Raw genomic sequence first — 123,619 nt, 5'->3', positions numbered from 1 at the left:
GTCCTAAGGTAGTGCCAGCATGGAGTCGAAGACCTTACACGACATTTGCCCCGTACTCTCTACGACGCAGTTAACCAAAAGGCCAATCATGTGCTGTGACAATGTTGTTGCCAATAAACACGATCACTTTCCAAAGGGAAGCGCACAGATAAGAATGTATCCAAATCATCCGGTCACGCTGAGGCTAATGCCCAGAATTTGCGAACAAGCTGAAGGCATAGTAGGCTACTTCTAAATGGTGTTACAATGGCAACAGTGGTTACCTTTATAAAAGTGTGTAGCCTATGATTGTACCTGTCGACCATGCCATGGCAAAGCGGTTTGTATGCACCTGCGGGATCTAGATGAACTACACTTGATTACAATTGTCTGGTGCTGTGCAGATTGGCCCGTTGGTGTGATAGGCGAATCAGTAGGTCTGACTGAAACCTAATGTAATAGGCCTAACAATCCCAGTAGGCGACAGATGCTTTAGAGGTAGAATTTGCACAGGCAGCCCATTTCTGATCTTTTTTCACTAATTGGTATTTTGGTCCATCGGATCAGCTCTGAAAAGATCTGATGCAAAATGATCTGATGTGATTTGGCAATTAGTGGAAAAAATATCAGAATTGGGCTGCCTGTGTAAATCTCTTACTGTTTTATGGTCAAGTCAACATGCATCTCTGGTTGTTATCAAGCATCTCACAAGTCATTCTAAATAGGTCAAGGTTTACCCACGAAGCAGAGCAGAGCAAATAGGGGTGTATGTACTGGTACTGGCTCAAATGTTTTACCACAACAGAGAGATAATTCTCCTCACTAAAACTCCAGTCAAAGTACACATTTGAGGGATTAATTGTTGCACTTTCATATATAAATGGATAATACAGACTGATTAAATTGTACTGTTTATTTACAATGATCACAGGAAAAATGTTAAAACAGTGCCAAAATGGAGACATAACTCAATTGATATATTCCTAACCTAATGGATTTTTAGTTTACATTAATGGATATAAACAGGGTACTTTAGTGGTTGAGAAAATAGGTGTTTAAAAAACAACAATAGTACACTTATAAAATAACTCACAACATTATTACTTTTAACTCAACAAACCCATTCAAGTTCTTTGTGATTACAACACTCACTGTTTTCGGTATAAGAACTGTCAGACAAGTCCTTTGAGCACAGTGTCCTAATTTAAATTGAATTGAATTAAGTGGATCTTTAACATTACACTGACATGAACAACATCTCAGACATTATGGCACACATGCAGTTAACAAACATATATGGAAATGTCTGCTCAAAATTACAACCAACTAATTACAGCATTATCGCAAAAAATGGAAGAGCCAAGTGGAAGGGGGAGAAAGTGAGGAACATGTCTGTCGGCCCTGCATTAAAGACCAAAATTGGTTAAATAAAATTGTGATGAATAAAAAAGTAAACCAGTTTCATTTAAGCTGTGCCATATGGATTGGAAAGAGTAGGCACATGGTTTATGAACTGATACACAAAACTACGCTGGATTCAAAACTTCGACTTTTCTATTTAAATTATTATACAAAATTCTTGCAACCAATAGAATGCTATATATATTGGGGATACAACCATCCCAGCTGTGCAGATTTTGTTTTTCGAAGAGACAGAATCATTAGATCATTTGTTTTGGTACTGTCCATATGTCGTTTTTGGTCGCAGGTTCAGGAATGGCTGAAGAATTGCAACATTTACATGGATCAAACTCTGCAAATAGCACTGCTGGGTGGTTTAAAAAAAAGTCATAGTCGAGTAGAGCTGAAGGATGAGACTGGTTGGTATTCAGAGATAGATGGGAGGTGTCGAGTAGAGCTGAAGGATGGGACTGGATGGTATTCAGAGATAGATGGGAGGTGTCGAGTAGAGCTGAAGGATGGGACTGGTTGGTAATTCAGAGATAGATGGGAGGTGTCGAGTAGAGCTGAAGGATGGGACTGGATGGTATTCAGAGATAGATGGGAGGTGTCGAGTAGAGCTGAAGGATGGGACCAAAAACAAACAAAATATAACTATTGTAAAATATACTGTGTCTGTGAAATGTATATAGTATGTATAAACTGGAAGTAGGAGCTTAAGTGTTGTTGTCTATTAGTATACTACAATTAGGGGAGGGCTGGTAGGGTTAGGGGAAAATAATAAAGGAAAATATATACAATAAAATGTATATTTTATATACAGTCAATAGTTTGGACACACCTACTCATTCAAGGGTTTTTCTTTATTTTTACTATTTTCTACATTGTAGAATAATAGTGAAGACATCAAACCTATTTATTTATATTTTACCTTTATTAAACTAGGCAAGTCAGTTAAGAACATATTCTTATTTTCAATGACAGCCTAGGAACAGTGGGTTAACTGCATGGTCAGGGGCAAAACGACAGTTTTGTACCTTGTCAGCTCGGGGATTTGAACTTGCAACCTTTCGGTTACTAGTCCAACTCTCTAACCACGAGGCTACCCTGCCTCCCCATTAAATAACACATATGGAATCATGTAGTAAACAATTTTTTAAAAACAAATCAAAATTGTATATTTGAGATTCTTAAAAGTAGCCAGCCACCCTTTACCTTGATGACAGCTTTGCACACTCTTGGCATTATCTCAACCAGCTTCGTGAGGTAGTCCCCTGGAATGCATTTCAGTTAACAGGTGTGCATTGTTAAAAGTTAATTTGTGGAATTTCTTTCCTTAATGCGTTTGAGCCAATCAGTTGTGTTGTGACAAGGTATGGGATGGTATACAGAAGATAGCCCTGTTTGGTAAAAGACCAAGTCCATATTATGTCAAGAACAGCTCAAATAAGCAAAGAGAAACGACAGTCCATCATTACTTTAAGACAGGTCGGTCAATATGGAAAATTTCAAGAACATTGAAAGTTTCTTTAAGTGCAGTCACAAAAACCATCAAACGCTGTGATGAAACTAGCTCCCATGGGGACCGCCACAGGATAGGAAGACCCAGAGTTACCTCTGCTGCAGAGGATAAGTTCATTAGAATTACCAGCCTCAGAAATTCCAGCCCAAGTTTCACAGAAGAAACTTGCTTAGGCCAAGAAAGACGAGCAATGGCCATTAGACCAGTGGAAATCTGTCCTTTGGTCTGATGAGTCCAAATTTGAGATGTTTGGTTCCAAATGTTCCAACTGTCTTTGTGGGATGCAGAGTAGGTGAACGAATGATCTCGGCATGTGTGGTTCCCACCGTGAAGCATGGAGGAGGTGTGATGGTGTGGGGGTGCTTTACTGGTGACACTGTTGGTGATTTTTTTAGAATTCAAGGAACACTTAACCAGCATGTCTACCACAGCATTCTGCAGCGATACGCCATGGTTGGCGCTTAGTGGTACTATCATTTGTTTTTCAACAGGACAATGACCCAACACACCTCCAGGCTGTGTCTAGGTCTATTTGATCAAGAAGGAGATTGATGGAGTGCTGCATCAGATGACCTGGCCTCCACAATCACCCGACCACAACCCAATTGAGATGGTTTGGGATGAGTTGGACTGCAGAGTGAAGGAAAAGCAGCCAACAAGTGCTCAGCATATGTGGGAACTCTTTCAAGACTGTTGGAAAAGCATTCTGGGTGAAGCTGGTTGAGAGAATGCCAAGAGTGTGCAAAGCTGTCATCAAGGAAAAGGGTGGCTACATTGATTTGTTTAACACTTCTTTGGTTACTACATGCGTTATTTCATTGTTTTGATATTTAACTAGGCATGTCAGTTAAGAACAAATTCTTATTTACAATGAAGGCCTAGGAACAGTGGGTTAACGGCCTTGTTTCAGGGGCAGAGTGACAGATTTTTACCTTGTCAGCTCGGGGATTCAATCTAGCAACCTTTCGATACTGGCCCAACGCTCTAACCACTAGGCTACCTGCCGCCACAAATAGTGACCCAATAGTGATGTCTTCACTTTTATTCCACAATGTGGAAAATAGTCCAAATAAATAAAAATCCTTGAATGAGTAGTTGTGTCCAAACTTTTGACTGGTTCTGTATATATTTACATACATATATCTGGGGGATTAGAAATTACATAGATGGAAACCACAATCTCTCTGCAATATTAAAGCTGATCAGCCCCCTATTCTTTTTTATATATATAAAATGAAATATACACTACAATTCAAACATTTTGGGTCACTTGGAAATGTCCTTGTTTTTGAAAGAAAAGCAATTTTATTCTGATAAAAATGATCAGAAATACAGTAACATTGTTAATTTTGTAAATTACTATTGTAGCTGGAAACTGCTGATTTTTTATGGAATATCTACATATGCGTACGGAGGCCTATTATCAGCAACCATCACTCCTGGGTTCCAATGGCACATTGTGTTAGCTAATCCAAGTTTATCATTTTAAAAGAATAATTGATCATTAGAAAACCCTTTTGCAATCATGTTAACACAGCTGAAAACTGTTGTTTTGATTAAATAAGCAATAAAACTGGCCTTCTTTAGACTAGTTGAGTATCTTGAAGCATCAGCATTTGTGGGTTCGATTACAGGCTCAAAATGGCCAGAAACAAATAACTTTCTTCTGAAACTCATCAGTCTATTCTTGTTCTGAGAAATGAAGGCTATTCCATGCAAGAAATTGCCAAGAAAGTGAAGATCTCGTACAACGCTGTGTACTACCCTCTTCACAGAACAGTGCAATCTGGCTCTAATCAGAATAGATAGAGGAGTGGGAGGCCCCGGTGCACAACTGAGCAAGAGGACAAGTACATTAGAGTGTTTATTTTGAGAAACAGACGCCTCACAAGTCCTCAACTGGCAGCTTCATTAAATAGTACCCGCAACACACCCGTCTCAACGTCAACAGTGAATAAGCAACTCCGGGTTGCTGACCTTCTAGGCAGAGTTGCAAAGAAAAAGCAGTATCTCAGACTGGCCAATAAAAATAAAATATTAAGATGGGCAAAAGAACACAGACACTGGACAGAGGAACTCTGCCTAGAAGACCAGCATCCCAGAATCACCTCTTCACTGTTGACGTTGAGATCCCTCCTCTGCTGTGCAGTTGGTGCATTTCCCTCCAGCGATCGACAGGCAGATGCCGACGATACCGGTCAGGACGGAGATGATGATCATGGCTCTGGCGGCCTGGAGATCCTGGGGTAGTGCCAGAATGGATTCGTAGACCGTACACTGCATCTGGCCCATGCTCTGCACCACACAGGTCATCCACATTCCCTCCCAGATGGTTTGTGCTGTGACAATGTTGGCTCCGATGAAGGCTGTGACCTTCCACATAGGCAGGGCACACACGATGATGACCGTCAAACAGTCGATCAACGACATGACTATTCCCATGACCTGGATCCCCTGGGAAACCATCTTGACTAAATAGTTCCTCTCACACACACACTGTCAACTGATTGTTCCTGACCTCACACACTCCAACCTGAGTACGGACAGATCCCGAGGAGTCCAGTTATTCCCAAAGAGTTCAAAGATGGTTCACACAAAAGAAAACAGTATTTTTAGAGTTGTGTTGTAGAAGGTAGTTTGTAATGTGTTAAAAACAGAGATATGATGCAGGTATGTGTTACTAAAATTCCCTGCTCTGCTCCCATTTGCTGAGAGATGTTTATACACAAAGAGAACCCCAATAACCTCTAACAGTGCTGACCTAAGAGAAAAGAGCAGCTTCACGGTCATATAGCCACTTGACGCAAAAACAAAACAGCTATTCCTTCTGACTCACTACTATGTGACTGATATCAAATAATGACTTGGAAACTGACTATGGAGATTTAACAAGAAGGCTGTGAAGAAAGAGTTGGGTTATTAGGAAATGTGTTATTAGGAGGTGTTTAAAACTATCGTTTTTTTATGACTGCACACTGATGTACACTCCTATCAGGACACAAGGTTTTCACGGAGACTGCCAAAATACAAAATGAAGTGGGGTGTAGTTAGCAGTGATGGGGACCATGTAACTGAATGTTGTTTTTACTTCTTATGAGGATGTTCTATGTTTCTATTCCTATAGGGGGCATCATTGGACAATGAAGGTTTCTCAAGATGCTATGGGAACTTCAAAGGTGAGTCATCCTACTTGAAATTCTAGTGTAGACCAAAGTAACAGTCCCATTCCAAAGGCAAAGCATTTCTCAACCTCAGGTCTTACCTAGCCATCAATACGTTTTTTTCTTCCTCTTATGTTAAATGTACCAATTTTGGTGCTTGTTATCAAACTGGGCTACTGTAGGAAATGTTAGGCCTACATTTCAGCATGGCTAGAGGGTATATATGGTATATATTTAAAAGAGAATAGAGATGTTTACTCTTAAGGTGAAATTGTCTACTAAATAGTAGTCTAATCTATCTACTCTGTGATTTCTCAATTAAATAGTCTGTTTGACGGTTGGTGTGGGGTGTGGCTGAAGAGCTAAGAATAAGCATGACCATGCTGAGGGGTAAAGATTCGTTCATTTGATATATGATCAAAGGTTGTTGCTCATGTTCAGTCAAAGAAAACATGAGACAGTGCATTTGAAGTTGAACAAAAATATTTATTTACAGTTTTATCACCATTGAAATTCACATTTTCTGAATCACACACATTTAAAAAATATATTTAGTCAAAATGTTGAATGAAATGTATGCATTCAATGCAAACGTTATGGGAAACCCATTCAGATCATTCTGAAATATTTTATACATGTTTTCAAATAATAGCTTTGGCTAGTTCTTATTCATTCTGTGTATTGTGAATATACGTCAGAAGGAGTATTAGCTGACAATGTCCATCCACACCCTTTTCTGGGTGCGTTACATGCCATCATGTCATTTCTTACTTATACAAGTGCCACTGTCTGGAAGTCTGTCTTTAATGAAATACATTAGAATGTTGTCATTTAGCAGTGGAAACAAGCTGTGATATCATACAATCACAAAATCACAATGTGAGACAGTAAGGATCACACTGCACAGCACCTGTATAAATATACATAGTCTCGTTCTGTCTTTTATAATCTCTCTTGCTTTTCTTTCTCTTCTTTCTCTCTCGGGCGTTTCTCCCACTCAAACATAGTCCCTGGGTGCTGTGGACCTGGCAGCTGAGTACTTAGTGGGGTAATTGTCCTCTTTAGGGGGACAGTTGGCACAGAGGAACCCTCCTCCCATGATCATGAGGGCCGCGGCCCCCCATCCGATGTAGAGCGCAGCCCCCAGCTCCATCTTCTGAGAGCTCATCAGCATGGGGTTGTAAAAGTCCCTGATGATGGTGTTGGCCGACCAGCAGACGGGGATGAGACACAGGATGCCAGCGATGATGAAAACTACACCCGAGCCCACACCTATTCTGGATTTGGCCCTCTCATCCTCCACGCAGTTGGTGCACTTGCCCCCGGCCATGGCGAGCAGGATGCCCACCAGGCCCATCATGATAGAGATGATGATGAGAGCACGAGCGGCCTGGAGGTCCTGGGCTAGTGCCAGCATGGAGTCGTATACCTTACACTGCATCTGACCTGTACTCTGGACCACACAGTTCATCCAGATGCCTTGCCAAGTGGTTTGGGCTGTGATTATGTTCTCGCCGATGAAGGCTGTGACCTTCCATTGAGGAAGAGCACAGACCACGATGGCCCCGACCCAGCCAATGATGCCCAGGGCTGTGCCCAACATCTGAAACCCAGCAGATACCATCTTTTCTTCTTCTTTAAGTCCTGGAGGAGTCAATGAAGGAAATCTGCCAAAAATGAGTGTCTTCTTAGAAATCAGTTGCTTGGTGTGTCTTGCTTGAAAAATATCCAAGTGTCATTGTTTAAGCCATACTGGGAGCATGTGCTTTTATACACCTGACTTGGGAGGGGCTTGGCACACAAACATTCCAACACACTTTTGACATGACTTACTGCTTCTCCCTCAAGGCATATGTCGTAATTCCGTTTTTTGTCTTCTCTTGTCAGTTAAATGGTACAAGTGGAACAGTCTCATTGTGACTCACCATTGTTCAAACAGTTTTAGCCAAACTAAAGAGGAACCGTGTGTGCCAACACCCTTAAAATATAAACTCAGTATCATGGTATCAGTATTCTCTTCTCTCTTTGCCAGTTTCATGCTGACACTACACTCTGTGGAATGATACTAAAAGAAAAACATCTGTTCATGTCTGAGAAAATCTGTGAATAAGGATTTTCCACTTTTACATCAAACTCAAATATCAAAATTAGACAACAGGTATAATTATAATCTGACATTTACACAATTATATTGAAATGAGTTCCAACCTCTTTCCTCTTAATATGAAAAGAGCCCTTTAATTGCTCAAATGAAAGGGTTGGCTCTATATAGAGCTGAAGATTATAGAGGTTTAACAAAATGTTATTTTACTTTGGTTATCTATTACTTGACATTCACTCTTCACCTTTTACCGAATGGCTAACCTTTGCAGCTCTGGGACTCCCATCAGATCATATTGACTTGAAACAATGCCAGATTACACCAAGATATTCACTTATTTAGTTATGTGAAAAACCGATGTATCATCCTACAGATCCCCTTGAATACATAGGCCTACTGTAAATAGAATAGAATATGTTAGAAGACTGCAACAACAGTAAATATGTAAGGTGCTCTTTGGTTTCCCAGGCTTGTGACATTGTCAAAAGAATGAAGACATGTTCCCTTTCCAAGAGATAATCTCTTTTCCCTTACAGAAACGGTACAACTACTAAAACTAAAGTTTCATTTCAGCAGGGGTGTAGGGCTGCAGGAGCACAAGGAAGCAGCGCTCCCTCACTTTTTTCAATTTGAGAATACACGGAGCTAGTAAAAATATTTATTGAAAATTATTCAGTTGAATCAATTACTAGCCAGATCGCATAATGATGAATTAGTATTTTAAATAACATAACCGAATATAGTAGCATAGATTTGTAGGCCTTTAACACCTCCTCATTTGTAGTGAGATTTTAGGATGGTTAGCTGAAGCTGAATAATCGCATTTCTTTTCTCATGCAGCCAAAACTCAACAGTGGATGCCACTAGGCAGGATTTACAGTATGCTTTGATTGAAACAAAATGCAAGAAAGACTAATTGTTTGTTAACACCCTCTGTTCTAATTCACTCACAAAACAGTCATTCAAGAAAATGTAAATGCATATTCCCATGAAACTGATTGAGAGCTTGCAGATGCAGCTTGGACATTTCACCGGTAAAATGTGAAAAATGATCATTCATGATTGACAGTGATGATGGCCTATTTTGAAATTAGGTAAGCCTAACTTGGTGTTTGAGGGTATAAAAAAATAAACATTTTCTTGTGTGTGGGCATAGGCAGACGTTGCATTTGGAGGATGCATTTTAGCATATTCTATAATAATATTCAATAGGCTACATCTGTCGGTACAAACGTTGATTTAGAAATGATGACGTAATTAAACATTTTGGGGGCGATCCCGCACCAAAAAAATAGCGTATTGAGTCAGTGAACGATTGTCCTGTTACTCTACTCATTCTCAAGAGAGAAAAAGTGAAGTCCCCTCCAGCCATGTCTGTTAAAGTATCAATCAACCAACCAATCAAATCATTCTTTATGTCACCTGAGCAGTTGATAGATTCACAGCTGGCAAGTCATTCAGTTCATCCACCATTTTGTAAAGAGGCAAGACAAAAAAAGAATACTTGAAAGCTGACCTTGCTAGGTGACGTCAGTCCTTGGGGGTTGGAGGGCTATAGACTGTCGTTCTTCCGTTCGCCTGGAGGACGTGTCTGCTTTGACGGACGAGGAGTTTGACTGGTTAGTTCTGTGGACGGGTCTGTCTTCAACGTGCCACAAACAACACCAAGGTGATCACAGTTGTCGGACTGTAAAGTGAATGGGGGGGAGAAAGAGAGAGAGAGAGATACAGATTGTTTCCATATATGAAAGAGGCCACTGTTAGCGAGCTAAAATTACCTTTAGGAACAATGCCTCTATTTTACCCAGGCAGGTAGCACGTTAAAGATACCCTGGCATGGAGCAACCCAAGGAGATTGAGTACCACACTCAGGTACTACGCATTGAGGAGGAGAGATTGTTTTGGAGCATATCGCCTTCAAACTGAGATTATACTCCCAGCACTGGGAATCAGATAGGCCTCAGAGGGTCCACTATTTTAGGATCAGGAATCCTACACCAGATCATGTAGTCAAACACTCAAACATCAGCTGTACTGCTTCAAACAGCATACATCTGGTTCTATGGTGTAATGTTGATCTCATTGTTGTGAAACTCCTAATACAGAGGCAGCTGAAACAGAATAGTAGTATTTCCAGACATTGTTATTGTTGTTCTGGGTGTGACAAATAAAGGCTTGTTGAGACACATGCAGTTAAAATAATGGGCACACACTACTCCCAGGATCACATGACGTTGATCACAAAGACACAAAAACAACTAATACTCTTGTCTAAACCAGGGTTGTTCAATGTCGGTCCTGGATGGCCAAAACACTTCTGGTTTCATCCTCTCCTTCTAATAAGAGACTAGTTAAGACCTGGGACACCAGGTGAGAGCAATTAACTACCAAAACAGAACTATTTCGGCCCTCCAGAACCGGAATTTAACAGCCCTGGTCTAACCTGTACCTTTAGTACCTTTCACACCACAGAAAGTGCTGAAAATGTGCTTGAAATGAAACTCATTTTGGCATGTGAAAATAGTTTTTGAGCTAAATTCCAGCGGTTTTTACAGCGATGTCGCAGATTAAGTAGAAAATTGCCACTGTGAATGAAACAGTTTGGCACTAAAGCTAAGTTATTTCACATTACAGGTAGTTCAATCCACCTGTGCGTAAGTCTTGGGGGGGTAATACATGACAAGTGTCAACAGGAACAGAGGGCAGTCCGGGGTCTCATACCTGGGCCTCAGACACTCTAACGGATGCTGGCTTTGGAGTATAAAAGTACAACCAAGTGAACTGGCTGGGTCACTATGGCTGTGTTTACACAGGCAGCCCAATTCTGATATTTTTTCTCACAAATTGGTATTTTGACCAATCCCATCAGATCTTTTCACATCAGATATTTTTCAGAACTGATCTGATTGGTCAAAAGACCAATTATAAAAAGATCAGACTTCGGCTGCCTGTGTAAACACAACCTAAGTGTAGTGCTCATAGAACTATAACTTCTGGGGTTGGATAGTCAAACATCGTTACTGTACCTTTTTGAATGAGTGATTCAGAGATCAAGGCTTATTTTATATAATACTAGGTGGTATCACCCAACCACACATTTTATAATTCTTAAAAGTGTGAATTAGCTTATATAGAGGCTCACAAGTACTATGTTTAGATATTGTTATTGTTGTGGATGTGAACTAAAGGTTAGAAGGCATGTTGCACCCCCCTGATGCTACTATGGGAGAATTTGGTATCAGTATAATGGTTGATAAAACTGGGATGTGTGATTTTCTCCTACAAATACGGATATCTGTGTGTGTATCTGTGTGGGTGGTTGGGCAGGAGTTAGGGGTAGGTTGTTGTGTGTTATCTATGATGTATTATTCCGTGCCCAAGAGTCATGCTCAAGGGGACGGAGTCACAGTTTCAGTAGATTAACCAAGCATGCAACAAAGATCTCACGTTACCTAGAACCCATTAGAAGCACGGGACATTCAATGACTCACATGGTTCTGGATTGACATGCATCATAACATGCATCATGACATGTAAATTAAATCAAAGGGGATTCAGGTGTAATAAGAGTTGTTATAATACTTTATTTCTTATCATGAGAATCTTTACCATTCTCAGAAGATTTAGGTGACTATCCTCCAGACACAGTCAACTCACAAGTTCCTTTAAACTCACATGCTGAATGTATCCCCCTGTAATTTCATATTTTTTAATAAGGGATCAATTTAGAGGCAGTGATCACTTTTTTCATTTTTTGTTAATGCTGAGAGATGTGCGGTCGTGTGGCACCAGAGACACCAACAGTTACAGCCTGGGTTGTGCAAAGGTAGGGAGTGACAGGGAGAGAGAGGAATTCTGCCTCCAGGGATTTTCTGTTATTTCTTTTCTGGAACCTTACCTTAACTGTGAATGTACTAGAGTACAGGAACGTCAGAGAAATACATTTCTCCCAAAGTTCTCTCTCTGTTTACTTTTGGTTGTTTCATTATTTCAGATACTAGAAGAAAAAGAGTCACCAAATAAAGTTTAAAATTGAAGAATTTCCCTTCCCTTCCTACACTCCTGACACTCTTCAGCTGTCCCCATAGGAGAACCCTTTGAAGAACCCTTTCCACAGAGGGCTCTACTTGGAACCCAAAAGAGTTCTACCTGGAACCAACAAGAATTATCCTATAGGGACAGCCAGAGAACCCTTTTGGAACCCTGTTTTCTAACAGTGTACCTTCCACCCTCCCTTCCTCCCGCTCGTAGTTACCTGTTCCCAGAAGGCGAGTCTCTACTTAAGCAGAGGAGGTGTGGTACATGGCCAATATACCACGGCCAAGAGCTGTTCTAATGCACGACGCAACGCGGAGTGCCTGGACACAGCCCTTAGCTGTGGTATATTGGCCATATATCACAAACCCCCTAGGTGCCTTATTGGTCACCAATGTAATTAGAACAGTAAAAATACATGTTTTGTCATACACATGGTATACAGTCTGATATACCACGGCTGTCAGCCAATCAGCATTCAGGGATCGGACCATCCAGTTTATAATTGTTAGTTATTAATGTAAGGCAGGCACCTGCCTGGTGTGTATAGTGTAGTGTATCTATACATGGGCAGGAGGTAGTGACGAGCTAGCCAGGCACCTGTAACCCTGGAAACTGGTCTAACCTGCTCCCGTTCCCATGGCAGGTGAACAATTGGGAAGGTGTTTGTGCTTGTTCCCTTTCCAGGGAGAACTCTTACCAAATACCTGCTTCAAATCTGATGACTCCCTAAATTATACAAATAGTAAACATTTAATTTCAACAGAAATAAATGTGTTGGTTAAAATAAAATGGCAGCATATCTACTGTGCAGAGACGAAAGTGACAGAGTTACTCTGAGAATAATAAGAGATAGGTTGAATCCTATTGAGTTTTATGATAGTGATCAGTTTTCAAGGAGTTACCGCTTCTCCAAGGACTCTGTAATGCAACTGGAAAGAAAGGCTGGGCCAACCTGTCACGCCCTGGCCATAGAGAGGTTTTTATTCTCTATTTTGGTTAGACCAGGGTGTGACTAGGGTGGGCATTCTAGTTTCTTTATTTCTATGTTGGTGTAGTTCCCAAGCAGCTGTCTATCATTGTCTCTGATTGGGGATCATATATAAGTTGTCCTTTTTCGTTTGGGTTTTGTGGGTAGTTGTTTTCTGTTTAGTGTCTGCACTTGACAGGACTGTTTCGGGCTTCCTTCCTTCCTTCCTTCCTTCCTTCCTTCCTTCCTTCCTTCCTTCCTTCCTTCCTTCCTTCCTTGTTTGTTTGTTTGTTTGTTTGTTTGTTTGTGTGATTGATTGATTGAGTGTTTTGAGTATTACATTTACCATGAACACTTACCACGCTGCGTTTTGGTCCACTCCTTCATACGATGATCGTTACACAACCATTAAGCATGGGAGTGATGGGAACACGGCTGAACCCTAACTACTTCAGCTCCAGATGGTGGATGGGGATCTTATTTGACTCCACAAGTCATTTTATAAGGAACATCAACTTTGTGGCCTCATTTGTCAAGTAGGCCAGCTACTTCGTTTCAACTCACGAAATACCTCTCATATTGGTGTACCATGTCACTAATCATAGTTTAAAAACGTTAATCATAGTTTTACTGATCCAGATTTAAAATGAAGTGGTGCAATACATCTCCAATTAATTATAGAACTAGATTTACAAAATCTAGATCAGCTCGAATCCTAGATTAATTTAACCATGTTGGTGCAACCCACACTTAGGTTTAACTAGGATTAATTTAAAACTAGGTTAAACATTTGGTGCAACAAGATTCATAGATAAACCTTGATTTAACCCAGTTTAGGAGTTAATCCATGTTGTTGCAACCCACCCTAACAGACTGTAACTGAAGGAGACACCATGTGGTGGAGGAAGTTAGCTGTTGACTATGACTATGCAGTTGTTTGAGATCCAGTACTCTAGGATACAAGTTATTTTCTGACCATTTAGGTGCGACTAACCAACACATTTATTTCTGTTGAAATTAAATGTTTACTATTGGTATAATTTAGGCAGTCATCAGGTTTAAAGCAGGTATTTGGTAAGAGTTCTCCCGGGAAAGGGAACAAGCACAAACACTTCCCAGTTGTTCACCTGCCATGGGAACGGGAGCAGGTTAGACCAGTTTCCAGGAGGTGTTCTGTCTGTGGGGAGCCTTCTCTAGGTGTTCCTGGACACGTTTTTTTGTATTGTAATATGGGTCTAGAATTATAGCCAGTCTCCCTAACGCTACCACAGACTGGTACAGGGCTGCTGCCAATTGTTAGGAAAATAGGCATTTTGCAACAACGAAACTATGCATTTCTGATTCATTTTTAGTCACAAAGCTGCTCACACGTATTTTGTTTGCGAATATTATAGTAACTACAGTAACAGGAGCTAATATATACAACATAATTATGTTGAACTTAATCGTAGCTTCAGTTTTCATGACAAGGCTTGTGTTATTGAGGCTTAACCTCACACAGCACTGAAGTCTTCAGTAAACAGAGATCAATTGTCTCTTTTTACCCCTCAGTTCCCCTTCGTATTAGGAAGTAACCACTGAGATCTTTGAATGTTTAGTTGACACTTTTTAAGTTATTTTTGGAGTTTTGGAGTTTTTGGAGTCCGGTGTAAACCAGATCCTCTTTGGACCATTTCGACAGACAGACAGCTATTCAGTAAGACACTCACGGGATGATAATGTTCAGTACAGTTTAACTGTACCAGTACTTCACGTTGCTCCCTCTGGCTGTAAAAACATTATACACACCCATAAACAACTCTGGCTGCAACCTCCCCGTTCTGATCTGAATAGGACATTCTGCATCTCACAAAAAACAGAGCGTTCATAAGGTATTTGGTAATTCGGTGATGATTCAGTGATGATAATGTTCTAGCCTTCCAACAACCTGTAGTGGAGATCATCCAAGTGAGATGGTACGTGTTCTTGGGTGTTGATTTCACTATCAGGTGGGTGGTATGAGAAAGCAATGACCCCTGTTTTGACCTATGACCCCAATGATAACCCCTGTTAGTGAGACAAGGGCCTATAATGGGCTATAGATCACATAGAGCCTCCCAGCCAACCCTAACAACCCTACCAGGAAAGGACAGTTGTTTGTCTGATAAGTGAAGTGTACAGAGCCACCCTTTATCATTTTATTTACATCCAGAGGACATCCATTACAACTTGAGTGAGCACGCTAACAAACAAGGTCAAACGATGATAGGGCTACTAGAGTTTTTCCTGTTCAGGTCACATGTTTTTTTATGGTTTAAGACAAACTTTATTGAACAAAACATGCACATGTTCAGAGACACATGTTCAGTGCCAGGCCTGTTCTGAACAGAGCAGTTTTACCCAAGAGGTATAATGTGTCTGTCTAACTGACTGAACAAAGCCTGTAATTTTCTCTCGTTTGCAGAGACGGTGATTCAGCGTTTGGTGTTATTTGAATGTAAACTGACTCCACCTTACAGTCCTCTTAGCAGTATAAAGAAAGGAATAATTGGTTTATCCCACTCTTCTTCTCTTTCCCCCTCTCTCGATAACTGACTAAAGTATTATCCAGGGCATTCTGAGCCAAGGAGATCTGATATCGTCTTTAGAGGGCTGTGCTCTGAGACACAGAGCACCTTCTATCCAGACCAGACCTGAGAGACCTAGGGATAGGGAGTGACTGCTGCAGCCCAACACCAGCCCAGAGAACCAAGGTACCCAGAGAGACAACAGCCCAGCACCAGGGGACAAGGGGAGACTACGACAGCCCAGAATCAGGGACAAGACCACTGCCCCAGATCAAAGCACCAAGGACAAAGAGAGACGACAGCCACAGACCAGCACCAGAGCACCTAGGGACAGGGAGAGACTAGTTCCAGAGATGGCCTCGGCCGGCCTGGAGATCCTGGGTATGATCCTTTGTGTGTCAGGCTGGTTAGGGGTCATGGTGGCTTGTGGCCTGCCAATGTGGAGAGTAGCTGCCTACATTGGCCAGAACATCGTCATCTCTCAAGTGATCTGGGAGGGCCTGTGGATGAACTGTTCTGTCCAGAGCACGGGCCAGATGCACTGCAAAGTCCACGACTCCATGCTTGGACTCCCTGTGGACCTACAGGCGGCCCGTGCCCTGGTCATCGTCTCTATGGTGCTGTGCATCATGGGCATCGGCCTGTCTGTAGCCGGGGCCAAGTGCACCAACTGCAGCTCAGACACAGGCAGCAAGCCACGCATGGTGCTGGGAGCCGGAGTGACCTTCATCGTGGCGGGGCTGTTGCTGCTGACGGCCGTATCGTGGACGGCTAACACCATCGTCTTGGATTTCTATGACCCAATGATGGAGGAGACAGGGAAGAGGGAGTTTGGGAACTCACTGTATTTTGGATGGGCTGCCTCCTGTCTGCTTCTCCTAGGGGGAGCTCTGCTCTGCTGCTCCTGTCCCCTGAAAGCACCCCAGGGTGTTAGCGGGGTTGGGTCTGGACCCAACAGGGTGATGAACTACTCTGAGGTCAAATACCCCATGTCTGTCAATGGATATGTGAGGAGGGACTATGTGTGAGAGAGAGTGTGTTCAATGGCTTTAGTATAGAGACAGCCCCTTGAGACTGATGGGACTAGTGTTAGCGCCCCCCCTTTCCTGACTGGGTTAGCGAAGAATAAATGCAGTATGAACGATTGCCGATTAATGCTAGATTGTGTTTTACATATATGATTTCTGTAGAGTTGGAGACATGCATTTATAGACAATTCAAGTAAATGTAGATGGTAGGATTAGAGAAATATCTTATTCATGTTTTGCTGTTCGGAAATAGTTTTTGTACTAAATTTCACATGAACGTTACTCAGTGATGACGATGTAGATCATGAAAATTTAAATTTAGTTAAAAAAAAAAAAAAATTAAAATTCCATTTAACCTTAAGTCATTTTTGCACACTCAGAATTTTCTTGCACATGGTGATACAAAATTAAGATAAGTTCACCCTTGATTTCATAATGTGAGGAAATCATGCATTGCGTTAACTAATGTTTGTATACAAGCAACTTCTTTTTCTTTGCTTAATTGGCTTATAGCAGGACCATTCCCATCTGAAAGGAAGGTCTTATCACAGAGGATGTCACCACAGGAATGTTATGTGAGTGAGGAGAGGTAGTCTTGCCTACGTTTAAGGACAAATCTGGCTTAATAAGGTCAGGCTACCAACAGAACACTGAGACAGGACAGGACATCCCATCGAAAACACAGGGTCTAAAGAAATAGACCAAAATATGGGGCAGGAATGCCTGCAGGTCCATATCACCTGAAATCTAGAAAACTCAGCCCCTCTACCCCGCACAATGCGGTTTATGATTTCAATGCAAATGTGAGTAGCAACATTGACCCTTTTGTTTCTTTTGGGAGAGTGAAACTGAGCACGACAAAAAGCAGCCATTTTGATAAGGAGGAGTGTAGGTAACTCACACTGTAATCATAGGGTGAACCAATTTCTTTCACAATCCTCCCATTTATTAAAGATAAGACAATGGCTTTATTTACATTCTAGTCTAAGAACAAGATAAGGGAAACTACTTTTAAGACATACTTATAGCATAGACTTAAAGTACTTCCTAGGGAAGTTTGAGTGTCGTACAAACAAACATAGCCTCCAATTGTGATAGTCAATCTGTTCACTTGTGGAGTATAAGTACTCATCTATAACCAAGTAAAGTGCCTGTGTGTGGAACTTCTTGTGCTGATAGATACATTTCTAACTTTGATCCCTAAATCTGTCAGCCAATCAATGACAAAAGATAACGGATTCTCACTTTTTGTCATCAATCTTCAATGGCAGTCAGAAACAATATATAATTTACTATGAAATTCAGGCTTGTCTGTTTCCTGAATCATGGCAGTGGGAAACAATGAGCAAATGCAGATTTGCATTAATTCATTGTGCAACGTCATCTCCAAAAATGATGTTATCTGGTACCAGAGAGAGCATTCATTGGCTCCTGACCCAGGTCAGTTCATTTAGAAAGAAATGGATCCAAGAAAGAGCCCTGCTGCTGGGGTTGGAAACCAGATGAAACAATATTAAGCAACTTTTTCTATAGGTCAATGGAAGTTTGTTTAAAAATATATTGATTATTAAAACCAATGCAATTCATCTTATGCCTTCATCAGGGTATTTGGGTTGGAAACTAGCCAATAGTGCTTGTATACAGTAGGCTGCCACAGATGTTCCTAGGCAGCTCTCTCTCAGGGTTAGCAGTAAGACACAGAGGTTAACGCTCCATAGAGAGCTAAATATTTATTTTGACCTGAAAATAACTGTACACTGGTAGACACTTGTTGAATGAACACATTTGTAAATGTTATTCCCAATTCCTCCACGTGTAACTATTAACTTGTCTATTCTTAACCTGTTCGTTATCCTTGAACTATTTAGTATTGGTACTTTGGCCATTTATTGACCTTCCCCCTCAGCCCAAACAGTGGGGGAACAACCATGGCCCAACCATTCAATCATTCATCTGTGCAGCCAAGCCGTTCACATGGGGTTTGTTGAGAAGAAAGAAAAGAAAAAACATTTGAAAACCTCCTTAGCCAATGCCCATCAGACTCTGCCTTCTGTTTGTGGAGTGCTATAAAGATAGCTCTGAGTATACAGACGGTGAGAATTCCAAAGCAGAACCCAGACAGTGAAACCCTTTTGTGTGTGAAGTTGAGACAGTTAAGAGAGTGAAGACACATGTAGACTTACTTACAAAGGAAGGTAAAACAACAAAATGTCTGTGTTGGGACTAGAGATCTTGGGAGTGATCCTGGCTGTCCTGGGTTGGATATTAAGCATCGTGTCCTGCGCCATGCCCATGTGGAGGGTGTCTGCTTTCATCGGGGTCAACATCATCACAGCTCAGACCATGTGGGAGGGCATCTGGATGACCTGTATGGTGCAGAGCACGGGCCAAATGCAGTGTAAGGTCTACGACTCCATGCTAGCCCTCAGCTCCGACCTGCAGGCAGCCCGAGCCCTCACAATCATCTCTATAGTTGTGGGCATCATGGGGGTGCTGGTGGCCGTGGTGGGGGCTAAGTGTACCAACTGTGTTGAGGACGAGACGGCCAAGGCCCAAGTGATGATCGCAGCCGGGGTGGCCTTCATCGTAGCATCCCTGACCCAGCTGATCCCTGTGTCCTGGTCAGCCAACAGAATCATCATGGATTTCTATAGTCCCATCACTCCTGAGGCTCAGAAAAGGGAGATTGGAGGGGCTCTCTACCTGGGCTGGGCAGCAGCCGCATTACTCCTCATCGGGGCGGGGGATCCTGTGCTGTAGTTGCCCCCCACAGCCTGAGAAGAGGTATGCAGGGCCACCCTCACGGATGGTGTACTCCCCAATCAGGTCTGTGGCCCCCAGCGGCTATGACAAAAGAGACTATGTTTGAACTGACCTGCGTATCTGGCAGCCGCTTTCTGCTCACGTTTTTCCCACAGTCGATGAAGGACATCTGATACCAACTTTTGAATTCCAGAACATATCAAATGGGGGTGATTTCTACTGAAACTGTTTTGTTATATGTTTTGACATGAAGAAAATACTGCTTTTTAGTGGATCATTTTTGATGGTGCTCTGTTGAAGAGAAACAACATCAAACTGGACTTGATGTACTTGCATTTCATACTGTATGTCTATTTAAAACATACATAGGTGTTGTAAATATTGTTTTGGGATCTTACTATTTGAAAGGAGTTTAATTAAAACCATTTGCATTGTTAGATTTTATATTCTATATACTGAATGAATAACAGCTTATCTTGTGCATATGTTGGATAACAATGTGCCAAATTCTGACAATTTAGCATCTTTCGTTAAGTGTGAAAATATGAATGATTTTGATGTTTAAAGTGTGTCAATTTCACAATAAAAACTGTTTCATAATACTTGCATTTTTTCTTAAAATATTTTAATACAATGACAGAAAAATACATTGTTGCAATAAGTTACTTTATACAGTACATTTAATTAACATTAGTAAATGCTTTGCTACATGAGAAGTGCCACTAAGTCCTGTGGTACTAGCTATGCAGTTTATAAGAAAAAATATGTTTGAATCTGCTGCCAAAGAAAGACGTAGGCTAAGGCTAACTGCCTCCGTGTCATTCATTCTGCCCAGATCAGGATATAACAGGCATTTTCCTTCACTGATCCTTGGGTATCTATGGTAATGATGTGTTGAGTTGGATTGTCTTTCATAGCTGCTATCTACCTTGGCTGACTCTCATATCTGTTGGCCCTTAGATAACAAGAAGCCTTGCTTTGTCAGCCCCCCACTATTCAGCCATTCCAAAATGGCCCCCAGAACAATGGGTCCGTTTCATAGCACGATGGAGGTCAGAGTGAGTTATCAACACTGGGTCATGAAATGTTGGGGGGAAAGACTATTATCCCAGTTTCTGGGGCATAATTAGGCATAAACCACCACCCATAATTAGACACTCCAGTTGTAAGGAATTCAAGGGCACTGGAGTCAGTGACAGACAGACATGGCCGTTAGACCACATCAAATAGAGTGAACAAGATAGCTTATTGCAAAGGAACTGAGGTCAGGCATTCTTCTTTTACAAGCTGCTTCAAATAATGTTGTGAGAGAGTGATTGCTCTGAGGAGACTAGATTAGGGCTAATCTATTAATGAGTAAAGGGCAATTCCACCACTCTTCAACCTCATTTTCATTATGTCCAGCACATTATGTAAAAACTGCGCATTTATTTAAAAGATTAATCGGTTCTACGCAATGACGACATCATCAAAAGTTAAAACATTTTAAAAACAGTGATTTTCAAACACTATGAGATTTGCAGTGATGTGGGGAGCAAGATAGCAAGATAATACCCTCCCTCTGGCTAGAAAACTCCTTGCAGGTTTTGAAAATCACTATTGTTTTTTTACTTTTAATCCCACACTGTGATGTCACAGATAAGCATTTTTGGGGGGATCTTCCAGGGCTCCTCCCTTCAGCTGATCTGGGATATAAAGAATACCAGAACATCACACATCACACACTCACAGGTACTCAGGCTAAATCAATTGGTGTTATTGTCTCTGGCTCTGTCTGGTCTCCTTCTTTCTCACAGATCCTCTGTCAGATCCTCTCAGGTCTCTCAGGTGTGACGGAACACAGAGCACTGAACGGAACACAGAAGGAGCTCCAGCAACAACAGAATTACCACCATGTCTGCAGGGTTGGAGTTAGTGGGTATCGCTCTATGCGTATTAGGATGGATCATTGCCATCGTGTCCTGCACCCTGCCCATGTGGCGAGTAACAGCCTTCATCGGCAGCAACATCGTCACGGCTCAGATCATCTGGGAGGGTCTGTGGATGACCTGTGTGGTCCAGAGCACAGGCCAGATGCAGTGTAAGGTCTATGACTCCATGCTGGCTCTCTCCCAGGACCTCCAGGCCGCCAGGGCTCTCTCGGTCATCTCCATCCTCCTGGCCATCCTGGCCGTGCTCATCGCCATCGCCGGCGCCAAGTGCACCAACTGCATCGAGGACGAGGCATCCAAAGCTAAAGTCATGATAATCTCTGGGGTGTTCTTCATCGTGTCAGGAGTCATGCAGCTGATCCCAGTGTCCTGGTCGGCCAACACTATCATCCGGGACTTTTACAACCCGCTGCTGACTGATGCACAGCGCAGAGAGCTAGGGGCAGCGCTCTACATTGGCTGGGGGGCCTCAGCCCTCATGATCCTCGGGGGAAGCCTCCTCTGCTACTCCTGTCCCCCTAGGAAGTACAAGCCCTCACAGATGGCATACTCTGCCCCAGGCTCTGCCCCAGGTGGGCCTGGGTTCCAGAGAAAAGACTATGTGTGATGGGACAATGGATGGGCAAGGACTATTTATGTAACAACCAAAAATGTTATTATACACCTGTTTCTAATGGTGTGTCTAAGAAAGGGCTTCATGAATGAAGGAGACTCCGTGATGAAGGGATGTGTTTTATCATTGTTTTGTTGGATTTGTCTATGTGTGTACAGTATTTGTCTCTGTATTATCTCTTCTGAAAGGAAAGCATAGAAGTTCTGTCTGTGTCAGAAAACATTTGAGAAGGATCATGTACTTTCCATTTGGGTTTAGTGAGAACAAAGGAAATTAAGAATAAGATCAGTAGTTATTAAATGTTTTAAGTATTAAAAAGTTTTAAGTGTTGAATTATTGGTGAGCTATGCATATTCATTGAAACTATATCAAGCTCATTTAAAAACATTCACAAGCCTCATATAATTATTTACATAATGTTTGTACTTTAATGAATATTTGTCTCTGAGATGTTAGTCATTGAGTCCATTTATATATTAAATCACTAACACTGAATTATTTTCCTAGCTTCAGGCAACTACGCTACATCAAATAATACCTTGTAGAATATTCATTCATTATCTTCTCATTGACATTTCTCTATGTAAATGAGGCACTGCTTAGGCTTCAGAAACTAAGGAACACTGTTAAAAAGACAACATTTGACTGATGCTTTCACAAAAGATAGGTTTTTCTTGTACTGCAAGAATACAGTAGAGTACAAAATCAGTATGTACACATCGTTTTTTAAGGAGCTATGTTTCTTTTTATGTAGGATTTTTTTTATGTTGGGAAATGTTGTACATTTTTTCTCAAATAATTTGTGAGAGATGCATTCGTTTGATGGTGATGTTCTGTCATCAGTGTTAAGGTGATTGTGTGATGTACTCAACTGTTTGGACCCCAGCAAGAGTCGCGGCTGCCTAGGCAGCAGCTAATGGGGATCCAAATCAAATACTAAATACTACTAACATACAGAGTACTGTATCTGTACTGAATTCTGTCACCTGAACTCCCGACAGATGACAGATGTATTAAACAGAGTGTGGCTAGCAGTGCACAGAGGGAATGGGGAACAGTTTGGGAGCAGACAAACTGAAGGCCTCAGTGTTTTGGGGCAATGAGGAGTAATGGGGGCATTGTGCACCTGTGTCCATACAGAACAGTGCTAATGTGTGTGTTAGTCCTGCAGTGTTAACTGCACATCACCTGCTTTTTAATAAAGGTAGTTGTTGTTTTATTAAGGTTTGCATCTCTACTGATTTCATTCAGAAAGAAATAATCAATTTCGTATATTTTCCTCTTGTTTTTTTGGATTACCATCTGCACACAGAGGTTCACACTATCAACAATATATTTGTTTGTCATGTATTATTTTACCTAATGAGAAGGTGGCGGATGCTGGGATAAGGATCAGTACATGTGCCAGTGTAAAGGTAGCCTGATATGCAATCCAAGAGGCCATGTTACCGGCCACCAATCTGCAACTTCACCACAACAGCTCTAAACAAGTACCAACAAGAGATCACCTCATAGGTGCAGGTGACAAATGTTATGTCAGCAGAGAAGGACAAAGAAGACTGAAAGAAATAATGAAAAGGTAGAATTATAATCAGTAGCAGCAAGCCTAGAGTATATGTCATCTTCAATTAAGGAAATAGACATTTGCAATTGTTTCTATAAGTAATTTCAAGTCTGTTTCCTGCATGCTGGCTGTGACTTTAAGACTTCCAGTCTCATGTTTAAAACACATCTTGTAGCACCTTACAAAAGCCTCTATGTGAAATATTGATTAGGATCTCATAGTAAATATGGGAGAGAAAAGTTCCTGGAGACTGGAGTCTCACCTTACCAGCACTTTATCAGCCAACTGTTGAGTCTCTTCCTTTACATATCAATATGACTCTAACAAAAGATATATCAAATCATTTGACATGTAGCCACCATGACTGGATCCATTGATATTAACTACTGTACAGTTTCAGCTAGCATACAGTCCATTGTTCAGATTATTTCCTCCAAATAGGGGGATAAAATGTACATTAAAAGCTAAGATATCCATATGAATAGAATAAGCATCTCTATGGTTATTGATGCATGGTGTTCATACATTTTTCAGTTGACTATTCAATTTACTTTTTCAACTGAGTCAAATGCGGCCTTTTGAAATTGCAACAAGCGTTCAACATTTCATTACAGTTGAAAAACAAAACCACTGTATTTGTAATTTGCGTTGTTTTGGTTGGCTGACTGATGGTCCTACTAAATGAAAGTTAGGATAATGGGATATAATTTATATTTCTAAGAGGGTTGGATATCTTGGAAGTGTGATGCCTAAAAGCTTCAGTTTCAACATATGTAGAGCTGGCGAGAGACTATTATTAAACTGACCATGTTCAGTGATACCTGCTACATATGAAGTTCAAATGGCTTTCCCTTTATAAGACAGGCAGTATACTCTATTTGAAGGGTGTTAATCGTTGATCCCACCTCAGGGTTATTTCAGCAGTATTACCATGGAGGAATGGAGATCTCTATGCCTCATAAAGTACACTTGGTTTGGGGGTTATACAGCAGTCAGTGCAACATATTACATTGAAAGGACTAAGGAAAGTAATGTTGACATGGTAAACAAAGCACAAGTCATAAAATTGGAGTTCAGAGGTGGCGAGAGACTATTATTAGACTGATCACGTTTAGTCGTACCTGCTGTGTTACATATGAAGTTTAGATGTCTCTCTCTCTCTCTCTCTCTCTCTCTGCTGGCTCTGGACAGCGAAACCCTGGCTGATCACATGACCGATACTGAGCTATGTGAAGGATGGAACAGAGAGAGAAGTTGCTAGTCTGCAGGAGTTGTCAGGGAAAAGGCCTTCCTTTATTCATCCACCATGAAAGGAACAACACAGCCCCTTTGTGGGTCCTGTCCTGTCTACTCTGTCGGAACAAAAACGTAGACACTGCGGTTGGCTCACCTGCTCCCACGATAAAACATATGCTAAGATCTACAGTATGGTTCCAATGGCTTGTTGCTTTGCAGATGAGGCACTATAGTTTTGGTGCAATAAACCAAGTGTGGCTAACAAAGTGACTGATCTGCGGAAGCTACTTCCAGCCATTTCTCAATATGTCTTCTTCCTCTATCTTCATCGGTAAATGGAGGATAAACAAACAACTAACAGCTAACAGCCAACAGATAATGACATCATGAAGCAGGTGAGCATAACGTCTTTATCTAGGTCCGTCCACACACAGCCAATCATTCTAGATCTATTTTGTGGTGGTTTCACAAATGTCTTAAAGGTCCAATCAGCAGTTGAAACAATACTAAAGAGTACTCCCTGCCATTGTTTCGGTAAAAAGCTGAGGGATGGTCCACTCTCAAATTCATAGACAGAGCTATGGATGCAAGGACTGACCATCCATGATATAAAAATGATAGTTTTAACCATGTTTTGAGGCCATAAAGTGTTTGTTAATATTTACTTTGTTTACAAACATTGGAGTGAAAAAAGCTTATATTTTGGGTTCTGATGGGGTACGACAGTTAAACTAAGATCACAAGGCATTTACAAGTTATATTCTTCAAGAATCAATGGGTACATATAATTCAATAATATTGCTGATTGCCCCTTTATTAAGTCCACTCCTGGGGGGTTGCTATCCAAGCAGACCCTCTGCCAATAGCCTCACCTAAGGACGGTCAGAGACAGAGAGCACGGCCTGTACCTGACACCCATCTTTAATAAACAACAGTTGCCACATATCAGTGTTTTTCTTGTTGCTATTAACCTCCCTACATTCCTGTGTTCTGTCTTCCAACTGACTTAATCTATGAAAATAGCAAACAAGGCCTGAGATTGAAGCCCAACCACACAGGCCATGTATGCTTTCCTTCTTTCATCCCACTCCAAAACACAGCCAGAAGTTTACTGCCTATCATGTTCCTGTCTAAACACCTCGTTATTCCGAGAGAGATGTAGGGAGGGGGAAGTCTGTGAATCCAAAAAAATTTACTTATACAGATGATTAACAAAACATGCACAACAGTATTCATACCTTGTTTTCTGTGGTAAATGTGAATGAAAAACACTCTTTTGATAATGGTTTTCTTCCACATACCTTGTCCATAATGTAGAGGCCTATGGGATATTCATTGACGAGGTAAGGGAGGAGGATGGTAAATGTGATCTGCATAACATCTGCATAAATGGGAACTGCATTTGTATGCCTCCTCATCTGTACACCTGCAGACACAGACACAAAAGTGAGCCATTCAGTCATCTGCACCCAATACAGCTGGTCTTCAACATATTCTTATAGCCTACATATTCTTATCTCTTTGTTGATTGATATCCATTGAATTGTGTCCATTTTCTGTATTAGAAAGATTTGCACAAATATGAAAATATAGATGGTATCATAATGAAACAATATCAATTTAGATCATACAAGGGACAACCCTTACCTTAAATTGAGACCTTTACATTTATCAGTTATGTGCCTGCACCTGCTGTCCTTTCAAATTCAAATCTAAATGTTTCAGTTGGTTAGCTAGGTTCCTGCAAGAACCCCCACCAACTAAGGAGGTTCCTCAAATAACATTTTGAGGGCAATTTTCAGTGCCTTGAACCTTAAGGTTCTTCAAAGAACCCTTGGTGAACCCCACATTTTTTGAATGTATAGTCTGCGATTCGAAAAACAACCCAACAACATCCCCGAGACATGTTTTGGTATTCAGCTGAGGGATGGTGCTGGAGAAATGTTTAACGCCTTTCAAATTCTTTAGGTTGTGATGAAGACATGTGTGCTAACCTCATAAGGCATTCCTAAGTCATTTTCTTCAAGAATCAACAGGTAAATATCAAGAATTGAAATGGCCATTGAACAGATTCCCAGATCCCAGACTATTTCAGGTGAAACTGTGAACAATATGAAATCTGTTGTAAGGATCAGTGGTGGAACAGAATAGAACAAGACGTATAGATCCAGGTTGTTTGGCACTGGCAAACCAAGCGTAATACACACCCTTATTATGAGCCTAGCCAGGCCAGAGGGGTATAATTCAAAGCAGAATCAAGAATTAGCCAGCCAACTTTTATACGCAACCAGAAATAACTATTGATTTTCTGGGTCATTAAGAAAGTTAAACTTAGATATATGTTTTTGGTTGTTGAGTCAATTAGACCATGCTCACTTCAAGTTTATCTTCCCAAAAAAGTTATTTCAGAATATTTAGCAGATGGGCCTTTACCGGTATGAAATAAATACTTCCAAATCTGAATACTTCTACAGTACATTTCTTACATATAGCAGATATAGTTTTGAGAAAATCGAATGTGTTACAATATTATGTTTTAAAATGTATTCTTGGTCTTTCAAGTTTGACCTGAAATGATTTAATGTTTTTTCAAGGTGAAGATGTTTCTATTTGGAGTTAATGTGGATAACCAGCTTTATCTTGTAGGCCTATGTGATGTATGCAACAAAGTATTTTATGCAGTCCATGCAAACTATCAATCAAAGGCATTAGCATATTAAGTACTGTATGAAACATGACTTTATTTTCAGTGTAAAGGACATTCTGTGTTCACTAATACATTTTTTTTAAGTATAGATGTTTTGTTTATTTAACTAGGCAAGTCACTTACTATTTACATAAACACCATCTACATACAGAATACATAAACTACATACATCATGATACACAACAACATGCATGGACTTTGATAACATTCATATATTACAACAATAAGTCATATGAATCTAGATTTTTGCTATATTTCTTCAGTAATAACAGGTGCAAGTACTAGACGTTTCAGTCATTCAATCAACATTGTCCTGTGTTTTTTACTAAAGCAAATAATCTGAGGACATTCTGATTCTGTCAATAAAAACATAAATGAAAATAAACTATTAGCAAATGTTGATGAACAACAGGACCAATTTACATCATGTATTGACAGCATATTGCAATCGGTCCATTAGATTATTCTGGTACTTTGATTAAAATACCTTATATGACCTTATATGACCTGACCATCCTAGTTAGAGTTGATCTATATCGTTGATCTATATTGATCTATATTGCACCCTTCCCCCAAAATGTCCCCTTCAGTAGTGTGGCAAAAACTAAGGCACATAAGGTAAGAATGCAATGCAAGAAATGTATTTTGGACATATTTCATAATGTATCTAGTTCCCACAACATTTCATGACATTCTGTAGATGATTGGTTTATTTATGAGCACCAATTTTGTATTTGGTTATGTTCTACTAAGGCCTGTTTTCTATGAATACATAATGGCAAACATTTTGCATCGACAGCAGGCAACATTTAATCTTATTACATCTTTTGAAGAGACTGTAGTGAAATATCACTTAGATCTGGATCCTCTGTGTCTAAAAACATAAATATTTACAACATTCATTATGTGTTATGATTGGAGTCCAGTCACTCTATCAACTTGCTTGGATTAAATAATTAGTCTGAGCAAATACTGTCAGTATTCTTTCAAACATTGACATTCACACATACATTTACAATCTCGGGCATCAATGACTTCATTATAAGGCAGAAGACGGGCACAACTTCTAAACATCTTTCGTTGTCGTAACTCACCATCCTAGTGTGTGACTCCCTGGCCATGCTAGCAGTTACTGCTAGCAGTTATCGTTACTATCCTAGTGTGCTAGACTCCTAGTGTGTGACTGGCCATGCTAGCAGTTACTATCCTAGTGTGTGACTGACTCCTATCCTGTGCCATGCTAGCAGTTACTATCCTAGTGTGTGACTCCCTGGCCATGCTAGCAGTTACTATCCTAGTGTGTGACTCCCTGGCCATGCTAGCAGTTACTATCCTAGTGTGTGACTCCCTGGCCATGCTAGCAGTTACTATCCTAGTGTGTGACTCCCTGGCCATGCTAGCAGTTACTATCCTAGTGTGTGACTCCCTGGCCATGCTAGCAGTTACTACTCCCTAGTGTGTGACTGATGCTAGCTGGCCATGCTAGCAGTTACTATCCTAGTGTGTGACTCCCTGGCCATGCTAGTGACTCTTGGCCATGGCCATGCTAGCAGTTACTATCCTAGTGTGTGACTCCCTGGCCATGCTACAGTTACTATCCTAGTGTGTGACTCCCTGGCCATGCTAGCAGTTACTATCCTAGTGTGTGACTCCTATCCTAGTGGCCATGCTAGCAGTTACTATCCTAGTGTGTGACTCCCTGGCCATGCTAGCAGTTACTATCCTCCCTGGCCATGCTAGCAGTTACTATCCTAGACTCCCTGGCCATGCTAGCAGTTACTATCCTAGTGTGTGACTCCCCTGGCCATGCTAGCAGTTACTATCCTAGTGTGTGACTCCCTGGCCATGCTAGCAGTTACTATCCTAGTGTGTGACTCCCTGGCCATGCTAGCAGTTACTATCCTAGTGTGTGACTCCCTGGCCATGCTAGCAGTTACTATCCTAGTGTGTGACTCCCTGGCCATGGCCATCCTAGCTAGCAGTTACTATCCTAGTGTGTGACTCCCTGGCCATGCTAGCAGTTACTATCCTAGTGTGTGACTCCCTGGCCATGCTAGCAGTTACTATCCTAGTGTGTGACTCCCTGGCCATGCTAGCAGTTACTATCCTAGTGTGTGACTCCCTGGCCATGCTAGCAGTTACTATCCTAGTGTGTGACTCCCTGGCCATGCTAGCAGTTACTATCCTAGTGTGTGACTCCTAGTGTGTGACTGGCCATGCTAGCAGTTACAGTTACTATCATGCTAGTTACTATCCTAGTGTGACTCCCTGGCCATGCTAGCAGTTACTATCCTAGTGTGTGACTCCCTGGCCATGCTAGCAGTTACTATCCTAGTGTGTGACTCCCTGGCCATGCTAGCAGTTACTATCCTAGTGTGTGACTCCCTGGCCATGCTAGCAGTTACTATCCTAGTGTGTGACTCCCTGGCCATGCTAGCAGTTACTATCCTAGTGTGTGACTCCCTGGCCATGCTAGCAATTACTATCCTAGTGTGTGACTCCCTGGCCATGCTAGCAGTTACTATCCTAGTGTGTGACTCCTGGCCTAGTGTGTGACTCCCTGGCCATGCTAGCAGTTACTATCCTAGTGTGTGACTCCTAGTGGCTATGCTAGCAGTTACTATCCTATCCTATGCTAGCAGTTACTATCCTAGTGTGTGACTCCCTGGCCATGCTAGCAGTTACTATCCTAGTGTGTGACTCCCTGGCCATGCTAGCAGTTACTATCCTAGTGTGTGACTCCCTGGCCATGCTAGCAGTTACTATCCTAGTGTGTGACTGTGTGACTCCCTAGTGGCCATGCTAGCAGTTACTATCCTAGTGTGACTCCTATAGCAGTTACTAGTGTGTGACTCCCTGGCCATGCTAGCAGTTACTATCCTAGTGTGTGACTCCCTGGCCTATTACTATCCTAGTGTGTGACTCCCTGGCCATGCTAGTTACTATCCTCCCTAGTGTGTGACTCCCTGGCCATGCTAGCAGTTACTATCCTAGTGTGTGACTCCCTGGCCATGCTAGCAGTTACTATCCTAGTGTGTGACTCCCTGGCCATGCTAGCAGTTACTATCCTAGTGTGTGACTCCCTGGCCATGCTAGCAATTACTATCCTAGTGTGTGACTCCCTGGCTATACTAGCAGTTACTATCCTAGTGTGTGACTCCCTGGCTATGCTAGCAGTTACTATCCTAGTGTGTGACTCCCTGGCCATGCTAGCAGTTACTATCCTAGTGTGTGACTCCCTGGCCATGCTAGCAGTTATGTGTGTGACTCCCTGGCCATGCAAGTTACTATCCTAGTGTGTGACTCCCTGGCCATGCTAGCAAATTACTATCTAGTTTGTGACTCCCTGGCCATGCTAGCAATCTCCCTGGCCACTATCCTAGTGTGTGACTCCCTGGCCATGCTAGGCTCCTATACTCCCTGGCCATGCTAGTTACTATCCTAGTGTGTGACTCCCTGGCTATGCTAGCAGTTACTATCCTAGTGTGTGACTCCCTGGCCATGCTAGCAGTTACTATCCTAGTGTGTGACTCCCTGGCCATGCTAGCAGTTACTATCCTAGTGTGTGACTCCCTGGCAATGCTAGCAGTTACTATCCTTGTGTGTGACTCCCTGGCCATGCTAGCAGTTACTATCCTAGTGTGTGACTCCCTGGCCATGCTAGCAGTTACTATCCCAGTGTGTGACTCCCTGGCCATGCTAGCAGTTACTATCCTAGTGTGTGACTCCCTGGCCATTCTAGCATTTACCATGCTAGAGGCTTTTTAACCTGCTCTAACATGCTTTGAATGTTCTTAGGTTATTTTCAGTGACAGTGGGGAAACTACTGTCTACTTACTGATAACTCTTTATCCATTAGGGCTCTTATCCGGTCCTTGTTTCCAACACACCATGGTCTTGAATTCTAATACTCTACTGAAGTCTCCTATATAACATTACTGAGTGTTCAGCCTGTCCTGTTTTGCTTGGTACTCTATCTACCAAGACTGATAGTTCCACTCAGTAGTGTTCCACCAGCTTGTTCTTGCCTTGATGACTCAACTCGCCTTCTTCAATGGCCAGCTGGTCAAGACATTTCTGCGCTATGTGCCAGTCCTCCAAGGTAAAGCAACAGACATTCCAGCATACTATTTGCCTGGCTGTGTCGCCTTGCCCCGTCGAAGCCAGTTTCTCCAGGGGGACTGGGGCTTCTCTTGCCCAGCTTCTGAGGTCCAGGAAGCGGGGGAGGAGGAGGGCCGGCGGGGCCTGGTGGAGGAAGCTGTGCTGGGTCTCCTCCAGAAGGACATAGGGTTAGAGGCAGGCTTCTTCTCGACCTGCTCCAACTGCTGCTGGGTCCTCAGCTGCTGGTTGATGATGATCTGGATATCGTCCTGTAGAAAATAAGTAAGAACATTACACCTCTGTTGATAATTTTTATTTATTTATTTCACCTTTATTCAACCAGGTAGGCTAGTTGAGAATAAGTTCTCATTTGCAACTGTGACCTGGCCAAGATAAAGCATAGCAATTCGACACATACAACAACATAGTTACACATGGAATAAACAAAACATAGTCAATAATACAGTAGAACAAAAGAGCCTGATTACACTTTACATACATTTTAAATGCAAAAGCTGGATATAACAAGAGATTAAATACGCTTCTAATAGCATGAGGTTGAAATTGTGGGAAAGTTTCAATCGTCTTTATTGAACTGGTCAGTTACAGTGAATGTGTTGCCATGTCTTCATATGACCACTAGAGGGAAGTAGTCACCAAGCAGATGGCCTGGCACTAGCACCATGACTCAGCAGTAGACTAGAGTAGTAAGAGAGACTCTTCTAGTCTTGGCCACCTGTCGTTTTGTTCAGATCCCTTCACTCCAACTTAGAGGGCTGTTTAAAGGTTGCTGTGTCCCTAACATCAGTGAGGATACTACAGTTAAAGAGCAGTCTCTATGGAACACTAGAGTTCTGACTCTGTGACCAGCGATTAGATTACATTGAGACTATAGGAGGTGCCCTAAAGATAATAGGCTTAATAATATTTTCACAGAGCTTATGAAAGTGCCCTAATGTGTTACGAGAGTGCAAGAGAAGAGCAGAGGAAGGGAGAGACAGAGATAGGATAAAGAGAAATCCAGAGATGGAGAGAGAGAGAAAGAGAGACAGAGAGAGAGTGAGGGGGGTGACAGAAACAGAGACAGACAGAGAGGCCGTGGAAACCCACCTGCCAGGCCTCTAGCTCCTGAGACAGCTCCAACTTGCGTTGTATAGCCTCCAGCAACTGGTTGTTCAGACACATCATGTCATTCTTACTCCTCACCAGCTCCGCCTCCATCAGGTTCTTCCTGCCATGATGTAACAGCGGGACAAACACATGTTAGGTCACAGTGACATCATCATAGATTCATAGCAAACAAATATGGCAATTTTCCAACGACAACCCAGCACAGGGACATATCTTACACTTACACATAAAATAGCATGAAATACGTATAAATGCAACATGTCATTTTAAGAATGACAAATGCTGTGTGAAAATTACATTGACGGAAATTACAAAGAGTGAAAATAATTCAATGATAAAGACAGAAAATAACTAAACGATAAAGGCAAAACCACACCTACTTAGCTATGGCTTCATCTCTATCTCTGATGGCCTGTTGGGCCACCTCTTCTTCATCCTGTCTGTTTCCGAGCCTCAGCCTCAGCTCAGCATTCTCTTCCTGGAGCTGGGAGATTTTAAAGGAGGGGAGAGGACAAGAGAGAATATAGTGAACTGAAACCAGAGTCCAATATAAGCAACTCCAATGTCTTGGGTTCAACTCCTGCTGTATCAAGAACTCATAACCAAAATGACCACAAGGTGGTGCACAAACCACACACAATGAGCCAATGTAACCACGACTAAAGCAGAGTATTCAGTGTCTGTGGTACTTATTTATGTCCAAATTAGGTTAAAATTACATTAGAGGACATAGTTTCTAGCCTGGGGTGTTCTATTGACCTGCCACTCTATGAGTGAACACACAGGACAGGTGGGTGTTGTGTTATAAAACAGAAGCTCATGGTATTTACTGGACATTCAGAACTGTAGACTGACTGTCATTGTACCGAAAAACCCCTCTCACTCTCTCTCCAGCCCAGTCCCCAGCTCCTAGAGCCCCACACAAATAGACCAGCAACACAGAAACTCATTTCAATCAGTGGTGGAAAAAGTTCCTAATTGTCATACTTAAGTAAAGATACCTTAATAGAAAATGATCCAAGTATAAGTGAGTCACCCAGTAAAATACTACTTGAGTAAAAGTCTAAAAGTATTTGGTTTAAAATATACTTAAGTATCAAAAGTAAATGTAATTGCTCAAATATACTTAAGTATCAAAAGCAAACGTAAAAGTATAAATTAATTAATTCCTTATATTAAGCAAAACAGGCGGCACAATTTCTTGTCTTTTTTATTTATCGATAACCAGCGGGACACTCCAACACTCAGACATTATTTAAAAACAAGCATTTGTGTTTAGTGAGTCCACCAGATCAGAGGCAGTATAGAAGACCAGGGATGTTCTCTTGATAAGTGCATGAATTGGACCATTTTCCTGTCCTGCTAAGCATTCAAAATGTAACGAGCACTTTTGGGTGTCAGGGAAAATGTATGGCGTAAAAAGTACATTATTTTCTTTATGAATGTCAAAAATATAAATAAAGTACAGTACAGATAAAAACTACTTAAGTAGTCCTTTCAAGTATTTTTACTTAAGTACTTTACACCACTGCTTTTATTGTGTCTAAATCTAAATCTCTATGGAATGCAGGCTTGACTGACACCTGATCTCTGTGTTAATGTCTCTGTCTCCGAGGGGATGAATCAGGACTTTGTTGTCAGGGCCGGCAATCCATGTGAGAACCCAGGAACTGCACTGAGGACTCTGAACAATGAGCCCTCGTGTGCTGGGCTGAGCAGACTGTAAGAGGTGGAGGTGATTTAGTATTATCTATGTATCAGTGTTGACCTCGTTGCTGTACCTGTTGTCCATCTCATATTCAGCTCAGTTCTCCTGTAGATGATGTTCATTTTCATCTTCTGTTAGTGCTTTTCATTTCATCCTTTGGTTATTTTCCTTTTTTGTCTGATATTATCATGATTTCAGCAGTCTTGTTTCCCTTTTCCTCTCTATGACCAGTGTAGGCACTAAAACTAGGGGAAACAACGCTTGCATTGTTTTGACAGGCACTTTCCTGGAAAAGTGGGGTTCCCAGTGGGAATAATAAACCTTACCTGCTGTGATCTGTGAAGCATTCAACATTCCAAACCACTCCTCTCCCAGATCGCAGCCACAGGCTTCTAACAACAATGTCTCAACAGAGACGCAAACCAAAAACCACAGCACTGACATAACTCCAACGTCATCTGTCCTTATACCGGTCCATAGTATTGTATGACACAAACACAATAGCACCTTACAGGTAAGGTAGACTGTGGTGTTTCTGTCCTTCAACCTCTAACAACAGAGCATATATTAATTAAGTGGGGAAATTGAATAAAGGCTTTGCATTTAGGCCAGAAAGTGTATTTCTTTGCCATGTTTTTTTGCAGTTCCTTGTTGCATACAGGATGCATGTTTTGGACTATTTGTATTCTTCTTTTCACTCTGTTATTTTGGTCATTATTGCAAAGTCACTAAACTGAGGATGGATCAACAACATTGTTCTCCCATCACAGCCATTGGACTCTGCTTTAAAATCACCAATGACATCATGTTGACATCACTGAGCAGTTTCCTCCTTGTCCTGCAGCTCAGTTCAGAAAGATGACTAACGTTGATGTGTCTGGGTGGTTTAATACATCATCCAGAGCATAATTATTAACTTGCCCATGCTTAAATAGTTATTCAATGTCTGATTTGCTATTGTTACCCATCTACCAATTACTGCCTTTCTTTATGAGGCATTTGAAAAGCTCCCTGGTCTTTGCAGTTGAATCTTAAAATTCTATACTTGACTGGGGGACCTTACTGATGTTGTATGTATGGGGGACAGAGGAAGGAGTAGTTATTCAAAAATAAAGTCAACCCCTACTACTTGCATGTAACGTATTATGAGATTTGCTTCTTGTATTAATGGTTATTGTATTGCTTCTTGTATCCCCCCCAAATGGATTTGAATGGATGGGACGGTAGGCACAGATCGACAAGAGCTTTTGATGCAGTTTTAGCACATTTGGGGATTTTAAGCATAACAACCTTCAGACAACAGCTTTTTTTATTCTATTAAAAAAGCTACCCTGCCTACACTGGCTGCACATCACTGGCCTATTGTTAGAGTTAGTTAGCTTGCCCTGGTTAGTGGCTTGGTTTCAAGGAAGACATCTCACCTGTGGGATGTGGGTGTGGTTGGCCAGTTTCTGAGCTAAACCCTTTAACTGTAGGAGCATGGCCTGCAGATCTCCTTCCTCCTGACCTATAAACTCTGACCTCTCTGGAGTCTTCACTACCCGGGTCAGGGGTCGCAGGAGCTCCAGGATGGACAGAACCTCCTGGGTCATCTATTGGAGAGAGAACAGAGATAAAGAGAGAGCCAAACAGAGAGATGAGATTCAAATTTAAACTAAATCAAATTGTATTGGATAGCGTTTACAACAAAAACATTTTAACCCAGGTAAACCGGCCTAAACCTGTCCGCCTATAACAAGCAGTAGCACCGTGGCAAGGAGAAAACGCATGTGAAAGATAATAAGACTAATGATGTGACTATGGTGTGTTAGGTCAATAAGTTCGGTGTTATTTTAACACTACAGTATGAATGTGTAGCTCAAGACCACTGCATTATGTTCAGCCTAAATTATGACTAGTCTTCTTTCCTTTCAAAAGTGTCAAACTCATTCCTGAGGAGAAAAGGTAAAAGAATAGTAAAAGTGGGTTAACAATATTAAAAAGTTGGTGATCCCATTTTCTTGAAATGTACACTTCTTAGGCTTAGATGACATCAGAAGAAGGAACATTGTTCAGGGCTGTGTTAATTATTTATATAACACGATGGTTGAGTCATATACAGTGCCTTCGGAAAGAATTAAGATCCCTTGACTTTTTCCACATTTTGTTACGTTACATACTTATTCTAAAATTGATTACATTTTAAAAAATAAAACCTCAGCAATCTATACACAATACCCCTTAATGACAAAGCCGAAATGGATTTGTAGAATTTTTTTGCAAAACAAAAAATAAATACTTTATTTAGGCACTACACCTCACCTCACTACCTAATCGGTCTTTCCCTAGCGCTTTTATGAGTCAAAGATCACAGTTTCTTTCTTTGAGACTACTGAATTCTATAGGAAAAAACCTTCCATGGGTATAACCCCTTTAACACAAAACCTGACTGAATGTGTGTGCTCTCTGACAGTGAGCGGTGGAAAGATCCATCTAGCTTATGTGGTTCAACTAAACAGGAAATGTAGGCTAGCGAATGACTCATGGGTGCACTAAAACATCAGTTTCCTGGTATGGAACAAAACAAATTGAAATAATGACAGAATCAGGCAGTCAAAATGTGGTATAATTTGTCTCTTTCTTTCTTACCTTTTATGCTTGGTTTCAAGCATTCATTATCACAATGTTTTCTACTAATTGTAACCTGTACTCAGGAGCTGTATTACACCTCAGTAGCTAGCGGCAAAGCTCTTGCAAGAGGTAGGTACTGTACCATCACACAGAGTCACCAAGAACATATCCAGAATGTTATGTTGCTATGTATCATTCTTCCATTACAGTGTAGTGGGAATATTTAAGTGATCAACACAAAATATTTTGCATAGAGATTCTGTAATACACATAATTTCCAGTGTTCAATTTGTGACACTCAAGCTGCAGACTGACGGTCACTAGACTTGACGCTGAATGTTATGGATTATTCTCATATCTGTCGATAGTGATTGACGCCAGACTGGAGGTACAAGGGCAGAGGACACACGGATTGTTCACTATTGTATTGATGAAATTCTATGGACACTGTGCGATTCTGTAGAAGCTGACAAAGTTACTGCCTTTTTGTTTTGACTTCCTACAATTAGGATATAAAGGGCCTGTGTCCAAGAGGCTGGTGTTTAAAGAACATTTGGTGCTGTCTGTCTGATGGAAAAGGGTTCCAAAAGGGTTCTTTGTCTGTCCCCAAAGGAGAACCCTTTTGGACTCCATGTAGAACTCTTTTGGGTTCCATGTTAACCCTCTGTGGAAAGGGTTCCACATGGAACCTAAAAGGATTTAACCTGGAACCAAAAAGGGTTCTCCTATATGTACCAAGTCTATGTATGTACCAAGAGTATTAACCCAGGATAAGTGTACTAAATCTTGCCTTTGTCCTAGGCACCCCGTCTCTTATGTCCGAAGAACTCTTTTAGGTTCTAGATAGCACCTTTTTTTCGAAGAGTGTATCAATAAATATCACAACAATCTAGACATCTAACTCTAATACAGTGGGGCAAAAAAGTATTTAGTCAGCCACCAATTGTGCAAGTTCTCCCACTTAAAAAGATGAGAGAGGCCTGTAATATTCATCATAGGTACACTTCAACTATGACAGACAAAATGCGGAAAAAAAATCCAGAAAATCACATTGTAGGATTTTTTATGAATTTATTTGCAAATTATGGTGGAAAATATGTATTTGGTCACCTACAAACAAGCAAGATTTCTGACTCTCACAGACCTGTGAGTAGTGGCTCCTCTGTCCTCCACTCGTTACCTGTATTAATGGCACCTGTTTGAACTTGTTATCAGTATAAAACACACCTGTCCACAACCTCAACCAGACACACTCCAAACTCCACTATGGCCAAGACCAAAGAGCTGTCAAAGGACACCAGAAACAAAATTGTAGACCTGCACCAGGCTGGGAAGACTGAATCTGCAATAGGTAAGCAGCTTGGTTTGAAGAAATCAACTGTGGGAGCAATTATTAGGAAATGGAAGACATACAACACCACTGATAATCTCCCTCGATCTGGGGCTCCACGCAAGATCTCACCCCGTGGGGTCAAAATGATCACAAGAACGGTGAGCAAAAATCCCAGAACCACACGGGGGGACCTAGTGAATGACCTGCAGAGAGCTGGGACCAAAGTAACAAAGCTTACCATCAGTAACACACTACGCCGCCAGGGACTCAAATCCTGCAGTGCCAGACGTGTCCCCCTGCTTAAGCCAGTACATGGCCAGGCCCGTCTGAAGTTTGCTAGAGAGCATTTGGATGATCCAGAAGAAGATTGGGAGAATGTCATATGGTCAGATGAAACCAAAATATAACTTTTTGGTAAAAACTCAACTCGTCGTGTTTGGAGGACAAAGAATGCTGAGTTGTATCCAAAGAACACCATACCTACTGTGAAGCATGGGGGTGGAAACATCATGCTTTGGGGCTGTTTTTCTGCAAAGGGACCCGGACGACTGATCCGTTTAAAGGAAAGAATGAATAGGGCCATGTATTGTGAGATTTTGAGTGAAAACCTCCTTCCATCAGCAAGGGCATTGAAGATGAAACGTGGCTGGGTCTTTCAGCATGACAATGATCCCAAACACACCGCCCAGGCAACAAAGGAGTGGCTTCGTAAGAAGCATTTCAAGGTCCTGGAGTGGCCTAGCCAGTCTCCAGATCTCAACCCCATAGAAAATCTTTGGAGGGAGTTGAAAGTCTGTGTTGCCCAGCAACAGCCCCAAAACATCACTGCTCTAGAGGAGATCTGCATGGAGGAATGGGCCAAAATACCAGCAACAGTGTGTGAAAACCTTGTGAGAACCCTTTGTGATTGCCAACAAAGGGTATATAACAAAGTATTGAGATAAACTTTTGTTATTGACCAAATACTTATTTTCCACCTTAATTTGCAAATAAATTCATAAAAAATCTTACAATGTGATTGTCTGGATTTTTTTTTCGCATTTTGTCTGTCATAGTTGAAGTGTACCTATGATGAAAATTACAGGCCTCTCTCATCTTTTTAAGTGGGAGAACTTGCACAATTGGTGGCTGACTAAATACTTTTTTGCCCAACTGTTTGTACTAATATTATGTATGCACCAAAGGGTATTAAACCCAGGATAAGTGTGCTAACCATTGTCTTGTCTCTTATGTCCTATGCCCCCTGTCTCTTATATCCGTGGTCCTCTGTCTCTTATGCCCCAGGTCCCATGTCTCCTAGTTTCTATAGTGTTACCTGTTCTCTGTCATGGCCCAAGCCCATGGTGTCCAGACTGGTCTCCAGCTCAGACAGTAGGGATGTGTTTCTATGGCTACTCCTGTACTGCAGAGAGACCTCCTCCTGCAGCTCCTCCACCTGGACCTGAAGCTGCTGGGAACGCCCCCTCGCAGCCGCAGCCTCCTGCCATGCCTCCGTCAGCTACCCACACACAGAGAGGGGCACACACACACACACACACACAGAAAAACACACAGAGGGAAACACACACAAAGAGAGATACATAAGGTCTGGTCAGTGTGATCTAAAATCAACCACATTATTCAAACACAATGAGATTCAGACCCCATCAGTCTGAGTATTGCAAAGCAGATCTAGCTCTAGAAACACACAAGTATACATAACATGCAAATGTCATCCATAAATCACATATTAGACAACATGTGCACAATATCAACATACAGTGCTATTGTAAAGTTATGTCAAAAATGTAAACTGACATGCCAGAGTCCAGCCTGGTGCAGAAACTCCACTATGGCCCGTGTGGAATCCAGCATTGCAAGTTGAAATGACATGTGACAATGGGAGGGATGAGTCTATTGTAAAGCAAAGTTTTCCGTAGATCAGAGGTTCCCAAACTTTTTATCCCCGGCCCCCCTTTCGTGCACCAAGTCTATTTCAAAGGCACAAGCACTGTTCATGACACAAACTGTTCACACCCCTCTTGTGGGCAGAGAGAACATTTTGCAGGTTTAAAACTTATTTACTGCAATTCTACACATTTTGTCATGGGGTGCAAAGAAAATGTTGCCGTTTTAAAGCAAATGTTCTTGTAATTTTACACATCTTTTACACATCACTCTGTTGTTAAACCCCAATTACCAACAGTGTATCCCAGGGTCACAGTCACTTAGACAAGTGTGCACTATTGACGTGATATTAGTGAGTAAACAAGGACAAAGATACCAAAACTAAATTATGTGTGTATACCTGTTGGCTCTGCTGCTGGTTGTGTTGGTCCTGTAGAGCGAAGCGTGTGTGTAGGGAGGCCAGTCTGTCCCGTAGGTCTGCGTTCTCCTGATACACACTCTCCAGCTGCTCCTCTAGAGCCTGACCCCTCTGGGACAGACGCACCACCTGGACACACACAAGGAGCGAGACAAAGTGTGTGTGTGTGTGTTTTTGTTTAACAATCCTTGTGGAGACCAGAAGTCTAGAGAAAATAGGATTTTGGATGGGAATCAATTATTTGGCTCCCACAAGGATAGCAATGCAAAACTGTGTGTGTGCGTGTGCGTAGCCTACCTGCTCACTCATGGCACTGAGCAGCTCCTCATCCTGTGGTCTGTTATGGTGGCCTCTCTGACGGAGCTCCAGTTTCAGGTTCTGCAGTTGACTGGTCATTGCCCTCTCCACCTCCATCGCCTAGACCGCAGCACAGACAGACACCAGAGACAGGTATTAGATATACATAGAGAGACAGGGGAGGCAAGAGAAACAGGCACCAGGTTTAGGAGACATGAGATACCTGAGACTAAAATAGTAGAGACATTTAAGTCACTAGATATTAGATCCAGAGATAAATATCTAAAATATAGACATAATACGAGGAAGTGTAATTTTAAATAAGTGAATCTGTATTATTGGTTGCTGTTAGCTACGCTGCAAATGGAAAACTAAGATCAGATACTACAGTCAAAGGAATGGTTCTTGCCTCCAGCACATGTGCTTATGTTTTTGTTATAACAAAATAACTAGAAACATCTCTCTGTGGGACCAGTATTCCATTAACTACCAGATGGCATAGTAAGCTATTATTGACATATGCCTACACAAAAGGTACTATCTAGAACCTAAAAGTGTACTTTGGTTGTCCCCATAGGGGAAACCTTTGAAGAACCATTTTTGGATTCAGGTAGAACCCTTTTTTGAGTTCCATGCAGATCCCTTAACATAGAGGGTTCAAAATGGAACCCAAAATAGTTCTACCTGGAACCAAAAAGGGTTCTCCTATGGGGACAGCCGAAGAACCCTTTTGGAACCCTATTTTCTAAGAGTGTACCAAGAGAGTTGAGGAAAGTAAAAGTTCTCCCTTTCTAAAAAGGTTATATGCCATAGGTTCCAATGTAGAACTCATTTTGTGTAGTTGAATGAGCACCGACGGACAGAAACAAAAACAGGGGCATGTAGACACACACTATAGGGGGAGTGGCATGGATGCATGCTTGTGTCAGTCAGCCCCAGAGTCCCGCGGCTTATCTTGGAACGAATACGGACAATGGGGCAAGCGGCCCACTAGGAATCCACAGAGGGATGCTCCATTTTTTAGGGACACAAAATCAAATACAATACCCCCCTACTAAGGTACAAGACTTGGCCTTCCCTTGTCTAAACTATGATGCACATAGAAGCTGATTCCTACTGCAGTAGTAGACCCCCAAGAGCCCTCTCAGAGTGGTGGGACAAAGCATTCCCCTGGGATGGGAGGACTCATAGATAACATTAGCACACGCATCATGGGAGTAAACCCCTCAATGGAAAGAGTGATAGATGTATATCTTCTCCAATGATAGATCTTCCTGGCGCTTCCCTCTCTACACGGCGTGACGCTGTCTGAGTCAAAGGTCAAAAAAGGGGGCCTCAAATTGCGTGTCTAATTCTACATAAACGTAAATCAGGAGTGAGGGATATAACAGGTGCCATCACTATGGAAATCAAAGTATATCCTGTTGGAAAAATCCCAAAGAAAAGTGTTTCAGGTTACAGAGTAATTTTATTGGTGTCTAAATCTAAAGTTGAAAACCTTCGGTAAACCCTTTTAGGTTGAATGTCTTTTTCACCTGTAGAATGGCATGATTCATCACACCAGTGATCAAAAGTAATCTTATTCACTTCCTTGTTTGAGACATGTGCATTTGTTTCTTTCCTTATGTTGGAAAAATAAATGATTTCCTTGAAGTCCTTTTCCTTGTAAGTTAGATTGGACAATAACGTCATTTCTGAAAAGGTACTAACAAACAGAGATATTTAATCAACCAAGAGTTGTTCTCATTTCCAGCTTATCAAACCGCAAACATACTCCCTTCAGAGTAACGTGTTCCTTCGCCAAACGTATGTGTACATCATGTTATTTCAATGCAAGTGTTTGACTTGAGCTTCCACAGAACATCTGTATGAAGTACACTAGAACCAACAGAAGTGAATGCTAGACTCTGAGTGAAGCATTGTTCACAGAGGAATACGGATGAGGTATTCTGTGGAACAGTGAGGCCAAGATCCATCAATACTTTTGTATCATGTCCATGTTCACATTCAAAACTGCTGACAGGATAGAGAATGTAAAAAAAAAACAATGACACTGCCAGGCAGTCACAGATGTCTAAATACTCATTTCCTCTCACACTCAAATGTTTGAATAACCTTCATAGATGCAGCAAAACCTGATAACGAACCAGTTTCTGACTGGCAAAGATCAACATAGTTTTCGCACTTCCTTTACAACTGAGGTGAACAGCAACAGTAAGCATATCTAGTGGTCTCTAGAGATAATTATTAGCTGAAAGGGATTTCTGTTTTCCTGGTAGTGTGACCATCGGTTGTTTTATGGATGTTAGTTTAATACCTGGTAGTCAAGGTGATATATCGAAGCTCTTTGAGTGGTAACCTCCCTCCCCCTGATTCCTGTCATGCTCTGACTAATTTCTCACACTACAGTTACACCCATCAGACCCTGGTAATATAGAACCACTTCAACCACACATACAATCCCATTCAGGCACCGTTGTACACATACCCTATTGAAATCTCTCTTTAGGTCCACCATTCAGATATTAAACACATTGATGCCCCCCCCTCTCTCTCTCTCTCTCTCTCACATACACACTCACCGTGCCAGGCAGTGCTGCACACCTGGAGAGAGGGGCACCACCACCGTTCACTACCACGTCCGGTAAGAAGACGTCAGCGACCGGACCGAGAGAAACACTCTTCAAACCTTTCCTCTCCACAACAACAGCTTCTGAAGTACTACTCTCTAGCTGTTCTTTTACTTTAAAATGTCCAGAGAACTCAGAGTCATCCATGGTGGAAGCCAGTCAGCAGAATGAACCCACTTCTCTCCACTTCCTCCTCCTCCAGAACTCAGATAGAGAGCTCCTGTAAATATAATGTTTTCTGCCCCTTTTGGAATTCTGGAAGACTGTAAATAGAAAAGTAAACATGAGTCACATTGAAGCATGAGTACACAGCCTGACAGCAATCACGCTCACAGCTCAGAGCCACATGGCTCAATACGTCCTCTACATCTTCTGACCACAGGGTGGTGACGATCATGGTTCCTCTATCTGAACTGAAGAATAATGAGCAGACAAAGGGAGGTTGTGCTTTTTTCCATTGACTTATGTCCATGCACTGGAATGAAGTTAGATATTCAACTTCCACACTTAAGACAAGCACAGAGTCCAGGTGGTTAGTCATGTGTTTCACTAACTTTAAGTTTACGTCACAATCATAAAATTCAACAATGCAAAACAACATCCTTGTTGTTAGTTGGCAGAGAACTAGTCTAGCGGCCCACTCAAGGTTGCTAGCCTAGTACACAATTGCCTGTTATTTAGCCAATCAGTTCTTCTACTGTACCTACAAAACTGATAAGAGACTATAAAATACCTAATTGACTGCAACGGAAAGCTTCCAGTCTTAAGTATTATGGTTTTCACCTACACAGCATTTATAGGGATAACCCAGGACCTCACCTTTACAAAGAAAAAGTGTTGTAGGGTTAGTATTAGGTATCATTGTGGATATAGTTATAATAAAGTAAACATGAGTCACATTGAAGCATGAGTACACAGCCTGACAGCTGTGGTTTTCCAATCACGTGGTCTAGGTCTTCCACAGCTCAGAGCCACATGGCTCAGTATACAATTAATTCCAGTGATGACAGATACAACTCATAGACCAATTTCAGATAGGAGACTTTTCCCAAGGCCCACTGATGTCTCCCTGCTCTGAAGACCTAGACCACATTCAAATTGAGCTGGTATTCTTTCAGTCCCACTCCCTACTCCTCTTTATAAAATGTTGGCATCCACTCCTATAGCCTCCCAGCTAGATGGGTTGCCTTTAGACAATGTACCTTAATGACATTCATGTAATAAGATCCTGACCTATCACCTGATCCTGAACTGTTGAAGTGGTTTCACTTAATCACAGGTTCGTTTTTTATCTACATTTTATTGCTTGTACAGTCTGTGTATTACTTAGCTACTACTACTATGTATTACCTAATATCTGTGGCCTTGCTTTATATAGCGGTAGTCTTAGTACAGTACATTTATGTTCAGTAGGTAGATTGGGTAACACCCCACCTGATCGCTGTTGGCTCTATCCCCAGGCATAGAGTGGTTAGGTTTCACTAAGGTTAATGTGTTACTACGATGACTGGCTTTTATTTACTTTAATAGAGAAATATTTTCACATGTCACTTTATATGACCAAAATAACAAAGGGTCTTATATACAGCATTCTTTCTTTTATTTAACCTTTATTTAACTAGGCATGTCGGTTAAGAACAGATTCGTATTTACAATGATGGCCTACCAAAAGGCAAAAGGCCTCCTGCGGGGATGGGGGCTGGGATAAAAAAATATATATATAGGACAAAACACACATCACATCAAGAGAGACAACACTACATAAAGAGAGACCTAAGACAACAACATAGCATGGCAGCAACACAACATGACAACAACATGGTAGCAGCACAAAAAATGGTACAAACATTATTGGGCACAGACAACAGCACATAGGGCAAAAAGGTTGAGGCAGCAATACATCACACAAAGCAGCCACAACTGTCAGTAAGAGTGTCCATGATTGAGACTTTGAATTAAGAGATTAAGATAAAAGGTTAGCCTTCCTTGCTGGGCTTATTGCTAGCGAATGAAATAAATGTAGTTTCAGTCTGTTTACGTCCATTTGGTGCTTAATGAACATGACCCAGGTGTGAAGGGGTGGTAGGTACTCACGGTGCTGAGCTGTTCTCTGAGGCGCTGGGTGTGTTCTGCGTCTTCCTCCTGGGCCCTGGTCTTGTCCCTCTCTGCGTCGGTCAAGGCCTGGGTCAGCCTGGCCACCTGGCCACTCAGATCCCTCATGTCTCTCTCCAGGTCCCCAACCTGGCTCACCCACCCAGACTGGCAACCTTCCAGCTTCAACCGCAGATCATGCCTGCTCTGCTCCAACTCCTATGGGCAACACATAACAAACAGATGGGCACAGTGAATGCGTGCCAATGGGGGTCTCTTTGGTCTGTGATTAGGAGACTGATACCACTGCTATTTCATTCTAATCCATGATATTACTGAAAGAGAACATTAAGAGTATTTGTACAGTAGCTATTGCTGTGTTATTACTGTGTACTTATTGAAGAAAGGTGATGCATAATTGGTATTTCAAAAGTCTGGTACACCTCTGTTATCTTTTTATTGTAACTATAAACTCTACAGAGCTCACAGCATTGAAGACCAGACATGACATAATGACAAGTGTGTAATATACTTTCTGTAATAGAAACTATAATTATTTCATAATAGTAAACCAATAAATCAGTTTGGTGACTGGTCTATATAATATTCCATGTTTTTGCCCCTCTGATGCCTAGACAGCCCTACATTAGATCTGTCCATCCACACAGACAGCAGTAAAACTGTCTCTGAAACATCTCCTAATGTGGATTCATCCCTGGCTGTTAAAGACACTTATTGGATCTAGGAAAGCTACAGCCCTCTCTGGGAAGCTTATAAAATTCCAGCATTGCAGTAAGAGAAACATTGTAAATCTGAGAGACTGGGTGACAACCGTAACTACATTACTTCATGGGGAGGGGGGGACAATTATTATTTTTCCACTCATACAGGAGCAATAAAGGCCTAGTTCACACATTTTGTGATTATTATGACTTATTTTATTTTGATGAATCAGGGGGTGCCGCAGCAGCCTCAGCAACCCTACTTCCCACGGCTATTTATAAATGAATACTCTCCAGATACAGACAGGGCATCATATGTTACCGGTGGTGTTTACTACATGGTCAGGCCTAATGGGAATGAGGGTGCAGCAAACTGCAGATGGCTCGAACTAGACCTGTCAAGGACTCAACAAGTACAGAAGGTGCACAAACAACAGAATGTGCTTGTTTTGTTCCTGAGAAGCTAGACAGACATTTGAGGAAGATGCAGACTGCAGGTCTAACACCTTTCCCTACCTGATGTTGGATTCAAGTTATATGCTTTTCCTCACATGGAGCGAGCAATTTATTGAATAACTCTCTGTGCTGTTTTAATGAGATGTCCATATTAATTAGCAAACCAGTGAGGGGGAAAGGGTGCGTGGAACTCAGGCTTATCACACAAACACAAAAGAGCTATTCAGAGAGCAGAGAAAGAGTGCAGTGTTATAACATTGGCCTTTGTTTTACGGGGAAGCTCAGACTCAGTACATTCTTATGACATCTCCTTTGAAGAGGGAAGTGCTAGCCTCCTTAAAGGATGGTCTTATTGGCTGTAGACCCCTAAGAATACTAGATCCATCCATCCACATGTTTGTGAATATTTTCAAAGGCCTACCTAAAAACCTTTCATTCTTTCTCAAGCCACAGGTGAACCTGAAGTTTAATAATTTGGGTGAAATTGCGCTGCTTTATAATTGCCTATTTATACATTGTATTATAAAGACTTGCATGATGTAAAGACTGTGAGGGAAAATGTTACATTTGTGCTTTTCTAATAACCAATTCGATTGGGTTCATGCAAGTGACTGATTGATCGTGCCTGGGAGGAATTTTCACTATCGTAAAAGTAATTTGGCAGTACGCCCAGAACATTGCTTTGAGAAACAAAAGGGGTATCTCAGTTTCAAGGTCTCAGCTTGGAGAGAAGAAGCCTCGAGGTATTGGTCGGTCACAGACAGGAACCAAACGTTAACGATGAATTAATGATGAATAATGAATAATGTAAATCACGCAAATATAACTTGTCCGTATAAGCAGTATATAAGAGAACTAACTGGACTGCCCCGGCAGAGCTCCCGACCGACGTGTACTATGGTGCATTAAGATTGTCGGAACCTCTCCAGCATGCTGATAATAAATAATAATTAATTTAAGACTGACTTTAGGTGTCCCTGCTGGTAATTTCCACAACTATTTGTTTGTTGTTGTTTACCTTGAATGATATGTCAACACATAGCAAATAAAATACAATTTTATTGGCCATGTACACTCTTAGAAAAAGGGGTTCCAAAACTGTTCTCCGGCTGTCCCCATAGGGGAACCCTTTTTGGTTCCAGGTTGAACCCTTTTGGGTTCCATGTAGAACAATCTGTGAGAAAGGGGTTCTACCTGACACCAAAAAGGATTCTTCAAAGTTTTTTTATTTTATTTTTTCATTTCACCTTTATTTAACCAGGTAGGCTAGTTGAGAACAAGTTCTCATTTACAACTGTGACCTGGCCAAGATAAAGCAAAGCAGTGCACAAAAACAATGACACAGATTTACACATGGGATAAACAAACATACAGTCAACAACACAATAGAAAAATCTGTATACATTGTGTGCAAATTAAGTAAGGGGGTAAGGCAATAAATAGGCCAATAGTGGCGAAGTAATTACAATTTACACTGGAGTGATATATGTGCAGATGAGGATGTGCAAGTAGAAATACTGGTGTGCAAAAGAGCAGAAAAGCAAAAACAAATATGTGGATGAGGTAGGTAGTTGGTTGGATGGGCTATTTACAGATGGGCTGTGTACAGCTGCAGCGACCAGTAAACGGCTCTGACAGTTGACGCTTGAAGTTAGTGAGGGAGATATAAGTCTTCAACTTCAGTAATTTTTTAAAATTCGTTCCAGTCATTGGCAGCAGAGAGAACCCTTTGAACCCCCTCTTCAAATGGTTCCCCTGAGGAGACAGCCGAAGAACCCTTTTAGGTTCTAGATAGGGTATTTTTTCAAAGAATGTACACATATTTTGCAGCTGTTGTAGTGTAACTGATGTGAAACGGCTAGCTAGTTAGCGGTGGTGCGCTAAATAGAGTTTCAATCGGTGACGTCACTTGCTCTGAGACCTTGAAGTAGTGGTTCGCCGAGGCTTTTGTGGAACGATGGGTAACCATGCTTCGAGGGTGACTGTTGACGTGTGCAGAACGACCCTGGTTCGCGCCCAGGTCGGGGCGAGGGGACGGATGTAAAGTCTATACTGTTACAGGTTCAGCGAAATGCACATTCTATCAATGGCTGTTAACATAGTCAAAACATTGGTTGATACTCTGTCTGGAATGATTAGAGAAGGTAGAAACCAGTATCCTACTTAACTATTATGTTATATTTCTCCCAGTGATGAATTACATTTGCTGTCACATAGTCGGATGAGAAATGTAAAAAAAAATGAGGAAAAAAACCTACCCTAAATATTGTTTTTAATAAACCCTATCAAAATAAATCTTTAACAATAGTTTATAAATTGACTCATTTCATAGGCCTACTTTTCAAGATCTAAATTAGATGCGCTTTGTGAATCATGTTTTCATTCAATTTAAGATAGGAACAAGCGCGCATATTACACTTTCACTGGAGCGACCACAACAACCTTCATCATCTTGTACAACACATAGGGCTGCTTTTAACACTTCTCTCTTACCTCAAGTTTGTATGCATACTGTTCATTAAGTTTGTCGCTCTGTTCTTTCAACTGACGATTTTCCGAAAGCAATGCATTTCCCAGCTGGGCCGCCAAAAGGACTTCTTCCTCCTTTTGTTTCAAAGCAGCTAAAAGTTGATTGGGGTCTTGATAATCAGATATTTCTCCCGCATCATAATCAAAATAAAAACCATCCTCCAATTCCACTTTCATCTTCTTCGGTTTGAAACTCCATTCACCAAGTCGATCCATAGCTCCTGATTTAATGGAAATAGCCACATAATAATATATTACATTTCAAATCTAAAAAACTAAAATGGTGGCATATTTGTCAACTCAGTCATTCAGATCCATTCCAATAACTATTTAGCAGTTACCTATGCCCCAGTGCGCAGCCTGTGCGCGAATGAACCTGTGGTTTGACAAGGCAGTCTCCAATATGATGCGAGTGAAAGTAGGCTGGTCCCCAGAGAATCCATTGCACCTACTTAAACCTGCGCGTCTGATGCGTCGCTGTGCAACAGTTACCTCCCCGAAGTCTGTTTGTACCACCCTAAACATATACATTTGACAATTCAAATCAGTTACTGCCCCTTGCAATAAAAGTGCGCTAGCCTAACATCTTCCTCCAAATTAGAAAATGGTTTATTATTGTTCAATGACTGACTAAATCAAATTGCTGTTCAATTGGCCTAACTGTGGAAGAGTAGCCTATTAGATACAGAGTATTAGATATTTGTTGACCTTCCCTCTCCCACTTCTTCATGATGCCTCTGTCTCAGGTATGTTCTCTTTCATGCCAGTGAGGCAGTCCTTGAACAAATGGCACCCTGTGTGGACAGATCCAGAGTCCCAGCCTAGGCTGGGTTGCAGCCCTGCCTGTGTCTGCATGTGGAATGTGTCCCGCTCCTTTGTATAGGCGCTACCCTGGGGTAGCCACAAGGCTACAATAGCCACAAGGCTTCAGGGAGCAGGGGCCAGCAGCACCACAATAAAAGACACAGCATCCTGAAGTATTGGAACTGCCATTGTTCCAGGGCATCTGTATATATGGCAGGGCTCCTAAAGGGAGTGTGCCGAAAGCATGACATGATGCCACACATGGGCCCTAAGCACTAAATTTGGGGACTCAAAGACTAGGCTATACAGAGAGGTAATCACAATATGAGGTCAACGAGGACACACTTATACTTGCCTACTCAGAGTCAATGGTCTCTATAATAGACAGCACAATCACATTGTTTTTTAATCCATTACTTTAACGTTAATTTAAAAGCTAATGCATCTCTGTGGGGTCTCTGATAAGTGAACAAAATGGGTCCTATCAGCCTTCCTTGATTGCTGATCAGTCTAACTAGGTAGGCTACACTAGCCTTCTGTATGAAAGATTACGACAAAAGGACTGATCAAATTCAATGGTAATTCAACTTATTTTTAGTCCAGATCAGGGATCGCCAACCCTGTTCCTGGAGAGCTACCCCTCTGTAGGTTTTTGCTCCAACCCCAGTTGTAACTAACCTGATGCAGCTGATCAACCTGCTAATTATTAGAATCCGGGGAGCTAGATTAGAATTGGAGTGAAAACCACCAGGAAGGTAGCTCTCCAGGACAGGGTTGGAGAGCCCTGGTCTAGATCAATACATTATAGAAATGTAATTGTGGAACCAATTACTCACTTCCTACCAATAGCCTACCTGATAACCTCAGTTAACCATAAGCATAAAAAACATCTGTAAACATTCCCATTTCAAATGTGAAACTAATTACACAGTCAACTCCACCCAGCCTGGTCTAATACACTAGACGTAACATAGTAAACGGTTGTGTGTTCTAATCTCATCATGGACAACTTTCGTATTTGAGCTAATTAGCAACTTTAACCTCCTAACATTAACCCCTCGCCTAGCTAAAGTTAGCATTAGCCACCTCGCCACAACAAATTGAAATTTGTAACATATCATACGTTTCCCAAATTAGTAATATATTGTACCAATTGCAATTCGTAACATATCACACGAACTGGAATTCATAACATATCATACAAAATGGATGACGAACATCCACTAATTAATATACCATAAGAAACATAACATATCATACTAGTTTGATTATCTCAGATGTACATTTTCTATGTTATGTCTACACCTGAGTCCAGGTTGCTCCACCACCAACTCTTCCACCACCATTAGGATTCAACGCTTTATTTAATTGACTTAAAAACAAATATTGGCCTATGTAGGCTAGAATAAATAAATTAATATGCTAATGCTAATAATAATAATACTTCTTCCATTTCAAGTTTTTGACATTGAAAATACAAATGCACTGTTAACTCCCCACCAAAAAGTTTCACACTTGCATAAACGGAAATTCAATGTCCAAGGGCAACATCTAGTGGAAAGATAGAAAAACTGCATTTCCAGAACTTCACTGGGCACTGGAGATTAGATTTTTTTCAGCACTCGAAAACTTAATATGCTAAACCACAAAATATATATCAGAGAATGCTTAGCGTCATGAGCTAGCCTTACATACGTAACGTTTTTTTTGGCACGGAGTCATGATTATGAAAGGCTACATATTACAACAGATTACAAAAGATTCACCGGAAGTTACACGTACAAAATATGACGTGACACTTAGAAACTTCCGGAACAGCAGTCCTTTTCAGTCCTACGAAGGTCGATTAGACACAGACACATTAGCTACTGTACTGAGTTGCTTTCTTCAAATACGAAGTACTTTTCTTGTTATATTTGACTAGCTAGCTATCTTTATCAAAAATGCCAAGAGGAAGCAGAAGCCGGACGTCAAGGATGGCCCCTCCAGCCCGGTATGAAAATTGACAAAGTCATGACATTAACGCATTGCCAGCTAGCTAACGTGATGCTAAATTTACTAACGCTAGTTGCCTGATTTTACTTGCTCGCAAGGCTTGTATAATTTCCCTAGTCTATATTTCATGTGGTGTCTGTATTTCAAAGGTGTTATAATAGTCATCTAACGTTAGCAAGATAACAAATATAGTAGTTAGATATAAATATGGTATTTTGGGCTAGCTAGCTAGGCAGCTGGCACAACTACTAGCTAGCTTGCTAGACACTGCTGGTGACGTTAGGTGAAACTGATAATAATAATACGACAAGTAACTAAATGTACTGAATAAATATCTGGTAGGCTAATGTTTACACTACCCTAATTTAATTTGATCTATGTTACTGAATTGGCCCAGAATAATTTACTGAGGTTGATGCTGTTCATGGACTTAATTCAAGTTCTTCAGTGACACATGATTGAGTGTTGTCACTTGATTGCTCATGTAATGAACGCACTCTCTCTTAAAAAACAGGATGGCTCCACCGCCACCCCCCATGGCCAGGGCTGCACCACCTCCATCCTACGCCCCAGCGCCTGCCCATGCCCCCCCGTCCGCCATGGCTGCCCCAGCCGCTGTTGCCCCCCGGCAGCCAGGCATGTTTGCGCAGATGGCTACCACAGCCGCTGGGGTAGCCGTTGGCTCAGCCGCAGGGCACATGATCGGCCACGCAATGACTGGAGGAATGGGTGGGGGCGGAGGAAGCCAAGAGGCTGCCAAGCCTGATGTCACCTACCAGGTAGGTGATCACTGCTTAGTCACAGTGAGTGACAGGGCCATGGGATTGAAGTGGCTTTGTGTCATGTAGCCCAGTTAGTAGTGATGAGTATGAGTGATTCAGAGAGAGGATAAGCCATTTAGGATTATACCCTGTGCCAGGCCTTAAAGAGCATCTAAATAGTTGATAACATCAACACTAACCTCCAATGCTTTGTTTCTCAGGAGCAGCCCCAGCAGTACCAGCAGCAGTACCAACAGCCACCTCCCATGTACCAGCCAGCCCAGTATCAGCAGCAGCCCCAGTCCATGTTCCAGCAGGAGCCTGCACCACAGCATGGATCCTGCTCATATGAGCTCAAGCAGTTTATTGAGTGTGCTCAGACCCAGAGCGACCTGAAACTCTGTGAGGGCTTCAGCGAGGTGCTCAAGCAGTGCAAGTTCTCAAATGGTGAGTCTAAAAGTGTGTGTTAATACAATCTTAGCTGTTGCTGGACATATTTGTGAAAAAGAGGGTGCTTTTATGTATCCCTGAAAGTTTTAAATAGTGATGTTCTATCATGACTATTTTATGCATTCATTAGATTTGATCAACTGACTTGTTGCCTATCGCTTGCCTTACCTGGTGTCACTGTCACCTTTTGGAATAGGATTAATAAACTCAGCAAAAAAATAAACATCCCTTTTTCAGGACCCCGTCTTTCAAAGATAATTGGTAAAATTCCAAAACTTCACAGATCTTCATTGTAAAGGATTTAAACAATGTTTCCCATGTTTGTTCAATGAACCATAAACAATTAATGAACATGCACCTGTGGAACAGCTTACATATGGTAGGCAATTAAGGTCACAGTTATGAAAACTAGGACACTAAAGAGGCCTTTCTACGGACTCAGAAAAACATAAAAATAAAGGGTCCCTGCTCATCTGCGTGAACGTGCCTTAGGCATGCTGCAAGGAGGCATGAGGACTGCAGATGTGGCCAGGGTAATAAATTGAAATGTCTGTACTGTGAGACTCATAAGACAGGACGGACAGCTGATCCTCCTCGCAGTGGCAGACCACGTGTAACAACACCTGCACAGGATGGGTACATCCGAACATCACACCTGTGGGACAGGTACAGGATGGGAACAACAACTGCCCTAGTTACACCAGGAACGCACAATCCCTCCATCAGTGCTCAGCCTGTCCGCAATAGGCTGAGAGAGGCTGGACTGGCGGCTTCTAGACCTGTTGTAAAGGCAGGTCCTCACCAGACATCACCGGCAAAAATGTCACTTATGGGCACAAACCCACCGTCGCTGGACCACCGCTCTTCACTGACAAGTCGCGTTTTTTTTCTCACCAGGGGTAATGGTCGGATTTGCGTTTATCGTCGAAGGAATGAGTGTTACACCGAGGCCTGTTCTCTGGAGTGGGATTGATTTGGAGGTGGAGGGTCCGTCATGGTCTGGGGTGTTGTGTCACAGCATCATCGGACGGAGCTTGTCATTGCAGGCAATCTCAACACTGTGTGTTACAGGGAAGACATCCTCCTCCCTCAATTGGTACCCTTCCTGCAGGCTCATCCTGACATGACCCTCCAGCATGACAATGCCACCAGCCATACTGCTCGTTCTGTGCGTGATTCCCCCCCCCAGAAATGTCCGGGAACTTTCAGGTGCCTTGGTGGAAGAGTGGGGTAACATCTCACAGCAAGAACTGGCAAATCTGGTGCAGTCCATGAGGAGGAGATGTGCTGCAGTACTTAATGTTACTTTTGATTTTGACCCACCACCCCCTTTGTTCAGGGACAAATTGTTCCATTTCTGTTAGTCACATGTCTGGGGAACTTGTTCAGTTTGTCTGTTGTTGAATCTTATGTAAATACAAATATTTAGTTTGCTGAAAATAAATGCAGTTGACAGTGAGGATGTTTCTTTTTTTGCTGAATTTATAAAGTTTTATGGCAGCGACTGTTCTTTATCGAGGAACCAGACTAGTGTTCTGTAGGTGTCAGGTATTCATTTTATTAAGACTGACTTGAGTCAACTGACCTCATTTGTTGAACACCACTCAAACTGTACCTAGGCCCACTAATGTATTTCGTCATAGTTACAAGGTCCCACTTAATATTCTTGGCCCCCAAGATCTTTAACCACAAATGTATGCAATACAATGAGTGGCCACAGGGTGATGCAGAACTATGGGACATTAAATCATGAAATGTGTAGGTGCTCATGCCAGGCTCACACATTTGATTTCACTGTGAGTAAGGACTGTCCTCCATTCCCGGTTAGGGAGTTACTATTTTTTATTTCACAAAATGTTTTCTTTAATGTTGTTCTTGGGGTTGTGCTGCTGCCATGCATTGCCTCTGGAGTCCTCTTATCAATAAAAATTACAATGTACAATTTCCCTAATGTAATTTTGTATTTTTCCTCCACAGGGATGTCCTGAGAGACAAACAACCCCAGCAACGCTGGACATACACACTCAGCATACACACACAATACTATTAAAGAAGTAATTTACAAACACTTGATAGACTTGGCTTTGTTTTGGCACTTGATCAAAGAACTGTTAATCATCATATATGGACAATTTAAAAACATTCTCCTAGGGTTTATGCTGTGAAGCTTGTAATAAGTCATTTCAAATGAAAACATGCAAAAAAATAAACTACACGTTTGATTGTCTTTAATGCTTAAACATGGGGTGTATTCATTGCGTATTGTAACGGAAACTGTTTACCTTTAAGAACCAACCAGAGCAAACGGAATGTAACGGGGAGGGACCTACCTGAATTTATCCAATAGAAACTTGTTTTCGTTGCAAAACGTTTTCCGTTGGGAGTAAACGATTTTGGTTGTAAAACGTTTTGTTTATTTATTTTATTTATTTCACCTTTATTTAACCAGGTAAGCAAGTTGAGAACAAGTTCTCATTTACAATTGCGACCTGGCCAAGATAAAGCAAAGCAGTTCGACACATACAACGACACAGAGTTACACATTGTAACCGACCATGTTTTGTTACAGAATCGTAATGAATACACCCCTGTTGTAAATTAGTCTGGTCCCTAGTCTCAGCCGGCTGGGGACAAGATTAGTTGTAAATCTACCTGATGTATTTTAACAGTAATATTCCCTCATAGCCTGGTTAAAGCAGACTGAAAGTAGTGTGTGAAATCCGTTCGGATGCCAGGCTAACTCCCTCAGATCACAATGTAAACTTCATTGTTGGTAGATATTCCCTTGGTCCACCCATTTCCATATCTGGATTAGGGTTGTACAGTCGCAATTTGCTTGTAACAAGTTTAGGATCTAATAAAGCTCTTCACATTAAAGACTCTTCTGAATCACATTATCCTATCCCTGATAATGTGATGCAGTGTTACATAAATTGGATAATTTATCATTGTGGAACATTTGTCTTAAGTAACGCTAGGCTACAGCAAGAAGAACATGCAGTTATTTTTATTGAAGGTTTACTACTACAGTACGTCTGTGCCAGCTGGTATGCCCAGTTTTATACGATTATGTTGCAAACTGAAGGGGATCTAGCAGAGGAATCTTTTTTTTGGGGGGGGGGTACTGTCACAGGTGAGAATGTTAACCCGTGTGTTAGTGTGTCATTTCATCAAGAAGATGTGTACACGCGTTGAGTGCCTTTGCTCTTGATACGGTAAGTGTTGATCGTAAGAATGTCGTGTTTGTTCAACTTGACAAGATTGCTATTTAAAATGGCAAATGTTGATAGGAGCCAAATGTAAGACAGCAATTATGGCTGATTTGTTTCTTCTCCAAAATGACTTGATATTCAATCGGTTAGCCTCATTTCTATCAACGTGTGACAAAGGCTGACGATACTCACTGACGGAACAATATTGTCTCGTCGTGTATCCCACAAAATGCAACGCTCGCTTGCATGATGATGACACATTCTATCTAGTAATGGTTACATTTATCAGTCCATATAATATTACAAATATTATTTCTGAAATATATTGGACACTTTTGGAATATTTTTTTTAACTCAAATGTAATCATTATATAATGCCGATTTAATTCACGTGCTAGTCGGAACTAAGAAATTCAGAAATGTCCGACTTGTTAACTGGTTGAAGCGAAACGTGTATAACTGCAACCAGTTTAGCTAGTCGAACATTACCAGTATCCTAGTTCCGGCATAACGCGTGAACGAAATCAATGTTTATTTTTTATATTGTCATGGGTTTGTGAAATACCATAGATATGTCTATATTCTGTCACAACGTTATTTACCTCTTCATGGCTACCCGCGGGGGGCGCTTCGAAATGTCAGTACATAGACAGCATTTACACCAGTTCAACATGGCATCTGCATCTCTATCCAACCTAGCTATTGTTTATTAGACCTATATCCAGACCCAATCATTAAAGGGTCCATTTGACGTTTGCAAATGCCTCCTGTGTGTTTATTTTATACACCCATTGTTTTCAAAACAATAGGGCTACTGTCATCAAAAACCTACATCAATTGTCTCCTATGTGCTTACTTATATTGCTGTTAGGAGTTCGGAATGGAATTATTTTGGGGGAAATACATTTTTACTGAATGTTATACATTTCACTGTGTTAGCTTTGATAAATGTATTACATGTTTTGTTAAAAGGGCAATCAACTTCACACATGCAGCTCAGTTCAATGAGAAAGTGAGTTTGCCCTGTATATTACCTGCTGTGTTTTTTCTTCAGCTTGTGGGCAGCAGCATCAGTACAGTAGTCTAGTAGCCCTAGATAACCAGTCACGCCAACATGACCAAAGAGGACGAGATCCCGGATTGGGTGGGAGCTCAGGAGTTCTATGGCAAATATGACCCCAATGAGATCCGGGAAGGTATGGTATCATTTGTATGTCATATGGGATTGTTGACATGAACCTCGCAGGAAGTAAAAAGAGCATGAACCCATTTTCTATTCATTCACTGCATAGAAATAGCCTGGCTCCAGATCTGTTTTGTGTTGCACACCCGTAACAAACTTGCATGTCAACTCAACAATGTTTGGCAATGCATCACAATGACCATATTATCTGGGACCAGACTAGAACATAAATAATCTCCACAGAAATGAAACTCTAAACAAAAGAACCAATTCAATGAGATGTCCAACTCTAAACACACACCAACCTCACCTCAGTCTAGACTGGTTATGGAAGAGAGTTTGGGTTCTGTGAACTCACTAGTAAACCCTGTCATCAGTGACAACCTTTATGTCACTGTGTGCAGTTTGTTAGTCGAGCGGTATGCCATTACGTAACTAAACTGCATTGTTGAGCCGGGCAGTGTTCATTTGAACATGTTTTAGGACCAAGGTTTTGGCACTGAACACTACCAGTCATTGGTCAGCTAGTAGAGTCATGTCATTCCACTCGGATTCACAAAAATTTAACAAAGACAGGACAGCTCAGAGGAGACAATTCTTTGTAGTGTTATGTACATAAAAAAACACATGCAGTATGTGGGCCACATGGGAATAAAACACACCATAACCCTGGTGTTGCCAACATCATACTCCAACTAACCGAGCCATTCTACCCATGTCAGCACAAGCTAACCATTTGCCTTTACGAAAACCTTGATGATAAACCTCAAATCCAGATCCCATCACGAGATAATGTATTATAGTATGTACAGTACTCCAACCTAGCTATTGTATGTGCACTTTATGTCCCTAGAGTGTTGTTTTGAAGTGGACACACCCCAACCATGGGTGTGTGTGTGAATAAGTTATCCATTACTCCTGGTGACGCACTATACCACTGTTCTGATTGGGCCAGTGGGCTCTGACATGGTCACACAAAAGCGCACCGTATAGTATTGCATAACATACACATCCCTTGTATTATCGTGTCAGTTTCCTGCACACGTAGAGAGAACACCTGCATTTCAATATGCTGAGAGGTATTTGCTTTTGTGGCCTAATGCAGCTTTGTCATTATATGGTGTAGGCCTACATTCGAAGAGGGTTCTCAAAAAGAAAATGGTAAGGATGAACATGTTGTAGAGGCTGCCTTAATATATAAAGCTGTGCTTCAAATATTTAAATATCTATCTGATAGGGATAGACAATCAGTCTCAGCCTTGTGAGATTATAGCTCAAGTAAATGTTCTGCATTAGATACACATTGTGTCCTGTATTGGTTTACTTAGGTTTGTATTACTTCCTATATAATCTCGTGGACAGATGCTACTACCATTTGTGTTATGTGCATCTGTCGACAGACTGGAATTCGACGACTAATGAGAAACTTGGTTCTGGTACGCAGATTATTTGTCGCTTATCATTTGGACAAATCATGATTTTGCATTTTTGAAATTTGGGAAGGGGACATTTTGCCCATAGACTGGCCCAAAACTGACAGAGTATCAATTTAGAGAGATTGAGACTTCGCTAGTTTCGTCAGTACATTTTCTAACACGTTTACCCTCTAATTATAGTACCTCCATGCTCCCCCCAGAATTTAATAGTGACTGACGCAATTACACAAGATTTTAGTTCTGGGTGTCTGAGATTACATCCTATAAAGTGAATAGAGTGGTGATCAGAGGGTTGTCGGTTCAAATCCCTGGAGGGGCACATTGCCATTGTTTCTTTGTTCTGGAACACATCTAATAAGTGCAGTTCCACTTAAGTATTCATCTGTACAAATAAAATCAGAACGTGAAATATGTGTGATGTAACTTACTACCTTTAGATAAGATGCTGTTTGTTGACGTTTGTTTTTCCTGTCCTTGTGCCTCAGGACTATGCAGTCAAGATCATCGACATCAATCCTTCTGACAAGATCTCGGCTGCAGAGATCGAGGAGATCAAAGTGGCCACAGAGAAGGAGATTGATATTCTCAAAAGAAGTCTATGGAATGGACAACATCAGTAAGCAAAATAACACCATAATACAAACATTATTGTCCCTTTAATGGACTTAAAATACAGTTGAAGTCGGAAGTTTACATACACTTAGGTTAGAGTCATTAAAACTCGCTTTTAAACCACTCCACAAATTTCTTGTTAATTAACAAACTATAGTTTTGGCAAGTTGGTTAGGGCATCTTTGTGCATGACACAAGTAATTTTTCCAACAATTGTTTAGACATTATTTCACTTATAATTCACTGTATCACAATTCCAGTGGGTCAGAAGTTTACATACACTAAGTTGACTGTGCCTTTAAACAGCTTGGAAAATTCCAGAAAATGGTGTCATGGCATTAGAAGCTTCTGATAGGCTAATTGACATCATTTGAGTCAATTGGAGGTGTACCTGTGGATGTTTTTCAAGGCCTAACTTCAAACTCAGTGCCTCTTTGCTTGACATCATGGGAAAATCAATAGAAATCAGCAAAGACCCCAGAAAAAAAATTGTAGACCTCCACAAGGTTGGTTCATCCTTGGGAGCAATTTCCAAACGCCTGAAGGTACCACATTCATCTGTACAGACAATAGTACGCAAGTACAAACACCATGGGACCACGCAGCCATCATACCGCTCAGAAATGATACAGTCTGTCTCCTAGAGATGAATGTACTTTGGTACGAAAAGTGCAAATCAATCCCAGAACAGCAAAGGACCTTGTGAAGATGCTGGTGGAAACCGGTACAAAATTATCTATATCCACAGTAAAACAAATCCTATATCAACATAACCTGAAAGTCCGCTCAGCAAGGAAGAAACCACTGCTCCAAAACCGTCATAAAAAAGCCAGACTACGGTTTGCAACTGCACATGGGGACAAAGATCGTACTCTTTGGAGAAATGTCCTCTGGTCTGATGAAACAAAAATAGAACTGTTTGGCCATAATGACCATTGTTATGTTTGGAGCAAAAAGGGAGAGGCTGGGTCTGAAAATCCATGCCAATGGATTGCAGCTATTTGTCGCTTGACTGGTATGTCTTTAAAACCAGTGGTTCTTAAACCTCTCCTTGGGGACTCTAAGTAGTTTCATATATTTGATCTATTCCAGAGCTTGCACACCTGATTCAATTCATCACTAATCATCAATGCCTTATATAGGTGAATCAAGTGAGCTAGTTTTGAGCTACAACAAAATTGTTAAACTTCTGGGCGTCCCAGAGTAGAGGTTTGAGAACCACCATTTTAAACAATAGATTAATTATAACGAAGACGTGAGAAATGTCCTAGAACTATACCCTCCAAGACCTGCACTGAGGAATATTGGTCCGCTGTGTTTAGTACAGAACAAGTAGCTAGATGACATCCACAGTGAAATATCCGTTATACCCTCAACTCTGGACCTCAAAGCCAGTGACACTGCATTGATAAAGATTGGTGTCCATTCTATTATATAGATTTCTGTGTTCTGAAATATTGCACCCTACTGAATTATTCCTAGATGGGAAGTGTGTTACATTATGGTTAAAAAGGTCATTTCAACTGTATGAGCTTCAACTCAGCACTGCTGCAAAAGCGTCTTAGTACTATGAAGCTAGTGATTTTCTTTCCTTTTTATTTTTTTCTACATTGTAGAACAATAATGAAGACAAACTACGAAAATGTGGTAACCCAAAAAAGTGTTAAATATTTTAAATAGCTACCCTTTGCCTTTGACAGCGTTGCATTCTCTCAACCAGCTTTATGAGGAATGCTTTTCCAACAAATGCTGAGCACTTGTTGGCTGCTTTTCCTTCACACTGCGGTCAAACTCATCCAAAACCATCTCAATTGGGCTGACATCGGGTGATCTGATGCAGCACTTTATCACTCTCCTCGCTCAAATAGCACCTAACACAGCCTGGAGGTGTTGGGTCATTGTCACGTTGAAAAACAAATGATAGGCACAAACCAGATGGCGTATCGCTGCGAAATGCTGGTTAAGTGTACCTTGAATTCGAAATAAATCTGTAACCAAAAAAAGCACCATCACAACCCCTCCATGCTTCATGGTGGGAACCACACACGGAGATCATCCGTTCACCTACTGTCTCTCACAAAGACAGGGCGGTTGGAACCTAAAATCTCACATTTGGACTCGACAGATTTCCACCGGTCGTGTTTCTTGGCCCAAGCAAGTCTGTTCTTTCTTCTTCTCAGCAATTCAACCATGAAGGCCTGATTCATGCAGTCTCCTAATTGAACTCTGAAACATTTGAGGTGCAGTTAACTAATAAACTTATCCTCTGCAGCAGAGATAACTCTGGATCTTCCTTTCCGGTCCTCATGAGAGCCAGTTTCATCATAGCGCCTAATGGTTTTTGCAACTGCACTTGAAGAAATTTTCCAGACTGACCATGTCTTAAAGTAATGATGGAATGTTGTTTCTCTTTGCCTATTTTAGCTGTTCTTTACATATGGACTTTGCCCTATTTGGTAAAAGACCAACTTCTATTTACCCCCCTACCTTGTCAGAACACAACTGATTGGCTCCAATGCATAAAGAGATTTCATCAATTAACTTAAGGCACACCTGTTAATTGAATTACATTCCAGGTAACTACCTCATGAAGCTGGTTGAGTGCGCAACTCTGTCAAGGCAAAGCGTGGCTACTTTGAAGAATCTCAAATGGAAAATATATTTGGATTTGTTTACGTTACTTCATAGTTTTATGTCTTCACTATTCTATAATGTAGAAATAAAGAAACTTGACTGGTACTGTACATTGTAGGCTATACTGCAAACTGCTTAAGGGAGTGTTAGAACACTTAAATTGTGTGCTAATTTTTGGATGAATTTTATTTATTATAAATCTGAAATTGATGCATCCTAAATTGTGCAAATGTATGACTAAATAGACGGATTATAATGAGCTGCAAACTCAACATCACAGAGCCAAGCTACAGGTTTATTACATACTAAGAGTGAGGTTTATACACATTCTTGGTATGATCCATAGCAAAAAAACAAAACAAGAACACATTTTTGGGTGGGAAATTAACTCATTTGTGGGATGAAATGGAGTGTCCATGTATAATATGACAGAAGGGACATATCAACAAGCAGGGGAACAAGAGCATTCTCCATTCATCACCTATGAGAACCTAATACTGGTCCATTTATTCCCCTAGTTATTCTACGAGGCTGCTCTAATAACTAGAATCTTAAGCGGTAGTCATCCACAAGAGGTCATCGGTTCTGACCTTAGCCCTTCAGGGATGACATGCCTGCTCTCATGATCTCATCCACCAACAGGATGTTGCTGGCTATTACTGTGCTGTGTACAGAAAAAAAAAAATCAACATCAGTTTAATCCAAAGGGTCATTGATTCTTAAATCTACAGGGTAATACTGATTTGAGACTTTAAAAGGGTGTGTTCTGCTTACCATGAATGAAGGAGTTGTTTCTTTACACTGTAGTTATCCCAAACCCCAGCTTCTGAAGCGACCATTGGTTCACCTAAAGAAAGGTAATGCGTCAATTTTAATAGTTTTTTTTATTTGACATAGGAAATGGGTATGATGTGAAATAAAGCCATATATACACCCAATTTGAGCTTTTAGGAAAAAAACATTCCATACCAGAGCTCAGGTCCACTCCAACCAGCTGACCACTCTCTTTGTACTCAGTCTGGAGTTTGACCAGGGTCTCCATTGGATCATACCCAGAGTTCTGGGCTAGTACCTGGAGAGAAAGAAACAAAGTCAATTAGCAGTAGACAGCAAGACTTTTCTTAAAGGGTTACTTCAGGATTTTGTCAATGAGGCCCTTATGTACTTCCCCAGAGCCAGATGAACTCGTGATACCATTTTTGTCTCGGTGTCCAGTATGAAGGAAGTTAAGAGGTAGTTTCACAATCCAATGCTTGCTAACACTACTTAACAATTGCGCTAGCTACCAACTTTCTTCAAACTGCACGCAGAAACATAAGTTCATCAGACTCTTGGGAAGTAGATAAAGGGTCTAATTGTCAAAATCCTTAATTGCCAGCGTTTTATCAATAGAATGTCAAAGCATGGAAGGCATTGACAAAGAAAACTTTAAACCTTTGTTTTAAGACTCATTACATACCTTAGGGATGATGAGGAGGGCATCGGCGAAAGCCTGCACACCCAGCTGAGCCCGGCCCTTCACTAACAGTTTATGCTTTATCAGAGCATCATGCACAGCCACCTCAAAGGCCCCAGCCCCTGACACCACGCAGCCTGCAAAGTCAACACTGGGGTCAGTCTCTGAACAACAGCTGATAAGCAGTACTGAAGAGCTCAGTCAGGCACACATTGACAAACACAATAAAGTGATTTGAGGCTAAGTTTGAAGATGTGAATGGATGCTATCTGACCAGACTAATCAACATTCTTTTGAGTCTTGACAGTGGGACGTAACCTGAAATTTTTGTATGCACTAAAACTAGCTACTTCGAGAGCTTAGGACTATAAGGTTCTATCTGCAAAAATATGACTGAGATAATTGGCTTTAAAGATCCCGAACCCTCATTGGTTTGAATGGTATCAGCAATTCCTATCTTGTATTCTTTTGAACTTAACCACATGAATTGAGGTATTTAAAGTATATACATAAGTAGAGAACATTGAACAAAACAAGGCTATGGCAATAAAATAAGATAGAACCTTATAGTCCCAAGCTTGACTTGTATTCACTCCTCTATTGAGTAGGTGAGGCACAGGACAGCACTCACTCTTAGTAAAGAAATGAAAGGATGCTTTTGCATGGTGTCTGACTGCATCCACTACTGACAGAGTGACACAGAATTCATCCATGCCTACAAATCTATTTCAGCAATCAGCATTTACAGAATCAGCCACATTTTGATCAAATCAAAGACTCCCCCACTCAATCTATCATCTTATGGTAAAGCCTAACGGAGCAGGATTAAAATAGTTTCGGATTAATCCTGCCTGGAGTGCCAGATGAACAGGGTTTGAACTTCCATTGCAGCGTTACGTACCGTCCTCGATGGCGTTCTTGACGGCCCTGAGCCCATCCCTGACTGCGTCTTTGATCTGGGTCAGGGTGTGTTTGTTGGGTCCCTTTACCAGCAGGGTCACTGACCGGGGGTTCCCACACTTCTCTATGAATGTGTACTTCTCCTCACCCTGTATGGGGGAGAAACCACTACATATTTAACTTCATGATAAATCACAACATTACATCTTTCACCACCATGATATCTTATACACATTTTTACAAAATCATAGATTTTCATAGTATTGGAAAGAAGGGACAAGGCAAGCTGATAGGCCCCTTTAATATCCTTACTCAGTGTGGTGAATTTGGACAGTGATTCCACACACAACAGGAGGAATTCTGTACCAACTGTTTAGGAAGCAGACTGGTATAGACTATTTATGACTGCTTGTTCTGGTCATGAGGTAAAGAACCAGCATGTTAACTCACCAGTGTGTGTTCATAGACCAGACCAGCCTGGCCCAGGCATTCTGGAGTGAGGTCTTCAAAAGAGTTCATGGCGATACCTCCACAGGCCAGGGTGAGTCTGAGGGGAGGGAAGAGACCGGGGGCAGACAGGTCAACAAAAAGTAAATAATTCAAAAGTAGTAACACAGACACATTGTATTCACTCCTCCACTGAGTAGGTGAGGCACAGGACTGCACTCACATTTAGTAAAGTAGCAGTGAAAATATGCTTTTGCATTGTATCGGACTGATTTTACCACTGACAAGAGTAACATAATTGGTCTAAGCCTAAGAAGTGTACCTCAGCAAAATGCACTGTTTAAGCTTGTAAACAAACAAAGGAGGCGGGCTATATTTATTTTACCTTTCCATGTTCCTCCTCTTGGTCCTACGCAGAGCTACAATGCCCTCTTTGGCCAGAGCATCCAGGGAATATGGGTCAATTCCCTGTGAGGAAAATACAGTTGGGTTCATTAAATATCAAAAATATAATTCCAATCAATACAACTTTAATATGGTACAACACTGAATGTGTTTGTCTGCTGAATACATGTGAAGGAGAATGCAGCTCAAAGAAAGCACACAGGGATGTTCATTGTACCGTCATAGTATTGCATGAGTCTTCAAATAATTTCCTTTGAAAGATCACAGTCCACATTTCCAAAATAATTTCTTCACTGGTGAAAAAAGCAACTTCCTGGTCATACCTTCTGGTTGAGGACCACAAAGCCTTTGTTGTTATCAGCACACACTGCATTCTTGAGCTCGATTATCTTCTTCACGCGCTCCTCAATGAACTTCCTCTCAGCAGCCACCAGCTTCTCCCTCTCGCCAGCACTTTTGTAGAAGAAGCCAGAGTTCACCTCGCTGAAAGTAAAGCAGGGGTTTATGTGAACTGACAGTTTATAAACCCATGCATGCTCTTTTCACAAACTACTGAGGACACTCCATTGGGAAAGTATACAACATAGGCGGACACACCACAAGCCCCTTACTGTAGTAGGTACATCCTATAAATAGTGACTTTCCAATTACCAAAATTCACTGCTGCTTAAAAAGAGCGTTGCCTCATCTCTTTAACTCAACTGCTGTACTTGTATTAACTTCTCCATGCAGTAGGTGAGGCACAAGACAGCACTCACCTTAGTAAAGATGTGAAAGGATGCTTTTGCATGTTGTCTGAATGCATCTACTACTGAGAGTAACACAGAATGTGTCCATGCCTACAAATATATTCCAGATAGTAAAAGGCAAAGCTAGCTGCGCCAACATTATACTGACGTTTTCTCATATTCCAAAGAGGCGTTGCAAGTGAGCACAAAGGCATCCTCCACCCGTTTCTTCATGTCAGGATGACGGGCACCGTGGTCCAACACCAGGCCTCGTATTAGCCTAGGGAGGGGACACAAAAGTCACAATGTTGGACAGAATTTGAATGTACTCCGTGTCAGTGACTGTCATGTGAGTGTGTATGAGAGAGATGTACACTCACTGTGTGTCGCTGTCAGTCTTATGCTTCATCTCCATGATCTCCACCATGAACAGGTCAATAGGCTCGTTGGGTCTGTGGATAGCCAGCACAGCATCCACCACAGCCTGCAAAATATCCACAAAGTGAGGGGGTGAAGTTAGATGTACTTATCATTCAATCAGATGACAAGTACATCAATTACAGTATTGCTTGATTGAGCTTGTCCACAGAGTGAAAATTTAAAAATCGCAACAAAAAAAAGTGGCCTAGCGTCATGCTCGCCCCGGACGCTTGTTCACGTTTGCTAAACGTTCTCCAAAAACCTGTCACTGAAATTCACACTTCTACTCAATACAACACACACATTGAATGGGAGGAAGGAATATACATCAGTGGAGGCTGCTGAAGGGAGGATGGCTCATAATAAATGGCTGGAACGGCACAAATGGAAAGGCATCAAACACATAGAAACTAAAGATGCACGATATATCGGTGAACATATCGAAATCGGACGATATTAGCTAAAAATGCCAACATCAGTATCGGCCCGATGTCTAGTTTAATGACGATGTGCAAAACCAATGTCAAAGTTGATGTGCATACCTATATAATGTATGTAAATGACGTAATGACGCTACGGAAAATTTTGCGCAACACGGCATTCCTAACCTAACCCACAATGTCTGCTGTGTGGATCGAGCAGTCATTTGAAAGAAAATTCCCTCAAAAAAGGCGAAATCCATAAAAAAACGGCAAGATAATAGAATTCATTGCCCTTAACAAGCAACCGTTTTCTGTCGTGGGTGATGTTGGCTTTCGCGACTGGTCGAGCACCGGTACACACTAACATTATCAAGTGCGCTATTTTCCAGATGTTGCCCTATCGGAGTACCACAGTAATAGCATCACTGCTATTAGCTTCACAACATACTATGGAACGCCGTTTGGGTCTGCGTGTCAAATTATACACGTCAAACACTATTTGACGCATTAAATAGGTGGTTAATTTGACATGTCAAATGACAGTTCTATTCTAGAATGTGCAAATTCAGAACACACAACATGCAAGCCAAGCGCCACCACTACCATCAGTAGCACTGCCATACACAAGGTCTTGTGGCATTTTTTGGTTAAACTATCCCCAATTCAATCGAATTGCAACCCTCTGCATGCACAGTGCATTCTTCCATCACACGTGCAGTGCACCCTTACATCACATGTACAGCTGATTCTCAAGATCTTGTACACTAATGAGATGCTATTGAGCCCACACTACTACACTGTCTGGGCCAAGGACTGCATGCTCTCTGGTATGTTTTGATTACAATACTGGGTGGGGAGAATATATTTTATGACATACATGATTTTTTTGTTGACTAGTAAATAGAAGCCTACAGCAAAGTGTGTTTAAATAATTTCTAACTTGTTAACAATTTCTGCTAGTTAGTTTGCTACCATATGGGTTTTTAGCTTGCTTGAACCTGCTAACTGGGGTGTGTTAATTCACCTTTACCATACATGTTTCATTTTAAAAAATGTATCTTACAAAGGAGTTGTTTAATCTAACTGCTTAACTATTTATCTGTACATGGAATTGTATTTGGGGTTTTAGAAAACGTTTTTCCCTTCATTTTTACAGGAAAATGCCACGGGCATTATCTGATGCGTGGAGACATTTCACTGCAGCTAATGTAGAAGGAAAAGTTGTGTACATTTGCAAATACTGTGCCAAATTATATGTGAAGAATGCAACAAAGATGCAGAATCATCTGGCCAAGTGCATAATGTTCCCTCAGCGCTCACAAGAAGCAATCTCTGACAAAAGTCCCTCTACTTCTATTCGAGGTGAAAACTATAAATCAGACACATTATCGATAGCAACAGCTCATGGTTCTCCTGGAATCAGAATGTTTTTTGACCAAATGGAGGAACGTAGTCAGAAATGCTGATGAATGTCTTGCTCGAGCTGTGTATGCAACTTGTTCACCTCTGATGATCACAGGCACTGTGTATTGGAAGAGATTTATGAATGTTCTTCACCCAGCATACACTCCAACAAGACATGCTTTATCTACTCATTTGCTGGATGCAGAGTTCAACAGAGTTCAAGTGAAGGTCAAGCAAATCAACTCTGATGGGTGGTCGCATGTTTGTGGGCAAGGAATAATTAGCTACATCATCTCCACCCCTCAACCAGTATTCTACAATAGCACAGACAAGGGAAAACAGACACACCGGTCTCTACATTGCAGATGAGTTGAAGGCAGTCATCAATGACCTTGGACACAGAAGGTATTTGCACTAGTGACAGACAATGCTGCATACATGAAGGCTGCTTGGTTTCAATTGGAGGAGTCCTACCCTCACATCACACCCATTGGCTGTGCGGCTCATGCATTGAATCTGCTCCTCAAGGACATCATGGCACTGAAAACAATGGACACTCTACAAGAGAGCCAAGGAAATGGTTAGGTATGTGAATGGTCATCAAGTTATAGCAGCAACCTACCTCACCAGGAAAAGTGAGAAGAATAAGAAGGCCACATTGAAGCTGCCCAGCAACACCCTTTGGGGTGTTGACAATCTCCTGGAGAGGAAGGAGTCTCTGAGAAATGGCCATATCACAGTTTGCCGATGTGGACAGCCCCACCAAGAGGATCCTCCTGGATGATATATTTGGGAGAGTGGTAAGCAGCCAGAAACCTATAGCAGTAGACATTGCATGGATTGAGGGAGACAATGCCATCCTGTCTGATGTTTAGACTCTGCTTGCAGATGTAAGAGAAGAAATCCGTACTGCCCTGCCCACTAACTGTTGCTCCAAGCAGAGGAAACTGCAGTTCTGAAATATATCAAAAAGCATGAAGACGTCTGCCTGAAGCCCATACATGCCGCAGCGTACATGTTGGACCCCAAGCATGCTGGCAAGAGCAGCCTGAATGGTGCAGAAATCAATTTGAGGCTTTTTGAGCTTGACAACGATCCATCCTCAACAAGGTTGGAAAGTGACAGTGAAGATGAGGCCTCAGCATCTGAGGTTCAATAGGTGGACATTGAAGAGGTTCAGTGAGAAGGCATGAAAGCCTGTGAGGAAGACAACCAAAGCTTTAGTTTCTGGACTATCATTTTACTCATGTTCAAAACATTTTTGGGAGATGCGATGGATCATTGGGGATCATTCAATATTCCCTTTTTGTTGTTCCATAAAATCATCCCATGTGAAGAGTGAACTCATTTAATTATAAGTTCAATTCTTAACTAAATTGTTTTTATTTCTATTGGAATGATTTAATCATTTGCAATTATGTCTACGTATGATAAGGTAAAAAGGTTTATGTTTGTCTCCATATGATAAATATATCCAATGCAAAAAACATCTATATTTAAAATGGTATGAATATTAATTTGCATACATTTCTGTTAATTCCCATGGAAAGTTTCCACGTCTGAATAATCCCCAAAATGTGCAGCCCTACCAACCACCATTAATCAGTTAAGAACAGTCTTCTAAATTAGGGTTATTTTAGATGATTACCTACCTATATAGTTAGCTAGCTAACTATATACAGTGGGGCAAAAAAGTATTTAGTCAGCCACCAATTGTACAAGTTCTCCCACTTAAAAAGATGAGGCCCGTAATTTTCATCATAGGTACACTTCAACTATGACAGACAAAATGAGGAAAGAAATCCAGAAAATCACATTGTAGTATTTTTAATGAATTTATTTGCAAATTATGGTGGAAAAAAGTATTTGGTCAATAAAAAAAGTTTATTTCAATACTTTGTTGTATACCCTTTGTTGGCAATGACAGAGGTCAAACGTTTTCTGTAAATCTTCACAAGGTTCACACACTGTTGCTGGTATTTTGGCCCATTCCTCCATGCAGATCTCCTCTAGAGCAGTGATGTTTTGGGGCTGTTGCTGGGAAACACGGACTTTCAACTCCCTCCAAATATTTTCTATGGGGTTGAGACCTGGAGACTGGCTAGGCCACTCCAGGACCTTGAAATGCTTCTTACAAAGCCACTCCTCCGTTGCCCGGGCGGTGTGTTTGGGATCATTGTCATGCTGAAAGACCCAGCCACGTTTCATCTTCAATGCCCTTGCTGATGGAAGGAGGTTTTTACTCAAAATCTCACGATACATGGCCCCATTCATTCTTTCCTTTACACGGATCAGTCGTCCTGTTCCCTTTGCAGAAAAACAGCCCCAAAGTATGATGTTTCCACCCCCATGCTTCACAGTAGGTACGGTGTTCTTTGGATACAACTCAGCATTCGTTGTCCTCCAAACACAATGAGTTGAGTTTTTACCAAAAAGTTATATTTTGGTTTCATCTGACCATATGACATTCTCCCAATCTTCTTCTGGATCATCCAAATGCTCTCTAGCAAACTTCAGACGGGCCTGGACATGTACTGGCTTAAGCAGGGGGACACGTCTGGCACTGCAGGATTTGAGTCCCTGGCGGCATAGTGTGTTACTGATGGTAAGCTTTGTTACTTTGGTCCCAGCTCTCTGCAGGTCATTCACTAGGTCCCCCCGTGTGGTTCTGGGATTTTTGCTCACCGTTCTTGTGATCATTTTGACCCCACGGGGTGAGATCTTGCGTGGAGCCCCAGATCGAGGGAGATTATCAGTGGTCTTGTATGTCTTCCATTTCCTAATAATTGCTCCCACAGTTGATTTCTTGAAACCAAGCTGCTTACCTATTGCAGATTCAGTCTTCCCAGCCTGGTGCAGGTCTACAATTTTGTTTCTGGTGTCCTTTGACAGCTCTTTGGTCTTGGCCATAGTGGAGTTTGGAGTGTGACTGTTTGAGGTTGTGGACAGGTGTCTTTTATACTGATAACAAGTTCAAACAGGTGCCATTAATACAGGTAACGAGTGGAGGACAGAGGAGCCTCTTAAAGAAGAAGTTACAGGTCTGTGAGAGCCAGAAATCTTGCTTGTTTGTAGGCGACCAAATACTTATTTTCCACCATAATTTGCAAATAAAATTCATTAAAAAAATCCTACAATGTGATTGGATTTTTTTCTCATTTTGTCTGTCATAGTTGAAGCGTACCTATGATGAAAATTACAGGCCTCTCATCTTTTTAAGTGGGAGAACTTGCACAATTGGTGGTTGACAATACTTTTTTGCCCCACTGTAGCTACTGAAACAGATGTCGTTTTGCTATGTTTTTGGGGAAGAACATTGTTTGCATCCATGAGCTAGCTAGCTTTTTTATTTTATTTTTATGACTAGCACTGTAGGTGCGCGAGACAACTCTACCAGCAACATAGCATACGTATTGATGAATGAATCGTTGTGACATGAAATACGATTTATAGTTATTACACATTGATTACGCTATGTAAAAGATGTATGAACGTGTTAAATTATTATGTGATGTGCAGTCATATTCGGGTCCTGATTGCGTGTCAAATAACACTATTTGACCAAAGACCCAAACTGCATTTTATAGAAATCCTGGTGGAGAATGAAACGACAAAATTAACAACGAAACAGCACAGCAAGTGAGTGAAAGAAATCGGTTTTGATTATGTTTTACTGGTAATGGGGACATATGTAAATGCCAACAAAATAACTTTTTGGTGAGTGTGGTGTGTAATCTTTATTTAACTAGACAAGTTAGTTAAGAACAAAATCTTATTTACAATGATGGCCAAACCCAGACGACGCTGGGCCAATTGTGCGCCGCCCTATAGGACTCCCAATCAAGGCCGGATGTGATACAGCCTGGATTCGAACCAAGGACTGTAGTGACGCCTATTGCACTGAGTTGCAGTGCCTTAGACCGCTGCGTCCATGTGTGTGTGTGATGAGCATTCTAGTACAGTTAAGTGGTTAAAAGGCCGCAAAATCAGCGCATCACTAATAGAAACCATGTGTTTGACACCAATCCACCAAATGCGCTCCAGCCATTACCACGAGCCCGTCCTCCCCTGATAAAGCTGCCACCAACCGCCTGTGATATACATGCATAATGATCTGCATGTCATTGTGTCAGTAAGGGGAAAACACTGCATGAAACCTTCACTATTCAGTTAACATGCACTCTTAAACACACACTACTCTCCCACAAACACACATACTCCCAACTTTTAAAACATTACATGCCGTCTAGACCGGGCACAGAACTTATGTAGCAGGCAAAACCCCCGAGGACTAACTGTTCAGATTTTTTTCCCTTCTTTTTTGCCTCTGACCGTTCCCTCTGTTGTCTTTGCCAAGGGATATTTGATAGGGACCATTTTACAGTTCCTATCACTTCCACTGGATGTCACCAGTCTTTGGAATTTGGTTGATGTTATTCATTTGTGCAAAGAAGAAGCACATCCTGGAACAAGCACATCCTGTTACCCTATTGAGAGTTGCGCAAGATGTAAAAAGGAGCATGGTTTGTGCAGCGAGTCTGAGTCAGAGGCCGAGTCTTCTCTGGTCTCTACTCCTCCCGTTACGAGGTCTGAGACGCCGAAGCTTCCCACCATTAGCTCTGACAAATTGAAAACTCTAGTCATTGGCGACTCCATTACCCGCAGTATTAGACTTAAAACGAATCATCCAGCGATCATACACTGTTTACCAGGGTGCAGGGCTACCGACGTTAAGGCTAATCTGAAGATGGTGCTGGCTAAAGCTAAAACTGGCGAGTGTAGAGAGTATAGAGATATTGTTATCCACTTCGGCACCAACGATGTTAGGATGAAACTGTCAGAGATCACCAAGCGCAACATAGCTTCTGCGTGTAAATCAGCTAGAAAGATGTGTCGGCATCGAGTAATTGTCTCTGGCCCCCTCCCAGTTAAGGGGAGTGATGAGCTCTACAGCAGTCTCACAACTCAATCGCTGGTTGAAAACTGTTTTCTGCCCCTCCCAAAAGATAGAATTTGTAGATAATTGGCCCTCTTTCTGGGACTCACCCACAAACAGGACCAAGCCTGACCTGCTGAGGAGTGACGGACTCCATCCTAGCTGGAGGGGTGCTCTCATCTTATCTACCAACATAGACAGGGCTCTAACTCCTCTAGCTCCACAATGAAATAGGGTGCAGGCCAGGCAGCAGGCTGTTAGCCGGCATAGTAGAGTCTGCCACTAGCACAGTCAGTGTAGTCAGCTCAGCTATCACCATTGAGACCGTGTCTGTGCCTCGACCTAGGTTGGGCAAAACTAAATATGGCGGTGTTCGCCTTAGCAATCTCACTAGGATAAAGACCACCTCCATTCCTGTCATTATTGAAAGAGATCATGATACCTCACATCTCAAAATAGGGCTACTTAATGTTAGATCCCTTACTTCAACGGCAATTATAGTCAATTAACTAATCACTGATCATAATCTTGATGTGATTGGCCTGACTGAAACATGGCTTAAGCCTGATGAATTTACTGTGTTAAATGAGGCCTCACCTCCTGTCTACACTAGTGACCATATCCCCCGTGCATCCCGCAAAGGCAGAGGTGTTGCTAACATTTACGATAGCAAATTTCAATTTACAAAAAAAAAAAAAAATGTTTTCGTCATGAAATCTATGCAGCCTACTCAATCACTTTTTATAGCTACTGTTTACAGGCCTCCTGGGCCATATACAGCGTTCCTCACTGAGTTCCTATCGGACCTTATAGTCATAGCAGATAATATTCTAATCTTTGGTGACTTTAATATTCACATGGAAAAGTCCACAGACCCACTCCAAAAGGCTTTCGGAGCCATCATCGACTCAGTGGGTTTTGTCCAACATGTCTCTGGACCCACTCACTGTCACAGTCATACGCTGGACCTAGTTTTGTCCCATGGAATAAATGTTGTGGATCTTAATGTTTTTCCTCATAATCCTGGACTATCGGACCACCATTTTATTACGTTTGCAATTGCAACAAATAATCTGCTCAGACCCCAACCAAGGAACATTAAAAGTCGTGCTATAAATTCACAGACAACACAAAGATTCCTTGATGTCCTTCCAGATTCCCTCTGTCTACCCAAGGACGCCAGAGGACAAAAATCAGTTAACCACCTAACTGAGGAACTCAATTTAACCTTGCACAATACCCTAGATGCAGTTGCACCCCTAAAAACTAAAAACATTTCTCATAAGAAACTAGCTCCCTGGTACACAGAAAATACCCGAGCTCTGAAGCAAGCTTCCAGAAAATTGGAACGGAAATGGCGCCACACCAAACTGGAAGTCTTCCGACTAGCTTGGAAAGACAGTACCGTGCAGTACCGAAGAGCCCTTACTGCAGCTCGATCATCCTATTTTTCTAACTTAATTGAGGAAAAGAAGAACAATCCGAAATTCCTTTTTGATACTGTCGCAAAGCTAACTAAAAAGCAGCATTCCCCAAGAGAGGATGACATTCACTTTAGCAGTGATAAATTCATGAACTTCTTTGAGGAAAAGATTATCATTATTAGAAAGCAAATTACGGACTCCTCTTTAAATCTGCGTATTCCTTCAAAGCTCAGTTGTCCTGAGTCTGCACAACTCTGCCAGGACCTAGGATCAAGAGAGACGCTCAAGTGTTTTAGTACTATATCTCTTGACACAATGATGAAAATAACCATGGCCTCTAAACCTTCAAGCTGCATACTGGACCCTATTCCAACTAAACTACTGAAAGAGCTGCTTCCTGTGCTTGGCCCTCCTATGTTGAACATAATAAACGGCTCTCTATCCACCGGATGTGTACCAAACTCACTGAAAGTGGCAGTAATAAAGCCTCTCTTGAAAAAGCCAAACCTTGACCCAGAAAATATAAAAAACTATCGGCCTATATCGAATCTTCCATTCCTCTCAATTTTTAGAAAAGGCTGTTGCGCAGCAACTCACTGCCTTCCTGAAGACAATCAATGTATACGAAATGGTTCAGTCTGGTTTTAGACCCCATCATAGCACTGAGACTGCACTTGTGAAGGTGGTAAATGACATTTTAATGGCATCGGACCGAGGCTCTGCATCTGTCCTCGTGCTCCTAGACCTTAGTGCTGCTTTTGATACCATCGATCACCACATTCATTTGGAGAGATTGGAAACCCAAATTGGTCTACACGGACAAGTTCTGGCCTGGTTTAAATCTTATCTGTCGGAAAGATATAGTTTGTCTCTGTGAATGGTTTGTCCTCTGACAAATCAACTGTAAATTTCAGTGGTCCTCAAGGGTCCGTTTTAGGACCACTATTGTTTTCACTATATATTTTACCTCTTGGGGATGTCATTCGAAAACATAATGTTAACTTTCACTGCTATGCGGATGACACACAGCTGTACATTTCAATGAAACATGGTGAATCCCCAAAATTGCCCTTGCTAGAAGCATGTGTTTCAGACATAAGGAAGTGGATGGCTGCAAACTTTCTACTTTTAAACTCGGACAAAACCGAGATGCTTGTTCTAGGTCCCAAGAAACAAAGAGATCTTCTGTTGAATCTGACAATTAATCTTAATGGTTGTACAGTCGTTTCAAATAAAACTGAAGGACCTCGGCGTTACTCTGGACCCTGATCTCTCTTTTGAAGAACATATCAAGACCATTTCAAGGACAGCTTTTTTCCATCTACGTAACATTGCAAAAATCAGAAACTTTCTGTCCAAAAATGATGCAGAAAAATCAATCCATGCTTTTGTCACTTCTAGGTTAGACTACTGCAATGCTCTACTTTCCGGCTACCCGGATAAAGCACTAAATAAACTTCAGTTAGTGCTAAATACGGCTGCTAGAATCCTGACTAGAACCCAAAAAATTGATCATATTACTCCAGTGCTAGCCTCTCTACACTGGCTTCCTGTCAAAGCAAGGGCTGATGTCAAGGTTTTACTGCTAACCTACAAAGCATTACATGGGCTTGCTCCTACCTATCTCTCTGATTTGGTCCTGCCGTACATACCTACACGTACGCTACGGTCACAAGACGCAGGCCACCTAATTGTCCCTAGAATTTCTAAGCAAACAGCTGGAGGCAGGGCTTTCTCCTATAGAGCTCAATTTCTATGGAACGGTCTGCCTACCCATGTCAGAGACGCAAACTCGGTCTCAACCTTTAAGTCTTTACTGAAGACTCATCTCTTCAGTGGGTCATATGATTGAGTGTAGTCTGGCCCAGGAGTGGGAAGGTGAACGGAAAGGCTCTGGCGCAACGAACCGCCCTTGCTGTCTCTGCCTGGCCGGTTCCCCTCTTTCCACTGGGATTCTCTGCCTCTAACCCTATTACAGGGGAGTCACTGGCTTGCTGGGGCTCTCTCATGCCGTCCCTGGAAGGGGTGCGTCACCTGAGTGGGTTGATTCACTGATGTGGTCATCCTGTCTGGGTTGGCGCCCCCCCTTGGGTTGTGCCATGGCGGAGATCTTTGTGGGCTATACTCAGCCTTGTCTCAGGATGGTAAGTTGGTGGTTGAAGATATCCCTCTAGTGGTGTGGGGGCTGTGCTTTGGCAAAGTCGGTGGGGTTATATCCTTCCTGTTTGGCCCGGTCCGGGGATGTCCTCGGATGGGGCCACAGTGTCTCCTGACCCCTCCTGTCTCAGCCTCCAGTATTTATGCTGCAATAGTTTGTGTCGGGGGGCTGGGGTCAGTTTGTTATATTTGGAGTACTTCTCCTGTCCTATTCGGTGTCCTGTGTGAATCTAAGTGTGCGTTCTCTAATTCTCTCCTTTCTCTCTCTCTCGGAGGACCTGAGCCCTAGGACCATGCCCCAGGACTACCTGACATGATGACTCCTTGCTGTCCCCAGTCCACCTGGCCGTGCTGCTGCTCCAGTTTCAACTGTTCTGCCTTATTATTATTCAACCTTGCTGGTCATTTATGAACATTTGAACATCTTGGCCATGTTCTGTTATAATCTCCACCCGGCACAGCCAGAAGAGGACTGGCCACCCCACATAGCCTGGTTCCTCTCTAGGTTTCTTCCTAGGTTTTGGCCTTTCTAGGGAGTTTTTCCTAGCCACCGTGCTTCTACACCTGCATTGCTTGCTGTTTGGGGTTTTAGGCTGGGTTTCTGTACAGCACTTTGAGATATCAGCTGATGTACGAAGGGCTATATAAATAAAATTGATTTGATTTGTTTACTTTCTGTATTGAATACAGATTGCCCCATCTTCAATTTGATCGATTATTAACGTTTAAAAATACCTAAAGTTGTATTACAAAAGTAGTTTGAAATATTTTGGCAAAGTTTATAGGCAACTTTTGAAATGTTTTATAGTGATGTTCTGTTTTTGTAAGCTGTTTTTTTCTGGATCAAACGTGCTTTATAAATGGACATTTTGGGTATATATGGACGGAATTAATCGAGAAAAAAAGGACAAATTGTGATGTTTATGGGACATATTGAGGTGCCAACAAAAGAAGCTCGTCAAAGGTAATGCATGTTTTATATTTTATTTCAGCGTTTTGTGTAGCGCCTGCAGGTTTGAAATATGCTACCCTCTTTATTGACAGTGCTATCATCAGATAATAGCTTCTTAATGCTTTCGCCGCAAAGCTTTTTAAAATCCGACACGTTGGCTGGATTCACAACGAGTGTAGCTTTAATTGAGTATCTTACATGTGTGATTTAATGAATGTTTGATTTTATATCATTTTTTTTATTTGCCGCGCTGCATTTTCCTTGTTTTTTCCCCCCAAGTGAGACGCAAGCGTCCCCTATACCATAAGTTAAATTCACCTATATTTAAACAAAACTGACTTTATAAACATTTTATCAACAGGTGCCATCAGGTTCTTTAGAACGGTAGGGCTAAAAAAGTCAATAGTATCATATGAAACGTTACTACGGTATTCTAAAATGTTGGTATCATAAGCATCATGACGTTTTGGTACTGGTAGACAGTGCAACAGCACCTGACTCAAGTAAATCAGCTAAAATGAATATCATGATGATGATGATCATGATGATGGTGATCATGATGGGGAAGAAGTGTGACATCACTCCGTCCCCCACGGACTGGAGTTACCCATCCCTGCTCTAAGTATTTGAAAGATTTCAAATCGTTTGAACACAGATCTGGACAAGTGCTTGCTTGACAAGCAATAAAGTAATGTAAGCCAGATTAATGAACTCTCCAACCCACCACTCACAACAAACAGTCAAACACACACTCCTACCTCTGTGAGGAGATCAGCCAGCTCAGCATGGACCTTGGTTCTGAGGGAGGTGCGGGCCACGTGGATGAGGGTCTCTCTGTCCATCTCTCTGGTCACCTTCATCTCCTCCAGCACCTCCAGAGCCTTATCCTTGGCTGCCTCAAAACCTTCTGCTATTATCCGTGGGTGGAGACCCTTTTTGGTGGGGGGAAAAAAAATCACAAAACCGGTTTGGGGAAAAAAAACACAGGAATAGGGGGTTAACTAATGGTACTGGGATGCAGATTCTGCAACCTGCTTTAGTTGCACCGATTCTACATTTATCAATTAACTATCACACAACCTTGCTAAAAATGTAATTCTTCATCAAAATCCCTTCTTTCAACAATGAAACTACCAGTGTTGAAAAGGGTATTTCAATGACATGTTGGATGGAGGCTTCTCCCAAGCCAAATCTCACCTCTGACACATACAGGTCTGCTTGTTTCAGGAGCTCCCCAATGATGAGCACATTGGATGTTGTACCGTCACCTGTGATGTCATCCTGTGCCGTAGCCACTTTGGCAATCAAGGATGCCGTCGGATGCTGGATTTGCTGATTGAAGAAAGTGTCAAAGCAAGAATATAAAGCAATCTATCTCACACTTAGTAAGGTTACAGCTGTTAGATGAAATGTACTAGTCTGTTGAATACATGTGGAGGAGAATGCAACTCCTCCAATAGAGGTTACAGACCAAACTTTACTCTAGCACAGAGTAAAAATCCAGGGTGTTCACTGTGCATCAAACTCATGGGAACATTTTTCTTACCATTTCGTGCAACAAGACATTACCATCTTTGGTCAACTTTATGTCACCAGCCCCTGATACAAGCCTGCAAGTAAGCACACAAAAATAATTTGTTAGAGAGTCATGTTTGCATATTTAATACATTACTAGATGCATTGTAGGCTTATGTCTCTAATCATGTGAGTAGAGCTAGAAGGCAATAAGACTAGTTGTATATAAACTATGATACAGTCAGCTTTTAAGTTAGTCTCTAAAGTAGAGGTCGACCGATTATGATTTTTCAACGCCGATACCGATTATTGGAGGACCAAAAAAAACTGATACCGATTAAATCGACCATTTTTTTTTTATTTGTAATAATGACAATTACAACAATACTGAATGAACACTTATTTTAACTTAATACATCAATAAAATCAATTTAGACTCAAGTAAATAATGAAACATGTTCAATTTGGTTTAAATAATACGTTTTGGAGAAGAAAAAGTGCAATATGTGCAATGTAAGAAAGCTAACGTTTGAGTTCCTTGCTCAGAACATGAGAACATATGAAAGCTGGTGGTTCCTTTTAACATGAGTCTTCAATACTCCCAGGTAAGAAGTTTTAGGTTGTAGTTATTATAGGAATTATAGGACTATTTCTCTCTATACCATTTGTATTTCATTAACCTTTGACTATTGGATGTTCTTATAGGCACTTTAGTATTGCCAGTGTAACAGTATAGCTTCCGTCCCTCTCCTCGCTCCTCCCTGGCCTCGAACCAGCAATACAACGACAATTAGCGGGCGCTAACTAGCTGGCCATTTCACTTCGGTTACACAAGCCTCATCTCGGGAGTTGATAGGCTTGAAGTCATAAAAAGCGCAATGCTTGACGCACAACGAAGAGCTGCTGGCAAAACGCACGAAAGTGCTGTTTGAATGAATGTTTACGCGCCTGCTTCTGCCTACCAGTCAGATAGCTAGATACATTTCAGCGTCCTGCTACTCATGCCAGGAATCTAGTATATGCATATGATTAGTATGTGTGGATAGAAAACACTGACGTTTCTAAAACTGGTTAAATCACGGCTGTGACTATAACATAACGTGTGTTTCATCGAAAAGCGCAAGAAAAACTGATCACCAAAATCTGGAAAATATATCAATGCGCCACTTGCATGTATTGTCTATTGGAAAGCAAATTACATGGGGCTGAGATTGCAAGTCCTACAGCTTCCACACGATGTCGCCAGTCTTGTCAATTGCCTGGGCTTTGTTTCTTGGTCAAACGAGTGAGAGAGCCCATTCCTTCCGGTCTCCAACAGGATGTTTTGGATGAGAAATTTCATGATTTCAAGACGTGGAGCTATTGAATACACATCGCCCCGTGATCAATTTGATAGATTATTAACGTTTACTAATACCTAAAGTTGGATTACAAAAGTATTTCGAAGTGTTTTGTGAAAGTTTATCGTCGACTTTTTTATTTAAAAAAATGACGTTGCGTTTTAAAACGGTCTTTTTTCCTGGATCACACACTCTTCATAGATCGATATTTAGGGTATATATGGACCGATTTAATCGAAAAAAAGACCCAATAGTGATGTTTATGGGACATCTAGGAGTGCCAACAAAGAAGATCGTCAAAGGTAATGAATGTTTTATATTTTATTTCTGCGTTTTGTGTAGCGCCGGCTATGCTAATTATTTTGTTTACGTCCCCTTCAGGTATTTCGGGGTGTTGCATGCTATCAGATAATAGCTTCTCATGCTTTCGCCGAAGAGCATTTTAAAAATCTGACTTGTTGGCTGGATTCACAACGAGTGTAGCTTTAATTCAGTACCCTGCATGTGTGTTTTAATGAACGTTTGAGTTTTAACGAGTGCTATTAGCATTTAGCGTAGCGCATTTGCATTTCCAGATGGCTAGATGGGACACATGCATGTCGGGTCGACTTATTTATTTATTTTTTATTTCACCTTTATTTAACCAGGTAGGCTAGTTGAGAACAAGTTCTCATTTGCAACTGCGACCTGGCCAAGATAAAGCATAGCAGTGTGAACAGACAACACAGAGTTACACATGGAGTAAACAATTAACAAGTCAATAACACAGTAGAAAAAAAGGGGAGTCTATATACATTGTGTGCAAAAGGCATGAGGTAGGCGAATAATTACAATTTTGCAGATTAACACTGGAGTGATAAATGATCAGATGGTCATGTACAGGTAGAGATATTGGTGTGCAAAAGAGCAGAAAAGTAAATAAATAAAAACTGTATGGGGATGAGGTAGGTGAAAATGGGTGGCTATTTACCAAGACTATGTACAGCTGCAGCGATCGGTTAGCTGCTCAGATAGCAGATGTTTGAAGTTGGTGAGGGAGATAAAAGTCTCCAACTTCAGCGATTTTTGCAATTTGTTCCAGTCACAGGCAGCAGAGTACTGGAACGAAAGGCGGCCAAATGAGGTGTTGGCTTTAGGGATGATCAGTGAGATACACCTGCTGGAGCGCGTGCTACGGATGGGTGTTGCCATCGTGACCAGTGAACTGAGATAAGGCGGAGCTTTACCTAGCATGGACTTGTAGATGACCTGGAGCCAGTGGGTCTCACCGTTCCTAGGCTGTCATTGAAAAGAAGAATGTGTTCTTAACTGACTTGCCTAGTTAAATAAAGGTATAACAAATTCTAATAATAAAATTAAAATAAATAATAAATATATTTTTATTTTTTATTATTATTTTATTATTTATTTTTGAAATCGGCAAATCAGCGCCCAAAAATACCTATTTCCAATTGTTATGAAAACTTTAAATCGGCCCTAATTAATCGGCCATTCCGATTAATCGGTCCACCTCTAATTGTGATGTTGAACAATAAACTGGGATTAGAACGTTCGGAAGGCGAGTTGATGCCACAGTGCTCAACAGAACTAATAGGAGCTGGCAGGGTGAAAAAATGCCCTAAAATAAGGCCGTTTTTTTCATGATTACTTAAACTATGGCAGGCAGCTGGGACATATGGTAATACTATGAAACTGGGCTCCAGCACAGATGCAATGAACTAGTTTTTATTAGAGAAAAACGTTACAAATGTCATGTGTCCAGCCTACTAGGGGTTAGATTATGGTTAAAGATAAACTTAATCCATTTAATGTTATATTGTTTTTGTGCATCTGAGCGATGTTCTATCGATTCCCAGGGTCATTTCATGTTTTCATGTGTATCTGAGTTATTGGAGTTCAAGCAGGCAGAAATCCAGCCAGTATGATTTAGCATTGTGATAAGAGTTTGCAAAGCTGTCATGAAGGCAAAGGGTGGCTACTTTTAAGAACCTCAAAATATATTTTGATTTGTTACTACACGATTCCATGTGTCATTTCATAGTTTATGTCTTCACTCCATTTCTACAATGTAGAAAATAATTTAAAAAATATATTTTTAAAACCCTGGAATGAGTAGGTGCCCAAACTTTTGACTGGTACCGTGTGTGTGATATATATAAATATATATATATTTTTTTTTATAGTTCCCGCGGCTATGCTCAGACTTTTAGTGACTGTTCTAATGCTAGTGCATTGTTCAATTGTGCTAGTTAGCAACTTCCTTCAAACTGCACGCAGAGACAAACATGGTATCCACGAGTTTAACGTCACCCAACTTTGGAGAAGTAGATTAAGGCCCTCATTACCAAAATCCTGAAGTATCCCTGTAAGGAGTACTACTATACTAGTAACGGTAGGTTCCTATTAGTACATATTCAGCTAGCTAAATCAAAGCTAACTAACAGTAACGTTAGTTAAAACAAGTATTTTGGTGTTGGCTAGGAAATCCACTATCTAGCAAGATGAGTTTCTTAGAAACTACGGTCTACAATGGATCTGACAAAAGAAACATGTTTAATACCATAAATGGCCTACTGGCTGCCAGGCTACCACGATGCTAGCTAAAGCTAGTAGTAGTAGCATGCTAGCTAGCATGACCAGTCGCACTCACATTTTCATTGTTCCTTTTGGTCCCAAATTACTTTTGAGCACATCCTGAAGACCACGCGCAGCGCTGATATTTACTGCAAGAGCGGCTTGAGCGCGGGCCACCTCAGCTTTCGGGTTTAATGCCTTTATTGCAGTCATGGTGTAAGCATGAGCTATTCAGTTAATCCACGCTGTATAATTTACAGTAACGGCTAAACTAACAGAGAGGCTGGTTTCTGGAACTCTCTGGGCTTCACGTGCGGAAATTGACAGTGGTCCCGCCTTACTGTATTTCATTGGCCAGCTGTTAGACGGAAATCCAAATTACCCTGATTGGTGGAACAACAGTTCACTCAAATATCGAAAGAAAGGGGTCAACCTGTTTGTTCACGAGATTCAATTTGGCGCTGAACGGGACATAATACAAATATGTTCAAACTGGGCTGTTTATAAAATGTATGTGATTTATAAATCAATTACAAAGTGCACTCACTGCGCCTTTCTAAGCTCTACCATCATGAGCAACAACTTTGTATTGCACATGTGTAAAATGAAATGCTATGAGTATGAACATAAAAAGCAAATGTAGATGTAAAAAGAGATGTCATTGGTCACACTGTCAAAAAGACGATGCAATTGGAGGCGCTATACGGATCGTGGCATTAGGCCACCACTGCGTAGTGGGTGAACTAACGTTACGTAAAAGGAAAAAGTAGTGGGCGGTCTCACGTACCGGCTTTCATTTGATTCGTGCAGCTTTCTCTTCCTCACCAGTGAACCTATTGAATGCATCTGGGAAGTCGGACAATACTGAAACCGGGGACAGTGCTATATCAACACTTTAGCAACCAAGAACATTTGACACAAAATTGTTTTCTTATTGAATAAATTAGATTTAGCTTGCAGGTCCAGCACATGCCAAAAGATACATGAAGAGTACCATTTAACACCATCAAGGACACTTTGTACAGGTAATGCAGATTCATAAATTGTCCTTAAATTGATACATTATGTAACGCATTGCATGATTTCAAATGAACTCTATTGTTTTGCTCTGTGATGCCAACCGTGCACAAATGTATTGCAGTGAAAACGCAATCTGGCAATGGCATTAATTACCTTTTGTGCGCATGCAATTCATTTTTCTCGAGGAGAGTGTTACACAACAGTTCAATTGCTGGATAGTTTTCTCCAGGGGCAGGGTGCTGTTGTGCTCTTTGTTTCTACTGCCAGCGCCTAGAACTAAACGTTGCACCAACAGACTTGGTTATTTCGATGAAATTTTTAACTATAGAAAATGAAAGGTAAAGTTGTTAAATTCAGTGTGGAAAAAGTACCCAATTGTCATACTTGAGTAAAAGTAAAGATACCTTAATAGAAAAGGACTCAAGTAAATGTCACACAGTACAATCCTGGTTGAGTAAAAGTCTAAACGTATTTGGTTTTAAATATACTTAAGTATCAAAAGTAAATGTAATTGCTAAAATATACTTAAGTGTCAATTAAAAGTTTAAATAATTTCAAATTCCTTATAATAATTATGCAAAACCAGGCGGCACCATTTTTTTAAAAATATTTTTTTATTTTTGGATAGCCCAGGGCACGCTTCAACGCTCATAATTTACAAACGAAGCATGTGTTTGAATCCGCCAGATTAGAAGCAGTAGGGATGACCAGGGATGTTCTCTTGATACATGTGTGAATTAGACAATTTCTGTCCTGCTAAGCATTCAAAATGTAACGAGTACTTTTGGGTGTCAGGAAAAATGTAGGTAGTAAAAAGTACATACTATTCTTCAGGAATGTAGTGAAGTAGAAATGGTAAAGTAATGTACAGATACCCCAAAAACTAATTAAGTAGTACTTTAAAGTATTTTTACTTAAGTACTTTACACCACTGGTTAAATCATCAGATTGTTGCACTGCATCTGTTGATCAATCATGTATGGTACAGATACTATGGCATGCTTGAGCTGATCACATCATTTTATTTTTCATGTTGTCGCCAAATGTCGCCTGGTCTCATAGTTAGACATAACATGGTAAATGCAAACTCTGGACACTGAAATCAGTACGGTATGTTATGTTTGGTATGGTTACAAAAGACAGAAGGTTACTTAAGGCAAAAACGAAAGGAGGGGGATTGGTTGGGATGGGTGGGCATTTTAATGCGAATGTCTAGCAACTCAACAATTGTGTGTTTGAATCTCATCACAGACAATATTAGCTAATTAGCAACTATATTGAACAAAAATATGAACGCCAAGTGTTGGTCCCATGTTTACTTAGCTGAAATGAATCTACAGGTAGCTAAACACTAACCAACTAGGTTCAAAGTTAGCTAGTTAGCTAACATTAGGCTACAACTAGCAACGCAAATGGCTCTGAGATACGAATACCATTTTTCTTTTACAAAATTAGAAATGTAGAATATCTGAAAATGTAGCTAGCTAGACTCTCTTACCTGAATACATGGATGAACGCTTCTCCGTTTCTGTCACAGATGCCATGGTTGCCCTTAGTTTGAAGATGTAATCCGGAGACCGGAGATATTTTATTCAACAACCTTCTGTGTTCTCTTTTTGATTCCCTCCGCATTTGCAATCAAACATCTGAATTTTCTCCATCTCATTAGCTATAATACTCTGCTTCCATGGGGCATTGAGTCCTCCAGAAAGTGGAGAGCTATCTTTAAAAAAAAGCTGTGTTCGTAAAGATTATCCACTGAGCAGCTCATTATAGACAGAAGCGTGATACATGGCAGACAAATCCAAACTCATCTCTCGGCATGTCCAGCCCATCCATTATCTCATCCAATCATGGCTAGTGGGAAGGTTCATGCCGTTTTCAGTGGCTAAACCAAGTAAGCTCTTAATTTAACAATTGTATTCTTATTTACAAATGGCATACACAGTTGTTATTAAGGCACAAAAAAAATCCTGTGAAGTAGTGATGTGTAACATATACATTTTATTTTTGTATTTTTTTTTACCTTTATTTAACTAGGCAAGTCAGTTAAGAACAAATTCTTATTTTCAATGACGGCCTAGGAACAGTGGGTTAACTGCCTGTTCAGGGGCAGAACGACAGATTTGTACCTTGTCAGCACGGGGGTTTGAACTTAGTAACCTTCCGGTTACTAGTCCAACACTCTAACCACTAGGCTACCCTGCGCCCATATGCCTCGTTTCCTGAAATAAGTCACAAATGTGGTGTTTTGTCACGCAACACAATGCTACAGAGGACTCCAGTTTTGAGGGAGTGTGCAATTGGCATGCTGACTGCAGGAATGTCCACCAGCGCTGTTGCCAGAGAATTTAATATTAATTTCTCTACCATAAGTCGCCTCCAACGTTGTTTTAGAGAATTTGGCAGTACATCCAACCGGCCTCACAACCGCAGACTACGTGTAACCACGCCAGCCCAGAACCTCTACATCCGGCTTCTTCACCTGCGGGAGGGATCATCTGAGACCAGCCACCCGGACAGCTGATGAAACTGGGGTTTGTACAACTGAAGTATTTCTGCACAAACTGTCAGAAACCGACTCAGGGAAGCTCATCAGCATGCTCATCGTCCTCACCAGGGTCTTGACCTGACTGCAGTTTGTCATTGTAACTGACTTCAGTGGGCAAATGCTCACCTTCAATGGCCACTGAAACACTGGAGAAGTGTGCTCTTAACGGATTAATCATGGTTTCAACTACTTGGCAGATGGCAGACAGCATCTTATGGTGTCATGTGGGCAAGTTGTTTGCGGATGTCAACATTGTGAACAGAGTGCCCCATGGTGGAGTTATGGTATGGGCAGGCATAAACTACGGACAACAAACACAATTTAATTTAATCCATGGCAATTTGAATGCACAGAGATACCGTGAAGAGATCCTGAGGCCCATTGTCATGCCATTCATCTGCCACCATCACCTCATGTTTCATAATGATAATGTCCCATGTAGCAAGGATCTTTGCACAATTCCTGGAAGCTGAGAATGTCCCAGTTCTTCCATTGCCTGCATATTCACCAGACACATCACCCTTTGAGCATGTTTGGGATGCTCTTGATCGATGTGTATGACAGTGTGCTCCACTTCCAGCCAATATCCAGAAACTTCGCACTGCCATTGAAGAGGAGTCGGACAACATTCCAAACGGATCAACTCTATGTGAAGGAGATGATGATGGTCACACCAGATACTGACTGGTTTTCTGAGCCACGCCCCTACCTCTTTTTAGTATTTGTGACCAACTAAAGCAAATATGTATTCCCAGTCATGTGAAATCCATAGATTAGGGCCTAATGAATGTATTATAATTGACTGATTTCATTATAAACTGTATTTCAGTAAAATATTTGGAATTGTTGCATGTTGTGTTTATTTTTGTTCAGTGTACATAGGGGAAGGGTTAGCAGCCTAGCTAACGTTAGGCAGCTAACGTTAGCAGCTAACGTTAGCAGCTAACGTTAGCAGCTAACGTTAGCAGCCTAGCTAACGTTAGCTGCCTAGCCCTTCCTCTATGTACACTGAACAAAAATAAACACAACATGCAACAATTCCAAATATTTTACTGAAATACAGTTTATAAGGAAATCAGTCAATTATAATAAATTCATTAGGCCCTAATCTATGGATTTGCACACTATATGTCGTTCTGCCCCTGTTCCTAGGCCTTCTTTGAAAATAAGAATTTGTTCTTAATTAACTGACTTGCCTTAGATAAAGGTATAAAATTAAAATACGAATTGTATTTTTACAATAAGATATTGTAATTCGTAACATGTCCAGGTTGAAATGTTAGCTAAATGTCAAAGCAAGTGTAATTGATTTAGGCATTCAATAATATATATTTTCAGTATCAACCATTGTTATTGCATGCATATTAGTATGCATATAGCACCGAGAGTAGAAGCAGTGTAAAAAAAAAAGGGGGGGCTGGGGGGGACAATGCAAACAGTCCGGGTAGCAATTTGATTAGCTGTTCAGGAATCTTATGGCTTGGGGGTAGAAGCTGTAAGAAGCCTTTTGGACCTAGACTTGGGGGAATAGGCATTGTTGTGCCCTCTTCACAACGGTCTTGGTCTGTTTGGACCATGATAGTTCGTTGGTGATGTGGACACCAAGGAACTTAAACCTCTAAACCTGCTCCACTACAGCCCCATCGATGAGAATGGGGCGTGCTCGGTCCTCCTTTTCCTGTAGTCCACAATCATCTCCTTTGTCTTGGTCACGTTGAGTGAGAGGTTGTTATCCTGGCACCACACCGCCAGGTCTCTGACCTCCCTACAGGCTGTCTCATCGTTGACGGTGTTGTGTCATCTGCAAACTTAATGATGGTGTTGGAATCGTGCTTTGCCATGCAGTCATGGGTCAACAGGGAGTACAGGAGGGGACTGCGCACGCACCCCTGAGGGGCCTCCGTGTTGAGGATCAGCGTGGCAGATGTGTTGTTACCTACCCTTACCACCTGGGGGGGCAGCCCGTCAGGAAGTCCAGGATCCAGTTGCAGAGGGAGGTGTTTAGTCCCAGGGTCCTTAGCTTAGTGATGAGCTTTGAGGGCACTATGGGGTTGAATGCTGAGCTGTAGTCAATGAATAGCATTCTCACGTAGGTGTTCCTTTTGTCCAGGTGGGAAAGGGCAGTGTGGAGTGCAGTAGAAATTGCATCATCTGTGGTTCTGTTGGAGTGGTATGCAAATTGGAGTGGGTCTAGGGTTTCTGGGGTAATGGTGTTGATGTGAGCCATGACCAGCCTTTCAAAGCACTTCATGGCTACAGACGTGAGTGCTACGGGTCGGTAGTCATTTAGGCAGGTTGCCTTGGTGTTCTTGGGCACAGGGACTATGGTGGTCTGCTTGAAACATGTTGGTATTACAGCATCGGTCAGGGACAGGTTGGTCAGAGCATTCTCTGAGTACACGTCCTGGTAATCCATCTGGCCCTGTGGCCTTGTGAATGTTGACCTGTTTAAAGGTTTTACTCACATCGGCTATGGAGAGCGTGATTACACAGTCGTCCGGAACAGCTGATGCTCTCATGCATGCTTCATGCATGCTCAAGTAGTTAAGGCTTTGCTTTCCCTTCTCATGACCTCTGTAACTGTCTACTATTGACTAATTGAATTACTTGTTATCTGATGCACTTTCAATGTACTGTCCTGTTCAAATAGAAATTACCACTGTCAGTTAAACAATCAATTATGTTTTTGTCTATCCTGCATGCTTTTGTTTCAGCATAATGACAACTTTATCACAGACAAAGGAAATCTTCCGGAGAGCAGACGCTGTGTGCTTTGATGTTGACAGCACTATTATCAGAGAAGAAGGCATTGATGAGCTAGCCAAATTCTGCGGGGTTGGAGATGCTGTCACAGAAATGTATGTTGTGTAGCAATTCATAATGATTTTAAGATGAAAAGCATGTGCTTTCTTATCTCGTTTATCTAGGCCCATCTACATTCCCCTCTACATTTCTCTGTGCCATAATTTTCTACATGTTATGTTCTAAATGTTTCATTCTCAACATATTTGTTGAGTACATTGACTTTCTCTCATTTCAGGACTCGCAAGGCCATGGGGGGGTCAGTGACTTTTAAAACCGCTCTGAGAGAGCGCCTGTCAATCATCCGATGCTCGAGGGAACAAGTGAACAAACTGATAACTGACCACCCTCTCCAGTTGACGACAGGTATTAAGTAAGTGGTTGCTGATTTCAATTGGTCAATTTTTTTCCACTCAACACTATTTAATTATTAGCAGAGGCTATTGTAATTTTATCGTCATTCGCACATAAAATGGTTGAACTTCCAGTAGTCTCTTCAAGCTGGGTGTCTAACCTCAAGTTGCACAATTGCCTATGAAACATGTACTAATTTCTGCATGTTGTAGAATAAATGGACACAATTCCATCCATTGTCCAGGGAGCTTGTTGATACTCTGCACCAGCGCAACGTGAAGGTGTTCCTGGTCACTGGCGGTTTCTGCTGTATCGTGGAGCATGTTGCCACTCAACTCAACATTCCCCTCCATCACGTGTATGCCAACCGCCTCAAGTTCTACTTCAATGGTAAGAGCAGATCAGAATCACCTCACACTGTTGCAGGGGTGAACTGTAGTTGATTACTGTATGATCATTAATGTTTGAATATTATGGGTTATTTTGGTTTGACGACTTGAAGCAAAAACAGGTGGCCATCTTCTCACTCCAGTATCGCTGTACATTTGGTATTGGCACTGACCCTGCATATATAATTATTGTGTTTTCTTTATTACATACAGTACCAGTCAAAGGTTTGGACACACCTACTCATTCAAGGGTTTTTCTTTATTTTTATATTTTCTACATTGTAGAATAATAGTGAAGACATCACAACTGTGAAATAACACATATGGAATTATGTAGTAACCAAAAAAGTGCGAAACAAATCAAAATATATTTGAGGTTCTACAAAGTAGCCACCCTTTGCCTTGATGACAGCTTTGCACACTCTTGGCATTCTCTCAACCAGCTTCACCTGGAATGCTTTTCCAACCATCTTAAAGGAGTTCCCACATATGCTGAGCACTTGTTGGCTGCTTTTCCTTCACTCTGCGGTCCAACTAATCCCAAACCATCTCAATTGGGTTGAGGTCAGGTGATTGTGGAGGCCAGGTCATCTGATACAGCACTCCATCACTCTCCTTGTTGGTCAAATAGCCCTTACACAGCCTGGAGGTGTGTTGTGTCATTGTGCTGTTGAAAAACAAATGATAGTTCTTCTAAGCGCAAATCAGATGGGATGGTGTATCGCTGCAGAATGCTGTGGTAGCCATTCTGGTTAAGTGTGCCTTGAATTCGAAAGAAATCACAGTCAGTGAAACCAGCAAAGCACCCACACACCGTCACACCTCCTCCATGCTTCACAGTGGGAACCACACATGCAGAGATCATCCGTTCACCTACTCTGCGTCTCACAAAGACACGCTGTTGGAACCATAAATCTCAAATTTGGACTCATCAGACCAAAGGACAGATGTCCACCAGTCTAATGTCCATTGCTTGTGGTTTTTGGCCCAAGCAAGTCTCTTCTTTTATTGGTGTCCTTTAGTAGTGGTTTCTTGGCAATTTGACCATGAAGGCCTGATTCACACAGACTCCTCTGAACAGTTGATGTTGAGATGTGTCTATTACTTGAACTCTGTGGAGCATTTATTTGGATTGCAATTTCTGAGGCAGGTATCTCTGATGAACTTATTCTTTGCAGCAGAGGTAACTTTGGGTCTTCCCTTCCTGTGGCAGTCCTCGTGAGAGCCAGTTTCATCATAGTGCTTGATGGTTTTTGCGACTGCACTTGTAGAAACTTTCAAAGTTCTTGACATTTTCCATATTGACTGACTTTCATGTCTTAAAAGTAATTATGGACTGTTGTTTCTCTTTGCTTATTTGAGCTGTTCTTGCCATAAAATGGACTTGGTCTTTTAGCAAATAGGGCTACCTTCTGTATACCACCCCTACATTGTCACAACACAACTGATTGGCTCAAACCCATTAAGAAGGAAATAAATTCCACAAATTAACTTTTAGCAAGGCACATCTGTTAATTGAAATTAATTCCAAGTGGCTACCTCATGAAACTGGTTGAGAGAATGCTAAGAGTGTGCAAAACTGTCAAGGCAAAGGGTAGCTACTTTGAATAATCTAAAATTATAACATATATTGTCATGTTTAACACTTTTTGGGTTATGTGTTGTGTTATTTCAGTGTTGATGTCTTCACTATTATTCTACAATGTAGAAATTTTGAAAAATAAAGAAAAACCCTTGAATGAGTAGGTGTCCAACATTTTAACTGGTCTGTGTATTTTTTTTTTTGCATTAGTTATACTATTTTGATATTGATTACTGCACTGTTGGGTAGCGCTTGCAAGTGAAGCATTTTACTGTACTTAATAAAACTTGAACTGAACTTCAGAGGGCTGGTTTCAGCCAAGCAAGCAGTAGATTAGATTGGCCTCTACAAGGAATTCTTTACTAATTCAAACCATAATATTTTCCTCCTAGGTGAGTATGCTGGCTTTGACGAGACCCAGCCCACATCTGACAGTAATGGGAAGGGGAAGGTGATCAGCATGCTCAAGGAAAAGCACGGCTTCAAGAACGTGGTGATGATTGGCGATGGAGCCACAGACCTGGAGGCCTGTCCCCCTGCAGTAAGTGTTTTGTCAATACACTTAGACAGGTGACAAGCTAGTATTTAAAGCTGTTATTTATGTAATCTCTGGCTTTCTGTCATAGAATACTTCATTATCCATCTTGAGAAGGAAATTTGTATATTTGTCTCTGCTCCCAACACTCCTAGACACCACAGAAACACACACACAACACATTTTAGGGGGAGCAGTGTTAACAGCAGAGCAGAGCAGTGCCTGTGGAGGAGTTAATTATTAAGTGCCTTTTTCAAAGACACAATTACAGGGGTGTATTCACTAGGAACCAAACAGAAGCAAACGGAACGAACCGGGGAGGAACCTACCTGAATTTGTCCAATAGAAACTCAAGTTTGCATTGCAAAACGTTTTGCTATGGTCTGCGACTAATGAATACACCCCAGTACCAGATTGTCAGGTGTTAAAGGCAGCTATAATGTAAAGTAACACTGGAATAATGGACACTGGTTGCCTTTTAATCAATTTTCCTCAGCACACTGTTTTGTTTTTCAGAATGCATTCATTGGATTTGGTGGAAATGTGGTCAGGCAGCAAGTAAAGGAGAAAAGTTTGTGGTACGTCACAAGTTTTGGAGAGCTGCTAAAAGAACTGGAGAAGATTTAACAAAGAAATACCATACAAACCTGAAACCTCTTACAACTAGTGTTACTAATGCTAACATCGGTGTTTTATTTTCACCTAATGGTGTGCCTTTTATGGTTTTATCCAATGCACACTTTTTTTTTTCTTCCAGTCAATAATTTAAAAAAAATTGTTTTAATTAAAATGTTTCCACAACAATAGTGTCTTCTTGGGTTTGACCCTTCATTTTTCTACTAGAGAATATAATTCAGGTTAACCAAATGTTATTATTTTTGGAGGGATTGGAGTCGATTCCATTTCAATTCAGCATTTGTTTAATTCGGGAATAATTGAATTGACCCCAATCCTGGATGTTTTAAACTGCACTTTTGTGGTTTTGTCCTCATTTCAATGCTTTAGTGGTCAGGAAAATACAACTACTGCATTGTACAATATGTGCCATCAAATGTGCATTTATAGATGTTTTAATTTAGCTATTGACACTAATAATAGTAAAAGTGTAAAATGCAGTTCTGAGTGTGCGTGGTCATTTAATTGCTTGTTTTCTTTGTGTCAGACTCATGGTACCATCCACTAAACAATGACAAACACATCCATATTGTACTGGCTAGCGCACAGTCTGGCAACAAAGGGCAGCAGTTTCCACAGTTACCAGTTTCTCTTTGAATAACTTTGTGCTGACAATTCTTGCCACCTTTCATAAATACCCTGTAAATCAGGGAATAAAACTAGTATGAGGCATGCTACTATCAACCCTTAAACATCTTTTAAAATCATAACGAGTAGCAGCATGACTCCACAATTAAACTTTCATTTCAGTACATTGGTAGTTGCACCTGGGCACAGAAATGTTCCATGATAATATTAGACTTGTGGTTTAACGTAGAACAGATGATTCATTATGCCTAACCGAAAACATGTTAAAGCTGATCAAACTGGGCAATATCTTCTCCATAAGGTTAAAACAAGCCATGTGCACTAAACAAGTACAATAACATGTCAAGCTTATTGCAGATGGGAAAGAAATTGGGAGAGAATGCCCACGATTGCAATCAATACATGCGCTTGAAAAAAGTCACAGAAGACATTTTGGGTTAAAATAGGCATGGGCTTTAGCTCTGTATTCATCATACCAGTTCTCAAATAAATCCAAGTTTATTTTTCAGGTACACAGATTAGCAGATGTTAAAGTTGGTGCAGCGAAATGCTTGTGTTTCTAGCTCCAGCAGTGCAGTAAAATGTCTAACAGTACAATACTAATACACAAATTATCCCAAGAAGAAATAATCCCGCTCAGTGCCTTCACTTCAAAGTTACATAATTGACCATTAAGTAGATTCTCTGTTGACAAAATACAGTAACAATGCACTTGCCATTTGGACTGTCTTTCTAGCACTCTGTTTTAATCAGTAACAGCATTTCTTAGATCAGATTTCAGCCAAAAGTGTAATTTTGCAATGCAACAATGTGATTCATATATTTACATTAAATAAACAAAATAACTGCTAAATCACACATTGTGCATCTATAGTGATTTTTTTTTGTCAAGTCTTGCCCCAGTTGCCCAATTCTTCACTGCAAACAGAACACACTGCTAGGCTAGCCTTCTTTCCAAAGCAGCACTTTGGTTAGTTCTAAAAAAAAAGATATACTAGATCTGCTGTGGCCAAGTGACCAGTGTTAATATGACCCAGTATGTTGGACATCAGTTCTCCACCCAATCACTATCAGGAGGTTTCAATATGCTGATTTTTGCACTGTTGAGCTCTCATGCCATTGCCTTAGAGTTCTTCCAATTATAGAAAGAGTATTTTAGGCAACAGTTTCCAGATGATACAATATTTTAACCTCCTGTGTCTCAGTGATGTTTTTTGAGTACCAAATATTGCTTGCGGGTGCAAAGTCAGAAATGGGTAAAGACAAAGCAAATCAGAGGGGGGTTGGTTGGCAACATTAACTAGAGATTGAGACCACGGCAGTGAGATTTTGTACTTTGTTACATTTAAAAACAGGTGAGGTTTGGCATTCGGCCTTCTGTGTTCTCTCATAGGTTACTGCAGAGGGGAAGCCTTCATTGGGATCATGATTCTGGAGTCCATGTGCTGAATGAGAGGAACTGAAACAGATACATGGTCAGATGAGAGTTCAAAGTAATTCATATTATTTTTCATTTAAAAAGTATGCACACTATGTGAAAGTACACTTCATAAATGATTTTGCTGACCTGTATAATACACAACCTCATCCCAACCCTCATGTTGCCAAGCTGCGTTCCTTGTGGCTTCTCTGGCCTCAAGGTCTTTGTAAGCTGAAATCAACAATGAAACACCATTATAAAATTAATGTTTGTCTTCTTTTAGAAAAATAATAACACCTTTGTATATAAGATGTACTAGGCTTTTAGGCTGAGAGGCTACAAGAATGTTAGATCTGTGTGAATGAACGAGGGGAAAGGAGAGAGGAGCGATACAGCTGGTCTGCCTGGCCTCACCCCAGAGGTGGTGCACCATGTAGAGGTTTCCGATCTGGGAGAAGAACCCTCCGACAGCCTCACTATTGTGCTGGCGGTAGCCAATAGCTCTGGCCCTTGGGAAAACATGCCAATCACAGCATCAGTCACAACACTTCCCCACAACCAATGCTTCATCTTCACATTTGCTCAATGCCACCCCATGCAGATTATAATTGTTATATCTATTTAACCTTACTTTATACAAGTATTCAATTAAGAACATATTCTTATTTGTCATGATGACCTGTCAAAGAGGCGAGCACAGTAGCCATATACAATTATAATGGGCTACTGTGCAATGTTGACTGTTTGGACACTCATTTGACTACTCATACGGTTTGATTGAACTTGCTTGAAAACTATCATTCCAGTTTGGCAGAACCAGTTGGCTATACAGACAGTTGGATTGGACGTACTCATGCATTGAGACTGCTAACTGTATGGTGTGGGGTTGGAGACATTTCATTATTGGCTCTGAAGCAGTCCCATTAGTCATCGTATATACAACCATATCAATACCAATCATGTACAGTCATTTGAATTAGCCAAATCATACTGACTTAATTCATGTTGCGTTAACAATGTGGCATGACTTTTTTTTTAAAATTACATTTCCCCCAATTAGAATTGATAACTCTGATCAATTACTGAATCAAATAAATCAGAGGGAGTACGCACAATCACAAATTAAACTTATTTTGGCAGACAAGTTTGAATAATTCAGGACAATTAATTAACATTGAAATATTGAATATTTCTCATAAACAAACAAATGTTTTCAACATAAACCTGAGAGAATGGAGTCATCTAGGCTCATAGGCTCCTGTTGAATGTAAACAACTAAATTCAATCTGAAAATAGCAAGGACAATAGTATAATCTCCCTTTAAATCCTGTGCACTCTAGGATCTAACAGAGTATCAAAATAGTGTCTCTCTGAAATAGCTTTAATTAAGGAGAAAGTGTTAACCAGAAAAATAAAACTATATGCTGAAAGTAAAGATGATGAGTAGTTCAAATGTCATCAGATTGCCTTACCAGTAATTACCCCACTCAATCATGGTGCCAGGCTGGAAAAAGGAAACATGAGAAAAAGGTTTTGTATTTTACAGGAATATCAAAGTGTGTGACACAATTTCCTCCACGATTCAAAATGAATCATAAAGTCCCTTTCACCTGGATTGCAATATAGGCCTACATTTATGAGCATGTTTCCATAGAGCATACACAAACTCTCCAAACTTTATGCCCAATTGCCCACCTTTTGCATTATCTCATGGTGATTCATATTTGCTCAGATATATAGCACCATCCTAAACTAAACCCCTAGTAGTACTATGGTTAATGAGGTTCAGTCACTAACTACTCACTCTGAGCTGGTAGGACCTGAGCTCGTAGATGTTGGGTCCCTTCCTGGGGATGGGCTCATTCCAGAAGCTGAACTCCAGGAGCAGTTGGTTCCTACGAGACAACAGCATCTTTCCTCTCTCCTCCCGGTACTTCATGAACTCCTATGGATGAACGTCAATCTGGGTGTCAACCTCATATCAATAAGCACATATGATACCGCACTGTCTATATAGAGAGGGGTTCTTTAGCTGTAGATTATAAGCCAGGGGTTATAGTAGGGCTGGAGCAAAAGCCAGCACACCCAGTAGCTCTTCAGAAGGAAGGTTGGCCACCCAGTATATGAGTTAATGTGACAGGCAACATCAGACAATACTAGCATATGAAGCTATATTTTAGAATACTATATTCAAAGTGAAGGCTTCTAGATGCTGCCGGGGAGGAATTGACATTCATGCAACAGTTTGTTACCTTGTTCTGCCTAAGTTTGCTCATGACCTCAGTCAGAGCTGGGTATCCTCCTCTATACCGCCACATATGGACTGGAAAAACACACAACAGCAATTACTTTGCAAAGCAATAATAAGCATATTCAGAGACATATCCATAATCCTTCTGATAAGTGTAAGGGCATTATTTCAGCAATGCAAAACCAACAGCCAGGTAACTAGGGACAACATGTGTAGACATTACATGGGTAGGCTGGGGTTAGGCAACACTGGTCCTGGAAAGGTAGATGTCTGCAGGTGCTGAGCAATTAGTGCTTTTTGAGGTCGCTTTGGTTTCAGTTCGACTATAAAAACTATAATCACAGTTTTCAATTATAAAGGTTGATTGCTGTAACACAGAATAAAACAATTAATACAAGTCCCATGATGGTTGTGACTGCCCATTACTTTTTATTACTTAATAACCATTCATTGATAAGCAGGTAGTGACTGCCCATTACTTTACGTGAATACATTATTTCAGTTGTTGTGTATATTACATTTGTTTTATTTGATTACTTTATTATTTAATTCCAAGTCAACATCTCATCTCTATAGAGCTGCTGCCTATGCTTTCTGACAAAATCATTATTTTGTAGTTCTTCAAAGTAAATAAGTCATACTTTTATGACTGCTGAATACCAACTATGAATCACTTATATCATGTATTTTGAGGTAACAGCTGCTCTCGCATTAAACACCTGTACATCATGTGTTTGATATCATTCCACATACTCTGCTCCAGTCATTAACACGAACCCGTTCTCTCCAATTAAGGTGCCACCAACCTCCTGTGATTAGTTGTTTAAAAAAATAAAAAATAACCAACATTTCGGTTAAATGCTCAGCACTATTTGCAGGCTTTGTTATTATTGCCAAGTGGGTGTAACGCCGAATTAATTGAATCATCATATCACTACGAATATGTGCGAGACTGGTTCAATGAAGGCCATTTCTCCTGAACTAAGGTTGCATATCCCTACAGGTGTGCCAATTCCAGAGAATGTGTAGTTCAACTAGACTAGAAAGTGGAGGAGAGTGTACTCTGCTGCCAGCATTCTTACCAGCCTGGTCCTGCTCTCCATACCAGGTGTTCCAGGTACCCACCAGCTCACATGGATAGTACTTATCATTATGGATAGATGGCAGGGTCTCCTCACTGTCAAGGGAAAACAATAACAAACACATTCTACCAGGGAGCCTAGCGGTTAAGAGCGTTGGGCCAGTAACCGAAAGGTCGGTGGTTCGAATCCCTGAGCCAGCAAGCTGGGAAAATCTGCCGTTCAGCCTTTGACCAAGGCAGTTAACAACCACTGCCCCCCGGGTGCTGATGACATGCAAGTCGATTAAGGCAGCCCCCCGCACCTCTGATTCAGAGGGGTTGGGTTAAATGCCAAAGACAGATTTTGGTTGAATGCCTTCAGTTGTGCAACTGACTAGGTTCCCCTTATAATAATTGTTTGATATATAATATAAAAATGTGACTTATTATGACTATAACAGATTAACTGTTATTATTGATGCCTGGATGCAATAATTTGATGTTAGCACAGACACCACTGCAGCTTTCTTGTCAGGTTTCTCTTAGGACTTCAACATACACTTCCCAGCTAAATAGAATGCTCTATAACAATCCCCATCCCAAATGTTTAAAATTTGCATTTTGGCGGTGTCTTCTGTGTCTAAACCAGTTGTGCAGATTATACGATAAGTAAAAGGTTATTATGACTTAGTCATCTTTAAGTATAAGCATAGATAAATTATTCTACACACTGTTGCCATGCCACTGAGTCAATTGCATCACAGGAATAAAACTGAAAACATTTTGGCTAAACTCTGCCCTTACGGAAAAGCCACATGAATTTCACGTGATCTTATGTGACGTTAATTTGATAACATGTGGCAACATGTGTTCCAAAGACACGTTTTCACGTCATGTGATTTTCCACACATGAAAGCATGTGTTTTTTTCTGTAAGGGAGCACAACCCACTAGTGACACCAGCTGTGCAGTCATAATATCCCAGCTACTACTACCGTTTACCTTATATTTCACACATACTCAACAACCAAATTAAACAACCATTTGCGACAGTACTACCCTCAGTATGGCTACTACTTGAGCGGCTTCAGGTATAAAGGCCTAGACTGAACAAGGTCCATTTTACTTACCAAAGCTGGTTGTAGGCATCCAGGCACTCTGGTTTCACATTATGGACTGTAACAGAACAAGCTCTATTAGACATAGTGCCCTCTGTGTTGGAAGGGGTTAAATTGGTCACACTTTACATTACAGTCAAGGTCTGTAAGTACAGTGAAACAAGTATTGTAATTACACATTTCTACATTATGCTTATGGTTATTACACTGCACTCAAAACTCTGAAATATAAAAAAGTAATTAAAGTGAACAAGTTACAGTAAAGCACAACTTACACTGGATTTTGTAGAGGTTGCTTTCCTCATTCTTGGTAAGCAAGTGGGAGTGGGCATCTTTTCTGGGATCAACTTTACGCACAAATAGCGACTTGAACCAGCTGTCTTCACGACTCCTATGGTTTGACGCTGACAACCCCCTGGAGAAAAGAATACAGATGGTGGTGTTAATACACATGTGAACGGAGACATCTTATGAAGTTACTGACTCATCTATTCCCGCAGCAAAGGATTTCACTGCTGAGTAGTGAGTTGAAGTCAGATCTGACCGTGCATGTATTCCACATTTCTCTACAGGTGAATGACAGCAAGGTCTATCTAAGAATAATAACAGTAACACATGCACTGTATGATGTTGATGCCCAAGCTGCCTACACACAATGTTTGAGAAAATGCACAGTAGTTTCCTACATGCAGTACCATTTCTTGCATGTCTCTGGCTGTTTCCAAAGTAAACCACAAGCATTGACAGTTACAGCTTGCCACAGACTACCACTGTTGCACATACAGTACACACGCGCAATCATGGTGCTTATGCACTAGAAATTCTTAAAATAAAAACGATGCATCATTGACTAGTTGACATAAGGTAAAGAAATGCTGATGTAGTAACATAGTCAATTAATGTAATGCAAAATACAGTAAGCTACACTATATATACACACACACAAATGTGGATAACCCTTCAAATTAGTGGATTCGGCTATTTCAGCCACACCAGTTGCTGACAGGTGTATAAAATCTAGCACACAGCCATGCAATCTCCATACACAAACATTGGCAGTAGAATGGCCTTACTGAAGAGCTCAGTGACTTTCAACCTGGTACCATCATAGGATGCCACCTTTCCAACAAGTGAGTTTGTCAAATGTATGTCCTGCTAGACCTGCCCCGGTCAACTTTAAGTGCTGTTATTGTGAAGTGGAAACTTCTATGAAAAACGCCGGCACACAAGCTCACAGAACAGGACTGCTGAAGCGTGTAGCATGTAAAAATCATCTGCGCTCAGTTGCAAATTGCATTTGGAAGCAACTTCAGCACAAGAACTGTTCCTTTGGGTGATTCATGAAATGGGCTTCCATGGCCGAGTAGCCACACACAAGCCTAAGATCACCAGGCACAATGCCAAGCGTGTAAAGTTTTTGCCGCCACTGGACTCTGTAGCAGTGGAAACGCGTTCTCTCGAGTGATGAATCACGCTTCACCATCTGGTAGTCCAACGGACAAATCTGGATTTGGCAGATGCCAGGATAACACTATCTGCCCCAATGCATAGTGCGAACTGTAAAGTTTAGTGGAGGAGAAATAATGGTCTGAGGCTGTTTTTCATGGTTCAGGCTAGGCCCCTTAGTGCCAGTGAAGGGAAATCTTAACGCTACAGCATACACTGACATTCTAGACGATTCTGTGCTTCCAACTTTGTGGCAACAGTTTGAGGAAGGTCCTTTCCTGTTTCAGCATGACAATGCCCCTGTGCATAAAGCAAGGTCCATACAGAAACCGTTTGTCAAGATCGGTGTGGAAGAAATTGACTGGCCTGCACAGAGCCCTGATATCAACCCCATCGTACCCCTATGGGATGAATTGGAACGCCAACTGCGAGCCAGGCCTAAACGGCCAACATCAGTCCCAGCCCTCATTAATTATCTTGTGGCTGAATTGAAGCAAGTCCCAGCAGCAACGTTCCAACATCTAGTGGAAAGCCTTCCCAGAAGAGTGGAGGCTGTTATAGCTGCAAAGGGGGGGACCAACTCCATATTAATGCCCATGATTTTGGAATGAGATCTTCGATGAGCAGCTGTCCACATACTTTTGGTCATGTAGTGTATATCCACAACAGTAGCCCTACCTTCATAATAATGACCTTGAGCATGTGTGATAATAATTCACTGTTAGACAGACACGTACACTAGTAACTGGGTATGCCGTGCATTAACTTCAAGAATGTAACCATTTTAGAATAGCTCAAATTAGAAGGTGCACTAATTAGTAGATTATCAAATAGACGACAGGCCAATAGTTGACTGGCTAGCTATTTATGCTAGCTTGCTAGCAGTCATTTGTTCAGGTTCCCTCCTGCACACTTGCAGCATAGACGAGTCAGTGGGAGCCTCTATTCTCCTAAATCGTCAATGGAACAAAAGTCAGAACCCAAACGCTTTAAATCCTAAACGTGAAAAGTAATAATAGTCACACCTGGATAAAACGACGGTCTGTCCTGTTGACTGGGCCGTGTTTTTTGCCTGACTCAGGCCATTGCCAAATCTCTGAAGGACTCGCGTCGCCATCTTCCATTGATCACGCTGGAGCGTGTTCATTACGCCAATTCGGTTGCAAAACATTTCTTAAACGGAAGCAAACGGAACAAATGGGGCGGGACCTAGCTGAATTTGTCCAATAGAAGCTCTCGTTTTGTTCTGTTTGCTTCCGTTTGGTTCTTAAACGATAAACAGTTTCCGTAATGAATACACCTCCGTCTTATGCAAAAACAGTATTATTACTTTGTCTACAATGTAGCCACCAGGTGGTAGTAAAACACAAACAAATGAATGGTGTGATCAGGGGAGGACCACCTGTCCTCGGTACTACCGTATGTTACTGTTTTTACATACACACTTGAAAAGGAGACTGGTGTGTGTTCCTCTTCTTTGTAGACTTCATTTCTTTCTTTTTTGCTTGAGTGAATATATCTACTGTATTTTCTATGATTGGAGATAAATGGAAGACTTTATTCATGCATTCTAAAATCTTTGATGATGTGCCTGTTCTAAATTCCCCGGCCTCCAGGACAGTCTACATCAGGTGACTGGAATGATATACTCTTTTTTTATGTACTCTTCCAGCCGACGCTTGACTGACCTTCATGTCTTAAAGTAATGATGGACTGTCGTTTCTCTTTGCTTATTTGAGCTGTTCTTGCCATAATATGGACTTGGTCTTTACCAAATAAGGCTACCTTCTGTATACCACCCCTACCTTGTCACAACACAACTGATCGACTCAAACGCATTAAGAAGGAAAGATATTCCACAAATGTACTTTTGGCAAGGCACACCTGTTAATTGAAATTCATTCCAAGTGACTACCTCATGAAGCTGGTTGAAAGAATGCCAAGAGTGTGCAAAACTGTCATGGAGGCAAAGGGTGGCTACTTTGAAGAATCTCATATACTTTTTTGGTTACTACACGATTCCATGTGTAATTTCATAGTTTTGATGTCTTCACTATTATTCTACAATGTAGAAAATAGCAAAAATACAGAAAAACCCTTGAATGAGTAGGTGTGTCCAAACTTTTGATAGGTACTGTATACACACTATATGACCAAATCACCTGCTCATCAAACATCTAATTCCAAAATCATGGGCATTAATATCCAGATTCCAATGGCGGCAAGCTTCACACCATTCCAGCCGATGCTTGGCATTGCGCATAGGGATCTCAGGCTTGTGTGCGGCTGCTCGACCATGGAAACCCATTTCATGAACCTCCTGACAAACAGTTCTTGTGCTGCAGAGGTAGTTTGAAACTCGGTACTGAGTGCTGCAACCGAGGACAGACGATTTTTACGCACTACGCACTGTCCCGTTCTGTGAGATTGTGTGGCCTACCACTTGGCGGCTGAGCCGTTGTTGCTCCTAGACGTTTCCACTTAACAATGAGAGCACTTACAGTTGACCGGGGCAGCTCTAGCAGGGCAGAAATTTGACGAACTGACTTGTTGGAAAGGTGGCATTCTATGACAGTGCCACGTCATAGGATCACTGAGCTCTTCACTAAGGGTCATTCTACTGCCAATGTTTGTCTATGGAGATTGCATGGCTGTGTGCTCTATTTTATACACCTGTCAGCAACGGGTGTGGCTGAAATAGCCGAATCCACTCATTTGTAGTGGTGTCCACATACTTCTGGACATGTAGTGTGTACAGTGCCTTCGGAAAGTATTCAGACTCCGATACCTTTTCCACAGTTTGTTATGTTACAGCATTTTCCTCATCAATAGTGGAGCAGGTTGAGAGCTTCAAGTTCCTTGGTGTCCACATCACCAACAAACTAGAATGGTCCAAATACACCAAGACAGTCGTGAAGAGGGCATGACAAAGCCTATTCCCCCTCGGGAAGCTAAAAAGATTTGGCATGGGTCCTCAGATCCTCAGGTTCTACAGCTGCAACATCGAGAGCATCCTCACTGGTACGGCAATTGCTCGGCCTCTGACCGCAAGGCACTACAGAGGGTAGTGCATATTGCCCAGTACATCACTGGGGCTAAGCTGCCTGCCATTCAGGATCTCTACACCAGGCGGTGTCAGAGGAAGGCCCTAAAAATTGTCAAAGACCCCAGCCACACCAGTCATAGACTGTTCTCTCTGCTACCGCATGGCAAGCGGTACCGGAGTGCCAAGTCTAGGACAAAAAGGTTTCTCAACAGTTTTTACCCCCAAGCGATAAGACTCCTGAGCAGATAATCAAATGGCTACCCAGACTATTTGCATTGTGTGACCCCCCCCCCCCCCCCCCAACCCCTCTTTTACACTGCTACTACTCTCTGTTTATCATATATGCATAGTCACTTTAACTATACATTCATGCACATACTACCTCAATTGGGCCGACCAACCAGTGCCCCCGCACAGTGGCTAACCGGGCTATCTGCATTGTGTCCCGCCACTCACCACCCACCAACCCCTCTTTTCTGCTACTGCTACTCTCTGTTCATCATATATGCATAGTCACTTTAACCAAATCTACATGTACATACTACCTCAATCAGCCCGACTAACCGGTGCCTGTACAGTATATAGCTTCGCAACTGTATATAGCCTCGCTACTATTATTTTCCACTGTTTTTTTTACTGTTGTTTTCATTTCTTTACCTACCTATTGTTCACCTAATACCTTTTTTTGCACTGTTGGTTAGAGCCTGTAAGTAAGCATTTCACTGTAAGGTCTACCTGTTGTATTCGGCACACATGACAAATAAACTTTGATTTGATTTGAATCTACACCCAATACCCCATAATGACAAAGCCAAAATAGGTTTTTAGAAATGTTTGCAAAAACAGAAATACCTTATTTACATAAGTATTCAGACAATTTGCTATGAGACTCAAAATTGAGCTCAAGTGCATCCTGTTTCCATTGGTCATCCTTGAGATGTTTCTGCAACTTGACGAGTCCACCTGTGTTAAATTCAATTGATTGGACATGATTTGGAAAGGAACACACCTGTCTATATAAGGTCCCACAGTTGACAGTGGATGTCAGAGCAAAATTGTCTGTAGAGTTCCGAGACAGGATTGTGTCGAGACACAGATCTGGGGAAGGGTACCAAAATTTATGCAGCATTGAAGGTCCCCAAGAACATACTGGCCTCCATCATTCTTAAATGGAAGAAGTTTGGAACCACCTAGAGCTGGTCACCCGGCCAAACTGAGCAATCGGGGAAGAAGGGCCATGGTCAGAGAGGTGACAAAGATCCCAATGGTCACTCTGATAGAGTTCCTCTGTGGCGAAGGGAGAAACTTTCAGAAGGACAACCATCTCTGCAGCACTCCACCAATTCGGCCATTATGGTAAAGTGGTCAGACAGAAACCACTCCTCGGGAAAAGGCTCATGACAGCCCACTTGGACTTTGCCAAAAGGCACCTAAAGACTCTCAGGCCATGAGAAATAAGATTCTCTGGTCTGATGAAACCAAGATTGAACTCTTTGGCCTGAATGCCAAGCATCACGTCTGGAGGAAACTTGGCACCATCCCTACGGTGAAGCATGGTGGTCATAGCATCATGCTGTGAGAATGTTTTTCAGAGGCAGGGACTTAGAAACTAGTCAGGATCGAGGGAAAGATGAACGGAGTGAAGTACAGAGAGATCCTTGATGAAAACCTGCTCCAGAGTGCTCAGGACCTCAGTCTGGGTCGAAGGTTCACCTTCCAACAGGACAACGACCTTAAGCACACAGCCAAGATAGTGCAGGAGTAGCCTAGGGACAAGTCTCTGAATGTCCTTGAGTGGCCCAGCCAGAGCCCGGAATTGAACCAGATCTAACATCTCTGGAGAGACCTGAAAATAGCTGTGCAGCAACGCTCCCCATCCAACCATACAGCACTTGAGGGGATCTGCAGAGAAGAATGGGAGAAACTCCGCAAATACAGGTGTGCCAGGCTTGTAGCGTCATACCCAAGAAGACTTGAGGCTGTAATCACTGCCAAAGCTGCTTCAACTAAACACTGAGTAAAGGGTCTGAATACTTATGTAAATGTGATATTTCAGTTTTTTATTTGTAATACATTTGCAAATATTTTTGGTTATTCTGGTGTATTGTGTGTGTGGATTGTAGATTGACGTCGCTTATAGCTAAATCCGCCACTGGATAAGGCTTTGGTTGTATTTTCTGTGCGTCCATTTCCGCCTAGCCCCAACCTACACTTTTACCTGAGCAGACGTGTGTGCTGGAACATTGTTAATGTGGGAGGCAACCTGTCTGCCTAGGGATACTACGTTTGTCCCAGGTGAGTTTTTAGGAAATATGCCTTCACTTCTTCAACTGTGTAGTGAACAGTTTAGACTCCTGAGCATTAAAAAAATATGTAATAATTCTTTATTTTGGTTCTTTCGAATGAGTCTCCACCTTTTTATGGTCAGTTGGTGTGTGGAATTAACTGAAGGAATGGGAGGTGTTCAAGTCCAGGCTTTCTGGCGGTTGTAAATCTTGGCACATAGTACCAACGGCCTCAATCATGGTTTCTCAACAAGCCTGGGAACAGCTAGGCCTAGGCTACCTCTTCCCCCGAGTGGAATATGTTTTCAGTATCCAGAGTGACACGCTCTCAATGCAGTAAAAATAACACAAAAATACAAATTATTTAATTTGAATAAAAATGATTGCAGTTTGTATTTCTTCTTCCATTCATTTTATGGTGGATAGTAATGATCTAATATCACCTTTTTAAATATCTATTGTTTTGGGTGGCTGTGGGAGACATGCAAAACAGACCCTGTAGTCTGACTGTGAACTCTATTAGGAAACTGGATCAGAAGATGGGTTCTTCTCCTACGTTGTGGTTACTTTGAGGAACTGCAGTGATGGACTTTCAAGTTCACTCTAGCCTTGGTACTGGCAGTAAATCTTAGCTGATGGTTGTGTTTTCAAATCGCACAACTGTACGCCGCAAATGATGGAGAACTCTATCAGTATGATTCAGCTTTACAATGCCAAGAGGAAATGAGTAATGAATTGTTAAGACTGTTTACAGAAAACGGAAAGTGAGATGGTGTCATGGTCATGTAAACATTCAGCACACATTTTTTTTAAATGTTTCAGAGTATTTTACCTTCCCAAAACACTAAACAGCTTTCAAATGGAGCTGTAGAGGGTGTTAGATGCATTTCTGCTTATGGTTTTCTTTCTCTCTCAGAGATTTGATCTGGATTCTAGAATGCATGTCTGTTATTCTGTTCTTTGATGGTTTTTGGAGTGTCTTGTGAGTAAGATCAAGGATATTGGCCTTCACTTCCTGGATAGGAAACAGTTTTTCCCCTTTGTTGCATGTTTTGTGTTCAAATGTTGACTTGTATAGAATGGAGTAATGACTGTACACTGCACAAATCAAAAGGGGAAGGTGCTGAGACACTGGCCAAATTGATTTGATGATGATGCATGATGCATTTATAGGGCATTGTTTATTTTTTTAAATGTGTGAGTGAAAGTAGTTCACTCTTTATTTAGTTTTATGTTACATGTAGACCTATGCTAGTTTAAAAAAATGAAATTTCTGCAGCAATTTGATCATTATGCCATTGTTTTGTTTTAGGGCTGTTTTTTTGTATTAATCTCATGATGTATAGACATATGTGGTGAATTACAATAATCAATACTGTACATTAAAAAAAATACTGGTTTCTGTAAACTGCTGCCATCGTCTTTCTGGATGTGCCTTGAAATAAACGGACCTAAATCCATGTTCTCTTGTTGATGGGGTCTTGTAGTAATACTTAATATGGATATCACCACAGGAGTCCATTGCAAAATGTAGACTAGGGAGGTGAATTAAAATGTTCCCAGAACCTATTGCTATATGTACATTAGGCCTATCCCTATAGAGAATCCCAATGTTAGCATCTCAAGCTTATGGGCTTAAGCTGAAACGCTGAAAGCCATTATGCTCTCTGAAATGTGACAGAACATTATGGAAAATTCATCTGACAGTGTCCCTGACAGCAATATAGCCAATAATACTGGTTTGGAAGGGGATCTTTATAAAAGTGTTAATGAAAGTCAACCCACTTTCTCCCTTATTCAAATTTGCTTTCACAAATTACATAGACTTATATCTTGGTTAGGCGGCAGCATTCAGCAGCACACAAACTAAGTCCAAAGCTGGCCATTCCACTGCATTATTGGATTATAACAGAACGAAAAGCCCAGGCCTGGCAGTAGATACACATTCCAGTTTCCTTTCCTCTGTGAGGAGATGCAGAGAGAACCTTACACTGAGATGAGGTATATTCAGTCAGACATGCTGCATTCTGGGAAACCATATTTTTGTTTGTTTGGTATCAGCTGCTTCTACAGTACATCCTTTTCTGGAGGTGATGGTTGAAAAGTCTTGTTCCAATTTGTGTAGATAAGGGTAAATAAAGGGGGACAGATTGGAGTGGGTATGGCATGGGTGGTGGAAAAGTATGGATGGATGAACCAGATTAATTCATCATATGAAGAAAGACAGAAAAAGGAGGGCCAGGAAAAGAAGGCGAAGATTTTGTGTTCTCTGATTTAGAAGAATGCTTATCATTCCTGGAATTCAGCATGACTCTTTAGAGGGATTTGTTTTTAATCCAGAGATATGCATTATAAGTGAATGCATCAAAGGCAGACTTTTTATCCAGAGCTGCCTCAGTTGAGACAAAATATGTAAATGTATGGACATATTGCTAACATTTGCTAACATTTGCCTGGGACCTAAGTTTAGGCGTTCTTTTAATCACTTGTGGTCGTTCATTTTGTAGTCAAACATTCGCAAGCAGTAAATGTCTGTCGGATCAATAATTTACAATGTTATTGCAGTTGCCTGGTTCTGTACTTGAAGACACTACCCAGACCGAAATATGTGACCTTGCAGCAGCTTTCATGTTACAAGGGCACCAGAGTGGTGTACTACAAATCTATATATAGGTCTACTCTGAGTTCAACTCGGGATAACCGGTGACACGAAAGTGGCTCAACCTTTAGCCAGGTATATTTATATGGTAACGAATCTTTCAGAACTAACCTTCTCTGGTGCAGGCTAACTCAGGGTTAACTCCATTTATCTTGATTGAAGTGTCTGAGATGCAAGTTGAGGACCAATCAAACTAGATTCCTTCCCTCTCGCAAAGAGTGCGTCATCATCCCTTCATCCCCCAGACCATATTTTAGGAAGACGACAGATTTAAAAAAATATTTTATTAATAAAATGTTCTTGTGTGTTAAAAATAGTATTATTAAAATATACTGAACAAAAATATATACGCAACTGTCACGACTTCTGCCGAAGTCGGCGTACGGCATTCCATTTGTTTTGTCTTGTTCCCCGCATACCTGGTTTACATTCCCTAATCAACTGCATATATATATATATATATATATATATATTCCTCTTCCCCCATGTCTTTGTGTGGGATTGTTTTGTTACGTTTTTTGTATTGACCCGCCTAGCTGGTTTTTCCCCAGGTACTATGTTTCAACCCGGAGTATGTTTAATTGTTAAACATTTTTGCTTATTTGTGACTTTGTCGCGCTTTGCACTTTTGCCTTGGGCTGGAGGTTTGTTGGACACTGTTGCATCCGTCTGTTGTTTGCTTCTGCCGAATAAAGTGTGCGCCTGATCACAACTCTCTGCTCTCCTGCACCTGACTTCAACACCAGTAGCGCATACGCTGGCAGAATCCCACACCCACCCATGGAGTCAGCAGGAGCAGGTACCCCGGTTAGAGGAGTTGAGGAACGCGTCCGAGAACACTCAGCAATGCTGCAACATCTCGGCGCCACGATGGATCGCGTTGTCCAGACCATGACCCGCTGGGAGAGACAGGGAGCCTCGACCAGCACAACCAGGGGTACCTATACCCGTCCCCCCAATATCCGGTCCCAGTGGGATGCGTCTCTCCCTTCCCAGGGAGTATGATGGGACGGCAGCACGGTGCCAGGGGTTCCTATTAAAGTTGGACCTATACCTGGCCACCGTTCACCCAGCTCCCCCGGGAAGCGGCTCTTCCACCTGAGGCAGGGGACGAGGAGCGCCCAGGAGTTCGCCCCAGAATTCAGGACCTTGGCAGCCGGAGCAGGATGGAACAACAGGGCCCTTATCGACCACTACCGATGCAGCCTGCGTGAGGACGTCCGGCGGGAGTTGGCCTGCAAGGATGCCACCATACCTTTGACCAACTGGTCGATCTGTCCATCCGATTGGATAACCTGTTGGTCACCAGCGGATGTCCAGAGAGGGCTCTATCGGTTCCGTCTTCCAGCACCCATGGAGCTGGGAGGGGCTGCGCTTAGGGAGGCTGGAGGAGGGGCCTTCATGTGCACCATCTGTGGCCGCAGAGGGCACACTGCCAGTCGGTGCCGGGTTGGTCCCCCTGGGAGTCGAGGCAGCAGGCAGGGCTCTCTGGCGTCACCCCGGGTGAGTCTGCACCACTCTCATCCAGAGCCCTCTGCTGACCACCTGTTTGTGCATGTTTGTTTTCCTGAGTTTTCCCCACATTCCCAGCATAAGGCACTCATCGATTCAGGTGCGGCTGGGAATTTCATTGACAGCTCGTTCACCCTTAGTTTAGGGATTCCCATTATTCCTGTGGTTAGACTTTTCCCGGTACACGCTCTGGATAGTCGACCATTAGGGTCCGGGTTAATTAGGGAAGTAACCATCTCCCTGGCCATGGTGACGCAGGGGAGTCACGAGGAGAGAATCAGTCTCTTCCTCATTGACTCTACTGCATTTCTCATGGTACTAGGCCTTCCCTGGTTGGCTAGTCATGCCCCCACCATTTCATGGCAACAGAAGGCTCGAACGGGGTGGTCGCGAGAGTGCTCGGGGAGGTGTGTAGGGTTTTCCATTTGGCTCTCGCCTTCTGTAAGAAGAAGGCGACTCAATTACCAACCCGTCGACGGGGGGATTGTGCGATAAATCTCCTGGTAGACACCGTACTTTCCAGGAGTCACGTGTATCCCCTGTCGCAAGCGGAGACGGTGGCTATGGAGACATATGTCTCTGAATCCCTGCGTCAGGGGTACATTCGGCCCTCCATTTCACCCGCCTCCTCGAGTTTCTATTTCGTGAAGAAGAAGGAGGGAGGTCTGCGCCCGTGCATTGACTATCGAGGTCTCAATCAAATCGCGGTGAGGTACAGTTACCCGCTACCTCTCATCGCCATGGCGATTGAGTCAATGCACAGGGAGCACTTCTTCAGTAAACTGGATCTCAGGAGCGCTTACAACCTGGTGCGTATCCGTTAGGGGGACGAGTGGAAGACGGCGTTCAGTACCACCTCAAGGTATTATGAGTACCTCGTCATGCCGTATAGGTTGATGAATGCCCCATCAGTCTTCCAATCTTTTGTAGACAAAATCGATGACATTCTGATATACTCCGCTACACGCGCCGAGCAGCATGACCTGTATGTCAAGGCTGAGAAATGCCTGTTCTTCCAGCAGGCTGTCTCCTTCCTTGGGTATCGCATTTCCACATTTCCAGGGGTGGAGATGGAGAGTGACCGCATTTCAGCCATGCGTAATTGGACTCCCACCACGGTAAAGGAGGTGCAGCGGTTTTTAGGGGGTCCTGTACATTTGCAGTGGTCGGCTGAGGCGGACAGGGCTTTTGGGCACCTAAGGGCTCTGTTTACCTCAGCTCCCATGCTGGCCCATCCGGATCCCTATTTGGCGTTCATAGTGGAGGTGGACGAGTCTGAGCCTGGGATAGGAGCCGTGCTCTCTCGGCGCTCAGGCACGCCACCTGTGCATTCTCCTCGAAGTTCCGCTCTGCTGGGCTGGGCTTCTATGATGTGGGGGACCGGGAGCTGTTAAAGCTTTGAAGGCGTGGAGATATTGGCTTGAGGGGGCTAAACACCCTTTCCTCATCTGGACTGACCACCGCAACCTGGAGTACATCCGGGCAGCTAGGAGACTGAATCCTCGTCAGGCAAGGTGGGCCATGTTCTTTCCCCGTTTTGTGTTTACCCTGTCCTACAGACCAGGTTCCCAAAATGTTAAGGCAGACGCCCTGTCCCGGCTGGTAGCACTTTTGCGTTTGGCTGGAGGTTTGTTGGACACTGTTGCATCCATCTATTGTTTGCTTCTGTCAAATAAAGTGTGCGCCTGATCACAACTCTCTGCTCTCCTGCACCTGACTTCAACACCAGTAGTGCATACGCTGACAGCAACATGCAACAATTTCATGGATTTTACTGAGTTACAGTTCATATAAGGAAATCAGCCAATTTAAAACAGATAAATTTGTCCCTAATCTATGGTTTCACATGACTGGGGATACCTGCAGGACTCTGAGCTAAGCCAGGTGAGCACAGTAGTGCAGTCAGACCATGAAGGGATCTGCCCCAGGGGCACAGACAGCTCCTTCAATTCTGCCCCAGTGAGAGCTGCACTCAGCTTGGGGCGTGGAATGGTGAGTGTTGTGTGTGTGTGTGTGTGTCTGTGTGTGTGGCCCTGCTCATCCATGACACACAGGTAGGCCACAGAGCCGTAGGACCTCTCGAAGGCATCACAAAAAGAAGATTGGCAGGGGTAATATCCAAGTCGACACTGAGGGGTGTGTAGCAGTGTGGCATGGTAATATCCATCAGGTGGGGAAGTAGCTCTTTGACCTGGCCTCCGTGGGCATGTGGACCACGACCTTTGGAACATTGCTATCCCACTGCCTGATCTCAAAGTCGCCCTTGGCCAGCAGGGCTCTCATTTTGTCCAGCAGCTACCGGGCCTGTTCTGGAGAGGAGAGGGACTATAGACAGTTGTTCACATACAACGCCCTTTCCACTGAATCCAGCACGTCCTCGTTGCCCTGCTGTTGAAACACAGGAGAGGCTGATACTGAAGGAGGTGTTGCACTCGGTGGAACATCTCCACAGATAGCCACCCGGCAATCCCGGAGACACAGCAAGACCCCCAAGAGATAGGGTTCCAGCTAAGGCCACGGCAGCAGCTGGTCATTCAGGTTACCCCCTCTGCTGAGCAATTGAAAACCAGGCGGCTCTTACCGTCATGGTAAACAACGTGGTTGTTTCCTCCGGTGACAGCTTCACCACGTAGCCAGCCTGTTCTAGCTTGCGTACATTCTGGCTATGCACATTAGCTGACGCAGGGTTCTTATCCAGGCACACTCTGTCTATATAAGGTCCCACAGTTGACAGTGCATGTCAGAGCAAAAACAAACCATATGTCCATAGAGCTCCAAGACAGGATTGTGTCGAGGCACAGAAGGGTACCAAATAATTCTGCAGCATTGAAGGTCCCCAAGAACACAGTGGACTCCATCATTCTTAAATGGAAGAAGTTTGTAACCAACAACCCTCTTCTTAGAGCTGTCCGCCCGGCCAAACTGAGCAATCGGGGAAGAAGGGCCTTGGTCAGGGAGGTGACCAAGAACCCAATGATCACTATGACAGAGCTCCAGACTTCCTCTGCGGAGATGGAAGAACCTTTCAGAAGGACAACCATCTCTGCAACACTCCACCAATCAGGCCATTATGGTAAAGTGGCCAGACAGAAACCACTCCTAAGTAAAGGCACATGACAGTCCGCTTAGAGTTTGCCAAAAGGCACCTAAAGGACTCTCAGACCATGAGAAACAACATTATCTGGTCTGATGAAACCAAGATTGAACTCTTTGGCCTGAATGCCAAGCGTCACGTCTGGAGGAAACCTGGCACCATCCCTACGGTGAAGCATGGTGGTGGCAGAATCATGCTGTGGGATGTTTTTTAGCAGCAGGGTCTGGGTGACTAGTCAGGATCGAGGGAAAGATTAAAGGAGCAAAGTACAAAGATATCCTTGATGAAAACCTGCTCCAGAGCGCTCAGGACCTCAAACTGGGGTGATGGTTCACCTTCCAACAAGACTACGACCTTAAGTACACTGCCAAGACAATGCAGGAGTGGTTTCGGGACAAGTCTCTGAATGTCCTTGAGTGGCCCAGCCAGAGCCCAGACTGAAACTGATCGAACATCTCTGGAGAGACCTGAAAATAGCTGTGCAGAGACGCTCCCCATCAAACCTGATAGCGCTTGAGAGGATCTGCAGAGAAGAATGAGAGAAGCTTCCCAAATAGAGGTGTGCCAAGCTTGTCGCATCATACCCAAGAAGACTCAAGGCTGTAATCGCTGCCAAAGCTGCTTCAACCAAGTACTTAGTAAAGGGTCTGAATACTAATGTAAATGCAATATTTTTTTTTTAAATTGGGAGGGGAGGCTTTAATTGTTGCAATTTTATCCCCTGTTTCTCCCCAATTTCGTGATTACGATCTTGTCTCATCACTGCAACTCCCCGACGGGCTCGGGAGGGGCAAGGGTCGAGTCATGTATCCTCCGAAACATGACCCGCCAAACCTGGGATTGAACCCTAGGCTGTAGTGGGATTGAACCCTATGTTGTAGTGATGCAGCAACACTGCGATGCAGTGCCTTAGACCGCTGAGCCACTCGGCAGGCCCCCAGTTTTTTTATTTTCAATTCATTTGCAAACATTTCTAAGAACCTGTTTTTGCTGTGTCATTATGGGGTATTGTGTGTAGATTGATGGGGGGGTGAATTATTTAATCCATTTTAGAAAATGTGGAAAAAGTCAAGGTCTAAATACTTTCTATATGCACTGTAACTATGGCTGGCCAGCCGTCCAGAGAGGTAGGTCTGGCTGGCTGGCCGGCCAGATAGCTAAGTGGGTCGGCCTAGGTATGGCTGGCCAGATAGGAAGGTCATGAGTCATGAATGCAGTAAAATTCTACGTGACTGTTTAGTCACGATAATTATGCTCCTTCAAGCTCTGATGCTGTTGATGGTCATTAATAGCCTACCAACTTCCTAACTCCCTGGTATTCAGAACTCTATTGTCCCTCTAATCACGCTGACATCAATGTAAATGTAATCGATAATCTAATCAAACACTTCATGAGAACCGATGAGCTCATGTTGCGCAACATTTCTATAGGCTATGCAATTGCGCAAGAAAACAGAGTGATGGCCTCTATTAAAGAGAGGAAGAGAGGCTGCTGCCTACATTGAGACCCAACCACTGGACACTTTAATAAATGGATCACTAGTCACTTTATACAACGCCACTCTAAATAATGCCACTTAAATAATGTTTACATATTTTACATTACTCATATCACATGTATATACTGTATTTTATTTATAATGTTTACATATCTTACATTACTCATATCACATGTATATACTGTATTTTATATCATCTATTGCACCTTGCCTATGCCGCTCGGCCATCGCTCATCCATTTACTTACATGTACATATTCTCATTCACCCCTTTAGAATTGTGTGTATTAGGTAGTTGTTGGGGATTGTTAGATTACTTGTTAGATATTACTACACTGTCGGAACTAGAAGCACAAGCATTTCGCTACACTCGCATTAACATCTGCTAACCATGTGTATGTGACAAATAAAATGTGACTCTATTTGATTTATAGGCCTAATATATTTATTTCTCAAATTTGTTAAAATATTAAGCACATTGCTTATCTTTACAACAGGATCTTTCTGAGAAGCCGGAGGCGAGCGTGCAAACTCCAAATGTCTTCCATTCTCCTTGCTAATGTGCAATCGTTGGAAAATAAAACTGATGACCTACTATTAAGATTATCCTACCAACGGGACATTAAAAACTGTAACATCTTATGTTTCACCGAGACGTGGCTGAACGAAGAAACTGACAGGCGGTATTTTCCATGCACTGGCAGAACAGAGACGCTACCTCTGTTAAGACGAGGGGTGGGGGTGTGTGTCTTTTTGTTAATAACAGCTGGTGCGCGATGTCTAATATTAAAGACGTCTCGAGGTATTGCTCATACCTTGTGATAAGCTGTCGACCACACTATCTACCAAGAGAGTTCTCATCTGTATTATTCGTAAGTCGTCTATTTACCACCACAAAGCGAAGCTGGCACTAAGACTGCTCTCAACCAACTCTCTAAGGTCATAAGCAAAGAAGAGAATGCTCACCCAGAAGCGGCGCTCCTAGTGGCCGGGGACTTTAATGCAGGCAAACTTAAATCAGTTTTACCAAAGTTTTACCAGCATGTCACATGTACAACCCGGTGAAAAACAATCCTAGACCACCTTTACTCCACACACAGAGATGCATACAAAGCTCTCCCCCGCCCTCCATTTGGCAAATATGACCATACTTCTATCCTCCTGATTCCTGCTTACAAGCAAAAACTAAAGCAGGAAGTACCAGTGACTCGCTCAATACGGAAGTGGTCAGATGACACGAATGCTACACTACAGGACTGTTTTGCTAGCACCGACTGGAATATGTTCCGGGATTCATCCAATGACATTGAGAAATACACTACCTCAGTCATCGGCTTCATCAATAAGTGCATCGATGACATCGTCCCCAAAGTGGCTGTACGTACATATCCCAACCAGAAGCCATGGATGACAGGCAATATCCACATCGAGCTAAAGGCTGCCGCTTTCAAGGAACGGGAGACTAATCCGGACGCTTATAAGAAATCCCGCGTCAATACAGGATTAAGATTGAATCCTACTACAGTGATTCCTCCATTAAAAGTTGCGAGCTTGCACCACGGGACTTAGAGGTACCCAGCGTCACGGCTTCATTGCTCCAGACCACCACAAGGGGGAGTTAGAGCACTCATTATGCCTTTGGGTCCCAAGGTTTTTATATGACCAATCATATTTAGTGGTTCCAATTATGAATTTTGACGCGAACCACCCTTGCCTTGTGGCGTTCTTCAACAAAGATGGCTGACAAAACATTACGGTGGAACCAGATGTAAGTTGTTATAACGTCATAACGAGTCAAGCAAAAAATTGACAATTGAGAGGAATATGTTAGTTAATGTAGAGACAAATGTTTGTGCATATTTTTCTGTCACAAAGTTCATTTACAAAAATAGCTATTTAGCAAGTTATCTGACTAGCTGACATTAGCCAGCTAGCTAGTGTTGGGATAATGAATTCATAATTTGTGTTGTATAATGTTTTAGGGACTCCTGAGAAAACCAGCAAACCAGGCTGCCGTCTTGTGAAACAGTGGATGTAAAGAATCTAGCTAGCTAAAGCATTTACTGCAAATTGAATGTACAATTTTGTAAGCTTGCCTTGCAATGCACCTGAAGTAACATAGCCTGCTAACTATTTACTTGCTTATTGGGTAGTGGAGGATAAAAATAACTGTATGCCTATGGATGTGTAGCTAGCTACAGTATGTAGCCGATCTGTGTATGGACCCTAAAACGTTAGGTTTTGAACTAATATTCATACAAATCTATGAACCTCAGCTGTCATAGTTGTTGTATCAACTTCAAGTCTGAATGGCATTAATGAAGCCTATGGATAAAGTAGAATATAATTACTTTATTGTGCTAAGGATGCAAGTCCTATATACACATGTACTGTAGTTATTACCACGCATGAGATTCCTGCATTGTAGCCTGTACATTGAATATATTCACTGATCATATACTCTTCCTTGGTAAATAACAGTGTGGTTCAGGTATGAATCTCTGAGACATTATTTTTCAGTCATATCAAACTCCATTATTTGAATGATGCTGTGTCTGCATGTATGTATAACAAATATACACTTCAACTGTGTTTACCACTCCTGCTCCTGGGACATCAATGATTACACATTTTTAACTATGCAATAGACTAGAAATATGATTGATTTGTAATTCATATATACAGAGAACAAAATATGCATATCTAACTCCCTTCATCTGCATTAATCTGAGGACACAGGATAGTATTTAAATTAGATTCCTTAATTTCAACCAGTGGAGAATGTGAAAAGCTTTATTGAAAAAAGTTCATTATCCAGGTGTTATAAATACATAAATGCATTATAATTATAATAATTTTAATATTATAAATACAAGTTCAATCTGTAATTCAATGCCCATATGGTGTGCATTATGAAACGAGGAAGACGAGGTGGGGAGAGAGGTGTAGAAGACAGAAAAGGAAAGAGGTAAGAACAGCGACAGACAGCATATGATTCATGAATTACAGTGCTACCCTAATATTCTCTCAGTTCATTACAATTGTGGTGTCTCCTAACCAACCTTGGGCCCCCAATTGGCCCGAAGGTTATCTTAAGAGCGGGTGAGTTGGCGATGACGGGACTGGCTTCCTCTCTCACATCAAAGCATACCTGCAGACGAGTGACAAATGGATAGAGAGATAGAATAGAAAAAACAAGGATTACTCATGCTAACACAGTTAAATCAGGAGGTGAAATGCAAAACTGACCTTGGATCATTAACTCTGGGACTACTACATCTCTGTCTGTATTTCAATGTAAAGGATCTCTTTAATAATACTTCCCGTTGATCCTCTGTGTCAGCCAGTTCAGATGGGTTCACCAAAACAGTTGATATACAGTGCCTTGCGAAAGTATTCGGCTCCCTTGAACTTTGCGACCTTTTGCCACATTTCAGGCTTCAAACATAAATATATAAAACTGTATTTTTTTGTGAACAATCAACAACAAGTGGGACACAATCATGAAGTGGAACGACATTTATTCGATATTTCAAACTTTTTTAACAAATCAAAAACTGAAAAATGGGGCGTGCAAAATTATTCAGCCCCTTTACTTTCAGTGCAGCAAACTCTCTCCAGAAGTTCAGTGAGGATCTCTGAATGATCCAATGTTGACCTAAATGACTAATGATGATAAATACATTCCACCTGTGTGTAATCAAGTCTCTGTATAAATGCACCTGCACTGTGATAGTCTCAGAGGTCCGTTAAAAGCGCAGAGAGCATCATGAAGAACAAGGAACACACCAGGCAGGTCCGAGATACTCTTGTGAAGAAGTTTAAAGCCGGATTTGGATACAAAAAGATTTCCCAAGCTTTAAACATCCCAAGGAGCACTGTGCAAGCGATAATATTGAAATGGAAGGAGTATCAGACCACTGCAAATCTACCAAGACCTGGCCGTCCCTCTAAACTTTCAGCTCATACAAGGAGAAGACTGATCAGAGATGCAGCCAAGAGGCCCATGATCACTCTGGATGAACTGCAGAGATCTACAGCTGAGGTGGGAGACTCTGTCCATAGGACAATAATCAGTCGTATATTGCACAAATCTGGCCTTTATGGAAGAGTGGCAAGAAGAAAGCCATTTCTTAAAGATATCCATAAAAAGTGTTGTTTAAAGTTTGCCACAAGCCACATGGGAGACACACCAAACATGTGGAAGAAGGTGCTCTGGTCAGATGAAACCAAAATTGAACTTTTTGGCAACAATGCAAAACGTTATGTTTGGCGTAAAAGCAACACAGCTCATCACCCTGAACACACCATCCCCACTGTCAAACATGGTGGTGGCAGCATCATGGTTTGGGCCTGCTTTTCTTCAGCAGGGACAGGGAAGATGGTTAAAATTGATGGGAAGATGGATGGAGCCAAATACAGGACCATTCTGGAAGAAAACCTGATGGAGTCTGCAAAAGACCTGAGACTGGGACGGAGATTTGTCTTCCAACAAGACAATGATCTAAAACATAAAGCAAAATCTACAATGGAATGGTTCAAAAATAAACATATCCAGGTGTTAGAATGGCCAAGTCAAAGTCCAGACCTGAATCCAATCGAGAATCTGTGGAAAGAACTGAAAACTGCTGTTCACAAATGCTCTCCATCCAACCTCACTGAGCTCGAGCTGTTTTGCAAGGAGGAATGGTAAAAAAATTCAGTCTCTCGATGTGCAAAACTGATAGAGACATACCCCAAGCGACTTACAGCTGTAATCGCAGCAAAAGGTGGTGCTACAAAGTATTAACTTAAGGGGGCTGAATAATTTTGCACGCCCATTTTTTCAGTTTTTGATTTGTTAAAAAAGTTTGAAATATCCAATAAATGTCGTTCCACAGTTTTATATCTTTATGTTTGAAGCCTGAAATGTGGCAAAAGGTCGCAAAGTTCAAGGGGGCCGAATACTTTCGCAAGGCACTGTAACCTAGAGGATTTAGGGAGAAGGTGGAGAGAGATGAAGTGAAGAAGAGAGACTGTTATTGTGTGTGTGTGGTCTCACTTGGTGTCCACACTAAGTGGCTACATAGTACTTTATGCTGAAAAACAGACACACAAGGACAAACAATAGAAGATACTGTCAATAGAAGATACTGTATGTGACGCTGACACCTATCGGAGTGTACCTGAAACATTTAAATATAGAGGGCTATGTGTCTCACCACTTGGTTCTTGCAAGACTAACCCCCAGGGAAATCATGACTTGGCAGCAACAGTTAGTCCAGTGAAAATGGCTGTGTTTATGTGGTGTAAATCTGAAAACTAGCAGCTGACATCTCAAGGGTTTTTTAATTAATGCATGTGAGACAGGTTCCATGTACAACAAGACAGGCAGAGATGGAGAAAAAGAACACAGAACAGTTTAATTACCTCTGGTTATGGACACTTTTGCCGGCAATAAATCTTCCACGGCCTGTTCCTCGGACAGTGAACATCTGGCAATATCTACATGTTCAACCCCTTTGTCAGCTCACTCTCTGAAAGTAAAGAAAACAGCTTATTTTTTATAGATATGAAAACAATAACTGAGATATGACCATTCAATCTAAGGCAGCAGATGTCATTTTTAGGACATGTCAGTGCTGCTTGCCTGAGATGCCATCTTCGTAGGTGTCTGCAGAATTCTTGACGCACAACCGAAGATGCTGCCATATCCTGCCAGCACGCCCACAAGCGAGCCACTCAGGAGCGGAATGATGACGCATGGAAGAGGGAAAGGAATGAGGTGGGAACAGCAATTTGTTGCAAGTTGGGGAAGAGGGCTAATAGCTGAACAATAGACCATTCAACCTTTACTGAAGAATAGTCTAATAGCCGAACTAGGTGTGAAGAAAAGAAACTCCTATCACAGACCAGATTTTCGCTAACGACCAAGGGGTAGCTTGCTCCTCAAAGTAATGACTTTTCAAATAAGTTACCTTACACGTTATGTTGACTGACAATTTGTTTGCTACGCTTTATAGCAGTATGTACTGGTATGTTAGCTAGCTAGTAGTTATACAACAAACTTGCCAGAATTTTAACTAAAGGCTATCTAACTACCCAACGTTTATTGACTTGATTATTCTCTTCATTCTAAGCTTAGCTAAATGGTATAGTCGTTGTGCTTTCTCAATGGACATTCGGGTGCTTTCCTAAATTCACTCTGGCTATCTATAGGCTGGACAATAGAACAAGTCAAAATTCACCCAAGGCTGAAAAGCGACACCGGCTCTGACGCTAGTCGGCTGTGGCAGGGCTTGATAACTATTACAGACTACAAAGGGAAACCCAGACACAAGCTGCCCAGTGACTCGAGCTTACCATTTGAGCTAAATGCCTTTTATGCTCACTTCGAGGCAAGCAACACTGAAGTATGCACAAGAGCACCAGCTGTTCTGGATGACTGTGTGATAACGCTCTTGGTAGCCGATGTGAACAAAACCTTTAAACAGATCAACATTCACAAAGCCGTTGGGCCAGACGGATCACCAGGATGTGTAGTCAAAGCATGCGCGGACCAACTGTCAAGTGTCTGCACTGACATTTTCAACCTCTCCCTGACTAAATCTGTAATACCTACATGTTTCAAGCAGACCACCATTGTCCCTATGTCCAAGGAAGCGAAGGTAACCTGCCTAAATGATTTCCGCCCGTGGCACTCACGTCGGTACCCATGAAGTGTTTTGAAAGGCTGGTCATGGCTCACATCAACAGCATCCTCCCGGACACCCTAGACCGACTCCAACTTGCATACCGCCCCAACAGTTCCATAGATGACGCAATCTCAATCGCACTCCACACTGACCCATCTTACCTGGACAAAAGGAACACCTATGTGAGAATGCTGGTCATTGATTGCAGCTCAGCGGTCAACACCATAGTGCCCACGAAGCTCATCACTAAGCTAAGGATCCTAGGACTAAACACCTCCCTCTGCAACTGGATCCTGGACTTCCTGATGGGCCGCCCCCAGGTGGTAAGAGTAGGCAACAACACGTCTGCCAACAACACGCTTGTCCTTAACACTGGGGCCCCACAAGTGTGTGTACTTAGTCCCCTCCTGTATTCCCTGTTCACCCACAACTGCGTGGCAAAACACAACTCCAACACCATCATTAAGTTTGCTGATGACACAATAGTGGTAGAACTGATGTCACGTTCGTCGTAAAGATGAGACCAAGGTGCAGCATGGTATACGTACATTCTCTATTTATTAAATGAACGCTGAACAAAAACAATAAAGAACAAACGAAACCTGAAGCTATCCAAACTAGTGCTGACAGGCAACTAAACATAGACAAGATCCCACAAACACCAAGGGGAAATGGCTACCTAAATATAATCCCCAATCAGAGACAACGATAAACAGCTGCCTCTGATTGGGATCGATACCATAGACATACAAATCACCTAGACCTACAAAAACCCTAGACATACAAAAAACCCTAGACAATACAAAACTAGCGTACCCACCCTAGTCACACCCTGACCTAACCAAAATACAAAGAAAACAGAGATATCTCAGTGACAGTACCCCCCCCCCCCCCCCCAGAGGTCCCGGCCCCAAACCTTAACCTATAGGGGAGGATCCGGGTGGGCATCTACCCTTGGTGGCAGCTCCGGTTCTGGACGCAGCCCCCCCTCTTTACGCTGATCCCTCCACCTTTGTAGAACCGGACCGGATCATCGCCGGTCGCCCGGATTGGGAACTGTCGCTGGAGACCCCGGACTGGGGACCTTCGCTGGAGACCCCGGACTGGGGACCGTCGCTGGAGACCACGGACTGGGGACCGTCGCTGGAGACCCCGGATTGGGGACCGTCGCTGGAGACCCCGGTCTGGGGACCGTCGCTGGAGACCCCGAACTTTATTATCCAGAGATTGAACATTAGTGAGTAATATTTGGAAGGGGTGGGTGGTGTGCGCTCCTCCTGTGTCGGACTAAAAGACCACTCCGAGTACCTCTACTCTGCCGGCGGTGTTTTGGGTCGGCCTCTGGAATCAGTTCAATTGCCCTGGGCGGTACGAACTAAGGATCCGATTCGGGGAAGTCATATTCCTGGTCGTAATGCTGGTAA

The 123,619-nt window shown here is 41.9% G+C and overlaps 8 protein-coding genes, 2 long non-coding RNA genes and 1 other non-coding gene across 13 annotated transcripts; 5 read left to right on the top strand and 6 right to left on the bottom strand.

The window, feature by feature from the left end:
* Positions 1-883: 883 nt before the first annotated feature.
* Positions 884-19,209, bottom strand: LOC135559685 (uncharacterized). The gene is made up of 3 exons (XR_010458525.1): positions 18,931-19,209; positions 9,681-9,851; positions 884-2,000 (listed from the first exon to the last, which is right to left on the bottom strand). It is a non-coding gene; the product is annotated as an uncharacterized LOC135559685 (long non-coding RNA).
* Positions 6,529-7,818, bottom strand: LOC115141794 (claudin-4-like). The gene has a single exon (XM_029680995.2). It carries the CDS (start codon positions 7,685-7,687, stop codon positions 7,061-7,063), a length of 627 nt encoding a protein of 208 aa, XP_029536855.1. The 5' UTR covers positions 7,688-7,818; the 3' UTR covers positions 6,529-7,060.
* Positions 15,892-16,743, top strand: LOC115141795 (claudin-4-like). The gene has a single exon (XM_029680996.2). The coding sequence runs from the start codon at positions 16,069-16,071 to the stop codon at positions 16,741-16,743; it is 675 nt and encodes a 224-aa protein (XP_029536856.1). The 5' UTR covers positions 15,892-16,068.
* LOC115141790 (claudin-3-like) lies at positions 18,952-23,269 on the top strand. Its single transcript, XM_029680994.2, has 2 exons — positions 18,952-19,428; positions 21,388-23,269. The coding sequence occupies exons 1-2, from the start codon at positions 18,952-18,954 to the stop codon at positions 22,042-22,044; spliced, it is 1,134 nt and encodes a 377-aa protein (XP_029536854.2). The 3' UTR covers positions 22,045-23,269.
* Positions 23,270-31,013: 7,744 nt separating this feature from the next.
* Positions 31,014-49,868, bottom strand: LOC115141789 (BICD family-like cargo adapter 1). 2 transcript variants are annotated; one of them, XM_029680992.2, is made up of 9 exons: positions 49,435-49,868; positions 45,767-45,982; positions 41,043-41,162; positions 40,728-40,874; positions 39,756-39,938; positions 35,919-36,089; positions 33,170-33,273; positions 32,769-32,889; positions 31,014-31,927 (listed from the first exon to the last, which is right to left on the bottom strand). In XM_029680992.2, the coding sequence occupies exons 1-9, from the start codon at positions 49,684-49,686 to the stop codon at positions 31,685-31,687; spliced, it is 1,557 nt and encodes a 518-aa protein (XP_029536852.2). In that variant the 5' UTR covers positions 49,687-49,868; the 3' UTR covers positions 31,014-31,684. The 2 variants fall into 2 exon arrangements, with proteins under 2 accessions (XP_029536852.2, XP_029536853.2); XM_029680993.2 differs by lacking the exons at positions 45,767-45,982; positions 49,435-49,868 and adding an exon at positions 43,625-43,933.
* A 2,205-nt stretch (positions 49,869-52,073) lies between these two features.
* On the top strand, positions 52,074-56,357 carry LOC115141787 (coiled-coil-helix-coiled-coil-helix domain-containing protein 2-like). The gene is made up of 4 exons (XM_029680991.2): positions 52,074-52,267; positions 52,784-53,048; positions 53,252-53,477; positions 55,458-56,357. The coding sequence occupies exons 1-4, from the start codon at positions 52,218-52,220 to the stop codon at positions 55,466-55,468; spliced, it is 552 nt and encodes a 183-aa protein (XP_029536851.1). The 5' UTR covers positions 52,074-52,217; the 3' UTR covers positions 55,469-56,357.
* A 1,548-nt stretch (positions 56,358-57,905) lies between these two features.
* LOC115141788 (uncharacterized) lies at positions 57,906-79,100 on the top strand. The gene is made up of 3 exons (XR_003865407.2): positions 57,906-59,036; positions 59,797-59,927; positions 77,532-79,100. It is a non-coding gene; the product is annotated as an uncharacterized LOC115141788 (long non-coding RNA).
* On the bottom strand, positions 62,832-83,949 carry LOC115141784 (T-complex protein 1 subunit zeta-like). Its single transcript, XM_029680986.2, has 14 exons — positions 83,714-83,949; positions 79,755-79,818; positions 79,406-79,540; positions 78,967-79,140; positions 66,874-66,977; positions 66,663-66,773; positions 66,089-66,248; positions 65,746-65,828; positions 65,364-65,460; positions 64,915-65,062; positions 64,017-64,150; positions 63,527-63,629; positions 63,332-63,404; positions 62,832-63,221 (listed from the first exon to the last, which is right to left on the bottom strand). Exons 1-14 carry the CDS (start codon positions 83,848-83,850, stop codon positions 63,149-63,151), a joined length of 1,596 nt encoding a protein of 531 aa, XP_029536846.1. The 5' UTR covers positions 83,851-83,949; the 3' UTR covers positions 62,832-63,148.
* Positions 64,595-64,728, bottom strand: LOC115142290 (small nucleolar RNA SNORA15). Its single transcript, XR_003865496.1, has one exon. It is a non-coding gene; the product is annotated as a small nucleolar RNA SNORA15 (small nucleolar RNA).
* On the top strand, positions 83,371-93,985 carry LOC115141786 (phosphoserine phosphatase-like). Of its 2 annotated transcripts, none has more exons than XM_029680990.2 (6): positions 83,371-83,455; positions 89,923-90,066; positions 90,249-90,383; positions 90,609-90,754; positions 92,728-92,876; positions 93,387-93,985. In XM_029680990.2, the coding sequence occupies exons 2-6, from the start codon at positions 89,927-89,929 to the stop codon at positions 93,495-93,497; spliced, it is 681 nt and encodes a 226-aa protein (XP_029536850.1). In that variant the 5' UTR covers positions 83,371-83,455; positions 89,923-89,926; the 3' UTR covers positions 93,498-93,985. The 2 variants fall into 2 exon arrangements, with proteins under 2 accessions (XP_029536850.1, XP_029536848.1); XM_029680988.2 differs by lacking the exon at positions 83,371-83,455 and adding an exon at positions 84,460-84,662.
* A 578-nt stretch (positions 93,986-94,563) lies between these two features.
* Positions 94,564-102,589, bottom strand: LOC115141785 (protein NipSnap homolog 2-like). Its single transcript, XM_029680987.2, has 10 exons — positions 102,453-102,589; positions 100,257-100,396; positions 99,994-100,039; positions 98,887-98,981; positions 97,806-97,876; positions 97,358-97,498; positions 97,026-97,057; positions 95,968-96,062; positions 95,701-95,784; positions 94,564-95,592 (listed from the first exon to the last, which is right to left on the bottom strand). Exons 1-10 carry the CDS (start codon positions 102,572-102,574, stop codon positions 95,528-95,530), a joined length of 891 nt encoding a protein of 296 aa, XP_029536847.1. The 5' UTR covers positions 102,575-102,589; the 3' UTR covers positions 94,564-95,527.
* Positions 102,590-123,619: the final 21,030 nt, after the last annotated feature.

Source organism: Oncorhynchus nerka, linkage group LG14 (assembly GCF_034236695.1).
Source record: "Oncorhynchus nerka isolate Pitt River linkage group LG14, Oner_Uvic_2.0, whole genome shotgun sequence".
NCBI lineage: Eukaryota > Metazoa > Chordata > Actinopteri > Salmoniformes > Salmonidae > Oncorhynchus > Oncorhynchus nerka.
The sequence above is the reverse complement of the archived record's forward strand: the minus strand, read 5'-3'. Positions and strand labels throughout refer to the sequence as shown.

Bases quoted from the DNA above. Each gene is read 5' to 3' on its own strand.
- LOC115141786 (XM_029680990.2), top strand. From the start codon at position 89,927: ATGACAACTTTATCACAGACAAAGGAAATCTTCCGGAGAGCAGACGCT. The intron at 90,067-90,248 runs GTATGTTGTGTA...CTCTCATTTCAG, and splicing joins GGAGATGCTGTCACAGAAAT to GACTCGCAAGGCCATGGGGG. The intron at 92,877-93,386 runs GTAAGTGTTTTG...TTTGTTTTTCAG, and splicing joins TGGAGGCCTGTCCCCCTGCA to AATGCATTCATTGGATTTGG.
- LOC115141784 (XM_029680986.2), bottom strand. From the start codon at position 83,850: ATGACTGCAATAAAGGCATTAAACCCGAAAGCTGAGGTGGCCCGCGCT. The intron at 79,541-79,754 runs GTAAGAAAAATG...TTCTTCAATCAG, and splicing joins ATGTCTTGTTGCACGAAATG to CAAATCCAGCATCCGACGGC. The intron at 63,222-63,331 runs GTAAGCAGAACA...TTCTGTACACAG, and splicing joins AAACAACTCCTTCATTCATG to CACAGTAATAGCCAGCAACA.
- LOC115141794 (XM_029680995.2), bottom strand. From the start codon at position 7,687: ATGGTATCTGCTGGGTTTCAGATGTTGGGCACAGCCCTGGGCATCATT.
- LOC115141785 (XM_029680987.2), bottom strand. From the start codon at position 102,574: ATGAACACGCTCCAGCGTGATCAATGGAAGATGGCGACGCGAGTCCTT. The intron at 98,982-99,993 runs GTAAGTAAAATG...TTCCCTTGACAG, and splicing joins GATGCCTACAACCAGCTTTG to TGAGGAGACCCTGCCATCTA. The intron at 97,499-97,805 runs GTAACAAACTGT...GTTCATCCATAG, and splicing joins GCAAACTTAGGCAGAACAAG to GAGTTCATGAAGTACCGGGA.
- LOC115141795 (XM_029680996.2), top strand. From the start codon at position 16,069: ATGGCCTCGGCCGGCCTGGAGATCCTGGGTATGATCCTTTGTGTGTCA.
- LOC115141787 (XM_029680991.2), top strand. From the start codon at position 52,218: ATGCCAAGAGGAAGCAGAAGCCGGACGTCAAGGATGGCCCCTCCAGCC. The intron at 52,268-52,783 runs GTATGAAAATTG...CTTAAAAAACAG, and splicing joins AGGATGGCCCCTCCAGCCCG to GATGGCTCCACCGCCACCCC. The intron at 53,049-53,251 runs GTAGGTGATCAC...TTTGTTTCTCAG, and splicing joins AGCCTGATGTCACCTACCAG to GAGCAGCCCCAGCAGTACCA.
- LOC115141789 (XM_029680992.2), bottom strand. From the start codon at position 49,686: ATGGATCGACTTGGTGAATGGAGTTTCAAACCGAAGAAGATGAAAGTG. The intron at 41,163-45,766 runs GTGAGTACCTAC...GCTGCGGTCTAG, and splicing joins TCAGAGAACAGCTCAGCACC to GCGATGGAGGTGGAGAGGGC. The intron at 33,274-35,918 runs GTGAGATGTCTT...AAAATCTCCCAG, and splicing joins ACCACACCCACATCCCACAG to CTCCAGGAAGAGAATGCTGA.
- LOC115141790 (XM_029680994.2), top strand. From the start codon at position 18,952: ATGTCTGTGTTGGGACTAGAGATCTTGGGAGTGATCCTGGCTGTCCTG. The intron at 19,429-21,387 runs ATTGGAGGGGCT...TCCAGCAACAAC, and splicing joins CTGAGGCTCAGAAAAGGGAG to AGAATTACCACCATGTCTGC.